The sequence below is a fragment of the Patella vulgata genome, chromosome 7, assembly GCF_932274485.2.
Source record: "Patella vulgata chromosome 7, xgPatVulg1.2, whole genome shotgun sequence".
Lineage (NCBI taxonomy): Eukaryota > Metazoa > Mollusca > Gastropoda > Patellidae > Patella > Patella vulgata.
Window position 1 is genome coordinate 10283829 of NC_065885.2, and position 117591 is coordinate 10401419.

At 35.8% G+C, this 117591-nt stretch overlaps 1 protein-coding gene across 1 annotated transcript; it reads left to right on the top strand.

Moving 5' to 3' along the window:
* The first annotated feature begins 33040 nt into the window (after positions 1 to 33040).
* Positions 33041 to 114926, top strand: LOC126828086 (FYVE, RhoGEF and PH domain-containing protein 2). The gene is made up of 19 exons (XM_050557664.1): positions 33041 to 33056; positions 62740 to 62766; positions 91132 to 92213; positions 92695 to 92802; positions 95422 to 95570; positions 97133 to 97289; positions 99699 to 99786; positions 100278 to 100328; positions 100949 to 101007; positions 101167 to 101316; positions 101859 to 101942; positions 102778 to 102857; positions 103416 to 103449; positions 103969 to 104055; positions 105075 to 105200; positions 105898 to 106053; positions 106995 to 107123; positions 108574 to 108722; positions 109447 to 114926. Exons 1-19 carry the CDS (start codon positions 33041 to 33043, stop codon positions 109673 to 109675), a joined length of 2961 nt encoding a protein of 986 aa, XP_050413621.1. The 3' UTR covers positions 109676 to 114926.
* Positions 114927 to 117591: the final 2665 nt, after the last annotated feature.

The window sequence follows — 117591 nt, forward strand, 5'->3', positions numbered from 1 at the left end:
CGACTTAACCTGGGATGTATTAGAATTCATTCATTATTGTAATTGTAAAAGACGTGGTAAGTTTCTATATTTATATACATTTAGAGGATTGGGCAGAGCTTATGTGTGCGCTTTATATCATAAGGGAGAGAGAGAGAAATGGGGTTTAACGTCCACTCGACACAAACTAGCTCATTTCGGGACCAACACATATGGTTCAATTCTATTTCAACAATTCGCAGTGGGAGGAAACCGGAGGACCCGGAGAAAACCCACGAGGTTGGACAGGCGACCCTACTCCTTGTCACGTACAACCGGGGAATCGAAACCCCGCCAGTTGACTCAATGACAGACCGTATAATACAGCGCGCGCGTGCTAACCATTCGGCCATCCAACCCCCCTATATCATAAGGTCTCGATCTCGTACCTGTACGTTACAAATAGTAGGATCATCTGGGGTTATCTCCCGGAGCTCTGATTTCCCACTGTTAAAAGCTGGCACTTGCTAACGAATTAATGAAATAGTTTGTACCATGTGTTGGTACCGAAATGACCCGTGTTGAATAGACGTGACGACTATTCAGCTAGATTGTATATAATAATGTAATGCTCCCTCAGTAGGTTAATATTGTTACGTGCAATACTCGAAATGCTCCGGGAAGGTCAAGGTTGGATTTTCGATAATTAGTTGAGTGATGATGTCATTTTGAATAAGAATATCCCGCTAATAGAATATATACGGTAGTCGCGCAAAGATTACCGTGCATTATCTCATTCTTATGGCAGTTGTGGGAAACTTGATACGCCTATTCACGCTGTGAGTTTTTAATGTGGCTTTGTAATACAAAAAAAAAAACATATATAGGCCTATTATGCATCACGTTTCTTTCGCATAATATTAGCCCACATAAAGAGAAGCCCAATTCTTCCCGTTTAAAGTTACAATTTCATATTTTTAAGTTATATTTTTAAAATGTTTTAAAATAAAGCCCAAAACTGGATGGTATCCATAAACAGTCCTACCTCGTTAAATAATAATCCTATTAATCCTATGATTCACTGTTACCAGTTGAGAAATTGGCAAAAATATAATTTTCAACTTCAAATTCAAACGTTTGAAAATAGCTATTCCATGGTGGGGAATAGGAAAACAAGGGACGTAATTGTGTTATTATTTCCGATGTGAAGATTTTTAAGTGTGAGAAAGATAACCTATGATCGTATAATAGTGAGTTGACAACCTATTGAGCAAAAGACAGAGAAATAATTATGTTTTCACTTTCTTAGAAAATATGAAATTGTAACTTTAAAATATGTAGGTCTATCCATTAAATCATAAATATAGGCCTATACCCATTTGTGTAAAGGGAAGCAGACATATCACATAACAACAATAGATAACAAACACGAATTTATTATGACAGCTTATGAGTAATATTTCCTGTTGATCTTGCTTAAAGTGTTGCAACTTTAGAGAGCAGATGATCAAAGTAAAAGATTAGATTCGAAGGTTATGTTGTTGGGGTTTTTTTTAATTCTGAATCATACATGCCCCAACACTGAGTTTGTGAATTTTAAAGTGTGGTTTAGTTCAATACCAAATAATTTAGGAGTTTAAAAGCCTTTCATCACAATCTCTTTTGTCGATCAAAATATCTATTTAAAAAAGAGTTACTTCCCTTTCATTGATGGTACTATTCCCTCGCTATTAAAAAACCGTTCAATACTACATGTATTCACATATATACTGTTACAGGAATTTGACAGTGCCAGTGTTAAAGTACTAAATTGGGATTTTCAATTAATGTTACTTTTGTATGTAAGACTAAAGTATGTGACAATATTGGTTCTGATTCTGAAATGAAATGGGGTTTTAATGTCCTACTTTTCTGCTCCGAACTGGGCTAATGAAGATGGGCATACGCCATGCAGTGTGCTATGAGGGACATTTTGCCCGGACAGCGATACTACGGCCTACTCTTAATTCGAATTCCAACTGTCAAAGATTCGTTTACGAGCACACCAATGTGTACACGTTAACTCGGTTTTTCGCCCCTCCGAAAAACTAGACAGTGTTCCTTATCAGGCCCCCCGTCCATCACCCCGTTTGAATGATATATATATCTGTTTTGCAAGTTTGGTAGAAACAATATATATGGCTAGATCTATTTCACATGCACTCCTGCACATGTAAACAGGGTTAGGGCACGTGATTGTGGGTTGAGGATTGTGGGTTACCGTTTGCGCTGTCTATGTTCGTGAGTAAGGCGCTGGCTCGATCCCGATGTTGGTCGAGAACATTCCTCGTAATTTACAGATTTGTTACCCCTTAAATTGTCAGTGGTAGAGGACAGACGGCCTGGCAAGGAATAGTGTCTGGCCATTCCGATGAGACAAAACAAGAAGTACACGTAAAAGAACTCCTGAAAGTTGAAATTCGATTAAATATAGTAGGTGGAAACACCCATGCCCCGGGCACAATTCATGACATAGACCCGTTTTCAGCAGTAGCCCGGTTGGTGCAGAAAAGTATAGGACGTTAAACTCCCATTTCATTTCATTTCATTTTATCTTTGTCTATGTTGGTACATGTACATTAGGTGTAGGCAAGTAATTGCGACAAACAGCTATTTAGACATATGTACTGCATCTGATCGTAATTTTGACTTGAATGAAAATATGATTTATATTTTTAAAATATTTTTCTAGTCTATGATGCGTGGTAGATAGTTTGAAGGAAGTAGATCTTCTTTGATAATCCTGCTACTAATATAAAGAGTTCTTTCGCCAACTTTACCTTAACTTGCTTCTTTCATAATCCTGCTTAATAGTCTTAATACTTTACAAAGTCTTTTTGTCCAACCCATCTCATATTGCACTTCATAGTTAACGATATATTCCCACGGAAGTATTTATCGGGTAAATACGGACAGTAGAGACACCCAATCTTACTAGAAAATACTAGATTCATAGAAAAACACCCATGGAACGCGCACAACGGGGAGTCGAAACCACGCCACCTGACTCAATGACAGAGTTTGAGAATATCTAACGCGCACGCTTTAAACCATTCGCCCCCCCCCCCTCACAACTATTGTAAGCCGACGGCTAACCTCGAAGAGACCGGGGGGTCACGGTGGCTAAGTGGGTAAGACGCTGGCTCGCTAGCCGGGGGGTCGGGTGTTCGAGTCTTGCATTGGTTGAGAAAGTTCGTCATCTTCCGGAGTGGTTCCCCCTTGTAAGTGATGCAGGACGGAGGACCTTAAAGGCACAGCTGTCTAGTCGTTCGGATGGTACAAAAAAACGAGTCCCGTGTACACATTGGCGTGCACGTAACAGATCCTTTGATGGTTGGAATTCGATATAAGAGTATTACGTAGTGCCGCTGTCCAGGCAAAATGTCCCTCATAGCACACTGTATGGCGTTTGCCCGTCTTCATTAGCCGAGTTCGGAGCAGAACAGTAGGACGTTAAACCCCATTTCATTTCATTTCCAAGAGACCGACAAAATTGCTACTCCCTTTAATTGTACTGGTAGATTAATATAGCAGATGTAGCTCACGCCACCACATCCTTCATAACTCACAGCTGTCTACTCTCTAGGTAACCTGAAACTTAAAACATGGGGATCGTAGGAGCTTCAGGGGTAATTGAAACACCATTATTGGAATGGTAGAGATGGTAATTAACACGAGTCGAGTGGTAAGTGTCTGCTTCTGATCCGAAAAAAATGTAAGAACGATAACAGAAATAAAAATTGAAAATGATTTTAACTGACAGTTATAATTTATAATCTGTTTACAAGCTCACAAAAACAGACTTCCCAAGCTCAAAATGTAATTTCTTTATAGCCACATTTTAATATTTACTGTCGTCACTCGTCGTTTACGTCTGTCTGTCCGTCCAACTCTTCTAGTTAATGCTCTACACACTACGGTCCGTGTCGGATCTTTTTTAACATTTGCTGGGATTGTTCATTTGGTCGTAAGGAAGGAACGACACATCAAAAATCAATTTTGTTGATCGCAAATTTAACAGTTATCTCTTTTTTATTTTCGAACATATGAAATCTTTCGATACCATTAGATGTCACATTGTAGTACAAGAATTTTCAATATTTCCAGAAGTTCGAACTATACCGAATTATCATAACGTTCATTTAAAAGCTTGTGAACCCCATACACGAAAGTTTTCACTTTTTGAATTTCACAATTTCAGTATTATAAATTTCATAAGCGCCTCGCAGAGTTATTTTTCCGTTTAGTTCACATTGGTTGCTTTCAAAGCATGGTGTGATCTTGCTCTTTCCTTTTGTAATTTTAAGATGTTAAGCCTTAAACAGGCATTCTGCAAGAGCTAAATCTGCCTATTGCAGGTCTTTCTTTAGGCCTTAAATGTTATATCAAACATACAATACGCAAGAGCTAAATCTGCCTATTGCAGGCCTTTCTTTAGGCCTTAAATGTTATCTAAATTATTGATTAGATATTAATTAACTTATCCAAACCATAACCAACTCTCGATGTCATCTTATGTATCGGATTTTCACTGGATTGAACCTGATCTGCTCCTACACGCTCATTGATGATTAAATACAAAATTGGATAATCGAGACTATGTTTTGTTTGTCGTACCGACTTTAGTAATGATGATCGAGACTAGGGTTAAAATTCAACATCTAATATCTCGGTTCATAGTGGAGCAATTTGACTGAAATTTTCAACAGTCAACTCTTTATCTAATCTCCCATAATGTATCTTTAAAGTTATAAAACAATTATCATAAGATATATAAAAGTCACTATTATATAAGAAAAAGTTGACCAGTCAGTTGGACCAGTCAGCTCGACCAGTCACGACTACCGATATTTATTACTGTAAAAGATGACCAATCAGTTGGACCAGTCAGACTACCAGTATTCATCACTGTAAAAGAATGGTAATAATTTGAATCAAGGATATACATGTAATATCTAATCGTGACATCTAAGCCTTGTCATCTGCTAAATAGTTATAAATGAAATGAAATGGGGTTTAACGTCCTACTGTTCTTTTCCTGGTTGCAGTGATGAGTCGAGCTGAAGCATTCTGAATATATTGAAGCTTCTGTAGCTGCCACTGTGGTAAACCATACAATAAAGCATTATGGTAGTCCAGTCTTGAAGAGATCAAAGCATGAACGAGAGGTTTTAGACTTTTCCTGGTTCCAGTGATGAGTCGAGCTGATCGAAGCATTCTGAACATATTGAAGCTTCTGTAGCTGCCACTGTGGTAAACCATACAATAAAGCATTATGGTAGTCCAGCCTTGAAGAGATCAAAGCATGAACGAGGAGTTTTAGATTTTCACACGTTAGGTACTTCTTTATCTTTGCTAATTTGTAAATTTGGTAAAAAGCTGAAGAATCCAGATGAACTTTCTCGGCCAACACCTGGACCGAACCCGTGACACCCAGACTAGCGAGCCAGTGTCTTACTCACTTAGCCACTGTGACTCCCCGATGTTTGAGAAAACACATTTCGCTTACATCGGTATTCATATTCTTTAGATCAAAAATTTTTCTAATCTTCATTAAAACTCCCAATAAATTGACATAATATGTATCTTGACAATATCGAATCTAAGGTTTTTGTTTACCATTCTTTTAAAGATACTAGTCGTTCGGATGGGACGAAAAACCGAGGTCCCGTGTATACATTGGCGTGCACGTAAAAGATCCATTGGCATTTGGAATTCGATATAAGTGTAGGCCATAGTGCCGGGCAAAATTTTCCTCATGGCACACTGTATGGCGTATGCCCGTATTCATTACCCCATTATAGTAGCAGAACTACTATAATAGGACGTTAAACCCCATTTCATTTCCAACCTCGTGGGTTTTCTCCAGGTCCTCCGGCCTCTTCCCACTGCTAAAGACCCCTACGCACAAGCGAATTATTGAAATAAAATTGAACCATGTGTTAGTCCTGAAATGACCTAGTTTGTGTCGAGTGGACGTTACCCCCCCCCCTCTCTCTCTCTCTCTCTTTCTCCCTCTCTCTCTCTCTCAATCCTCAATCTTACATTATGTATCTTTAAGAGAAAAAGTAAAACGTTTTATTTACTTACAGATGTTTGATAAAATTTAATCATTGTTTAGATCCGAGAAAGTGATTATACTATCTGAATATTTTAAAATAAATATTCCCCGTTGTTTGTTCCATTTATATGATGCCTTTTGTTTGAAAGATAACAGTACGGATTCTTGCCTTTTAGATAATCCTTGATGAAAATCAAGATATCAAAATTCAAACGGACAACTTTTCAAACGATCTTCGGTCATGATGACAGATTAATGTTTCCTTGATTGCGTATATTAACTTAGTCTCTATCATCCCGAAATATATTCTACGTTGAAGACTAGGGTGTTCTGGGCGACCGAGACTAATATTAACTGGTTTTCTAGATTTTAAATGAAATAAAATGGGGTTTAACGTCCTACTATTTTGCTCCTAAACTGGGCTAATGAAGACGGGCATACGCCATACAGTGTGCTGTGAGGGAAATTGTGCCCGGTTATTCGAATTCCAACTGTCAAGGGTTCTTTTACGTGCACGGTTTTTTGTCCCAGGATATCGTCCTTGCCAGATCCTCTACTTGCACCACTGAGAATGGGAAACCATGTCGAAAAACCCGAGGAACTTTCTCGACCAACACCGGAAGCTAACCCGAGACCCCATGCTTAGCGAGCTAGCGTCTTACTCACCGAGACACCTCGGCTCCCGAGTTTAAATGAACTTTCCCATTCCTGCCACTTTTGAAATAATGGCTATGTTATTCTAGTACCTGTTAATTACTATTGTGACGACAACGATGCACCTTTGAAACTAATTGTGAACCACAGGAATTGATGGCAATTTAGATAACAGTAATGTTCAAATCTTCTACCGGGTCAAAGATTCCTGGAATAGTACAGAAGCAGTTCTAAGACACTGGAATGTTTCTAAGAGCAGATTTTACATTGCACCATGCCAACAAGACGAATGGCAGTGTGAAAAGAAGAATCTGGAATTGACTTGGATTAGGTTTATGTTTTTAACCAAAAAAAAAAAAAAAAAACGTGCTCGGATGTTAATTAACAAACACCAACGCCCCATCTCCTTTGTTTCCACGGAAGCCCAAAGAATGATAAATTCGAAAAATGTCTAATAAGCAAAAAGTATAACAGGCTAACGTGTAGCAGTAGTTGTTTATTAACGCCTCACCAGTTATAAATACACCACATTCAAAAATAAAATATACTAAGTATTAAAAATACTGCAATTCTTTAAGAATTATGAGAAATGAAATGAAATGGGGGTTAACGTCCTACTCTTCTGCTCCAACTGGGCTAATGCTCCGACTTGGATAATGAAGACGGGCATACGCCACACAGTGTGCTATGAGCATGAGCGAAATTTTGCCCGGGTAGCGGCACTATGACCGACTCTTATATCGAATTCCAACTGCCAAGGAATCTTTTTCGTCCCATCCGAAAGACTAGACAGATGTCCTTGTCGGGCCCTCCATTCTGCACCACTGACAAGGGGAAACCACGCCGGAAAATCCAGATGAACTTTCTCGGCCAATGCAGGGATCGAACACCCAACCTAGCCACCGTGGCTCCCACACATTCACGAACATGGGTAGAAAGTTTGCCTCCTTTTTGTTTAAAATATCGCAGGACAGAATAAAAGATATTTTATCAGAATTATTAAAAGACTCAAAGTTTGGACACACGACTTGTATAAAAGTAAATAAAACATTTCTAAAATCGCTATATAGTTCACATTTTAAAGGACAATGTTCTTCATTTCGAAAAACCGAGGTCCCGCTACACATTGGCGTGCACGTAAAAGATCCCTTGACAGTTGGAATTCAATATAAGAGTAGGCCGTAGTGCCGCTGTCCGGGCAAAATTTCCCACATATCACACTGTATGGCGTATGCCCGTCTTCATCAGCCTAGTTCGGAGCAGAACAGTAGGACGGTATACCCCATTTCATTTCATTTCATTTCATTTCTTCTAAATAGTTCACATTCTAAAAGACAATGTTCGTCATTTTCGACTTTATGGGTACTGTAAAAACAAAGATGGTTCTCGACGGGGATTCCTTCATATCGCCCAGTTTCTTGACGACGCGAGGCTACCTCACATTTAAATTGTGCCATAAAGACATCTTGAATAGTTTAGGAAATATTCTCCGCAAAATGTTACTCCCTCAACATCTTTCGACGCGGGATAAGAAAAATATATAGCCATCTAATAATTTGATCATACTTTACTTTACTTCTTTAACATGTTTTTCAATATATATTAATGTTGGTTTTTTTATGGAGAGGAGGTATATAGGCTTCTGCCTGTTCTCCAATCCAGTTTCTGTGAATAAATATTGTTTTAAAACAAAAAATATTATATAATTTATAACATATCTTTCTGGTGATAACATGAGCAAAAAAGGACGTTAAACCCATGTATGTATCAATACCAATTAGAAGACTCAAATCAACAGTCCAATTTGTTTCCATGGAAACACAAAATTTATTAAATGTCTAATTAGCAAAAGGCACAACTAATCTAATTGGTTTTATAAACATATATTGAAAAACAGAACGGAAAGAGTCCATTTCAATATAAATTCCCTAATTTCGTTCGAGAGGCAAGATACGCTCGTAATTATTCAATTTTAAACAAAATATTAGCTATAGAAAGAAACATTTTTACATGTAGCATTTAAAATAGACGACCCTTTCTTTCAAACAGGATACAATGGCACTATAAAATTCTGAGTAAACAATTTTTTTTTTAAATGTTAGACGAAGGAAGTTGGTTGTAATACAAACTGTGAATGGGTAGTGTGGTACTCGATGTTGTATTATGAAACTTGAGCTGTGAGACCTGTCGACGGTAATTTGCTGCCAGATTTTGTTGATATTTGAAAAGCAACTGTTGCGGAGAAACGTTTATAACTAGGTCGCGATATTGCTCTGTTTTGTGGCATTGTGAAATTTTCTACTATGGTACGGCTCATATTATATGTTCAACAAAAAAGATGGACTATATTCACCACGACAGTTGATGACCGTTAACAATAAACACTAGATAGTCCTTATCGGGCTGGATTTGGCCAAAACCTGGTTTGTGTGTAGGACTATAGTGAATTTGAAATAACATATTTTTTTACAAGTTGACAGGAACAATTTTCTGAAAAAGGACTATTGACTTGTAATAACATATTTTTATTATTGGTTTATAGAAATCGGTTGTTAAAAATGGAATATGTTGACTTTTAATAACATAAGTTACAGGAATAATTTTCTAAAAATGGAATATGTTGAATTAACAATAGAAGTTATAGGAAGAATCTTCTAAAAATGGACTATATTGAATTGTAATAACTGAAGTTATAGGAAATTTTTTCTAAAAATAGACTATTGACTTTTAATAAGAGAAGTTGTAGAAATAATTTTCTAAAAGTGGACTTTTAATAACAGAAGTTATAGATATAGAAATAATCTTGACTCAAAGACAAATGGCTTTTTGTGGCGCTTTTTTTAAAAGGTATTTTAGTGTCAAATCATCATATTGGATGATGTTCAGATAGCTTACACACTCATTAAGAACCAACACCTAGGTGTAGAACCTGTTCTGAACAGCTCATCATCTGCTACTGATCAAATCATTATAATCAAAACAAAGCTGGGCGTACGCGTGTTTCCTTCCAATAAACGGAAGCCGTCTGCTTTATACCTACAAGGAATACGCGCTACCTTAATTGTTTCAGTGAAACTTGTGTGCTGGGAACCAAAGTTAAATTTTGAAGGAATGTAGCTAGGGAAAGATTTATAGGGGAGAGCTTTGTATAAGTGTGTTTTGTGTTCAAGGAGTTATATTAATGTGCGTTGGAAAGGCTTCAGTGCAATTTTGAGTAGGATTGTTTATGGAACTTATAAATAACCAATTTTGTACTGGAAACTGAACTTGGAAATTTTGAAGGAATGTAGCGAGGGAAAAATTTGTGTTAGTGTGTTTTTTGTTAAAGGGGTTTGATTAATGTGTGTAGGAAAATCTTCAGTGCAGTTTTGAGTTTCAAGGAGTTAAGATTGTTACTGGACTTTATAAATAACAGATTTTGTGCTGGAAACTGAACTTAAAATTTGGACGATAATAGGTAGCACAGGAAACACTTGAACGTGAGCTTTATTAATGTATATTTGGGTTTTTTTTAAGGAATCGCATTAACGTGTATAGGATTTTCAGGTAGTAAGATCGTCAATGGACCTTATAAACAACCAATTAAATGGTTTTATGGTTCGTTTAATTAAAGAATCTTAACAGATTCTGGAGTGCGGTTATGATATTATGATTTAAAACGTTTCGTATTGTACGACTACGAAGCAAAGTTGCATCACAGATTTAAGACGTTTCGTACTGTACGAAGCAACGTTGCATTACAGATTTAAGACGTTTCGTATTGTACGAAGCAACGTTGCATTATCGATTTAAGTAGTTTTAAAATTGACATCTGTGCTATTGAGCGATACGCGCATTTGCAGAATTTCCATTTTGTCGGAGCCGTGTTAAAAAATTTTAGTTCCGCAGAACTGGTACATGAAGCTAAAGCAACAGTGTAGTGTATTTGGGAGAAATTTCCAAACGGGTGAAACTAACAGATTGAGTTTACCAGCGGTTAGAAACGTGTTTATAGTTGTAGAGAAGCAGAGTGTTAGATGGAACTGTGTAATTGGTGTTAATTAGAGATCGGGGATAACATTTGTTTATGGTTGTCAAGTGGTCCAATGGATTCCGTTAATTACCATGGTAGCCATGTTTGTGTTCTTAATGGTTTTAGATTAGTATCTAGAAATATAATATCATTAAGGTACTGACTGGGTTTCACCTCAGTATGACACAGTTTTCTGTTTTTGGCTGTTTTTTTCTTCCATAATGATTTCATAAGCGTTACATTCAATACGGAAATAAATAATAATATATTATAAAGAGAAACTAAATCCCATAAAAGGGATTCATTTTATTTGACAAAAAAAAAAAATGGAAATTTAAATCTATTTACGAAACATTTTGATTTCCCGTACCGCGTGTGTTGAAGATATCCAATGAACGCCAATCTGGATTGTATCTTCAAAGATGGATTTTGAAATATTCGACTATTTATGGCAACAGAAAACGAAGAGATTGTTTTGTCATCAGTGAAACGGTAGTAGTTTTGTTGCCACCTGAGATATAAACTTAATTGTTATGGGCACACCTTGGATAGTTGAGTATCCATCTAGCAAAATGACGTTTAAGCATACTATAGAGGAAATAGGGATTATCTGAATGTGACGTAAGGATTATCTGAGAGTGACGTAAGGATTATATGAGTGTGACGTAAGGATTATCTGAATGTGACGATGGGGCAGGATCTTTCCTTGGAAGATTTTCCTCTCTCTCCTAATTTTGACCTAAGAGGTCATATAAAATGTAAGTGTCTTTATTTTTCTGCATGATCGTGAATGAATGAATTAATTAGGACTTAGATTGCGGCCATTCTAAATCTGAGAGAGAGAGAGAGAGAGAGAGAGAGAGAGAGAGATGGGATTTAACGTCCATTCGACACAAACTAGGTCATTTCGGGACTAACACATGGTTCAATTTTATTTCAATAATTCGCTTGCGCATAGGTGTCTTTAGCAGTTGGAGGAAACCGGAGGACCAGGAGAAAACCCACGAGGTAGGACAGGCCACCCTACTCATTGTCAGGTACAATCGGGGAATCGAAACCACGCCAGTTGACTCAACGCGCACGCCCTAACCATTTGGCCATCCAACCCCCCATCGCAATGACAACAACCATTTTAATATTGGCAATTGGAACTTGTGCGAATGCTATAAATCGTATACAAAACACGGGTGAAATAAAGAGGTCGAGAATTCAGAATACAGATCATTAATAATGATTGGAGTTGACTGGTGGCAGTTGTCGTAAACGTTACCTTCTTCCAAGAAGTTTCGGTAAACACACGCAACGCACCCCTCGCTTATTTTCTAAGATGTTCATGGAGGTATCTCTTTTTTGGAGGATCAGCTGCCACACATGATAACTGCCCCACCCCACCCCGTTCTTTACTGTGTGTGTATATATCAGTTGCGAATGATAACTGCCCTCCTTCCGGGTTTTAATGTGTGTGTATGTGTGTAGATCAGTTGCAACACATGATAACTGCCCCCCCCCCCCCCACAACGTTTTGTTTTAATGTGTGTGTGTGTGTAGAACAATTGCAACACATAATAACTGCCCCCCCCCCCCGTTTTTTATATGTTTGTGTACATCAGTTGCATCACAAGATAACAGCCCACCCCACCACCGATTTGTAGTGTATGTGTCGATCAGAGTGGGTTTTTTTTATATACATCTGAAATTTCAATAACATTTATCACGTGTAGCATATTACAGAAATAGCGTGGGTCTATGATGGTCATGGCTTCCCTACACAACTCTCTTTGTTTATTTCTAAATCTGTTCGTTTATAGATGAAATCTGGACCCAGTAAATCACTTCCAGACTTCAGACATCGTTTCCCGCCATCTGTTACACTTGGCGAATGTCGTGTGCTAAACATTAATGGCTAAGACAACTGTTTTAGAAATTGGCGGTATGTTTTAAAGGATGGGGGTTATTATGTCTGGAAGAACAAGTTTATATTTCGAGTAGATATGATCATAAAACGGGGCTGTGCTGTAGAATGCGATGTTGCAATGCAATAGAAATTGTTGCCAAACACATGCGCCCATTACATCAAACTAGTGTTATTATACGGTGTTATTATGCCTCTTGGCCCCTTAATGACCTCTATTCCAAAGAGACTTGATGTCAAAGATGTGGCTTCCGTTCCAGAACGTCTATTAGGTTATTTGTTATTTGTTCTCTTCCCAGGAGGGCACTGGAAGCCAAACCATAGGACACATGACACGATTGAGAGAGAGAGAGAGAGAGAGAGAGAGAGAGAGAGAAATGGGGTTTAACGTCCACTCAACACAAACTAGATCATTTCGGACTAACATATGGTTTAATTTTTTATTTCAATAATTCGCTTGCGCGTAGGATTCTTTAGCAGTGGGAGGAAACCGGAGGACCTGGAGAAAACCCACGAGGTTGGACAGGCGACCCTACTCCTTGTCACGTACAACCGGGGATTCGAAACCACGCCAGTTGACTCAATGACAGGCCTTACGATACAGCGCGCACGTGCTAACCATTCGGCCACCCAAACCCCCCGACACGATTGACAGCTATATAGAAAACAAGTTTATTTCTGGTGACAGATTGTCACCCCGCAAACCAAATCAACAAATGAAATCGTATGGTAAAACCAGGGTTTTATTTTTGACCGAAATCAATGAGGTCTATATAGTCATATTAATATGTTTTAACAGCGTTTTCTACCCCTCGCTGCATTATACGAGGCGGTGATTGGCTAACATTTGTGTGCGTAATTCATATAAAACATTCAATTCTCGGGGAATAACACGAGTTTCAGTTTTTTCAAACCTATTTTCGTTATCAAGTCGATCGTCCATGTTATTAGTCACATTTCCTGTTCAACGATTTTTTTTAAAAATATGTTTTTAAAAAGCGTCCGTAGACCTAGATTTATAGACTCCTCGTCAACTTTAATAGACACAAGAACTATTGTTTATGATCATAAGAAGTATTATTATTGGCTTTAAAAGGGGGCGGAGGGAGGATCACGGTGGCTAAGTGGGTAAGACGCTGGCTCGCTAGCCTGGAGGTCGGATGTTCGATTCCTACATTGGCCGAGAAAGTTCATCCAGATTTTCCGGCGTGGTTCCCCCTTGTCAGTGATGCAGGACGGAGGGCCTGACAATATGACAGCTGTCTAGTCGCTCGGATGGCACGAAAAACCGGGGTCCCGTGTAAACATTGACAGTTGGAATTCGATATAAGAGAAGGCCGTAGTGCCGCTGTCCGCGCAAAATTTCCCTCATAGCAGACTGTATGACGTATGCCTGTCTTCATTATCCCAGTTCGGAGCAGAACAGTAGGACGTTAAACCCCATTTCATTTAAGTTTATTGGCTTAAAGGACAATATTGGTGGCAGCCATTATCACATGTGATAGAACTGGCCAAACATGTTCCAAATATGAATTTAACACAGAGTTCATTGCTACGATAGATGCGTGACAAAGATTTCAAGAAACGGAAATTACGTAAGCAAAAAGAAAACACTGACATGGGGAGGAACCACGCCGGAAAATCCCGATGAACTTTCTCGATCAACACCGAGAGCGATCGCTCTTCGATAAAATCCCAGGGTTTCTCCATTTCCAGGCAGATCGACATAAAAGAAGTTTAAAAGTCTTATCAGGACAATACTCTAGTCATGGGTTCTTTTACGATCACACCAATGTGTACACATGTGGACCTCGCTCTTTTGCCCCATCCGGCCGACTAGGCACCACTTCCGATAAGTAAAGACCGGGCTGGAAAAGCCCTGAAAGGTTATTCTCGATCAACGCCAGTGTCAACCAAGAAAGGGTTGATATGCAGCACGGAAAATAATCAAACCTTTTATCCCCTTAAATCATAAGTTTTATCCAACCTCGTGGGTTTTCACCGGGTCCTCCGGTTTCCTCCCACAGCTAAAGACCCCAACGCGCAAGCGAATTATTGAAATAAAATTGAACCATATATTAGTCCCGAAAAGACCTAGTTTGTGTCGAGTGGACGTTAAACTCTCTTTCTATCTCTCTCTCTCTCTCTCTCTCTCTCTCTCTCTCTCTCTCATATGTTTTAACCTGTTATTACCTGAAACATTTTCAGTTCTTTCAGGAATGATTTGCACATACTGTTTTTTCTGAAGACTTGAAAATTCTATAATTCTTGTTGCTTGGGAACGAAACCACTCACCATGGCTACCCATTGAGTTGAACCTATTTACAAATAAACTTCAATCAGATTTAAGGTCAGGTTTAAATGACCCATGAAGGTCACGGTTTAGTTCGTTGGTCAAATGAGCTATTAAGGTCAGATGATGACGTTAATTGATGGTAAAGTACATCAGTACAGCTCCAGAACTCTTTTAGATACTTTCTTCTGAAAATTTGAAACAATCGCTATGAAAACAAATATTTTAATATTAGCATTGGAACTTGTGAAATGCGATAAATGAAGCGTGGGGAGTGTGCGTTGTTGTTTTTTTTTTTTTTTTGTTGTTGTTGTTTTTTTGAGACGGGGGGAGGCGAATGGTCTAATGCGCGCGGTTTGGATTATATGGTTTGCCATTGGGTCAAGTGGGCGTTAAACTCGATATCTCCCGCTCTCTCTAAATGAAGTGTAATAACAGCGATTTGATTATTACACGATGATGAATTTCTGGATTGGTTATAGTTGAGTTGCGTTATATTATAAAGCATTGTTGAGTTACCATAAAGTATTGATGAGATACCATAACGTATTCTTGAGTTACCATTGATGAGCTACTATAAAATATTGATGAGTTACCATAACGTATTCTTAAGTTACCATAAAATATTGATGAGTTACCATAACGTATTGATGAGTTACTATCAAGTAACCGATTGTTGAGTTACTATAATACATTCTTGAATCGCGGTAAAATATAGTGGAGTTACCATAAAACATCCTTGAATTGCTTGTTGAGTTACCTAACACATTTTTGAGTTACCATAACACATTTTTGAGTTACCATAACATTGATGAGTTATTATAAAGTAACCGATTGTTGAGTTACTATAATACATTCTTGAATCGCAGTAAAATATTGTGGAGTTACCTTAAAACATCCTTGAATTGCTTGTTGAGTTACCATAACACATTTTTGAGTTACTAGAACATATATTTGAGGTACCGTAAAGCATTGTTAAATTACCGTTTTAACGTATTTGACTTTGTTTCTTGAACAACCCAATCCACATTTTGTCTAAAGCCTCTTTCAACCTTTACATATTTGTCAATTTTTAATTTTGCGTCGAGGAACTGGTCTGAGTTGAACAGATTTAAACATACTTCTTTGTTGATATTTATTTTTAATAAGATGCTAACGCTTCTCAGTGAAAGACCTGTGTTTAAAGCACCATGCTGTTGCCTTACCAACTGGCCTTTGATTTAATTACCCCTCTTCACTCTCAAGTCATTATCCAGCTTTCTAAATGTATGTAAATGGAACTAATTAAGACTTGATGATCTCATATAAATGTATGTAAATGGAACTAATTACGTCTTGGTGATCTAATCTCAACAGCTGCTGAACATTCCACGCAATCACACGTCTGTCAATTCCTCTATTTTTAACGATGCTTTACATTTTTCTTTACTTTGTTAAGTTATTTGGTAAGTTGTTGAACGTTCACAACTGACATATATATATATATATAACAAATATTGTACTTAAAATACTGTTACATCTAAAATAAAATAGGCGTTGCCAGGCAAATTGTAACAAGTTAAGTAGGCGATAAACTACATAACATGTATTGACGTACGAAACTGTCGCTGGATGATAGCTAGCTGTGTATTCTCTTTGGGTTTAGTATTTCTGTTGTTCAGATTGATGTACCGGGCGACATTTTTTCCCGAAGAGTCAATCAAACAAAACAGCGATTTCATTTAAAGATGTATTATGCAAGAGAAAAATCTGCTTATTCCAGATCTTTCGTTTGGCTCATATATTATATAAATCATTAAAGATACATTATGGAAGATTAGATAAAGAGCTGGCAGTTCTCACTAAACTAGTTAAAAACTAGATGATGTAAATGGATTATGCTGAAAATTTCAGTTAAATTGCTCCACTCTTAGCCGAGAAAACCTTATTTTAAAATATATGCAGCCTCGAATGTCACTGTTTCCACTGTCGCCATAATTAACAAAGTCTAGATTATCCATTTTTGCGTTTAATCATTAACCGAGCCTACACTGTTCTGCAAACGACGATAACTCCTCTCAGAATGAAGTAGTTTGACTGAAACTTTCCATATATTTCATTTTCATTATCTATTTTTTAACTATTATAGCATAAATAGCCAATTTTTTAATACTAAATCTTACATAAGGCATCTTTAATAGTTACGACATTTTCCATTAACCCAAGTTAATAGCAGTTTAAGGTCTGTAAACTGGAACTTTCTATCTTAAACAATTTCTGTCGAGTTTTGATGAAGAACACCGTATTATAAATTGAACGAATAAGATTTATCATTATAAAATAAAAGCCCTTTGACCGTGACTTTCATATTTCATTATCCAGACTGATGTTAAAACTATTAACTATACAAGTTGATCTGTTAGTTATAAATAATGTTTATAATAAATCTTCATATTCCACTTAAACCATCAAATATCTTCTTCTCTTTTCTTTTATTTATTTTTATTCTAATTTAAACATGTGCTTGGTTTTATTAAAACAATATTTATCTAATTTCTATGTTAATTATCTACCTCTCAGCTTAAAAACCAGATTTTAAATTAGGCTGTTGCCAGGTAATTGATATATGAACACTTTAACATATGTACAGGTAATATTCCTAAAGCAATGGCAAGGGGCATTATCAGCTTTTTAACCATTGCTTCATCAGATATATGCAAACTGTAATCTATTATGTACAGTTAATGTGTCGTTATATTTTTAAGGAAGCGAAACAAAAAGCATGGGGTAAGGTTCTCCGATTACTATCATATTTCTAAAGCAATGGCATTGCCAGTCTTTTAACCATTGCTTTATCAGATAGTAATTATGGGCGATTGTTCTCATTAGTTAACCAAGTTTTCTTGGGGACTAGTTGTTGTTGTTGTTGTTGTTAGGGTTTAACGCCCGCTTCCACATAAGGTAATATCGAAGACAAATTATTTTTTTTTCCTTTGGGAGGAAACCGGAGTACCCGACGTACACCTAGCTACGAGGTTGAGAAGGCGTTCCTATCTCCACGCTACATACGCTCATACCACAGATTGAAACAACCATGACCGCAAGCAAGAAGTGACCGGCCAGCGCGACACTTTAGCCCACTAGGTCATTTCAATCCCAGGGCATTGTCAGTCTTTTAACCATTGCTTGATCAGATAACAATATTGTGGTCGATTGTTCTCATTGGTTAACCAAGTTTGCTCACCGATTAATCACAATAGTTTTCCTACTGCGTAAAACGTCAAAAACTGTGCCACAATATCTCAGACAGCTTATCTCAAAGTTCCAGCTGAAACACACTTCCTCGACGTTTCAAGTGACATGTTCCCTGTGTTTTCCTTGTGATTTTTAAACAAGCTAAAATTAAATCAGTTCAAATTTCAGAAATTAAGAGAGATCGTGTTTTTACAGAGAAATAAATTGTCGTTCGGAAAACATTTTCTTGGTTTAGATTGGATCGAAGAAGGAAATTATACCTTTGGATATCACCAAATGATATTACGAAACCATCGAAGTGTGCTGAACAACTAGAGAATAAAAAAGCTAATTGATGAGAAGAAAAAGTGCTTTTAAGAGATTTTTCAATATGTCTTCCGGTTACACGCCCTTTTTCCAGAGATAATTAATAGAGTACGCCATCAACTGTGTAGATTTTTAGAGCACATGCTGTTTTAAAATGTTGACATGGAACATCTTCAATTTGGTATGAATAATGACGTTAATTAGAAGCGCGGCATGTTTTTAATTCAGACTATACTAAAGGAGAAAGTTAGTCGTTTCAGTTCTTTTGTTCATTATCATTGGTTTTAACCATACACATTTCGAAATACAAATGGTTTCGCTTTTAATTTCATCTACATGTATATTAAAGGGGGTTTTAGCCGCTGCATTTATTTTTTTCAAATATTACATTCATTTACATACGAATGGTTTCGTTTTTAATTCAAATCATATTAAAGGGCGTCTTTAGCAGTTGCATTTTCCCCATATAGTGCATTCATTTTAAATTAGTTTCAATTAAAACCATACTGAAACACAAATGGTTTTTCTTCTAATTTAAACCATATTAAAAGGGGATCTTTAGTCGCTACAGGTTATTTCATATAATATATTCATTATCTTCGAAAGGATTTTAATAATTGGTTACAACGAATACAAATGGTTTCGCTTTCATATTAAAGGGGATTATTAGCCGTTGGATTTTCCCCATATATTGCTTTGATTATTTACGTGCAGTAATTTTGAATTAGGTTCGAGAATGAGGAAGTTGAAATACTAATGGTTTCGCTTTTACTTAAACAATTAGTTTGTCGAATGTGACGTTGTATAACTAACGGACGTTAGCCGTCAATTTTAGGAAAAAAGCAAGGAAAAGAATATGAATATTACTATTAGGTGTTCCAGAAACGAAACAAGCTCTTTCTTTTGCCTGAGCGTCATCACCAACTATTACCTTGTGAATTGCAGATCACAGAAAGGTTGAAATATGACACGAACAATTTCCAGCAAGTGTGAATCTTGTGAACGTCTCTTTGGTACTGTATGGAAAAGTCCTGTTGTGATTTCGTCGTTGTATAAGCCCTGTTGTATGTTAGCCGCCAATGTCAGAAAAAACCCACAAAGAATACAATATACACACAGTTTGAAAGTATGTGCGACAAATTTAGAATGAGAGAGAGAGAGAAATGAGTTTTAACGTCCACTCGACACAGACTAGGTCATTTCTGGACTTACATTTGGTTCAATTTTATTTCAATAATTCGCTTGCGCGTAGGGGTCTTTAGCAGTAGGAGGAAACCAGATGACCCGGAGAAAACCCACGAGGTTGGACAGGCGACCCTACTCCTTGTCACGTACAACCGGGGATTCGAAACCACTCCAGTTGACTCAATGGCAGGCTTTATTATACAGCGCGCACGTGCTAACCATTCGGTCCCCCCCCCCCCAAATTTAGAACGAGAGTGAATCTTGAGCGTCTCTTTGGTATTGTCTGGAAACACCATGTTGTGGTACTGTCTTACAAGACGACGTGTGACTTCATAACATTAAAATCTAAATACATCTAGTGTCAAATTTTTAACATTTTATGGTTCTATAAACAAAGATAATAACCACACCAGCTGGTAACAATTCAAGTTGAACAGAATTTTATAAACATGGATGTCTAAATGAAATTAGATCTTCCAAAAATAGTCACACCTTACACCCCGTTTGTATGCCACGGGCCTTCGGTGTATTTATTTCTTAATTTTTATAAAGCTTTTCCGCGATCTTTGTTTATTTTTCAAGAAGTTCCGTTTTCAAAACATAAAGGAATATTTTTGAAAAGCAAAGCCAGAGACGTGTTTTGGGGTTTTTAACGCTACGGGCCATCAGACGTTGTTTGAAGACCAGACTTGAAGATGGGATAGATATTGTTAAAAGAAATGGGGTTATTTCTAATATATACAGTTTATGTTAGGTTTCAGACCTATCTTGGTATACAATGGATATAGAACCACTTACCTGATAAACAGTTTATAACTTTACCTTTATAGTCAATTACTCACTTAGAAGTCGTTTAGCATTGTATGGAAGACAGATAAGGTCAAAAAATAACAGACTTCGTAGACAAAAGTACTACATGTAGACTTGTCATGTAGACTTCCTAAACGAGAATCGGTATCAGTTCGGGTGTTTTAGTAAGGTACTAACTGAACCTGAATTTCAGATGCGGTAAATAACCATGGATCCACTATAGTTTTAATACGGAAGTGCTAGTCACTGTGACTTAGTGAGTAAGGCGCTGGATATATCCCGGTGCTGGAGACAAAGCTCCTTGGGATTGTCAGCGGTGCAGTGGCAAGAACCAGCACCTTGTCTTTCGGATGTGATGAAATGGTTCACTGTACGTCTTGGCATGTACGTAAACGAACCATTGACAGTTGGCATTGGAAATAAGAGTAGGTCGCAGCACCGCTGTCTAGTGAAAATTTCCCTCATAGCACACTGCATGACGTTTCCTCTTCTTCTATAGCCCGGTTGTTGCAAAAAAGTAGAACGTTAAACCACCACTGCATGTAACTCTATTTTGTAAATACAACAAAGCATTTACTGGGCATTTAAACTTGCACTTTAAAAGTAATGAGATGGGAAAGACAAAACAAATTGTTAAAAGAGTTGTATTTTAGGTGGGAGATCACGGTGGCTAAGTGGGTAGGACGATGGCTCGCTAGGCTGGAGGTCGGGTGTTCGATCCCTGCATTGGCCGAGAAACTTCATCCAGATTTTTCGGCGTGGTTCCCCCTTGTCAGTGATGCAGGACAGAGGGCTTGACAAGGACAACTCTCTAGTCGTTCGGATAGCACAAAAAACTGAGGTCCCGCGTACACATTGGCGTGCACGTAAAATATCCCTTAACAGTCGGAATTCGATATAAGAGTAGGTCGTAGTGCCGCTATCCGGGCAACATTTCCCTCATAGCACACTGTATGGCGTATGCCCGTCTTCATTAACCCAGTTCGGAGCAGAACAGTAGGACGTTAAACCCTCTCATTTCATTTCTGTAGTTTAGGTCAATGGTGTAAAGCACATCGTGGCTGTAAAGCGGTGTATGACTTGGCCAATCACCTCAGTTTGTGCAGACATTGTACTGTATATATTAGACCACTTGAACTAGATATATTTCTGAAACCATCCCAGCCTCAGTACAGGGATTGGTCCTATCTCTAGAAATATTTATTATAATTAAACATTCCAGTTCCTATAGGGTTAATTATAAGCAGTCCTTTAGATTAGCACCATGGGGTAGGTGGGTATCTTTCCGGGCAGCGATGGCCTGTCTGTTGAAACTTTTGTGCTTTCAGCCAATGGTCAGACTACCAGGTCTGCTTCACCAATGATTCCTGCTAACAAATTCCTTAATCGAATTGATTTTTAAAGTCTTGTGAACATAATAATTTGGTCATTTTCAGAGACACGTACGTATGTGTATTATATGGAAGGCGCAAGGTGTCATATTTGTTGGTTAACGCTTTCTCCTTGATGAACATCGATATTTTTTCTAGAATCGAATTTTCTTCTATTTTACAACATTTATTATCTATCAAAATGCCCACCTACGTTATGCATTTATTAATTTAGTTACATGACAACCCAATAATCAACACTCTAGATTATCGGATGGCTTAGATATTGAGTGGATTAGTCAATGTCCACTATATCTTCGTTAAGCGATAATACGCCCGCCACTCACTTAGACTGCCGATTGAAGAATTGAAAATCGAGACTTCCTTTATTATCGTCGCAATGGCATATGCAAATCAAGAATATGAACTATCAATCGGCATTCGTCGGACACAATTTAGGCGATCTCTTGTCAAAACTTCAAACATTCATGTCTTCGCTCAGAACAAATAATTAACTGATTTTTTGAATAAATATATATTTCTCATTATATAGTTTTGAACTATTATAGTAGGGGCGACGAGCTCTTTATCTAAACCTTACACAATGCATCTTTCATCAATGTGGATATTTTACAGATGTTTTAGTGACAGCAGATCAAAGATCAAATGGATAAACTGTTGTGTTTTAAACTAATGTTTATAAATTAGGTAACCATGGTAACAGATTGAATAATTAATTTATCTATCTAACAGTATATATTTATATTTTAGATAAATATTGAGACAAAGTTGTAATTAGGCAGACGGTGGCGGGAAAAGTGAAACAAAACAGCTTTTTGATAATATTCGGATATTCCAATAAAGGTGTTCGGATAGATAGATAGATTAATTATTCAATTTGTTACCATGGTTACCTAATTTATAAACATTACTTTAAAACACAACAGTTTATTCAATTGATCTTTAATCTTCTGTCACTAAAACATCTGTAAAATCTCCACTTTGATGAAAGAGAGAGAGAGAGAGAGAGAGAGAGAGAGAGAGAGAGAGAGAGAGAGAAGGAGTTTAACGTCCACTCGACACAAACCAGGTCATTTCGGGACTAACATCACTTTGATGAAAGATGCATTTTATAAGATTTAGATATAGAGCTGGTCGTCCCTGCTATAATAGTTCAAAACTAGATAATGAAAAATAAATATACTAAATATTTCAGGCAAATTATTGTATTCTGTGCTAAATTATGGATGTTTGAAGTTTTGCCAAGAAGTCGCCTGAATTGTATCCGACGAATGCCGATTGACAGTTCGATAAAATATTGTGTGCGAGATACGTTTAAAAGTTCCATAAAGTTATAATTCATGTTCTCTAATTATTATTAGACTATAAACACGCTGTCTGGGTAAAATGAAATGAAATGGGGTTTAACGTCCTACTGTTCTGCTCTGACTGGGCTAATGAAGACGGGCATACACCTTACAGTGTATATGGGGGAAAGTTTGTCAGGGAAGCGGCACTATGGCCTACTCTTATATAGAATTCCAACTGCCAAGGGATCTTTTACGTACACGGGCAAATTTCCCTCATAGCACACTACATGGCATCCTCGGTTACCCAGTGTACTTATTCGGTTCTACTCCACTATACCCTGGTACCCTGGGTTAATCTATGGGGGAGACACGTTTTCAAATTATCCGCCCTTGATGATTGTGCTATTTTTATCGACCAATCCCCTAATTTGTTATTTGAAAAGGAAGTTTGCAAAGGGAAGTAACTCTCGTCTGACAATGTTCATATAATAATGTAGGGTCATTAGTTTTATTTAGAATCCTTTGTTCGTTCCCGGAATTTTATGTCCACGTGATATCGTAGACAAGTTATTGTGAATCAAATTGCCAAGTATAAGTTCAATAATAATAAACATAACAGAATGACATATTTCAGACAAAATACGAATAGTTTTAATAATAACAAAAGTCAAACATATAGATGTTATACATATTTGAAATCAACAACACATACTACAGATTTTGATAATAAAATTAAATATAAATAAATTATAAATATATACATTATTTACATAAATCATTCAGTAAATGGACATGAATATGGTTATCTACCCTTATAAAACGAAGGCGAAACGATTGGTTTGTAAACTGTTTTCTGATTGGTTCGTAGCCTGTAGCTACATTCTAGGCCAGGGCAGATAATTTGAAATCGTGGAAACCCTATGGATTAACCCAGGGTATAGTGGAGTAGAACGGAATGAGTACACTGGGTAACCGAGGATGACTGCATGGCGCACATCGTTCTCATTATCCCAGTCGATGCAGAACAGTAGAACGTTAAACCCCGTTTCATTTCATCGTAAATGAATGGGAACAGGCAAAATGCCTATGTCAGACCCCCTTCCTATACAATATATATATCATTTCTACTTTCAGTTGATGAGCATCTAGAGCATTTATTGGAGAGAATTCACCAGAAGTTACGTCATAAACGGCAAATCAAAGAGAGACGAACCCATTATGAACGTTATAGAACACGATTCGGTGCACCGTCCGTCAATAGAAGGTCCTTCACAGAGGAAGAACTTATTAAATTTGCAAGTAAGTTTACTTAATACGAGCAAGTATTGGTAGCTCTGGTGCTGATAATAGCTAACTAATGCTGTTAGAAGCTAACTAGCGCTTTTATGAGCTAACTTATACTTTAAGGGGCTAATTAATGCTATTGTGAGCTAACTTATAATTTGACGGGCTAACTAGTGCTATTTGGAGCTAACTTATACTATTGGGAGTTAACTAGTGCTATTTGGAGCTAACTTATGCTATTGGGAGTTAACTAGTGCTATTGTGAGCTAACTGGGTCTATTGGGTGTCAACTAGTCCTATTGTGAGCTAACTGGGTCTATTGGGTGTCAACTAGTCCTATTGTGAGCTAACTAGGTCTATTGGGAGCTAACAAGTTCTATCAGGAGCTCACTGGCCCTAAAAGAGATAACTGGTGCTATCAGGAGCTAACTGGTACTATTAAGAAGATATGAGCTAATTGGTTAGGGTAATACGTTTTTACTCTGTGGTTTTAGCACAATACGAGGTCTAGTCGTCACGGTCTCTTCTATCCTCCTCTTTGCAACCGCTATTAATTGTCTATGATCGCAACTTGACCAAACTCGTTGGGGTTGTTCTAGACCGAGTCTTATTTGTTTTTAAGGTGTAGAAGATAACAGACGGTCCTCTTTACAAAATTCTAGGGTTTTCCTTCTTGAAGATACGGAAGTATCAAGATTTCCTCAGATAGAAATAGTATTCCCATAAAACAAAGCACGTGCAAAGCGGACCGCGTGCGTCTGACAGGAGATGCTGTGATTGATAGCGGGACATGAAGGCAGAATCATCTTTCAACAAAATGTTTCCATGAATAAACAGATGTTAGATTGGTCAGTTACTGTCCGAACAATTAACTTACTACTTTAATGATTGACGCTGACTATTTCTGCAGGTGCTCGTTTTGCCGAACATAACTGAGGGCTTGTTATGGTTTATAACGATGCTCTTGTCGTTTATTATAGAGTTTTTATTGCTCGTGGAGATATAAAAATGGCTGCATGAAATATCAGAAACTTTAATTATACACCAGATGCTGATACTTTATTTTATTATTCAGCGTTGAACGAAGTAAAGGGATAAAATGAAATGAAACGGGGTTTAACGTCCTACTTTTCTGCTTCAACTGGGCTTATGAAGACAGGCATACGCCATACAATGTGCTATGATGAAAATTAGCCCGAACAGCTGCGCTACGACCTACTATTGAAATTAGGTGTAGTTATATTGCAAGGCTATAGCAATCTCATTAAAAAACAGATTCTATTCCGTTTCGTGTTTTATAGTTCAAAATTGTGTTTTACTTGTCTTTACGAAACGAAATAATTCTTGCATTCTCAAGTTCCGTTCGCAGTTTTACTATCTCTATGAATAGACTTAACGATATAAAAACAATGAAAAATACAAATATTATTGAAAGCTAAGTAAAACAATTCGACATGTTCATTATTGATAGGTGTCGACCACTTGACCATTTGATCAAAGAATGTAAACATTCAGTCCATCCATCATTACCGACATTTTTTCTGGTATGAAATCTATAAGGTCATTGAGTTCATGCATATGTTTAGATTAAGTATGTCGTTTTCTACATTCCAATATTTTCCCAGGAAATATCATTTGTGCCATCTTTTTTAAACACCGCTACTCATCGTCATCTTGTTCTTCGAAAAAACCTAAGGCTTCGTTAATTCAAGTCCGATCGACATGAAAATTGGCACGCTTTTTCTGTGGAATATTCTGCATGGATTTCGTAAATTAGATTTTTGAATTTCATCCCACATCCTGGTCCATGTACGATCGTACGTTTTTTTTAAAGGGGCCGCGGTTTTCGGGTGGTAGGACACCCAGTGCCGGACTAACCTTGTGGGGGGCCCGGGACATACCAACTGTGCCGGGGCCCCATTGTTGTTTGTTCAAATTGTTCGTGGGGTGTTTTCCTCCAGGAATTTTTTTTTAAAATTAGGATTAATTTCAGTGCATCTGAGACAATTTAGGCAGCGATTTCCTGGGCCCCCGAAAATCTGTTGGTACCTACCAGTCCCGGGGCCCCCAATATCCATTACTGCCCAGGGCCCCAATCCTCGCCCCCTCAGCCCAGGTACTGGTTGGCTCCGTCCAGGATAAAATATTAGTATGATCCTGGACACCGGCTACCTTCGGGTTTATCAAGCACGCACTTGTCTGGTGCTACGCGCTTGTGGATCTGGCAAGCGTTGTCTTGATGAAACTTTAGTCAATTCTCGAAAATGTGTAGCAACGGCATACAAGCGGAATACTTCAGTAATGTGACCTACAAGGAAAAGATATGTTATAGATATTATTATGGGCATTTTACACCTCATATCAAAAAAAAAAACCAACCAAAAAAAACTACAAAAAAAACCCCACTCTTGCCAGTTATTAGTGGTGCCGGGGTGGACCATATGTCACAGTGAAATATGTCCACCTAAATAATTAATGTAAGATTAATTAACTGACACGCATGGCACCATTATATGGAATACAAGTTACTTAAACATGCATAATGCAAAAGGTAAGTTTCAGGTATCTCTTTAGGCCTTAAATGTTATCTGAATTATTAATTAGACATTAATTTACTTATCCAGACCATAATCAACTCTCGATACCATCGTTAGCCTTCGATATTTTGTGGATTTGAATACGTTTTGTTGTGGATGAAAATAACCGTAAAATTTGATAATCAAGACATTGTTTATTATCGTAACAACGGCTAGCCTAAAATTGAATCGCTAATATCTAGATTCATAGTGAAGCAGTTTGACTGAAATTTTCAGCATATTCCCATTTTATTATCTATATTTTAACTGTCAGCTATTTATCTAACCTTACCTAATGCCCCTTTAAAGTTTATTTCTGTTCCCTCGTCTTTATCAAGCAACAATTAATTAAAGGTGCTGATGATTTTATTGAAAGAGTTAAATCTTTAAATAATTCATATAAGATTAATATACTAACATATGACACAGTTACTTTAAAGTTTATTTCTTTCGACGTGTCCACGAGGGTTCCCTCTTCTTTATCAAGCAAAGACTAATTAAAGTTGATGGAGATTTTAATATATATCCTAAGTTAATTACAGGTATCCTTGCCTACATATGTCTACAGGTATAGTAACATATTAATTACCATACACGACATACCTGTCACTCTTATACTGTAATATTCATCACTCAGGTACAACCTGTCAATCATATTATAGTCACACAGGTGGAACATACCTTCTATATCTATATATCTATACTAATGGAATATGTGTTTAAGGTTAAGACGGTGGAAATCACAAGGTAGGCCTAATTCAAATTATACATTTTAATTTTTGCATCGTAGAAATTTGAAAATCTGACAATATGGGAGATCGTTGCGACGCAAAACCTTGATTTAAGTTAATAATTTTTTTTGTCTGGAGTTGGATACATTTTATGAATTAGCTTTATTTTCTTATAATAGTGCTTATATCAGATAATTCATGAATGGAGATTGAGGAAGTGTCAAAGTGCTTCCTTCCTAAATTGATGTCTGTATTAATTAATACGTTTGGGTAACAATACTTTATGCCAAGTGCACGATACCTACAGTGACTAAACTTCGAGATAGATTGATTTTGTTTCTGTAGCCCATAACAATGCGATTTTGTCTTAATAAGACGGGGTGGGGGTAGGGGTGGTGGAGTATCCCGTGACTAAGGAGTCGGTTTGAATTTGTGTTAATATCCGAATATTTTTAAGGAGATGGGGATGGGAGTTCTTAAAATACTTCTTTATAATTCACACACCAAAAAATCCTACATATATATATTTTATTTCAAATATGTTATTCTTCTAGAATTAATTAAAATATTGAATATTTCTACCTGATATTATAACTTTTATTGATAAATATAGCCCCGAAATGACCTAGTTTGTGTCGAGTGGACCTTAAACTCTCTCTCCTCTCTCTCTCTCTCTCCCTCCCTCTCTCTCTCTCCCCCTTTCCCTCTCTCTTATCATCACAATGTCTTAATAGTGCCCAAAGTAATCACGGCACATATTACAGAGATTTATTCAAACGGATGAGTTATAGGTCTATATATCCTGACAAATGGCTTCTAACAGTACAATATGAATTACCTTACATTAGAATATTATATAATCACCGTTTGTCAGATTTCGTTTTACGTCAGTGTATATGACGGTGTTGGGGTGAGGAATTTGGGTAAAATTAGCACAGCTATAAATGACGTTGTTACCCGAGCTAATTTTAACTGTGTCGCTATTAACGTCCATCGGGACCTGGGTTTTTCGTCTCACACGATCGACTATACGTTGTCCCTTGCCAACCCGATTATCCCGATGAAATTTCGCGGCCAACGCATGGATCGCACATCGGACCTCCAGGTTAGCGAGCCAACATACGCAATGAGCTACCACGGCTCCCAGTAACGATAAGCACTGTCATGAGAGGGACAATAACAGGGAACGACAGTAAGACAGGCAGAGCTGCCAAATTTAAATATATAAATATTAGGGTAATATCAAATAATGCAACTATATTATTTTCTGAGCAATAAAACGATCTGGCGTAAATGAACAGCGTTGGTGTATTTGCATGCTTAAAAAGAGTTGTTCCCCTTTGAATGTTGGCATGGCTGTTCAAAGTTATCCACACAATCGTTCTTGATAGTTGGAATTCGAAATAAAAGATAGTTTTAGCGCTGCTACTGAGGTCAAATTTTCTTCATAGCACACTGTATGGCGTATGTCCGTTTTCATTAGCCCGGATGGATCAGAAAAGTAGGACGTTAAAACCCATTCCTGCTTTTAAAACTCCATATATAATATAACCTTTATGTTGGGGTTTCATTATTTAAGTTTTGTATTATAGACAGTAATTACCACTTTAATAAATTCTAAAATATTTGACAATAAATATTTTAACATAAAGAGTTCAGGATCATAGTTTAACAAAGAGATTATCAACGCCCTCTTTCAACATTGTATTATGAATTAAATTCTAGACAGTAAACTTGGTGTATATTACTTATGTCACTTATATTACTAAAAATACTTATGTCATTTATATTACTAATATTACGTATGTCACTTACATTACTTATGTCACTTATATTACTAATACGGCACTTATATTACTTATGTCACTTATATTACTAATAATACTTATTTCACTTATATTACTTATGTAACTTATGTCACTTATATTACTAATATTACTTATGCCACTTATATTACTAATATTACTTATGTCACTTATATTTATGTCGTTTATATTACTTATGTCACTTATATTACTTATGTAACTTATATAACTTATATTACTAATATTACTTATGACACTTATATTACTAATAATACTTATGTCACTTATGTAACTAATATTACTTATGTCACTTATATCACTAATATTACTTATGCTACTTATATTACTAATAATACTTATGTCACGTATGTTACTTATGTAACTTATATTACTAATATTACTTATGTCACGTATATTACTAATATTACTTATGTCACTTATATTACTTATGTCACTATTGAATTGGGGAAAGGGGTGACAGGCCGAATGATTTAACGTTAGGTCTGCCATTGAGTCAAGTGGCGTGGTTTCGGTGACAAGGAGTAGGGTCGCCTGTCTAACCTTTTGGGTTTTCACCGGTTTTCTTTTACTTGACAATCAAGTAACAGGTTATTTTTTGTTATTGATTTATACCAACAATATATTTTGAAAACATTACTCAATATACCGCCGGGCCCCTGGACAAGTATCTCACATCCTACTGTTCTGCTCCGACTGGACTAATGAAGACGGGCATACGCCATACAGTGAGAGACAGTTTGCCCGGACAGCGGCACTACAGCTTAATCTTATATCGAATTCCGACTGTCAAGGGATCTTTTACGTGCACGAGCATTTATTGGAGAGAATTCACCAGAAGTTACGTCATAAACGGCAAATCAAAGAGAGACGAACCCATTATGAACGTTATAGAACACGATTCGGTGCACCGTCCGTCAATAGAAGGTCCTTCACAGAGGAAGAACTTATTAAATTTGCAAGTAAGTTTACTTAATACGAGCAAGTATTGGTAGCTCTGGTGCTGATAATAGCTAACTAATGCTGTTAGAAGCTAACTAGCGCTTTTATGAGCTAACTTATACTTTAAGGGGCTAATTAATGCTATTGTGAGCTAACTTATAATTTGACGGGCTAACTAGTGCTATTTGGAGCTAACTTATACTATTGGGAGTTAACTAGTGCTATTTGGAGCTAACTTATGCTATTGGGAGTTAACTAGTGCTATTGTGAGCTAACTGGGTCTATTGGGTGTCAACTAGTCCTATTGTGAGCTAACTGGGTCTATTGGGTGTCAACTAGTCCTATTGTGAGCTAACTAGGTCTATTGGGAGCTAACAAGTTCTATCAGGAGCTCACTGGCCCTAAAAGAGATAACTGGTGCTATCAGGAGCTAACTGGTACTATTAAGAAGATATGAGCTAATTGGTTAGGGTAATACGTTTTTACTCTGTGGTTTTAGCACAATACGAGGTCTAGTCGTCACGGTCTCTTCTATCCTCCTCTTTGCAACCGCTATTAATTGTCTATGATCGCAACTTGACCAAACTCGTTGGGGTTGTTCTAGACCGAGTCTTATTTGTTTTTAAGGTGTAGAAGATAACAGACGGTCCTCTTTACAAAATTCTAGGGTTTTCCTTCTTGAAGATACGGAAGTATCAAGATTTCCTCAGATAGAAATAGTATTCCCATAAAACAAAGCACGTGCAAAGCGGACCGCGTGCGTCTGACAGGAGATGCTGTGATTGATAGCGGGACATGAAGGCAGAATCATCTTTCAACAAAATGTTTCCATGAATAAACAGATGTTAGATTGGTCAGTTACTGTCCGAACAATTAACTTACTACTTTAATGATTGACGCTGACTATTTCTGCAGGTGCTCGTTTTGCCGAACATAACTGAGGGCTTGTTATGGTTTATAACGATGCTCTTGTCGTTTATTATAGAGTTTTTATTGCTCGTGGAGATATAAAAATGGCTGCATGAAATATCAGAAACTTTAATTATACACCAGATGCTGATACTTTATTTTATTATTCAGCGTTGAACGAAGTAAAGGGATAAAATGAAATGAAACGGGGTTTAACGTCCTACTTTTCTGCTTCAACTGGGCTTATGAAGACAGGCATACGCCATACAATGTGCTATGATGAAAATTAGCCCGAACAGCTGCGCTACGACCTACTATTGAAATTAGGTGTAGTTATATTGCAAGGCTATAGCAATCTCATTAAAAAACAGATTCTATTCCGTTTCGTGTTTTATAGTTCAAAATTGTGTTTTACTTGTCTTTACGAAACGAAATAATTCTTGCATTCTCAAGTTCCGTTCGCAGTTTTACTATCTCTATGAATAGACTTAACGATATAAAAACAATGAAAAATACAAATATTATTGAAAGCTAAGTAAAACAATTCGACATGTTCATTATTGATAGGTGTCGACCACTTGACCATTTGATCAAAGAATGTAAACATTCAGTCCATCCATCATTACCGACATTTTTTCTGGTATGAAATCTATAAGGTCATTGAGTTCATGCATATGTTTAGATTAAGTATGTCGTTTTCTACATTCCAATATTTTCCCAGGAAATATCATTTGTGCCATCTTTTTTAAACACCGCTACTCATCGTCATCTTGTTCTTCGAAAAAACCTAAGGCTTCGTTAATTCAAGTCCGATCGACATGAAAATTGGCACGCTTTTTCTGTGGAATATTCTGCATGGATTTCGTAAATTAGATTTTTGAATTTCATCCCACATCCTGGTCCATGTACGATCGTACGTTTTTTTTAAAGGGGCCGCGGTTTTCGGGTGGTAGGACACCCAGTGCCGGACTAACCTTGTGGGGGGCCCGGGACATACCAACTGTGCCGGGGCCCCATTGTTGTTTGTTCAAATTGTTCGTGGGGTGTTTTCCTCCAGGAATTTTTTTTTAAAATTAGGATTAATTTCAGTGCATCTGAGACAATTTAGGCAGCGATTTCCTGGGCCCCCGAAAATCTGTTGGTACCTACCAGTCCCGGGGCCCCCAATATCCATTACTGCCCAGGGCCCCAATCCTCGCCCCCTCAGCCCAGGTACTGGTTGGCTCCGTCCAGGATAAAATATTAGTATGATCCTGGACACCGGCTACCTTCGGGTTTATCAAGCACGCACTTGTCTGGTGCTACGCGCTTGTGGATCTGGCAAGCGTTGTCTTGATGAAACTTTAGTCAATTCTCGAAAATGTGTAGCAACGGCATACAAGCGGAATACTTCAGTAATGTGACCTACAAGGAAAAGATATGTTATAGATATTATTATGGGCATTTTACACCTCATATCAAAAAAAAAAACCAACCAAAAAAAACTACAAAAAAAACCCCACTCTTGCCAGTTATTAGTGGTGCCGGGGTGGACCATATGTCACAGTGAAATATGTCCACCTAAATAATTAATGTAAGATTAATTAACTGACACGCATGGCACCATTATATGGAATACAAGTTACTTAAACATGCATAATGCAAAAGGTAAGTTTCAGGTATCTCTTTAGGCCTTAAATGTTATCTGAATTATTAATTAGACATTAATTTACTTATCCAGACCATAATCAACTCTCGATACCATCGTTAGCCTTCGATATTTTGTGGATTTGAATACGTTTTGTTGTGGATGAAAATAACCGTAAAATTTGATAATCAAGACATTGTTTATTATCGTAACAACGGCTAGCCTAAAATTGAATCGCTAATATCTAGATTCATAGTGAAGCAGTTTGACTGAAATTTTCAGCATATTCCCATTTTATTATCTATATTTTAACTGTCAGCTATTTATCTAACCTTACCTAATGCCCCTTTAAAGTTTATTTCTGTTCCCTCGTCTTTATCAAGCAACAATTAATTAAAGGTGCTGATGATTTTATTGAAAGAGTTAAATCTTTAAATAATTCATATAAGATTAATATACTAACATATGACACAGTTACTTTAAAGTTTATTTCTTTCGACGTGTCCACGAGGGTTCCCTCTTCTTTATCAAGCAAAGACTAATTAAAGTTGATGGAGATTTTAATATATATCCTAAGTTAATTACAGGTATCCTTGCCTACATATGTCTACAGGTATAGTAACATATTAATTACCATACACGACATACCTGTCACTCTTATACTGTAATATTCATCACTCAGGTACAACCTGTCAATCATATTATAGTCACACAGGTGGAACATACCTTCTATATCTATATATCTATACTAATGGAATATGTGTTTAAGGTTAAGACGGTGGAAATCACAAGGTAGGCCTAATTCAAATTATACATTTTAATTTTTGCATCGTAGAAATTTGAAAATCTGACAATATGGGAGATCGTTGCGACGCAAAACCTTGATTTAAGTTAATAATTTTTTTTGTCTGGAGTTGGATACATTTTATGAATTAGCTTTATTTTCTTATAATAGTGCTTATATCAGATAATTCATGAATGGAGATTGAGGAAGTGTCAAAGTGCTTCCTTCCTAAATTGATGTCTGTATTAATTAATACGTTTGGGTAACAATACTTTATGCCAAGTGCACGATACCTACAGTGACTAAACTTCGAGATAGATTGATTTTGTTTCTGTAGCCCATAACAATGCGATTTTGTCTTAATAAGACGGGGTGGGGGTAGGGGTGGTGGAGTATCCCGTGACTAAGGAGTCGGTTTGAATTTGTGTTAATATCCGAATATTTTTAAGGAGATGGGGATGGGAGTTCTTAAAATACTTCTTTATAATTCACACACCAAAAAATCCTACATATATATATTTTATTTCAAATATGTTATTCTTCTAGAATTAATTAAAATATTGAATATTTCTACCTGATATTATAACTTTTATTGATAAATATAGCCCCGAAATGACCTAGTTTGTGTCGAGTGGACCTTAAACTCTCTCTCCTCTCTCTCTCTCTCTCCCTCCCTCTCTCTCTCTCCCCCTTTCCCTCTCTCTTATCATCACAATGTCTTAATAGTGCCCAAAGTAATCACGGCACATATTACAGAGATTTATTCAAACGGATGAGTTATAGGTCTATATATCCTGACAAATGGCTTCTAACAGTACAATATGAATTACCTTACATTAGAATATTATATAATCACCGTTTGTCAGATTTCGTTTTACGTCAGTGTATATGACGGTGTTGGGGTGAGGAATTTGGGTAAAATTAGCACAGCTATAAATGACGTTGTTACCCGAGCTAATTTTAACTGTGTCGCTATTAACGTCCATCGGGACCTGGGTTTTTCGTCTCACACGATCGACTATACGTTGTCCCTTGCCAACCCGATTATCCCGATGAAATTTCGCGGCCAACGCATGGATCGCACATCGGACCTCCAGGTTAGCGAGCCAACATACGCAATGAGCTACCACGGCTCCCAGTAACGATAAGCACTGTCATGAGAGGGACAATAACAGGGAACGACAGTAAGACAGGCAGAGCTGCCAAATTTAAATATATAAATATTAGGGTAATATCAAATAATGCAACTATATTATTTTCTGAGCAATAAAACGATCTGGCGTAAATGAACAGCGTTGGTGTATTTGCATGCTTAAAAAGAGTTGTTCCCCTTTGAATGTTGGCATGGCTGTTCAAAGTTATCCACACAATCGTTCTTGATAGTTGGAATTCGAAATAAAAGATAGTTTTAGCGCTGCTACTGAGGTCAAATTTTCTTCATAGCACACTGTATGGCGTATGTCCGTTTTCATTAGCCCGGATGGATCAGAAAAGTAGGACGTTAAAACCCATTCCTGCTTTTAAAACTCCATATATAATATAACCTTTATGTTGGGGTTTCATTATTTAAGTTTTGTATTATAGACAGTAATTACCACTTTAATAAATTCTAAAATATTTGACAATAAATATTTTAACATAAAGAGTTCAGGATCATAGTTTAACAAAGAGATTATCAACGCCCTCTTTCAACATTGTATTATGAATTAAATTCTAGACAGTAAACTTGGTGTATATTACTTATGTCACTTATATTACTAAAAATACTTATGTCATTTATATTACTAATATTACGTATGTCACTTACATTACTTATGTCACTTATATTACTAATACGGCACTTATATTACTTATGTCACTTATATTACTAATAATACTTATTTCACTTATATTACTTATGTAACTTATGTCACTTATATTACTAATATTACTTATGCCACTTATATTACTAATATTACTTATGTCACTTATATTTATGTCGTTTATATTACTTATGTCACTTATATTACTTATGTAACTTATATAACTTATATTACTAATATTACTTATGACACTTATATTACTAATAATACTTATGTCACTTATGTAACTAATATTACTTATGTCACTTATATCACTAATATTACTTATGCTACTTATATTACTAATAATACTTATGTCACGTATGTTACTTATGTAACTTATATTACTAATATTACTTATGTCACGTATATTACTAATATTACTTATGTCACTTATATTACTTATGTCACTATTGAATTGGGGAAAGGGGTGACAGGCCGAATGATTTAACGTTAGGTCTGCCATTGAGTCAAGTGGCGTGGTTTCGGTGACAAGGAGTAGGGTCGCCTGTCTAACCTTTTGGGTTTTCACCGGTTTTCTTTTACTTGACAATCAAGTAACAGGTTATTTTTTGTTATTGATTTATACCAACAATATATTTTGAAAACATTACTCAATATACCGCCGGGCCCCTGGACAAGTATCTCACATCCTACTGTTCTGCTCCGACTGGACTAATGAAGACGGGCATACGCCATACAGTGAGAGACAGTTTGCCCGGACAGCGGCACTACAGCTTAATCTTATATCGAATTCCGACTGTCAAGGGATCTTTTACGTGCACGCCAATGTGTACACGAGACCTCATTTTTTCGTCCCATCCGAACGAAACACCGTTGTACGGGAAAATTTTTAACACATAGCCCACTGTATAGTGTATGCAGTAAAAATAGGACTTTCAAATTCTTTTCAACAAGAATAAGATTGCTATTATAAATAGAGACTTTTGGCAAGCGGAATTTTCCCATCCGTATCACGTATCCGTATCGTATACGTGATACGTTGCGTCAAAGTAGTTTTAGAGTTTTGGCAGATTTTTGCGTCGCGTACGCATGAGTAGCTGAGCCCAACTTAGTTCTATTACAGCATGATGGCGGATATCAACCAAGATCACCATCAGTACTAGTCAAGTGCCTATTATAGTCTACAATTTCACGGAGGGAATGAAGTCCCTCGACAGTCGCTGAGCTATTAAAAAAAATTGATGTCGAATATTATTAAAAACCTTCGACTTCGACTCGACTGTAAGTTTTGATTTCACTAATGTATCATTTCATAAAGTTTATACCCCTTTACCACAGAATAAAATCATTTTCAGATATGCAAGGTTCCGCCTCCCTAAATTTAGCACGTAGATCAACCATCATGGTTAAAATCACATCAAATATACACCTTCGTGTTCTAGAATACACAAAGATTCATAAAAACGCTATGATACAACATTTCAGCGTCTAAAAGTAGCAAAAAGACACGACAATGTTATACGGACCTTTTCCGTATGAAAGCTGTTCGATACGTGCTGCCGTATCCGTGTGTCGTATCACGTATGAGAAATACACACACATTGATGACGTCACAGGCAAAATCCATACGGATACGCGATACGGACCAGACATTTACGCTTGCCAAAAGTCTCTAATATCACGATTGAACGCAATAAATACACAGACCTACAGGCACGTGTCCAGAGGGTTGCATACAGAATTATTTCTCTTCTGCATTCATTTAAATGGCGCCGTTATGGCTCACTAAAATTTAACCCTTTATGCACCTAATTGAGCAGAAATAGTGTTTCAAAGCTTCTTTAATTTGATCAAATTCGCGGGTAGTCCCCCCTGATCTTATGCCAAACTTGACGTTGTCTCTTGGCCACCCCGCTGCTCAAATTCTTGGACACGCCCCTGATATATATGATAAACACGTAATATATTTTGTATGTAAATGTCAGGTATTGTATTATAATATAGATGAAAGGCTGATATAGGCGAGAAGGTCTTCAGGTCAAACTTTGACCTTTATATATATTTTATATGACGTCATGTCAGAATATCCGCGTAAATAACGTAGGCTATGTGGGGGAAAAAAAATGTCGACTTGGCACACATATTTCTCTGTTTATTACAGAAGTTGAATAGATTTTAGATTAAATGTGTTTATATTTGAATCGAATGTTTTCCTTTATTGTTTTTTGTGTGTTGGCCAGTTTATTTTTGTCGGGGTTTTATAACACCTGTATTCACCAGGTGCCAAAACTTCTCACATTATTCTGTATTTTGGCACAACCCAAATAGAAATGAACATATGAATTGAATCGAAATGAGAGAGAGAGAGAGAGAGAGAGAGAGAGAGAGAGAGAGATGGGGTTTAACGTCCACTCGACACAGACTAGGTCATTTCGGGACTAACATATTTTTTTATAAAAAATTTATTTCGATAATTCGCTTGCGCGTAGGGGCCTTTAGCAGTGGGGGGAAACCGGAGGACCCGGAGAAAACCCACGAGGTTGGACAGGCGACCCTACTCCTTGTCACGTACAACCGGGGAATCGAAACCCCGCCACTTGACTCAATGACAGACTGTACGCGCTAACCTAGATAACAAACCTTAATCTCTCATCGCTCCGTCACAAACACATCAGTATATCTCAACGTTTTTAGCTACGTTCTCGTAGCTAGTGCTAACCATTCGGCCATCCAACCCCTCAATGAACATATGAATTGAATGGAAATGAAATGACATGGGATTTAGTATCCTACATTTCTGTGCCAGCCGGAATAAAGAAAACGGGTAAACGCCAATGCAGTGTGTTATGAGGGAATCTTGCCCGGGCGGTGGCGTTTCCGCCTACTCTTCATGGAATCGCAACTGCCAAGGGATATTTTAGCGAGCACGCTTCCGAGCGACTAGACGCTACTCCTGGCCAGGCCTGCCGCCCTGCTTCACTGACGAGGGGGACCAGGCTGAACAACTTGAGAAACTTTCAGGGCCAACATCGGGATGCGAGTCTCGAATTAAGTAATAACTCTAAATCTATATCCATAAAAAAAAATCGCGAAGATATTCATACGTTCGTTATTATTATGATATTCATGCACGTCTTTATAATAGCTAAAAAATAATGCAAACAAAAACTAATGACGCATTTTAATAGTGAATCTGGTACAAAAGGATTTTTTTGTGTCCCGAAACTGGGTATAGTATGTATACAATACATAGTTTATATGAATAGACCTGATATATGGTTGATAACCAAATTGTGAAAACTTGTTGAAACATCACAGTGTCACTCGGCAAACCTCAGCAGATTCCAGTACCCTACATCTAGCCTCGACTGTATATGACGAAGTCCGCCATTGGAACTACTTTCAAGTTCCCTGATTACCATGGCGACGCCTTTGAAGAATATTTTATCATACAAATATTTCAAAGTCTGAAGCTGTTTTTTTTTCAAGTTTATCTGATTTTCTTCAAACAAGGACAACTTTGCTCTAAAATTTCTACACACGCTTTGAATGACGCAATTTTTATAACTTCTTTTTAAAAGCGGCAAGTTTCCCAATAAGTAAACGGGTGCCGCATCGTAATTGTATAGGCGTAGGCACATATCACTTACCGTCATACAGCCGAGGCTAGATGTAGACTGTGCCGAGTGATCACAGTGTAGATGGTAATTGTTATCAATACATGGCGTGTTACTTGATTACATTCCAATTACTAAATGCCATTCAAAGAATAGACCTGATATATGGTTGATAACATCTTGTGAAATCTTGTTGATACATCACAGTGAAATAAACCATAGTAGTTGTTATCTTTAAATAGTGTGTTATTTGATTATGTTCCAATTATTAAATGCCATTTAAAGAATAGACCTGATATATGGTTGATAACATCTTGTGAAATCTTGTTGATACATCACAGTGAAATAAACCATAGTAGTTGTTATCAATAAATAGTGTGTTATTTGATTATGTTCCAATTATTAAGTGCCATTTAAAGAATAGATGGGGCCCTGAGTTCGCAAAGCATTCTCAGATTTAAGTTGATAATTTACCCAAATATATTCGCCTTTTATTAACTAACTTTTGTTGTTTTAATGTACCAAATACATCAATAAGAAACTATGTGCAAAGTTTTGTGTTTCTGGATCAAAGATATTTCTCATAAACAGTGATTGAAAGTTGAGTTAATTCAAGTCTGAGAAGTTTTGTGAAACCAGAGCCTGATGCATAAAGCTGTATTGCAGTGATACTGAATAGACGTCCCAAATTTAGCCCTCTTTTCCGAGCTATAGTCCTAGGACTGAATAGTATAATATAGCTTCCTCGTTGTAAACCAAACAAAGTAAATGTCGTGTGAAAATAGTGCATAAATGATTTTCTTTTTATTCTGAAACCAACTAATTATACGGTTGGTAAAACTCATCACGAATAGACCTAACTCATACATACATTTTACACATGCATTATGTAAGATTAAGATAAAGAGCTGATCGTTATCGCTATAATATTTTCCAAATAGATTATGAAAAATAAATATACTGAAAATGTCATTTAAACATACATTATGCCAGAGCTAAATCTGCCTATTGCAGGTCTTTCTCTGGGTCTGAAATGGTATCTAAATTATTAATTAGACATTAATTAACTTATCCAGACCATAATCAACTCTCGATGGCATCGCTAGCCTGCGATCTTGGGTGGATTATGAGCCGATTTACTGCATAACTTTCCTTAACGATTTAATGATTAAATGGATAATCGAGACTATGCTGTTTATCGTACTGACTTTAGTAATGATGATTGAGGCTAGGCGGAAATTTCAATCGCTTAATTCTGGGTTCATAGTGGATCAATTTGAATTAAATTTTCACCAAATTGCCTTTACATTATCTAGTTTTTAATTATTATAGTAAGAACTGCCAGCTCTTTATCTAATCTCCCATAATGTATCTTTAAATTACTTTATTCTGAGCGCAGTTATGGATGTTTTGACATGAAATAGCCTAAGTCGTGTCCGACGACTGTTGATTGACAGTTCGTATTTTCGATTGTCAAGTACCATTGCCACGATAATAAACGATGTCTCGATTTTCAGTCCTTTAATCGGTCGGCATATTAGCAAATAACCTAGATATGTCGTACATTTTCTAACAAACTCAATATCTAAGCCATGGATGTCATGTAAATAAATGTCTAAATAATAATTTATGTAATATTTGAAGCCAGCAAAAAACCCCTGCAATAAGCAGATTTAATTCTTACATGAGACATTTTTTAATAAAAACATGCCATATATCGTGTGGATGTGTTTTTTCCTTTTGATCCGAAATTAACATACTTTGTCAAAACATCCTGCATATAATGGTATATAACCCAGCTTCCTCGTTCTAATAGAAACATCACAATTATCGTGTAGGATCAAGAATTGTACATCCGTGTTTTGTTTCACATCAAACAAAAAACAGACACAGATTTAAAAATATATAAAAAAAAACCCCAAAAACAAAATAAAAAACAAAAACAACATAAAAAACACTTCCTGAATCATACTATTATAACTTCAACAAAAACAAAAAACAGACCCAGATTTTAAAATATAACATTTATTATAACTTCAAAAATTATAAATCGTGTCGCTAGGTAGGTTTGTTTTTCTTTCTTTTTTAACTTCGTAATTTGATACATTGCGCATTTATTTCTTGTATGAAGATATATCGTTTTTAAAACGTAATTTGATGTATTACGCATTTAATTCGTTTATAAAGATATATGACGAATTGAGTTGCTTAAAAAAGATATTTTGTTTATTTAACCGTATCTGTCATTAAACTCCTGTGTTTTTATTTAAATGTTCCAAATACAAAAATAAACATTATCGCGAGAAGGTTTTCTATAGTGTCAATTGTGATAACACCTCCACCTTCTGCCGCGGTAATGACAGAAAGCCTGTCGAAAATGGTGGCAAAAGCGCATATTTTTCAGCCATTGATTAGGAGGATGGAACCTTAATTTCTATAGAGTACAATCTGATCAAAATACAGATCTATATTTCGTTTCGTTTTTTTTTATACTTTCGATGGCCTACCCCAGTGTAGTAAAGAGAAGTAAACTGAAATTTTGAACTATACAAAACGAAACGAAATAGGATCTGTGTTTTAATGATATTGTATAGAGTACGTCAACATCAAATCATATTCAACGAACAAGGGGGAAAAAAAATGCCACTCTTATCTTGTCTGGCATTTTTTTTTAAATACCGAACATATCCTTTAAGGGGGACGTCCCAGATATATTTTAGTGAAATGAAATAAAATGGGGTTTAACGTGCTATGAGGGAAATTTATCCGGACAGCTGCGCTACTGCCTACTCTTATATCAAATTTTAACTTTAAACCTCATTTCAATTCATTTTTAAATTACACCACGCCGCAATGTCTACAACGGACATCTTTTTTTTTGTTCCATCCGAACGAGTATACATTGTCCCTTGCCAGGCCCTCGGTCCTGCGCCACTAACAAGGAGGAACCACGCCGGAAACCCCGATGAACTTTCCCGGCCAACGGAGGGAACGAACACGTACGGGACCTCCAGGTTAGCGACTAGCGCGCCAAGTCCGTACTCACCGAGAAATTGGGCTTAACGTCCACTCGACAGAAACTGGGTCATTTCTGGACTAACACATGGGTCTTTAGCAGTAAGGGGAACCGGAGGACCCGGAGAAAACCCACGAGGTTGGACAGGCGACCCTACTCTTTATCACGTACAACCGGGGAATCGAAACCATACAAGTTAACACAATGACCCAGACCTTATGGTAGAGCGCTCACGTGCTAACCATTCGGCCATCCAACACGCCTGGGTCAAGAAATTTTAACTAAGATAAAATCCAAATTTTAGTAATTTGATTGGATAATATTAGATTGATTTTAGTGCTTAGCCAATCAAAATTGAAGTATCTACTAAAATTTGGATTTTATCTTTAGTTAAGATTTAGAGAAACAGGGCCCTGGTTTATAAATTAAATCACCGCACTATTAAATAGGAAGCACATCAGAGTTCTTGCTTATTTTTAAAAATTAGGAATATATCGTAATTTATTTTCAGAGTAAGTAATATCTGTTACATCAGAAAAGACCCCCCCCCCCCCCCCCAAAAAAAAAAAAAAAACAAAAAAAAAATCAAAAAAATCAACTATAATCGTCGTGTCAGTCACCAACAGAGCAATTTGTAAATTTTTGGGAGAAATAAAGTAGGCTAAAATAAGCGCCAAAAGTTATAACTAGTAACTAATTGAGATTCTAAATAATAAATACTTTGTTTATTTACATAGAGCAAAATGATGGATTCCCGATGCCGTCCACCGAGGAGGAGATCAGAGCATTTGACGAAGGTGTATTTGTTGGGTACGACGACCACGACAAACCGGAGGTCACGAGTAAACCAAGGTCAAGGTCAATACCTGAGCTATATTATGGATTAAAAAGACACAAGTTTACAGGTGAGTTCTAACTATTCTCATTTAAAGTTTTAAACATGGCGAAAGTTATCGGAAGAGTTATCAGTGTCTGTACTTATATGTTTTCTTACTTGAGGACGTTAGAAAGTCGACTTAAACTTAAAAATACGACTCCACTTGCAACTAAAAGCTACCATCATGTAGTCGCTACGTCATATTTGTTGTACGACTTTATTACACTACACTGTGGGCCCTGTTGATAGGGATGGGATTACTATTATCTTTACCCCTCGCATGTACCAATTTTAAAATGTTTTGGTAAATAGATATTTAGTTTACCCCTAACAACAAACTCACGGAAGTTTTAATATTTGAAAATTCCAAATAAAAAGCTGTCTTACGTGTTGTGTGACACATAAGAAAATTAAGCAGTTTTTTTTGTTGGGGAACACACAAATTAAATGTATATATTTTCCATGTACCAAGCCAAGGACTTTTATATGTTTTTAGCCATAGTTACGTATACCAATAAGGTGTAAATACCCACACATATTTGTTAGGGTTCAGTCAGGGGTATTTTTATATCCTATCTCATAATATATTCACTACAATATGGTTGACTGCTGATAAAGAAGAACAATAAAAACTTTGACATTGTATAGCAGTTTATGTACTTCAAGGTACTCAGTCCTTTAAGCGTAATATTTAAGACCTTATTAATCATAAGCAGACAAGTGTGTATTTGAAGGTTAATAAAACCTCCCTATATGGTTATATAACATAGTATTTATTTGGGTATAAAACATTATATATATAATATATATGAAAACATATAGTATTTGTATGGATATAAAGCATAGTATTTATATGGTTATATAACATAGTATAACAAAGTATTTAAATGAATGTATAACATAGAATTTATATGGATATATAACATAGAAATCGTATGTATATGGATGTGAAACATAGAATTTATATTGATGTTGGTCCCGAAATGACCTGGTTTGTGTCCAGTGGACCTTAACACACCTCTCTCTCTCTCTCTCTCTCTCTCTCTCTCTCTGTTTGCTGATATAGATGCAAAATAAAAATATAATGATACACTGCCATAAAATGCTATGTTTTTATGAAAAGCATATAAATCTCTCGTCTATTATATCTCTTGCTACATTGCCAATTATCTTTCCTCTCTTATGCCCACGATTTCTTTCCTCAGTCTCTCATTACAACATTTTGAAACTAGTTTTAGGTGATTCCCACAAAATAACAGAATACCGGTATAGATCGTACAGTATTTATAACATAGTATTTATATACATGTGAAAAACAGTATACCAGTATAGACAGTACCATAATTAAAACATAGTATTTATATACATGTGAAAAACAGTATACCAGTATAGATAGTACCATAATTAAAAAATAGTATTTATATACATGTGAAAAACAGTATACCAGTATAGACAGTACCATAATTAAAACATAGTATATTTATATACATGTGAAAAACATCGTATTTATATTGATATTTGATGGTACAAATAATAGTGAAGAAGATATACAAAATGCAAAATAAAAGTACATACAGTAATGTACATTCTGGATTATTTTTAAGCTTTGGAATTTAAAACAAGCAGTTGGCATGCAAGATACGCCAAAATTTTGCAAGATATGGACAGAGCACGCGCTAGAAAAGCGATTTATGTACAATATTGGGTCATAATTCAGGATGTTACGATTTGACATGCATCAATATCAAAAGGCACCGAGATCTTTGGGATATAAACATACATTTTAAGTTTGATCAAAATCAGATAGCAATTGTGACCTCTAGAGTGTCCACAAGCTAAAGATGCAAATTTTCAAACAATCAGGAGCCATAATCCATGAGGTTATGGTCCGATACATTCCAATATTGAAAGGAACAGAGATTTTTTGAATATAAAGTTGTATTTCTAATTTCGTTAAAATCGGATAAGAATTGTGACACATGAAAAATGTAGGCGTGTACTAAATCTTCCTGTATGTTTTAAAACATAGTATTTATATAAATATGAAACATAGTATTTATATGGACATCGGATGGTATTATTAATAGTGTATAAAATATAAAAAATATAATGTATAATATTTTTAAACTTTGATATAAAACGTAGTATTTATTTTGACATTCAATGTAATGGTGCATAAAATGTAGGAAACTAAAAATAACATGTATGATATTTTTAAATGAAAGTTAATAAAAAAAACCCCCCACTATATATGGATATGAAACGTAGTATTTATTTTGAATTTCAATGGGATGAGTAATGATGCATAATATGTATAAAAACTAAAAATAACATGTATGTATACAGCTTGTATGATACAGTACCATAATATTTGTAAACTTTAAGAATAATAATATTGCAGTTATTTACAGCAACTATTTATTGTGAAGACAAAATGGATACAAAGTTAGATATACATGTAATTAAATGTTAAATTAAATAGAGTCAATGATGTAAATATATATTTTATTTCCTGGTTTGTAATTGTTTAAACCTTAAAGGTGCATCATGTAAGACAATTTGGCTTCATGTTATAAAAACTATTATTTTGACATTTATTAACATTACAATCATATAATCAATTCTCTATACATGTACCATCAGATGGCAAGGCAGGGAGCCACAGTGACTAAGTGAGTAAGATGTTGGCTTTCTAACCTTGAGGTCTGGTGTTTGATCCCTGCATTGGTCGAGAAAGTTCATCAGGATTTTCTGCTTGTCAGTGGCGCAGAACAGAGGGTCTGGCAAGGGACATTGTATAGTCTTTTGGATGGGACGAAAAATCAAGATCCCGTGTACACATTGGCATGCACGTAAAAGATCCCTTGGCAGTTGGAATTCGATATAAAAGTAGGCCGTAGCACTTCTGTCAGGGCAAAATTTCTCTCAGCACACTGCATAGCGTATGCCCGTCTTCATTAGTCCAGTCAGAACAGATCAGTAGGACGTTAAACCCCATTTTATTTCATTTCATTTATATCGTCAAGTAACGCTGCTGTGATAATAAATAATCTTTGTTACATCTTCTCAAAATTTCAAACACTGAAACTCTGCTCAGAATAAAGTAATTTATTAAAGAACCCTTTTAAGGAGCTAAGACGCTAATATTTTGGATCTAGAAATTGACACAAATGGGTCACAACACATATAATAATGTAAAATGAATGTATATAAACTGATTTACATTCAACCGTTTCTGTTTTTACTATAATTTCTAATCAGTTATGTTCGGCGAAATACGCCAGAAATCTTAATCGAATGGCAATCTCTAGCATCTGGTTATTCCAGTCTACACTGATAGTATTTATTGCACATGCTCTCCAGATAAGAATGAGGTGTCTAGCCTTGTTCTTCGAGTCCCTTGTTACAAATGGCGCTGAAATACATTATGGTACACGATGTAAAATGTTTAATTTTGTCTTAAATATTGGGTATCCGAAGCCCATTGTTTCCTGGTAAGATCACACATCAATGTTGATTTAAATTGACAAATAATTTGTGTTTTCAATGTCGAAGACTTTGGATGATATTGAGTTAGAGACTTGGCTACTTTAAGTTACTTGTTTCCATATAATTGTGTCGTGTTATTCTCATTTACTTACTAAATTCCGCTTAAACAAAGATAAGTATATCTACCAGTAAGTAAAAAAACAAATGAGGACATCATATAACACTGACTATTTAAACATACCTACATACATGTACCTACACTGTTAACTATATATAGGTATATATATAGGTATCTACAGGTACAGGTACATACATGTATAACCACATTTACACCTTATCTCCTGACCTCAGGGTCAACTATTTAGATTACCTGGTATATTAGGTAACAGGTTGTTGATCTATTAACAGTTAAATAGTTTACTAAAGAGATAAAAATGAATTTAGTCGTTAACGGTAAATGTTTTTACATAATAATAAGTACTGAATAGTTTCATTGATTTAAGGACATAAGTAAATTAAAACAGGTGGTATTTGTATTAAGCCAGGGGTATTGAAAGGAACATTCATGGACTTCAACCCTTTGGGATATTTATATGTTGTTAATCTCATGCCCTGGTCAGTTAGGGCCGGATTAAGACCAATAAAGGCCATAAGCACTTAACAGATTGTAGGAAATGAAATGAAATGGGGTTTAACGTCCTACTGTTCTGCTCCAGCTGGGTTAGTGAAAACGGGCATACGACATACAGTGTGCTATGAGGGAAATTTTTCCTGGGCAGCGGTACTATAGCCTACTCTTATATCGAATTCCAAATGCCAAGGGATCTTTTACATGCACACCAATATATACACAGGACCTCATTTTTTTTTGTCCTATCCAAACAGCTAAACAGCTGTCCTTTTCAGGCCTTCCATCCTGCACCACTGACAAGGGGAAACCACGTTGGAAAACCCCCATATAGGCCTATATATAATTCAAATAAAAACCATAATAAACCATAAAATTAATTTGTATTTTTCAAAATGAGGTTTTATACACGTTATAATAATTAAAGGAGACAAAGCAAGTGACAGTAAGAAAGATGAAAAACTAATTAAAAATTCTTAATTCATTTTTAAATTACATGTACATATAATAGACACATGGTATTGTGGTTTACTGTGGAAATCATAATATACTTTCTATCAGTAATACTAATAGACACATGATACCATGGTTTACTGAAGAAAATAAATTGATAAAATCAACAAAACGAAACCACATTCAAAAACAAATTGAAGAAAACAAAACTAATTCTAAACAAGTGTATCGTATTGTGAATAGTCTGCTTCAACAAAGTAATCAAAGTCAGCTACCATCGATTCCTGACAATGTCCAACTTTCAGAAAGATTTTCGTCTTTCTTCACCAACAAAGTAGCCGAAATACAAAGTGAATTAGAATGTGACATTCTGTTGAATCATACGCATATCAATAACTCTGTGGCTAGTGATACCGATCTTAACACATTTACATTGGTAACTGAGGATGAACTTAAACAAACCATCATGGCATCACCTAGTAAATCCTGCAGTCTTGATCCATTTCCAACATGGCTATTAAAATTATCTTTACCAGATCTACTGTGGATTATCAAACAAATTGTAAATACTTCCTTACAAACTGGTTATGTATCTCCCATATTAAAACAAGCTATTGTAAACCCTTTACTAAAAAAACCTACTCTGGACCCTGAAATCTTAAAAAACTATAGGCCTGTCTCCAATTTATCCTTTCTGTCGAAAGTAATTGAAAAAATTGTAGCCGTCCGTTTTCGTAGCCATCTGCAACAATTCAGACTGGAGGAACCTTTTCAATCAGCTTACAAAACGAAGCACAGCACTGAAACAGCTCTTTTAAGGGTTCACAACGATGTAGTGTCTTCATTAGCTGGTAAAAATTGTGTCTTCCTGATTCTACTAGATTTAAGTGCCGCTTTTGACACAATCGACCAGGAGATTCTGCTCACACGTCTCAAATCCAGATTCGGAATTAACGGATGTGCTCATGCGTGGTTTGAATCATATTTAAAATTAAGATGTCAAAAAGTATCAATACACGGCGTTTTGTCTCAACCAAAAGAATTAAAATATGGAGTACCGCAAGGCTCCGTATTGGGCCCATTGCTTTTCACAGCCTACACAGCTCCTCTTGGTGATGTCATTCGAGATCATGGATTAGACTACCAATTGTACGCCGATGACACCCAACTCTATGTTGCTGTAAATGAACATTCTGAAACTGTGAAAATTACTATTCTAGAACAATGTATTTTAGATATTAAAGCCTGGATGAAAACTAATCTATTAAAACTGAATGACGACAAGACCGAAGTTATAAGATTTCAAACCGCTTTAATAAACACAATCTAAAAACCAATGCAGTACGTGTTGGTAATAGTTCAATCGCATGTGTTGATACTGTAAAGAACTTGGGTGTTATATTCAACTCAAAGATGTCAATGAAAGCACAAATAACTGCAATGTGCAAATCCTGCAATTATCACCTGTATAATATTGGCAAAATTAGGTCCTTCATTGATTATGACACAACTAAACTACTTGTAAATGCCTTTATCACCTCAAAATTAGACTACTGTAATTCGTTGCTTTCTGGCCTTCCTTCTTCATATATCCAACCGTTACAGCTAATTCAAAATAAAGCTGCCTGAATAGTGTCCCGGACTAACAGGAGTATACATATAACACCAGTGCTCAAAGTCTTACATTGGCTTCCAATCCCATTCCGTATTGAGTTTAAAATATTATCATTGACATACCTTTGTTTAAACTGTGACAATGCTCCAGGCCATCAAGATCTTTAAGATCAAGTGATCAAAATCTTTTGGAAATTCCAAAAGTCACTACTCTATTTGGACAAAGAGCCTTCTCATTTTCTGCCCCGATGCTGTGGAACAAACTTTCCCAACAAACCAAATCCAGCTCAAACTATGCAGTATTTAAGAAAAACCTTAAAACTGAACTTTTTAATCATGCTTTTAAATAGTGTGTAAATAATGTTTAAATTGCTTTATTCATGTAATGATTTTATTCGTATTTGCTAATTAACTTTTAAAACTTATATATATTTTAAATTTTGAGTAATTTTAAGCCTTGTTTTAAAATAATTATAAATTTAATATATTTAAAATTAAAAATGTATTTTTAAAGTATTTATCTTGATGTAAAACCAGCGCCACTGAGCAGCTATACTAGCTGGAACGTGTGCGCTTTATAAATGTATTAAATTATTATTATATAATTATTAATTATAATATACTTTCTATCAGTAATAGCCACATAATACGATGGTTTACTGTGGTAATTATAATATACTTTTCATCAGTTGTAGACACATTGTATGGTACCATGGGTTACCGTGGTAATCATAATATACTTTTTATCCGTAATAGACACATGATGGAATATTTGTTAAAATAATTATTTGATACACTAACGATATTGACCATTCATATGTAAAAATGTTAATAATAGGATTTTGTTTAAAGTGATTCTGCCCTTTGACTGAATTGGTCAAAGTTAGAGATTACCAATAAGTGCATCCTGCCATCCTGTCACACAAGATAAGTACGGTAATCAAAGTCGTTTGAAATCATATAATATATTAATAATCATATAATCCCAATGGATGGTTTATAATACAAGATTTGAATATATAAAAAAATAAAAAAGCTATTGAATAATAAATTGAACATAAATGTCAAACGTTCCTACAATTGACCTGCTATGTAAAATTTGACATTAATATGAAATCCACCCACTCATACTCTCCAGGGATATCCTATTATTCTAACCCATGTCAGTTTCTTCCTCTTTTATTGTATTAAATTATATTAAACATACATTATGTAAGAGCTAAATCTGCCTATTGCATGCTTTTCTTTTGGCTTCAAATGTTATATAAATTATTGTTTAGACATTTGTTTACATGACAAACCTTTGTTACTAGATTTCATTAAATTAATGTGAATTGGAACAAAAGAATAAAAAGCATGAAAGATTATATAATGCTAAAAATATCTTTTGATGATAGTACATGTATATGACATAAAAGTGTTTATAGTATTTTATACTGTTTTATTGTTTTCGAGACGAACAAAGGAACCATGTGGTTTTATATACCAATTCTTTGGATACACTGCCAGCACATATATTCTCTGTTAGAATAAAAAAATAACTTGGAATACACCCATTTAATTTCTGATAGTGTATTTTACGAATAATATACAATATAACTATATATAATATAAGTATACCCAAAATATTTATTAAACAGTAGAAAACAAAACCAAAAATGATAAAAACATGGATATTGATTGATATGGACGAGACCGAGGTTTTTCGCCCCATACGATCAACTAGACAGCTGTCCTTGTCAGGCCCTCCGTCCTGCACCACTGACAAGGAGAAACCATGCTGTAAAATCCAGATAAACTTTCTCGGCCAACACCAGGATTGAACCCGCGACCTTAGCCACCATGGCTCCCTGGGCTAATGAAGACGAACATACGCCATGGACTTTAATATGAGAGGAAAACTCTTATTTAAAATTCCATCTGTCAGTGGTTATTTAACATGTACTCTACATGTATGTACACAAGACATCTTTGTTTTTGTCCCATCTGAATGACTAGACACTACAGGTCAATAATGCATTAGAGAGAATTTATCAGATATTATCATTAATTAACACATATATATTGCTCATTTGTTTACATACATATAAATACCCCAATCAAACAATAATGGCTTGACCTCCCCGCCAACAACAATTAACTGGTAATATGGTGGACAGTGTGATGAACTATTGGCTATTGTTATATCTTCACAGACGGCATCCATCTATAGTCTCCGCTATACAAAGATGTAACAGAATAAGTTACAACTAAATATTGATCTCTTTTCACGACTTAGTCACCATAGAAACGTACTCACCAGACACACATCTCAAAAATCAATAAATTTTTATAAAACCCCTTTTGACGTAAATTGATCCCTTTTCCTATAAAATCTTCTTCATTTGAGGGTTGAAAATCATAATAAAATAAAATAGTGTGGATATATTCGTTCGTATTTACTTTCAAAACAATGGGGATTGGATGGTTTTTATCCATTCATAATTCATGTATTATCATTTTGTATATGTGTCAACGCGTAGTAGTCGTGCCTTGTTAAGGCTGCTTTAACTGTCTGATTATCAGTAGTGTCACAAAGGAATCGTGTGATGTGTGTGTTTCCAGTATGTCGTGCATGCTATTCTGTACGTGCAATGGAGGCACACGTCGCCGTGGATCCAGCATGTGCATGTCGGGTAAGATTGAATGAGTCACACGTCCGTTTCCACAAATTCCTCCATATTGCTGTTGTTTTAGGATAGAGAGAAAAATAACAGAAAAAGGGATGAATTGGATAAATGAATGAAATGGATGATAGATTATAATGAGTGGTTTGTATTGTTAAGATATAAATTTAGTAGATATAGATTTGGTTGTGGATATTTATATTGCATGGTGATCAATATTCATTATTAGTGAATTCAATTGGTATTTGGGAAAGAAAACAGGTCATTTCATTAATAGATTTTGTTTTCAGAGAAAGGAAAATTAGATCATGCATGAAGGGTTGTTGAGTTATTGTATTCTATAGTTGGGTTTTCTATCATCTTCAATGATTCATTTTGTATTAAGGAAAGAAAATAGGTCATTTGTTTTATAGATTTTTGGGTTTGGAGAAAGGATATTTGCTTTCTGCATGAAGGGTTATTTCACTAGTGGATTATTGTACTACAGTGTTTAGTGCAGAATTATCAGCATTTTATTTATAGATATTAAATTTATATTTGTGAAAAAAAGAGGCCTACTTACATATTTATTTAAGGATATCAGGCCTTTTTGTTGTGTTGCATCTGGATATCTGTAATATACACATGTATATGTTAATTCTCAACATGTCAGATGAGAGAGAGAGAGAGAGAGAGAGAGAGAGAAATGGGGTTTAACATCCACTTGACACAAACTAGGTCATTTTGGGACTAACATATGGTTTAATTTTATTTCAATAATTCGCTTGCGCGTAGGGGTCTTTAGCAGTGGGTGGGAACCAGAGGACCCACAGAAAACCCACAGAAAACGCATGAGGTTGGACAGACGACCCTACTCCTTGTCACGTACAACCGGGGAATTGAAACCATGCCAGTTGACTCAATGACAGACCTTATGATATAGCGCGCACATGCTGCCCATTTGGCTATCCAACCAGATGAAATGAAATAGGGTTTAACGACCTACTGTTCTGCACCGACTGGGCTCATGAACACAGCCATATGCCATACAGTGTGCTATGAGGGTAATATTGCCCAGGCAGCGGCGCTACGGCCGAATCTCATATTGAATTGCGACTGACAAGGGCTCATTTACGTTTACGCCAATGTGTACGCGGGACCTCGATTTTTTTACCTATCCAAACGACTATACATTGTTCCTTGCCAGGCCTTCCGCTTTGTCCCACACAAATGAAAGGTACCACCCCTACCCTCGGTATTTTACAAGAATAGGAGTGTGGAAATTTCCCCAAACTTTAATAGGCCATTCTTATAGAAAAAACACCCCAAAAACACAAAATATCGGTGATAACATATCAAATAGGTTTTAAAGTTATCTCCTGTACAAAAACAAAGATACTGGTCATATTATATACTTAAAGAAATATACACATGTATTGCTTGAAATATATCAGAAGTTATTTTAAATAGTTTTAAAGAATTATGAGAGTATAAGATCAAAGACTTTATTTCTTATAATAGATGAGAAGATAATCTGTAATAGTATTAATGTGTTTTGAGGTTAAATATAAAGATTGTGATGTAAATGTATTTCAGACATCTGGATGTGATAAGATAAACAAAAATATATCTTCAAAACAAAAAAAACATTTAGCACGTAATCAAATTCTACATACGACACTTTTAAAGTAGCTAAGTCTTTAACTTAATATCATCCACAGTCTTCGACATTGAAAACACAAATTATTTGTTAATTTAAATCAACATTGATGTTGTGATCTTACTGGGGAAAAGATGGGCTTCTGATATCCAATATTTAAGACAAAATAAACATTTTACCAGTGGTACAAATGAAATGAAATGTGGTTTAATGTCCTACTGTTCTGCTTCGAATTGGACTAATAAAGACGGGCATAGGCCATACAGTTAAACATACATTATGCAAGAGCTAAATCTGCCTATTGCTGGTCTTTCTTTAGGCCTGAAATGTTATCTAAATTATTAATTAAACATTAATTAACGTATCCAGACCATAATCAACTCTCGATGTCAACGCTAGCCTGCGATAATTGTTGGATTATGATCTGATTTGCTGCATAACTTTCCTTCTCGATTTAACGATTAAATGGATAATCGAGAATATGATTTTTGTCTTACCGACTTTAGTAATGATGACCGAGGCTATGCGGAACTTTCGATCCCCTATTTCTCGGTTCATAGTGGATCAATTTGACTGAAATTTTCAGCAAATTGCCTTTACATTATCTAGTTTTTAACTATTATAGTGAGAACTGCCAACTCGTTATCTAATTTCCCATAATGTATCTTTAAGCCTGCTGTGAGGGAAATTTTGCCCGGACAACGGCACTACGGCCTACTCCTATATCGGATTCCAACTTGCAAGGGAATTCAACAGGATTTTCCGGCATGGTTTCCCCTTGTCAGTGGTACAGATTAAATGGTCTGACAAGGAGAGCTGTCTTGTTGTTTGGATGGGATGATAAACCAAGGACCCTTGTATACATTGGTGTGCCTTAACAGATCCCTTGACAGTCGAATTCATTATAAAAGTAGGCCATAGTGTCGCTGCCCGGGCAAAATTTCCTTCATAGCACACGCTGCATGGCATATGCCCGTCTTATTAACCCAGTAGGAGCAGAACAGTAGGATGTTAAACACCATTTCATTTCATTTATATTTCCTCTCATATCAACCTAAAGCACTTTATATAAATCTTACATAATGTATCTTTAATATTTTGAATACCTTGTACAACGTCAGTAAGTTTCTTATTGTTAATGAGTATGTACATGTATGTATGTTTCTTTGTCAAAGATAAACTAACAAATTCATGCACGAAATATAAACATACCTAGAGCCTGAAGGCAAGGTCATGTGTCATAAACCAGTGACAAGACAATAAAAGAACAATGAAATATTCATAAAACGCTAGCGAATTAATCAAGTCAATTCTCCACCAAGGTGCGAATTTTACTTTTAGTAGCTTTGTGCATATTGGACAGGGTTTATTGTTGAAGTACAGTTTTCGGAGGTATGGGTTTGTTAAGGAGGTGAGGAAACTTTGGCGTGCACGTAAAAAAAAACCCTGGCGATTAGAATTGTGTAAAGAGCTAAACCGCAGATGTCTGGGCAAATTTGCCCTCACAGCGCACTGATTGGTATATTTATATATATATTTATACCTTTCTTTATAATCCCTGTTTGTGCAGAAAGTTGAACATTAAACCTCCATTTCATTTCATTTCATTTCATTTCATTTATAAGTGAAAAAAGAAAAATAGATTGTATAGAGAGTAAGAATGCAGTAATCAATACATGTATGTATGCAAACAGTATATCACAATACAACAGTAATCAATACATGTATGTATGTACACTGTATGTCACAATACAACAGTAATCTACATGTATATATACTGTATATCACAATAATATGCAACAGTAATGTATATGTATGCACACTACATATTGCAATAATATACAACAGTAATAATAATGAGTTTTTGTATAGCACAGCTTGTCCATAAAAATGCTCACTACATGCACACTGTATATCACAATAATATACAACAGTAATCTACTTATATGCACACTGTATATACACACTGTATATCACAATAATATACAACAGTAATTGACTCCATGTATACTCACTGTATATTACAATGATATACAACAGTAATCTACATGTGTCATGTATGCACATTGTATATCACAATGATATACAACAGTAATCTACATGTATACACACTATACATCACAATAATATACAACAGTAATTGACTATATGTATACCCACTGATATACCACAGTAATCTACATGTATATACAGTACGGACTATATATCACAATGATATACAGGGTAACAGATGTGATATATACAGGTGCTTGTATATAAATTAATAGTAATTATAACTAATATATCATCTTTGCTGTGTAATGTGTTAAATGTTATTAGGGCTTCACATTATACATAATTGAAAATATGAATTTAACAATTTACGGCAGTAAAAAAAGACAAAATTAGTTTTTTTAACTACGTAAATTTTTCATATTATTAGATATTTATTCATAACCTTTATAGATAAAAGTATTGATATATTCATAGAACAAATTAGTTTCTAATATAAGCCATTTCCAAGAAATGGCCAATTTAACATGAGTCACTTTTCAAGTTATTTCGCCCCTCAAACAATTTAATTTCCATAAAAATTACCACATTTCATGCAAAATGCAAATATCAGTTAGTAATTACAACTAGATAGTGGTTATATGATTGGCTTTTGGGTGTAACACTGGGTAGGTTGACATACATCGTTTGATTGCTAAAAGGAATCAGTGAAATAGCAGAACAGCTTTGTAGGTCTAGTTTTGTTGTTTTTAGTAAAAACACATTTGTTAAGTATTAAAATACTGATTAAATTAGGTCAAATAAAATAATCCACACTGTATTTCGTCTATCATATTCAGTACTTCGTGACCAATATACATGTATGTATATTATATTCCGTCTTCATTAACCCATTGGGAGCAGAACAGTAGGACCTTTAACCCCTATTTCATTTCATGTATTAAACAGTTATATTGAATGGGCTAAAAAAATACAAACACCTTTCCTTTTCATATAATTTGCAAGAAAAAGTGTCTTGTCAATTGGATGGGACAAAAAACGAGTTACCATGTATACTATTGGCGGAAAGTTAAGATCACTTGACAAAAGCATACCCATCTCCATTGAACGGGTTGGTGCATAACAGTAAGATGTTAAAACCCCATTTCATTTCATTTCGCTATTTTTGTTTCCAATAAGGGGAGATAATCCACAATAATATTCTTGTACCCAATCAAATGGTTCTTAATTAAGTTTGAAAAAAAAGGACAAAGAAGACTATTAAGCTTCATTAAGCCATTTAAATCCGACCCGACACCCACCCATCCTTAAGGGGAGCTAATCTAGAATATATCCTTTTATCCTATCAGAAATCTCAAATGAAATTTGAAAAAAAGGACAGTGCCTTGTTATCCCATTAATTTATCAAAACCCAACGCGACACCCACCCATCCATAGAGGAAGATTTAAGACATCTTAGTAATTGACGACCATTGTTTTAGACGGACAAACTGACTGCAATTAATGATATTAACGAGAGACTTGAAGAACACCTGATTATCCCCAATCAATCAATATTGATTGACACGTCTAATAGATCTACTTGTTTTAAGGAAATTAAGACTCTTGAATAGAACCTCATTAATGAACTCCCACAAATTTGTGTTGTTTCAAAGGTTTCTGTAAATAGATTTTTAGGAATTGGAATTAGATTACTAGTCTATGTAGGTCTTTTGCAGGATGTCATGTAGATTAGTATAAGTTGTCTTTAAGAAATGAAAAGAAATGGGGTTTAACATCCTACTGTTTTTTTCTTTCGACTGGGCTATTGAAGACGAGTATACGCCATAAAGTGGGCTATGAGAAAAGTTTTGCCCTGTATAGCGTACTATACAATAATAAACACTAAAAGAATCCACATAAACTTTAAAGCGCATTAGGAACTTTATCGAAGTATTGTTGTGCTATACAAATTCTGTGTTGATTGATTGATTGGTTGTCAGTGGTGCAGGATGGGGGGCCTGACAAGGACAGCTGTCTAGTCATTTGGATGGGACAAAAACCTGAGGTACATGTACCATGTACATATTGGCGTGCACGTAAAAGATAGCTTGGTAGTTGGAATTCGATAAAAGAGTAGGCTGTAATGCCACTGTCTGGGCAAAATTTCCCTCATAGTACACTGCATAGCGTATGCCTGTCTTCATTAGCCCAGTAGGAACAGAACAGTAGGATGTTAAACCCTATTTGATTTATAAATATTTAGCAGATGACAAGGCTTGTCGAGATGTCACAATTAGATATTACATGTATATCTTTGTTACAATTTATTTACAGTGATAAATACCGGTAGTCTGACTGGTCATTTCTTATATAATAGTGACATACATTTTATAATTGGTTTATAAATTTATGTCTGTGTATCCTATATTCCTTTTATTTACCAAGACATCAACAGAATAATTGATATTTCTATGGCTATTAAATATTTAATCCTGTTGAAGTCAAAGAAATAAAACTGTTTTATATCACGATATTTATATGGATTAAAAAAATGACCAAAACAATTTAAGGGTGTTTAATTAAAAGTGACAGTTTAATTACTGAAGTGAAAAAAAAAAAAATTGATTTAGAGGCTCAAGATTCAATATGCACCAGTAAAATCGCAAGCCTGGAAATAAGGCACCTGTCACAGACAATGTCAGGCACAAATTCAGGGTTTGTCAGGCACAGAACCTCTGGCGCCTGTCATTTTGCCCGGCACCGATTTGTCTTTTTTATTGATATTATTAATACATGTCTGGTACGAAGTTTAAAAATGTCAGGTACTATTTCATTAGTTCCTGACATTTTGTCAGGTACATCTAAAACCGTTATTTCCAGGCCTGTACTCATTGGCGTACATGTAAAAGAACTCTTCGCAGTTGGAATTAGAATAACTGTAGGCTGAAACGCTACCTTCAGGGGAGATTATCGCTAACATCACACTACATGGTGTATGGCATGGTCACCTTCATTAGCCCAGTTAATGCTCAAAAGTAGGACGCTACACCCAGTTTCATTTCATAATTTGTTCAGAATATATCTACTATTTTATTCCGTCTGGTCATCTTTACTTTGATAATTCCATTTTATTCTGTAGTCAAAGAAAAATTCAATCACGAAACTTGAGAGCTAGGAATTGTCTGTCTTAATGCCTGAAAATCAATTGTATAGAAGCGTAATGGTAATTTTATGCCAACTATACTAGTGAGTAATGTATTTAGTAAGTCAATGAAAACAGGGAAATAAGAGGAGCCAGGAACTATTTATTGACCGCATTATTGATTTTCATTTATTTCCTTTTTCTACTGACAACTGTTTTAGTTCTGAATTCTCTGTAAATTATATTAAATATCTTTGTAGTGAAGCAGTGGCGATGCCAGAAGGGAGTGTGTGTAGGCAACACAACACACACGCCCCCTCCCCACCTGTGGACATAAAAAATTCAAAGCAATATTGGTTGGACATTGACTGAATAATTGACATGGTTACAGCCAAAAAAACAAGGTGGATGTATATCATCAGAGGACTATAACTCTAAATATTGAAATGAAATGAAATGAAAACGTCCTACTGTTCAGCTCCTATACTGGGCTAATGAAGACGGGCATATGCCATACAGTGTGCTATGAGGGAAATTTTGCCCTGGCAGCGGCGCTACTGCCTACTCTTATATCAAATTCCAACCGCCAAGGGATCTTTTACATGCACACCAATGTATACACAGGTCATTGAGTCAACTGGCAGGGTTTCGACTCCCCAGTTGTACGTGACAAGGAGTAGGGTCGCCTGTCCAACCTAGTGCGTTTCCTCCGGGTCCTCCGGTTTCCTCCCACCGCTACCCCCCTCCCTCTCTCTCTCTATTTCTCTTTCTTTCTCTCTCTCTCTTATTACTTCCTTGTGGGTCTATGTAGTATAGATATTGTCATTAGTGAGGTAAATGTCTTGCTAGATACCACTCAGATATCCTGAATAAAACATGAAGTCATTGTCAACAATTAGATTAGATATAACACTTACTGATGTGTAGTAGAGGGTTGGTTGGTCTGTCCAATGGTTTAATGTGTGTGTCTTAGATTTATTGGTCTGTCCAATGGTTTGATGTGTGCGCCTTATAGCCCGTTCAGACGCTTATTTTTAAACCAGTTCATAATCGCTGGGGTTTTTAAGACCGCATCGTGTTGCGTTCACACATACTATAAGCCAAACCAGTTTAACTATTCTGACCTTCAGACGGCTAAGGTGAACCAGTTTAAAATTTACACTACGGCTTTGTGTATTAAATGTTAAAAAAAATTAATAAATTTGTGTTTATAATATCCTAATAAACAGCCCTTTAGATCAGATTTTGTAAACTTATGCCAAACCTGTATGCTTTCTATAGAGACTATAGTGAGTGTGTTGAACCAACTATGTCACTTCTGATTTTAATAAGAATTAATTTCTCGCTTACAAAAACATTTCTGCTTGTGTTACAGAGGGGTTTATTTCTGAATATATATTTAAGATTTATGGAAACCTTGTTGAGAATCGTTAGTCTTCCCCTTAAAGCTGAATTATAAAAAATGAAAACAATGCTGATTAGGATTCACTGACTGCAGTTTATTTACTCATTATGATTTTATTCTGCTTGAAAACATACGCTCACACCAGGGATCGAAACCACGACCGCAAGCCAGAGGTGACCGGCCAGCTAGTGGTCGAAGCGCAACACTCTAGACCACTAGGACTTGCCAACCCTCTATTTCACAACTATGTGAGAAGGGACTGACCATATTTCCTGTTTAGTATTCTATACCAGTAGTTTAATACACGAAAAGAGCATAGTAGTCATTGAACTTTTGTGACTCATATTCTATCATTCTCTTTCCTGTATAGTAATACCTTTATAACAGTCTTTATCCATTCAATAAACACTGTTCATAAAGCCATCTTGTTTCTGTATAACAGTCTTTATCAAGTCTCCATTCAATAAACACTGTTCATAAAGCCATCTTATTTCTTTATAAGTTGAGAGAGAGATACAGAAGTGGGATTTAACCTCCATTTGAAACATGGCCTAGTGGTCTAGAGTGTCACGCTTCGACCTCTAGTTGGCCGGTCACCTCTGGCTTGCGGCTGTGGTTTCGATCCCAGGTGTGAGCGTATGTGGCTTGGAGATAGGGGCGCCTTCTCAACCTCGTGGGTTTACTCCGGGTACTCCGGTTTCCTCCCACAGCAAAGACCCCTGCGCGTGCGCTAAGATCATTAAAATGAACTTGTCTGCGATATCACCTTCGGTGGAAGCGGACGTTAAACGCTAAGAACAACAACAAACTAAGTAAATAAAATGAAATGAAATGGGGTTTAATGTCCTACTGTTCTGCTCAGACTGGACTAATGATGATGGGGATATGCCATACAGTGTGCCCCAGCAGCGGTACTATGGCCTACTCTTATATCGAATTCCAACTGCCAAAGGATCTTTTACATGCACACTAATGTATACACGGGACCTCGTTTTTTCATGCCATCAGAATTACTAGACAGCTGTCCTTGTCAGGCCCTCCATACCACTGACAAGAAGAAACCATGTCGGAAAATCCAGGGATCGAACACGAGCCCTCCAGACTAGCGACTTAGCTCCCCACAAACTAGGTCAATATGCTACAATTTAATTCCAGCAAATCACTTACATGTACACCTACATGTTAGGGGTCTTTAGCAGTGGGAATTTTATTATTTGAACCCCAAAATAATACTTAGAGGACAATTATTATTTTTTGTCAGTTTGTGAATTTTAGTTTTGAACTTCTCCCAAGTACAGGGGGTTGGGTGGCCGAATGGTTAGCGTGTGCACGCTGTATCATAAGGTCTGTCATCGAGTCAACTGGCGTTGTTTTGATTCCCCGGTTGTACGTGACAAGGAGTAGAGTCGCCTGTCCAACCTCGTGGATTTTCTCCGGGTCCTCCGGTTTCATCCCACTGCTAAAGACCCCTACGCGTAAACGAATTATGGAAATAAATGGAACCATATGTTAGTCTCGAAATGATCTAGTTTGTGTCAAGTGGACGTTAAACCCCATTTCTCCCTCAACACTTTCCGGTACACTGTTTTCATGAGTTACATAGGTTATTAAATGTACGAATTTGAATATTTTGTTGACACATGAATTTAAATTGTGATCTGAATCCGTCTACTTAAATAACGATAATTGTGCCCCTTTGTCTTCGGTCAAAATGTCTGACAAGAATAAATTTGAAATAGCAACACTGATGTGAACCCTTGCCAAAACTTTTTTACTTCCTCATAGACTCACTAGAATACATTTATTCAGTGTATTTCATTGCGACATGTTGTGTGTCATATTGTAATGGCTAAATGTTTCCATGGATTTTGTGATTGAAACAAGTTCAGTAAAACATTCTGTATTTGGAAATAATTTGATAACGGTAAGCACATCTTTCAAATAATATGATCAAAGCGCAACTTTGAAATAATTTAATAATGGTAATCACATCTTGTGAATAAATTAATAACGGTTAGATAATAATAATAATAGTAGGAACATCTTTTGAATAATTTGATAATAACGAAAATCTTTCAAATAATTTTATAATGGTAAGGAACAACTTAGGTTTTTTTCCGGGTCCTCCAGAACTTTTAAAGACCTATACATGCAAATAATTTGTTGAAATAATGAACTAAACCATATGGTAGTCCCCTTAATGACCATTGTCCAGGTAATGTTAATCTCTCTCTCTCTCTCTCTCTCTCTCTTATTAAAAAAAAACAAAACAGGTGTGTAAATTCGAAAAAAATTAGCTTGTAAACCCAGTCATATTGCCACTAGGATACTGTATAGCGTTTTTTGTAAATCCAGTCCTACTGGTCTGGCCTTACATGTATAATGTACTATTATAAGAGGTTTATGTATGAATTTGGCTTTATAAAAAATTATTATGTCAAGTTGAATTATAATAAACCCTTAAAACTCACTCCATATTGAAATACATGTAGAGATGCATTACTTATAGATATACGTTTTAACATGATATTTAAGTTGGGGTGAAAGGTCGTGGGATCAAAGTTCAGCTATAATTTATTTCCTCTTGATATTAGATGGTGTTATTCTGTCAACTGAAGCAGGTAGTTTTCTCTTTCTTCTTGTTTGATGTGAGGAAGTTGTGTAATTTTTTGTCAATTAGGATTAGAGGTTAGACCAGGGGAAACTGAAAGTGGTAATGGTATAGATTTTTTCCTACTTCTCGGCTACGGTAACCTAACACTGATATTCCTTGATCAAAGCTGTTTAGTCTTGGTTACATATGACTTCCGTTGTGATATTTTACACAAATTACGTTTGACATTTAATTTGGTATTATGTAATATCTACTCAGTTGACAATACTATGGAATATGTCAGTTTCTTACTGAGCAACATTGCTGTATCATAAGACCTGTCATTGAGTCAACTGGTGTGGTTTTGATTTTCTACTTGTATGTGACAAGAATTAGGTTTTCTCCAGGTCCTTTGGTTTTCCCCCACAGAAAGACCTCTACGCACAAGCAAGTTATTGAAATAAAATTGAACCATATGTTAGTCCCGAAATGACCCAGTTGGTGTCGAGTGGACGTTAAACCCCATTTCTCTCTCAGTAATAAGCAGTAATTACATTCCATAGAATTGAGAGAGAGAGAGAGAGAGAGAGAGAGAGAGAGAGAGAGAGGTTAACCTCCACTCGACACAAACTAGGTCATTTCGGGACTAACATATGGTTTAATTTTATTTCAATAATTCGCTTGCGCGCAGGGGTCTTTATTAGTGGGTGGAAACCGGAGGACCTGGAGAAAACCCACCAGGTTGGACAGGCGACCCTACTCCTTGTCACGTACAACCAGGGAATGGAAACAACACCAGTTGACTCAATGACAGGCCTTATGATACAGCGCGCACATGCTAACCATTCGGCCATCCAACCCCCTGACATGAAACCATTTATGTAATATCTGTGCTCTTCAAATTATTTAATTTGAAACAGACATTATAAATTAGATTACCAACATCAATAATGTCATGCTTTTGTAAACCTAATTTGTTAATAATTCAATTGATGTAGCATATTATTTGGCTGTGGTATAATTGGGTACCATAGTCTTTATGTGATATCAGTGGTTTTTTGATCCCCTGGTGGAAACTGTATTATAAATGAAATGACATGGGGTTTAACATCCTACTTTTCTGCACCAACCAGGCTACTGAAGGCAGGCATATGCTGTGGAATTTGCCTTGAGGGAAATTTACACGGACGTTGTCGTTTAATTTTAAGTTTAAGATTATTACATTTAATATAGCGCTCATTACTGCAATATATACATTCAGTGGCACTGTTCAATTAATAAAATATATAATTTATAATGTACATAAATATACTATACTAATGATACATTAATTCGTGAAGGTCCTTTGAAAGTGATACCTTTTTAGTGATTTCATAAAACTATCTTGAGATTTAGAGTTTTTTTATACTGTCGGGTAAATCAATCCATAGCCATGGACAGACAACACTGAAGGAAATGAAATGAAATGAAATGGGGTTTAACGTCCTACTGTTCTGCTCCTATACTGGGCTAATGAAAACGGGCATACGCCATACAGTGTGCTATGGGAGAAAATTTTGCCCGGGCAGCAGCACTATCGCCTACTCTTATATCGAATTCCAATCGTCAGGGGATCTTTTACGTGCATTCCAATATATACACAGGACCTCAGTTTTTCGTCTCATCCAAAGGACTAGACAGCTGTCCTTGTCAGGCCCTCCGTCCTGCATCACTGACAAGGGGGAACCACACCGGAAAATCTGGATGAACTTTCTCGGCCAATGCAGGGATCGAACCAACACTGAAGGACCTGTCCACAAATGTTTTTCATTTAGAAGGTAGAATGAATAATAACTTTGAAAATCATTTGCACCAATTCTTCATCAAATTCCAACTGTCGAGGGCTCTTTTTATGTCCTCACCTACGTTCTTGAAAGTTCATACAATGCCTCATGCATAACATTGATCAATGATTTATTATAATTTAGATAAATTTTATAAGTTAGTCATAACTGTTGTACAAAACACTGATATACAGACCAGGAAATAATCATTTTATTTATAAATTTTGAATTAGGGCTATTTTGAACTATGTGCCCAGACTTGTGTTAATACTATCATTAAAAACACTGAAAAAAGACAAATCTGTGGCAGACAAAATGACAGACATCAGAGATAGTGTCTGACAAAGTCTGAAACAGCACCTGACAATGTCTGGAATGGCACCTGACAATGTCTGAAACAGGGGCCTGATTTCCAGGCTTGAGAGTGACACATATCATTTTAAAACTAGGTTAGTCTAATTTGAATAGGTAAAAGACATATTGACAGACACCAGATAGAGGGATTGTGCCTGACAAAGCCTGAATTTGTTGTGTCTGACAATGTCTGTGGCAGATGCCATATTTCCAGGCTTGAGACTCATATTATTTAAGGGGGGTTGGGTGGTCTAGTGGTTTAACGTGTACACATGAGCCATGAAATCATAGGGCCTGTCATTGAGTCAAGTGGCGTGGTTTCAATTATCCACTTGTACGTGACAAGAAGTAGAGTCAACTGTTCAACCTCGTGGGTTTTCTCCGGATCCTCCGATTATCTCCCACTGCTAAAGACTCCTATGTGCAAGCGAATTATTGAAATAAAATTGAACCATATGTTAGTTCCAAAATGACCTAGTTTGTGTCAATTGGAGTTAAACCCTCTCTCTCTCTCTCTCTCCCTCCCTCTCTCTCTCTCTCTCAATTTACATTGTTTAACATGTCAAGTGCTTTGTGGGTACACTCATTATTTAAAAACTAGGTTAATCTACAACCTAGAAGACATAATGATAGAGGGATGATGTCTGACACAACCTAATTATTTGATAAATGGGTCATATAACCCCAAAAACATTATGATGCATAAACCACCTCATTATTCAACTTATCAAAAAATTAATAATCATTCCATTTTCATAGAATTTCCACATTTCATGCTTAAAGTGAGAAAGAAAGTCAAAACATAATTATTTCTATGTCTTTTGCTCAGTAGGTTGTCAACTCACTATTATACGATCATAGGTATCATTCTCACACTTAAAAATCATTCACCCCGGAAATATTCCCCCAACCCCCATGGAATAGCTATCTTCAATTTCTCAACTGGCAATAGTGAATTATAGGATTAATAGGATTATTCTTTAACAAGGTAGAACTGTTTATAGATACCATCTATTTTAAGGCTTTATTTTAATACATTTTAAAAATATAACTTAAAAATATGAAATTATCGCTTTAATGCAAATATCAATTATCAATTATAACTAGAATAGTGCTTATATGGTTGGATTTTAGGTATTGGTTAGATCTATATCAAATGGCCACCTGCTGATTTCCTCAAGGTCACGAGATATAAACAGGGCTAGCACTAACCCTAAACCAGACGTGTCATCCCCCAGGATATGAAAAAAACAGGAGACCAGCAATGAAAATACAGGAGAATCCAGGAGATTTTTTTTTTCATCCAGTAACTTCATTTTGATTAATCATAGGCTAATACTTTACTCTTTAGTACTTTTTACACTGTGCACTCGTTTTTGCTGCATACAACAATGAACAAATGAAAATTCCTTTTGGGTTTCGGGTCAATAATTTAAATGACAGAAACTTTTTTTTTTAAATATTTTGTGAAAATATACATAAACCTAATCCAAGACCTAACCTTAAGCCTTACCATAAACCTAGCCCACAATCCTCGGCAACAATCACATACCCTAACCCTATTTACATCTTGTGACCTTGGGGAAATCTGCAGATGGCCTTCTGAAATAGATCTGACCATTAGGTAGGGTGACATACCTTGTTTGATTACTGAATGAAATGTGTTTTAAACATCCCGCTGTTCTACTCCGACTGGGTTAATGAAGATGGGCATATGCCATGCAGTGTGCTATGAGGGTGACATACGTTGTTTGATAGCTAGATATGGGGATCACGGTGGCTAAGTGGTTAAAACGCTGGCTCGCTAACCTGGAGGTCGGGAATTCAATCCCTGCATTGGCCAAGAAAGTTCATCCGGATTTTCCGGCGTGGTTTCCCCTTGTCAGTGATGCAGGTCGGAGGGTTGACAAGGACAGCTGTCTATTCATTCGGATAGGACAAAAAACTGAGGTCCTATGTACACATTGGCATGCACGTAAAAGATCCCTTGGCAGTTGGAATTTGATATAAGAGTAGGCCGTAGTGCCACTGTCCAGGCAAAATTTCCCTCATAGCACACAGTATGGCGTATGCCCGTCTTCATTAGCCTAGGTTAGGAGCAGAACAGTAGGACGTTAAACCCCATTTCATTAATGAAGACAGAAATGAAATGAAATGGGATTTAACGACCTACTGTTCTGATCCTATACTAGGCTAATGAAGAAGGGCATACACCATACAGTGTGCTATGAGGGAAATTTTGCCCGGGCAGCAGCATTACGGCCTACTCTTATATTGAATTCCAACTGCCAAGGGTAATGAAGACAGTAAAACGAGGTTAGAATAATATATTAATAGAACGCAGAAGAGATGATGAAGTAATAACATATATAATTTTATAATTTGAATATGTCAGATATAAGTAAAGTACACTCTATTCATCATTTCCTGTTAATACATATCCTCTTTATTTACTACATGATTTTCGAGTACGCTTTCAATGAGTCTATAAGTTCATCGTTTCTGGGGTGTAGTTTGTAATTTGAAGTCAAATTGAACAGCTTTCTAAATTACAAATGTCAATTTGTTTTTGCACTTTTCAATTCTTTATTTATTATTTGTGCATGTGTCAAAAAATCTAAAACAAATTATGGTTTCTGGGGGTGTAGTTTGTAATTTGAAGTCAAATTGAACGGCTTTCTAAAATACAAATGTCAATTTCTTTTTACACGACTCGTTAATTTATGTTTTTAATTGTGTATGTGACTAAAAAATCACAATAAAAAGGGCGATAAGAAATAATTTATCAGAGACCTGCCCTTCAGTCTGTCCTGCTGCCTGCCTATTGTCAACTGCCTATGATCTGTGTGTGTGTGTGTGTGTGTGTGAGTTAGTTGTATTTTACGTCCGCTTCCACCGAGGTGATATCGCAGATGATCTACAATCTTCCTCTAATATACTAGAGTATACAGGTCACAATTCTATGGAATCCAATTACTGCTTATTACTGAGCGACGTTTCGACTAGGCTTCTTTTTTTTATCATGGCTTGATAATGGCTAGAGAAGCCTAGTCGAAACGTCGCTCAGTAATAAGCAGTGATTGTATTCCATAGAATTGTGAACTGTATACTCTAGTTCAATTACTAAATGCCATTGAAACAGTTTAATATACTAGAGGTTACTTGGTAACAATAAACAATAATTATATATATTTAAACTTAATAATATTTTATAGATGTTAAGGGGTAGTATTTAATTGACATCCATTCATTCATTTACTACATGTAAGTTGACTATTTGGGCCTTGATTATGTTATGTTTATAGGTGGATTATCTCATTACTACTAATTGTCTCTAATCTCTGTCATAGCTGACCATTGTTAACTTACTATAGATAATCCATCGTGGGAGACAAGTTGTGGTGTACATCTATTCCCTAATATCAGGTGAATGGCTGGGTTAATTACTACCTGGTCATATTTGCACAAAATCTAAATCAAATTCATGGTTTCTGGGTGTGTAGTTTGTAATTCAAAGTCAAATTGAACAGCTTTCTAAATTACAAATGTTGACATGTTTTTACTCTGCTCGACACTTTTTTTTTTTGTATTTGTCAAAAGAAAAAAAAAACAAGATCCTGCACTTTCCCACGAAAACTAAATCTAATTTGTTTCTATGAAACACAAAAGTTATTCAATTGAGAAATTTGTAAGTACTTGTAACAAAAGGAACAACTACTTAATGTCTGTACAAAAAGTTCTATACAGACATCCGGAGTTGTTCCTGTGATATTCCTTGGAAACAAAACTAAATGATCTGATTTACATCCTTTGCCTAGTTGTAAAATTTTGATGATTTAAGAAAGAAATTCATTGAATGATTGTTGCAACTTTATTTAGATGATGTAAGAATGAAAATCAATGTTCTGACTTTATTTTGCTCGTTTTGGTCGTATATCATTAAATATATTCATACCCACTGATAGTTGTTTTGGGGATCACGGTGGTTTAGTGGGTCAGACGCTAGATTGGAGGTCGGGTGTTCGATCCCTGCATTGGCCGAGAAAGTTCATCCCGATTTTTACGGCCTGGCTCCCCTTGTCAGTGATGCAGGACAAAGGGCCTGACAAGGACAGCTGTCTAGTCATTCGGATTGAACGAAAAACCGAGGTCCCGTGTCCACATTGGCATGCACGTAAAAGATCCCTTGACAGATGGAATTCGATATAAGAGTAGGCCATAGTGTAGCTGTCCGGGCAAAATTTCCCTCGTAGCACACTGTATGGCGTATGCCTGTCTTCATTAGCTCAGTTAGGAGCAGAAAAGTAGGACGTTAAACCCCATTTCATTTCATTTCATTTCTGATAGTCGTTTTGAATCCCTTGCCAATTACAATATTGTAAAAGCTGAATCTCCTATAAGGAATACCATTTCAGCAATGGTTCAATTCTATTAAAGATACATTATGGGAGAATCGATAACGAGTTGGCAGTTCTTACTATAATAGTTAAAAACTAGATAATGTAAAGGCAATTTGCTTAAAAATTTCATTCAAATCGATTCACTATGAACCGAGAACTAAGCGATTGAAATTTCCGCCTAGCCTCGATCATCATTACTAAAGTCAGTAAGATAAACAGCATAGTCTTGATTATCCATTTAATCGTTAAATCGTGAAGGAAAGTTATGCTGTAAATCTGCTCATAATCCACTAAAGATCGCAGGCTGGCGATGCCATCTAGTGACGATTATGGTCTGGATAGGTGAATTGATGTCTAATTAATAATTTAGATAACATTTCAGGCCTAAAGAAAGACCTGCAATAGACAGATTTAGCTCTTGCATAATGTATGTTTAAGTATTTAAATGATGAATTGAAAATTTCACAACATTCGAACACTGTTACAAGCCAACACGATCTATAAATCTATTGATGGACCTCATTTTAATCTGATTTAATCCAAGTCTGGGGATTATCTACCATTGATGTTTGAGTTTTGTTTTCTTAATTAAATAACCAAGTTAAGCTTGGATTAACTCGTGACAAATATAACACCTTTCAACTTTCAGGCTAGCTCATTGACGTGTGTACTCTAAGTATCAGAAATGAATACAGATTCTTGGAATGGATCTTCAACACTTTATTTCAGGAGAAAATAATTAACAGCAACAATTTAACAACTTATAATTTCCTATAAATCGGACCTCCAACTATTATATAGGTTCCTTCAGCTGGACTCCAACTAATGATTTATCTTACATACTTTTGTCTTTTTATATAAATTAGTTTATTTTAAAAGGTGTTGACATAAACATATAATTATTGAAGGATTAAGTCTTATATAAGGCATATAAAACAACAGTTAAAGAAACTTAAGAGATCAACCACTTTAGTTACCAACCTGTCATAATTTAAACTGACTGACAGATTAATTGCTAATGTAGAACTACCGGACTTCTTTATTTGTTGTGTTCCTTGTGATCGTAAATAATACTACAGCAACAATGATTTCACAGCTTTATTAGTAAACTGGAAATAACTTTGCAGGTTCCTCGTTCTCAAATATATAATGACTGGTAAGAATCTCTGGGTGAGCTCTAATCTAGCTCTCCTCTACACCCTAATTTATACCCCCTACTTTCCCAGGTCTTTAATAACCTTGACGTGAATTTCCACGCCATATAAGGAATAAAAATCTATATTTCCCACAAACAAGACAGGCAACATTACCTATTTTTGGTCAACTGACCATAGGTCAATAAACAGCTAGAATTTGTGGACTATTTTGACAATGATTATAATTTAACTAAAACATCACTGTTTTTTACGAACAACTATAACCACGTTCATTTAGTACTTATGATTTGACTTTATAGACCAAATTGAAGAGACAATTTTATAAAGAGCCAAAATTGTCTCAAGGGCCATAGTGCTACACTAATCAATTCTTTAAATAACATCAAGAAGCACGGTTTAAAGTAGCTTAGTATCTAACTTAATATCATCCAAAATCTTTGACATTGAAAACACGAATTATTTGTCAATTTAAATCAAGATTGGTGTTGTGATCTTACCGGGAAAAGATTAGCTTCTGATATCCAATATTTAAGACAAAATAAACATTTTACCATTGGTACACGAATTGTGTACCATAATGCGTTTCAGCGCCATTTGTAACAAGGGACTCGAAGAACGAGGTTAGACATATTGCACAAGTCACGTCAAATGGTAGCGCCATATTCTTATCTGGAGAGCATGCGCAATACTATTGGTGTAGACCGATAGAAATTACCATTCGATTGAGACTTCTGTTGTATTTCGCCAACATAATTTATTTGAAATTAGAGTAAAAACGAAGACTATTGAATGTAAATCAGTTTATATACATTCATATTACATTATTATATCCGTTGCTCATCATTTGTGTTAATTTCTAGTTCCCAAATATTAGCGATTTAGCTCCTTTAACTATTCATAACAAAATATGTGTTATGAAACATTGTTATTAAATAATAGTTCGAACTAGTTATATCCATATATAACTTGTGTTGTGTTTTGTTATGAATAGATTAATTGCTGTCTGCATTTAATAGCTAACCAAGCATTAATGAATATTAAAATATAGATTTGAAATTAAAAATAGAATTAAACAATAATAAAGTAACATATGACCTAGACATTGGTCAGAAATATATGATTGGGATTGATAAATTTAAGAACAATAAACTACTGAATTACGCGTTTGCATAATGAAATGAAAAACATAATGCTCTTTGTACCTCCATATCTAAAAAAAAAATTGAAATTTATCTTTGTTATCTCAATTGCAAGTACCTTTCACTGATTCTAACAAGGAAGTTTTTCTCTATCGCATAAATTATAGATTTGCCAATTTATTTCACTGGTGTTTTTTATTTTGTTAATATCATTTTGTCGTAAGAGGTGAAATCTATAACAATGAGGCAAAAAGCCAAAAATATTTTGTATAAAGAAGTATGTTTAAAGATACATTAGTTAAGAGTTTAATAAAGAATTGGTTATTCTTGCTATAATAATTAAAAAAGATGATAAAAAAAGAAAATACTGAAAATTTCATTCAAATTACTTCATTCTCAGGCAAGTTATCATTGTTTGTAGTTTTGACAAGATGTGTGCACAGTGGTAACCAGGGCACTGGTATAATCAGGTCTTAGCCTCGATTTCCCATTTTTTAAATTAAATTTGTAATGATGAACCTTTTTAATCTAGTTAAAATCTTGAGTATCCGATGCCATCGAGAGTTGATTATGGCCTGGATAAGTTAATTAATGTCTAATTAATAATTTAGATAACATTTCAGGCCTAAAGAAAGACCTGCAATAGGCAGATTTAGCTCTTGCATAATGTATGTTAATATCATTTTGTCGTAAATGGTGAAATCTTTAACGAGGCAAAAAGCCAAAAATATGTTCAAGTGACTAAGTTTTTATCGGTTTTTAATTCTAGAGTAATTGGCCTTTGTTGTAGAGATCTGAGCTTGATCCAAGAATCAGTTATTTTGGGTCTTAATAAGAATATGTTTTGCTAAAAGTAGATATTAAGATTTTAAAAGCTTAGACTCTGTGGACTTTGTGCAGTGCCAAACATGAAACATTAACATGTGAATGTGTACTTTTATAAAGCGCTTTACTGAATCATTAATACAAGTCGTAAAATAGGAACATTCATGCACAAAAGAATTTAATTGAATGCATTCAAAATTATTAGATAGTGTCAAGTCAGGTTTCTTCCTCATAGACTTGATTTATTTTTGATTAAACCTCAAGCAATAAGATTTTTTCTTTCATTAATAAATTAGGGGTTGGATGGCCGAAAGAGTCATTGAGTCTAGTGGCATGGTTTTGATTCCCCGCTTGTACATGACAATGAGTAGGGTCATCTGTCCAACCTTGTGGGTTTATTCCGGGCCCTCAGGTTTCCTCTACTAAAGGCCACTACACTCAAGCGAATTATTGAAATGAAATTGAACCATATGCTAGTCCCGAAAGGACCTAATTTGTGTCGAATGGACGTTAAACCCCATTTCTCTCTCTCGCTCTCATTAGCTGGAAATCATAGAATAGTCCCAGTTCTTAGACAGAAGCACTGCTGTTTAGGCAAAATTCTCCTACCTCATACAGGTAACCATAGGAATAAAAATGTCCATATGTTTGTCTCCAAATGACTGAAGTATTGTGTTGAGGAGAAGTCGTTATATTTTTGAAAAAGTGTTCTAGAAAATACAAACCGAAAAGCGAAAATGAAATGAAATAGGGTTTAGTGTCCTACTGTTCTACACCCACTGGGCTAATGAAGATGGGCAAACACCATACACTGTGCTACATGTATGAGGAAAATTTTGCCTGGACATCAACACCATGGCCTACTCTTATTTCAATTTCTAAATGTCTAGGCTTCTTTTACGTGCACGTCGATGTGTACACGGGACTTCTGTTTTTCGTAACATCCGAAAGAGTATAAGCCCCATACTGCAATGAAATGAAATGGGGTTTAACGTCCTACTGTTCTGCTCCGAACTGGGCTAATGAAGACGGGCATACACCATACAGTGTGCTATGAGGGAAATTTTGCCTGGACAGCAACACTACAGCTTACTTTATTTCAAATTCAAAATGTCTCGGGTTCTTTTGCATGTACATTGATGTGTACACGGGACTTTCATTTTCCGTAACATCCGAAAGAGTATAAGCCCCATACTGCAATGAAATGAAATGAAATGAAATGGGGTTTAATGTCTTACTGTTCTGCACTAAATAGACTAATGAAGACGGGCATACACCATACAGTGTGCTATGCGGGAAATTTTGCTCGGACATCGACACTACTACGGCCTTCTCTTATTTCAAATTCAAAATGTCTGAGGTTTTTTTACGTGCACGTCGATGTGTACATGAGACTTCCGTTTTTCGTAACATCCGAAAGAGTATAAGTCCCCCATACTGCAAACTGAAAAGCATTCCAAAAAAGAGGATTATAAGATTGTAAAAACAAGCATTGGCACACTCTCACTGTATTATCACGCTGTCTGCTACTGTATTTAGTTAAGTGGGTGGTAGACAGGTATTCCATGTGCTACTGATTCCATGACATTTTCATGCCAGTTTCAACAATGTATTTCTAACATGGCATTTAAACAAACAAAACCTCATCTCATCTGGTCTATTGTTTCAAATTGTTGTGAAGTCGGCCAAAATAAGTTTTCTTTTCTTACATTTTACCTGAGGTTATTTTTGCATTGATTTTAATTGGTATCAGTATCAAGGTGTGGACTGTCTGCTACTGCAAGTTTTTACAGAAAGGTTAAACAGTCTTTGTAGATATAAAGATATTTATGGGAAGTAGTTTAAACTTCACTCAAAAGATCTATTGTTTCAGAGGTTGTAAGCAAGATTATTTCAAGCATTGTTGTCATTCCTCGCCCGTGTGTATCAATATTGTGTTTTAATCATATCTTCACTAAGAGGAAAATTGGTTGAGTCCATTGACATATGTGAATATCAGCCTTAAGTTTCACAAGTTATTCTCATTATACGGTTTATAATTACCAATGATTATCCCCTCGGAACGACCATAAATATTTACATGACTAATATTAGCCTCCAGTTATTTTTATGATATATTTGATAATTCCCAGTGATTATCCCCTAGTTGTTGATACTGGGGATTTAATTCTGCTTCCACTCTGAGTGATATCGCAGACAAACCTATCTGCCCCTATTCAAGCGACATACGCTTGAATTACAAGACACTCTAGACCACTACCCCCCCCCCCCCATGCTCCCATGACACGACCAATGCATATGTGGAGCTAAAAATTTGAGGCTGAAAGCTTTTGAGAAGGGCACCCAAGTAATATTTGTTTTAGGATTATTTTAGCAATATTTTAATAGTTGTTCTGAACAACAAATATTTAAATTGTAGTGGCCTAGTATGTTAATGTTGATCTACACAGGAAAAGAATGTCCAGTGATTTATATCCTGAAACTAATTACATGTATATGTACTGGTCCCTTCACAAAAACATTATACCACGACTCAAAACCATTATACCACGACTCAAAAACATACCATGGACTCAAAAACATTATACCATGACTCAAAAACATTTAACCACGACTCAAAAACATTATACCATGGACTCAAAAAAATTAAACCATGGACTCAAAAACATTTAACCACGACTCAAAAACATTATACCATGACTCAAAACCATTATACCACGACTCAAAACCATTATACCACAACCCAAAAACATTTAACCACGACTCAAAAACATTTTCAAAAACATTTAACCACGACTCAAAAGTATACCTGGCAAATTATTTTGGAGAGCTTAAAAGCTACTCAAATCGGATTCAAATGTTTCTCAACTAGGGTTTAAGCAGGGCATGCATGCAGATTACGATTAGTGTCTTTAATAGAACCCCCATCTTCATTAGCCCAGTTGGTGCAGAAGAGTAGGATGTTAAAACCCCATTTCATTTCTTTAATAGAAAACTTAATACAACTTCTCAATTTTGTCTATAGTTACAAATATTGGACTATTTTGGTAATAAAATTGCGTAAGGAATTTCAAATCAATTTCATTTATTTAACCGAGGTAATGTATTGATTTGACGTAATCAGCTCAACTTTGCGAGTCTACGTTCTTTTAATGTGTAAAGGATAAAAATTTAATAGAAAGTTATTTTGGTCCTGTTAATGCCAGAATAACCAAACAAGACTATTAATAGTAGGCAATTTATTTAGAGTGAGATTATATGTCTTATTATAAAAAGTGTTAAAATTGTCTACGTTTATAATAGATGAATCCTGATATTCTTAAATTAGGTTTAGATTGAATCGTGTTAAAATTCTTAAGGAAATATTAGCCACAGGCATTCTTTGATGGATTATTGCCCTTGTGATACACTTCTGAAGAGGTGTGGTTAGCCTCTTTTATGAAGTGCCTGTCCAACCTCGTGGGCTTTCTCTGGGTCCTCCGGTTTCCTCCCACTGCTAAAGACCCCTACGTGAAAGCAAATTATTGAACTAAAATTGAATCATGTTAGTTCAAAAATGACCTAGTTTGTGTCCAGGAGTGGACTTTAATATCTCTCTCTCTCTCTCTCTCTCTCTCTCTATTATGCCCTTTTTTTATATATTGGGTCCAAGAATGATGAAAATATCTTAAATCTTAAGACAAAAGCAGTGAGAGAATTTGCCCTGGGGGATTGACACCTCCTGTGTCCACACCTCTAAATCCAGTAGGGAGGAGACAGCTGTTCAAGTCAAATTATGTATAAGGTTCAATTTAGACTTCTTCCTACTGCTGTGGTACATGTAAGTATCAAGGTAACCATGGTGGCTTAGCGAGCAAGGTGCTGGCTCACTAAGTAGGGGTTCCTGGGTTCGATATCGAAAGAATTACTCAGGATTTTCCATGTTGATTTTCCCTTGACAGTAGTACAAGATGGAGGGCCTGGCAGGGAAAGTAGACTAGTGCTTTATTCCAGACAAAAATTAACTCATAGCACACTGCATGACGTATGCCCGTCTGCGTTAGCCCGGCTAGATATTTGATGCAAGGGATCCTGGTTTAATCCCAGTGTTAGCCAAGAAAGTTAGTCGGGATTTTCCGGGTTGACAGTGGTGCAAAAATTCCATCATAGTACCCGTTGGATATTGGATGCAAGTTTCCTTCTGCTGCTAAAGACCCCTGTGCGCAAGCTAATTATTGAAATAAAATTAAACCATGTGTTAGTCCCGATATTTGATGCAAGGGATCCTGGTTTAATCCAAGTGTTAGCCAAGAAAGTTAGTCGGGATTTTCCGGGTTGACAGTGGTGCAAAAATTCCATCATAGTACCCGTTGGATATTGGATGCAAGTTTCCTTCTGCTGCTAAAGACCCCTGTGCGCAAGCTAATTATTGAAATAAAATTAAACCATGTGTTAGTCCCGATATGAGCTAGTTTGTGTTGAGTGGACGTTAAACCCCATTTCTTTCTTTCTTTCTTTCTTTTCCTGCAGTTAGTATAGCTATAATTTATTACATTGCAATTGATATAGCTATTATAGTACACTGCAATGTTTCAACAAGATTTGAAACGTTTCCCTGTAATAAATTATAATGTTATCCATTAGATTTGGCGTACTATTTTATTCTCCTGATTGTTTTTAAAACAGGTTAAACCTCATTTAATTATTTGGAACCTATTGATTTTCCCTGGGCGTTCTTCAGACCTGTACTTAATATAAAGAACCAAAGCGGATCAGTTCCAGTCAAATCAATATTGATTTGGTCTCGTCTTTTCATTTCACAGGAAAAGTAGTAGGGTCGCCTGTCCAACCTCGTCGGTTTTCTCCGGGTTTCCTCCCACTGCTAAAGACCCCTACGCGCAAGCAAATTATTGAAATAAAATTAAACCATATGTTAGTCCCGAAATGACCTAGTTTGTGTCGAGTGGACGTTAAACACACACATCTTAAAGCTGTTGAGCGTCATTTGAGGGATTTTAAATATCCCTTGCAAACTAGTTGGGTATCTAAAAGGTACATGTATATATCATTTTAAAAATGCTTGATTCGGTATTTACAAAGATATGAATTTTACATTTTGCAATCATCATCATCATCAATCATCAATCATCATCTACATCTACATGGATAAGTATTGGTTAAAATCTTTTGATAGGCTTCTTTTAATCCAATTGAATCAAAGTTGACAGATTATCTTCATGTTAAAGATACATTCTATAAGATTTAAATAAAGAGCTAGCCTTACTTGCTATAATAACTCAAAAATAGATAATGTAAAATGAAAATATTGAAAATTTCATTCAAACTACTTCATTCTGAGCCAAGTTATAACTGGTTGTAGTTTTGACAAGATGTGTGCATAGAGGTAACCAGGGCACTGGTATATTCGAGACTTAGTCTCGCATTCCCATTTTTAAATTAAATTTTTAAATGGCGAACCGTTTTAATCAAGTTAAAATCTGATGCCATCGAGAGTTGATTATGGTCTTGTTTTGTTAATATATGTCTGAATCATAGTTTATGTAACATTTCAGGCCTAAAGAAAGACCTGCTATAGGCTGATTTAGCTCTTGCATAATAATCTATATGAGTACATTATGGAATGCAATCTGATTAAAAGATCCTATTTTGTTTCATTTTATAGTTCAAAATTTCATTTAACTTGCCTTTACTACATTAGGATCTGGAAGAGTTGTTATCATTGACGTGTTCTGAATGGTGTGAGAGATTATCCAATGAAACGGTCTGTTACGGCGAGCTTTAGGCGTGTTTTACACGGAGACGGAACTGTGGGTAATCCATTAATAAAATCATTGCTGATTTGTTAATCAAATGTTTGACATCATAGGGACAAAAGCCGCTCATATGACCTCTGAAGCGACCTATCGCTACAACTGGTCAGATCTTCATGTAAATGTATAAAAAAAACGAAACGAAACATAGATGGAAAGCTATTATTTTATTGTAAAATTAATGAAATAAATTCTAAGTGTATACACAATGATATTACATCATAAACTCACATAAAATTCATCATTCATATACAAATTATCAATGCTTTCAAATCAAATTGAAAGTAAAAATAATTCGCCGATATTATCGATTATTAATCGGAGGATGGTCGGTGATTTATCAATAATTGAATGCAGTATGATTATAGCATACATGTAGATTAAGCCATGACAATGTTGATATTCTTCGAAACAACGCAAATGGTGACCAGGTGCTTTAAAAATTTTGTTGTATACACACAAGAAGTTGAAATTGATATTTACAAAGGATAGCTGTGAATTTTTATTTATAGTTGAGTTTAGGTTTTGTTTGAGAGCATGTGGTTTTGTGTTCAATCACTGACTGATGGTATATATAAACACGTTGTCTGCACATACATGTACATGCACGCGGAGAGCAGGTGGAAAACATGTCTTGGCATTATTTTGACTTTATAGCAGACAGAATAGGTTACTGTACATTCCTCGCACTGAACTCAGACAAACATGCTTTTTTTCTGTGTATCGAGAGAGAGAAATGGGGTTTAACGTCCACTCGACACAAACTAGGTCATTTCGGGCCTAACATATGATTTAATTTTATTTCAATAATTCGCTTGCGCGTAGGGGTCTTTAGCAGTGGGAGGAAACCGAAGGACCCGGAAAAACCCACGAGGTTGGACAGGCGACCCTACTCCTTGTCACGTACAACCCGGGAATCAAAACCACGCCAGTTGACTCAAAGACAGACTTTATGGTACAGCGTGCACGTGCTAACCATTCAGTCATCCAACCCCCCATTCTGTGTATCATTTTTGGTGCAGATACATAAACTCTTCAATGTCCATTAGCATGCTTAATGTTGAAAAGAGTGATTTAACGCGTGCGTGTGAAATCACATGGTCTATCATTGAGTCAAGTAGGAGTAGGATTACCTGTCCAACCTCGTGGTTTTCCCTGAGTCCACCGGTTTCCTCCCACTGCTAAAATGAATTAAAATCAATTGGACCATATGTTAGTCCTGAAATGACCTACATGTAGTTTGTGTTGTGTGGATGTTAACCCAATTTTTCTCTCTATTTAAGAGAGGCATGTGCTGCCATACATGTACAGTGAGCTATGAGGGGAATTTTGCCTGGACTGCTTATTTTGATCTCCAACTGTCATGAAATCTTTAGCATTCTGCCAATGGTATACAGGAGAATTTGATTTACACCCCAATCTGAACAACTAGAATCTTTTCCTCGCCACTCCCTTCATCTTGCATCACGGACAAACGTCTATCTGGCTAGAAAATACCAAGGAACTTACGTGGACAATACTAGGATCGAAACCAGGATTTACTGGTTACTGGTAGTAACCCAGAGTCAAATTCACAGAACCATTGTAGCTCTCCTTCGGGTCAGATCTGTTTGACAAGGCCAAATGCATATTTCCCCAAGGTCACAAGATGTAAACAGGGTTAGAGCATGGGATTGTAGCCGAGGATTGTAGGTTAGGGTTAGGGTAAGGCGTAGGGCTAAGTCTTGGGTTAGGTGTAGGGTTACCACTAGCCCTGTTTACATATCGTAATTACATGTATGCATTTGGCCTTGTCAAAGAACTCTGTTAAGTTAAAATTGTATCTATTTGAACTCGGCCCAACAAAAGTCAGACCTATTTATTTTAAAGCATTAACATCGGTTACGTTTAGGAACTTTATGTCGTCTGCTCTGATGACAATTATTGAAAATGTCTGGATTATTGCTTTAAAACATTTATACCTCAATCAGAAAAAATCAATTATTTCTATTAACTAATAATTGAAAATCAATAATTCCCCTAGAGGTTATTCCTGCAACTCTCATCAATGGCTTAACACCAACATCAAAATCAGAAACTGAAATGTCAAATTCCTTCTTACATATCAGTGGTTTGAACTTTAGTCTATTATTCCATGACCTTTGACCTCAAGTGTCTGAGTTCTATCTTAATTATCGTCTGCTCGCAGGCTACCACTTCTGTTTCCATTTTATCAAAGCCATCAATTCTGGCGGCAGTGCTGTTAGTGATGGCTGAGTCAGTAGCAGTTGTTTCTGTTAGATAATTAGGCCATCGTTTTGTGATTTGTTGTCTCGCTCATATGGTGTTACATTTCTTAAAAAGGAAATATTCTTTGTGTGTATAATGGGGATATTGGAGTTACATTTATTCCTCAGATAAATTGTGTAAGTTAGTGTGATTTTATTGTGTTAAGTTAAAATAAGTCAATGTAAGCTAAGATAATTTTGTCATCATTAATAAGCCTTTTGTCATACTAATTATTGAATATGTATAATAATTTAGAAATTGTAATGGGTAATATATTCACAAATAATGCCCATTGTTAACTCTGTACAAGATTCCCTGGTTGTACATGTATATTTCAATTCCCCGGTTGTACGTCACAAGGGATAGGGTCGCCTGTCCAACCTCATGAGTTTTCTCCGGGTCCTCTGGTTTCCTCCCACTGCTAAAGACCTATACATGTACGTGCAAGCAAAGTATTAAAATAAAATTGAACCATATGTTAGTCCCAAAATGACCTAGTTTGTGTCTAGTGGACGTTAAACCCCATTTCTCTCTCTCTCACTCAACTCCTGATAATGTCACTTACTGAAAAAAAAAAAAAAAAATTTTGATTGCCAACTTGTTTAAGAATTAGAGTTTCCTAAGTTTTATTTGATAATTTTGTAGATTTATAAGATTCAATAGTTTGTAGATGACCATAATTAAGAGTATTTTAACTTTATACAAGACAGGACCTGCTTTGTTTAAATAAATTATTGCTATAATATAGCTACTATAAAGATATCATGTGCTGCTTCTCTGCACCCAGTACTTGCGATTTAGTCATCATAGTTGTAGAATGCTGGTAATACTTGTTTCTGTGCGAGGTCAACTTCCAAGACTATAAATGTAGGCGTGTTCTTGAATTTCATTTGTGCCATATTGTTTATTTTACGATATGGTTTAAAATTCTGCTACCTATTTTTAATATTTGCTTGAGAAAAATATGTAAGTGAAATATTTATAATTTGGTGTATAAACAAAATTTGATTAATTCAGTATTTAACATGTTTCATATGAATTAAAATGAATAAAAGTAAAAACAATTCAGCAGCTTATTTTAAATATTTGCTTTAAGAAACATTTGTTAGTGAGATATTTAAAATTCAGCGTAAACAGATTTTTTTTAGCAGTTGGTTATGTTTCATATAAATTGAAATTACAGCTTTAATAGTTGAAACAATTGTTCAGTGTGCACTGCACGTTTACAAAGAGAGAACAAATTCTTATCACAATTTGACATTTGATATAAAAACTAAGTTGGATAGAAATTATCATTGCTCTTTTTGTTTCCATTATTGACGTGTTTGTTTGGGTTATTTTAGAAATAATTTCATCTAAACAAGTAAATTTTGTGAAAGAATGATCATTATCTTTTATGTTTTAATACTGATGTGTTTGACTATTTTTTAAAAGTATGGGGATCCTCATTGGCTAAGTCGGTAAGACTCTGGCTCGCTAGAGTCGTAGGTAGCGTGTTCAATCCCTCCATTTGTCGTGAAAGTTCATTAGGATTTTCCGGTGTGGATTCCTCGTGTCAGTGGTGCAGGACGGAGGGCCTGACAAGAACAGCTGTCTAGTCTTTCGGATGGGATGAACATTAAAGATCCCTTGGCAGTTGGAATTCGATATAAGAGTAGGCCATAGCTAGTGCCACTGCTCAGGCAAAATTTCCCTTCATAGCACACTGTATGGCTTATTCCCGTCTTCATTAGCCCAGTCAGAGCAGAACAGTAGGACATTAAACCCCATTTCATTTAATTTCATTTTTATTTTTTAAAAGTAATTTTACCCCAAAAAGTAAATTTTTGTGAAAATAATGGTTATCATTGTACTTAGATTGAATTATCAAATGAACCATATAACCCTAGTCAATAAGTGTGATAGGGCTCATCATATTGTTGATGTATACAAAATACGGCCTACCATGAGTAAATATTTTTACATGTAATGTGTGACTGACATTTGAAGCTACATTTTCAAACTTTGACTCAGTGTGTTATATTAGTGGGTTCTAGGTTTGTTTATTTATGTAAATATGGAATTCTGTTGCCATTCTGTTAAATCTCTCAATATTTTAAATAGGTTAAACTCAACTGAGAGATAGGTTACATGTACATATAAGAATCGTGGGACAAGAATACAGTTTTACATGTATATATGCCATTACGACAGTGTGCTATGAGATAGGTTACATGTATAAGATCGTGGGACTAGAATAATGTTTTACATGTATATATGCCATTACTACAGTGTGCTATGAGATCGGTTACATGTATAAGATCGTGGGACTAGAATAATGTTTTACATGTATATATGCCATTACTACAGTGTGCTATGGGGATAAATTAAATTGAATTCCAACTGTCATTTGTTCTTTAAGAGCACGCCAGATTGTACACAGGACCTTGGTTTTACGTCCCATCCTAATGACAAGACACTGTTCTTTGCCAGCGGTGGTTCAGTGAGTAAGTTGTTAGTTCGCTAACCTGGAGTTCCCATGTTTGATCCCTACGTGGGCTGAGAAAGTTCCTCCTTGTCAGTGATGCAGGACTGAAGGTCTGGCAAGGGATGTGTAGTCATTCGGGTGGTATGAAAAACAGAGGTCCCGTCTGCACATTGGCATGCACGTACAAGATCCCTTGGTAGTTGGAAATCGATTTAAAAGTAGGCTGCTGTCTGGACAAAATTTCCCTCAAAGCACACTATATGGCGTATGCCCATCTTCATTAGCCCAGTCGGAGCACAACAATAGGACATTAAACCCCGTTTGATTTCATTTCATTTCCTTCCTTGCCAAGCCCTCTGTCCTCCGCTTGAAAATCCCAGAAAAATTTCTCAGCCAACACCTAATTGTACCTTGGATACCCTGGTTAGTGGGCTAGAGCCTTACTGTTTATTTCTGTTTGATTGTCTGTAGTTTTGTATGTGAAATGGTATATATTTATGATGGGTTATCTATGGGTAGAGATAATTAATGATATATAATCTGATGATTTAAGATAGTATCTTCCTTAATAGACCATAAATAATCACATTATATTTATTTATGGTGTCTATGGGTGAAAAATTCTGATAAGAATACAGCTAAGCGAAATACAGCTCCAACTGGCTGCCATATGTAATGTCTTTGAGAATAAGAAATAATTTTCGATGATGCCCCTCAATTTAAAATTTCCTTTTGCACTGATATGATATTTTATAGCAATAACAGTTCATACCCCCCAAAAAAAACCTGTTTCAGCCAATCAAAGATTATTTTGAGCGCGATTTCATTGGTGCTCCATGACAGAAACATAAAGTAATGGGTAATGGTAATTAATCACTTTCAATGTAATGGTAATTAATAACATTGCTTAAAATGAGAAAGTAATTGTAATGATTACATTTGAAAATGGTAATCTAATTTATTACATTGACAATATAATGGCCTCAGCCCTATGTGCCATGGGTTCAAACTACCAACTTTGCTCCAACTTGGCCATATCATGGACCTTATAATACATTATAAGGTCCATGGCCATATATGCAGGTTTAAACCAATTTTACAAGACCATCTGTTAATTTACACACTGTAAAACTAGCAGGTTTTTCAAAACCCCATCTGTGCCCCATAACTATAAAATTCAAGGGCCTGTACAGTTTATAGTGCAAACATATAGAAGCCATATTTTATTATGAAAATTCTGAACAGTCTTACTAAGGCACTCGCAACACTTTTCATATTTTGGAAAATAGGCCACATATAAAGGAATTTAAAATGAATGTAGGCCATGGAATTTATCAAATCTGATATATTAACTTATGTTTTATCACCAAAGGTAATAGACCAAGATAAGACACTTGAAACATTTTTATACTCCATATTCCTAAAATATAAGCCTTATCAATTTAGATTACTATTTCTGCATTCAAGTTTTAATAATAGCCTGTTGAGGAAAGCAAACTGCTAATAATTTCTTATTGATTGTTGTCACATTCTGACATTTTCCTTATTTAGTTTTTGTTAACAGTGAATTATTTGATATTTTTTTAATTTATACTGTACAGTCCTGTTCAAATGATCACTTTTATGCAGTGGCTTCTTGCTGTTAAAGTCATTGCGGTTATCATGCATCCATGAAAGAATGAAATTGGGGTTTAAAGATACTTTCCCACAAAAGTATTTATTGGGTGGTTATTTCCGATAAAAGTATGGCAATTTTGGTATTTACATGTACATGTATATGGAAAGTAGAAACAACCAATGACAAATAATTGTTTTGAGAAGGATTTGAAGAAAAATTATGATAAATTAATTAGTTTGAATATGTTTTTTGTCTAAATATATCATTAAATCACCCAGTTTGTACGTGGGAATGTATCTTTAACAACCTATTTTCTGCACCAACCTGGCTAATGAAGACTGGCGTACACCATGCAGTGTGTTATGTGGGACATTTTGCCAGAACAGCGGCACTACTGCCTACTCTTCATCAAATTTTAACTGTCAATGGTTCTTTTACATGCACGTGGCTAAGTGGGTGAGACGCTGGCTCGCTAGCCTGGAGGTCGGGTGTTCGATCCCTGCATTGGTCGAGAAAGTTCATCCAGATTTTCCGGCGTGGTTTCCCCTTGTCAGGACAGCTGTATAGTCGTTCGGATGGGACGGAAAACCAAGGTCCCGTGTACACATTGGCGTGCACGTAAAAGATCCCTTTGCAGTTGGAATTCGATATAAGAGTAGGCCGTAGCGTTGCTGCCCGGGCAAAATTTCCCTCATAGCACACTGTATGCCCGTCTTCATTAGCCCAGTTTAGGAGCAGAACAGTAGGACGTTTAACCCCATTTCATTTCATTTCATTTCATTTTTTTACATGCACGGCAATTGTACACAGGATCTCTGTTTTCCGCCCCATCCGAATAACTAGACTGTGTCTTTTCGGGTCCTTAAGCGAGACTACACCAGAAAAACCTGAAGAACTCTCTTGGCCAACACCTGAATTAAAACTGGGACATCCTGGTTAGCAAGCTAGCGCCTTAATCACTGATTCTCCGTGGCTACCATCTGTGAAAGAAAGCTGTGTGATATCTTGAACTTAATGACCACATAATGACCACATAATGACCACTTGGTGCTACTTTGTACAGCTTTTCTCAATACCTATATAATCTGTGTATATATGTATAATTGACCACTAGATCTCTATAATATAAACCTCTATATACATTGTAACCTAATACTAATGACCATGGTATATATACGTTCTGGTCAGCTTGGCCAGCGAAAGGGTCATTTATATATATTTCACTCTATATGATACGATATATACACAAAAGGTTGTATATTTCACAAGCTGTAATAACATCAATAGGTATATAAAGGTCATGATATATACATACATGATGTACAGAAGGTTGTTTATGTTTATCAATATCAGAAAAGCATGAAATGAAATGAAATGGGGTTTAACGTCCTACTGTTCTGCTCCTATACTGGGCTATTGGAAGACGGGCATATGCCATACAGTTTGCTATGAGAGAAATTTGGCCAGGCAGCGGCACTATCGCCTACTCTTATATCGAATTCCTTCTGCCAAGGGATCTTTTACATTCTTGCTGTAATAGTTTGAAAATAGATATGTAAAATGAATAATTTGGAAGTTTCATTCAAATTATTCTGTTGTGAGCGAATATATGTATTAGCCTTTGAAGGTTTGACAAGATGTGTGCAATATTTTCAACCACCGTACTGGTTGTGCGAAGCTAAGTATCGCTCCTCCATTTTTAGCTTAAATCAAAATATGGCTGAATTGTTGTAATCTATTTAATATTGGAAAAATCTGATGCCATCGAGAGTTGATTATGGCCTGGATAAGTTAATTAATGTCTAATTAATAATTAAGATAACATTTCAGGCCTAAAGAAAAGACCTGCAATTGGAAGATTTAGCTCTTGCTTAATGTATGTTTAATTAATGACAAATAAGCAAAACATTAGGAAAAATAATTCATAATGATTGTTTGGTTTAACAAAACAAGCATGAAATGGTCCAACGCCTACAAGGAGATTTGGTATGTTTTACAGGCTGTAATAACAGGAATAGGTATATAGATGTCATCGTATAAGTACACGATAAGGTTTGTTATTACATGTAGTAGTTATTATAGGTAGATCTAGGAAGTTTTTCAGTTCCGTCAAATTCAGGTATTTAAAGATTGATTATTGTAGTTTGGTAGGAGGGTTGGATGGCCGAATGGTTAGTGCATGCACGTTGTATCATTAGGTCAGTCATTGAGTCAACTGGCGTGGTTTCGAATCTCCGGTTGTACGTGACAAGGAGTAGGGTCGCCTGTCTAACCTCATGGGTTTTCTCTGGGTCCTCCAGTTTCCTCCCACTGCTAAAGACCCCTACGTGCAAGCAAATTATTGAAATAATGACTTAATTTGTGTTGAGTGGAGTTAAACCCCATTTCTCTCTCTCTCTGATTTCACACCATGGAAAACAATTTTTTTAGGTTTGACTCAGTATGTGTGTAGGTGTTACAAACTGACAATACAGATTCACAATAAGACAAATAGCACCAATTGTTTATGGCTTAAGAGTTGATGATTAGTATATTGTAGTTCTGTTCTTTCATTTAACTTAGTTATTCATATGTTGGTAGTTACAGAGGAAATATGGTATTATTAGTACATAGTCATTGACTTACATTAGGGTGCAGTATGATGAATGAATGAATGAATGAAAGAATGAGTGATGAATAAATAAAAGACCCAGTGATTCAATGAATGAATGAGAGAGAGAGAGAGAGAAAGAGAGAGAGAGGTGGACAAAGGAGGTGTCAATCCCCCAAGGCAAATTCTGTCACTTCTTTTGTCTTAAGATTTAAGATATTTTCATCATTCTTGGACCCAATATATAAAAAAAAGTTTAAAATAGAGAGAGAGAGAGAGAGTTTAAGTCCACTCACACAAACTAGGTCATTTCGGGACTAACATATACAATTTATATCAATAATTTGCTTGTGCGTAGGAGTCTTTAGCAGTGGGGAGGACCTGGAGAAAACCCACTAGGTTGGACAGGTGACCCTACTCCTTGTCACGTAAAACCGGGGAATCAAAATCACACCAGCTGACTCAATGACAAGACCTTATGATACAAAGCTCGCATGCTAACCATTCCACAATCCAAACCCCCTGAATGAATGAGAGAAAGACAAATGAGTGAATGAATGATTGGATTAATTAATGAGATATGATTCATAATTCTTTTTTTTATTGACCTGGTACAGCATGTGCTATGAACTTTGTGTAACATGGACAAAAGTCGAGTTAATGAATAATGAATTCTATTAATTTAGATGTTGGTGTGTGAATCATCTCACAGTTTGAATATTACCATCTCTAACAGGGTCCATATCATTTATTGTACTTTGTATGAGATTCTCCGATGCAGTCATGTCAACTGTGCTATAATGAGTCATATTCCCCACTCGGCCCAGTTAAGCACAAGATACAAATACTTAATTCTTGTCTTGAAATGAATTTGACAGTGTGTTCTTTTTTGGGCAAAATATTTTTTGTGAATCATGGTAAAACTTGATATTTGGATCAATTTTAATTTGTAACTCAGCTGTGCATGTAAAAGATCATTTGAATTATTATCTGTTGAACGATTCTTTCTTTATGGATTATGCCACTTGTAATAGTTCAAACATACAAAAGAATTGGCAAGTATGGTATTTTATTGTATGTTTTTTATTTGAATGCGCTTCGTTTATTTTTATTCCGTGTCGAATTGAGTTAAGTGAGGAATATTGAAATGAGGTTCGTTCGTCCTTTGTCTGGTTTTGTTTCTGGAGCATATCTCATAAACTGTTAAATTAGCTAAGTCTCTAACTCAATATCATCCAAAGTCTTCGACATTGAAAACACGAATTATTTGTCAATTCAAATCAACATTGATGCTGTAATCTTACTGGGAAAAGGTAGGCGTCTGATATCCAATATTTAAGATAAAATAAACATTTTACGATTGGTACACGAATGTGTACCATAGTCTGTTTCATTTGTAACAATTGACCAGAAAGAACGAGGCTAGACATATTCAACAACTCATGTCAAACAGTGACGCCATATCTTATCTGGAGAGCACGCGCAATAGACTGGAATAACCAGACGCTAGAAATTGGCATTCGTTTGAGACTTATGTCGTATTTCGCTGGACATAACTGATTTCAAATTAGAGTCAAAATGGAAACAATTGAATGTAAATCAGTTTATATACAATCAGATTACATTATTATATTATGAGTTGCGACCAATTGGGTTAATTTCTAGGTCCCAAATATTAGCGATTTTGCTAATTTGAAGAATTGTGCCGTACAAAGCCTGAATTTGTACCTGACAGTTTTCTGTGGCATCTGCCTTATCTCCAGACTCGGAGGTACATGTAGTAAAATCAGTGAGAAAACGTCCAAAGTTGCATTGGTCATATATCTGGTGGTTAATACCTCAAGGACTTTGCAATTAAATACCAGCAGTGAAATATTTTTAATTTTCACCAGTTGTAAAATCAGCCTTTCGTGGTCTCGCATATTCCTGAAGCAATGGTCCGAGAAATCCCTTTCGTGGTCTCGCATATTCCTGAAGCAATGGTCCAAGAAATCCCTCTCTGACCATTGCTGGATTGACTTCTGATACTTGAGCTTTTGAGGGAGTGTGTCTATTCTACCCGTTCAATCAAATCTATCCCAAGTACAGCAACATGACAGCCCTCGTTTAATCTGGGGTCTTCTCTAAAACTTTGGACAGTGATTTAATGTACATGTACATGTACATGTATTAAAAACAGTGAAAGTATTGTTCATCTCAAAATAGTATTGTTTACATTGTAAGCATCGATAGCCTTGTTTGTCACGCAATTAGTTTTTCTGCAATATTCTGCTATGCGCTGGTTGAATGTGAGTAAAAATTTTGTGAGTCATGATGTACATGTAACGTTATGTAAACAATGTGGAACTCTGTTTAAACCCGAATGACATTGTTACACTGTTAGGCATTGGTTGTTAAACAGACTATTGACCAGTTATAATTTGGAACAGAAATTTGCTTTCATTACGACAGTGCTTCACTGGGATTAGGTCTAATTAAACGAAACACTGCAAGGAGTATGTGGTCTCATGGAGACTTAGTGTTGAAAGTTAATTTCCCGTCCTTATAAAAATGATAAATAATCTGTTGCCATACATTGAGTGCTAGATCAACCATGCCTACATTGATATAGACTGTCAGACGTTAATTACGTCTATATTATTAGGTGGTTATTTGACTTCCAAGACGACATTTTAATCAACGGATGTCGCTGACCATAGATTTAATCAATATGAAAGTGAGGTCAGTACTGAATTAAAGACAGACGGTTGACATGAGACGTGTAATGAAGAGAAACTGAGGGGGTTAATGCCTGCAACAACAGGCTGATAAAAACGACCAGATTGAAAACCACAGATGTATGATATACGTTAGCACGTCATTTCAGACTCAACACAGACAACCTTTCAGACTCAGTTTGACGACGGTTCGGACTTATTTGACGACTTTTCGGACTCGGTCTCGTGATGTTTCGGTTTCGGATGAATAATTAAAAGACTGTTGAAAATTTGTGTGATTTATTTGTAATAGTTGTTTTGTTTTATTCAATTGGTCGGCGATGTTTGAGACCGCTAATAAAAAGATAACACTGCTTGTTCTATTTTCATGGGCGAGTACTGAGACCGAAACCATATTTTTTTTAGTCCAAATGACGCCTGGACCGAAATGACATGTTATTTGATATACAATGTGTTTTATCACAACTTTTGACATTTAATCAAACTATTTTTGTCACATTATGCTAAGATATATATTTTATTTGCCTGCACCAATAAAGATGGCCATACATCATGTAATGGAGGGAAACTAAAATGAAATGAAATGGGGTTTTATGTCTTATTCGTCTGAACCAGCCAGGCTAATGAAGACACCCATGCACCAGGCATTGTGATATGGGGTAATTTTGACTCCACAATGGCACTCATCCTTGGTATCCCTAGTGGTCTCATTCCGTTCTACTCCACTATACCATGGGGTATTCACATATTCAAATTATCTGCCCTTGATCGTAGTTTGATTCTACAAAACAATCAAAAATGGTTTACAAATCAGTCTTAGCCTCATTGTTTACGTTTACAACAATATGGCGGCTTGTTCGCTCGATTATGAGAGAGGCCACAAGTTGGATCAAGGTGTAGATATTTTGAATGCTTGTCTCCCCCGCCCCCTCCCCGCCCCCCCATGAAAAAACCCACGGGTTAGTGAAGTGGAACGCAAGGAGACAACTGGGGATACCGAGGATGAATGGCACTATAGCCTGCTGTCAGGAATCTTTAACATGAAGCCAATTGTAAACATGGAACTTTGTTTTTTTGTCCCATCTGAATGACTAGTCACCGAACACTTTGATCCAACCTTTGGGCTTTCAAATTTATGCAGGATTTACTTGGGCTCAAAATTTTGACTGGGCATTTAACAATTTTCTTAGAGAATTTATTTTTAATTGTCAATTTATTGTTTCAGCTCCAAGCAAGCCAAAGTTTTTGGATCGTATCATAACTGGAGTAAGACAGAAAACAAAATCCAAACATCGGACAGATGGAGCTCTTGATGGAACAGGCTCAAATTGTGATGATGTAGATGGAGCCCGAGGGGATAGCTGGTGCTCAGAATCCGAAGTATCCAATTCAGAATTCTTCCTCTCTGCCGAAGGAAGTTCTATCAATTTAGATGATGTGTCACAAATATGTTATGACTCCGATACCGAAACCGACGCCTATCAGACTGCAACTGGGTCTTTGAATTCCCCGTCAAAATCTTCAAAAGTTTGGTCGACGCCAACGTCTCCGGTGATTTCTGGGATTGTTCGTAGAAGGTGCTTGGATTATTCTAAATTAACAGAATCAGATACAAGTCCGGAATTAGTGCGGAGAGGATCCAAATATTCCGTGAAAGGAACTGTTCATTCCACACCCAGCTCACCTTGTGGATCTAAATCTCTGTGTTCAAAAGAAACGGAAACGGTACAACGGACAGAAAACTGGCTGAAAAACTACTTCAGTCAGTCTCGTGATGAAAAATTCTCAACTAGTGTTATGTCGAAGGGCTATGTGCGGGCATTAGTGGAAAAAATAAACGATCTGCATCATGAGATAACGCCTGATTGTAATGAAGAGTTACTGACCTTGTGTAGTGACGAACGTGTTAGCGACTCGAAGGAAACTGTTCAAACGAATCTTTCTGAGTCAAAGTCAGACGTCAATTTAAAATCCCTTGTGGTGCAACTTAACAATGAACAAAGTGATAAAATGTTCAAAAGTTTTCACAAGGAAAAAAGTAGTTCTAGAAAAAATAGCGTAGACTCGGCAAGTGCTGAGGCAAATAAACATCATCATACGAAAAAAAGTAAACCTGCAAATATAGACGTAAAACATACTGCTCCGAAATCTGTTTTGAATAGATCTGAAAGTTTGTCAAGCCAACCAATGAGTCCTGCGGAATTATTTGATAATAGTTGGTCCGATTCGGACATCGGAAGTTTTGATTCATCCGGCGATGAAAGTGAAATAGAGGAGAGTATCCCGGTGCCAGTTGTAGAAGAAAAGGTTTGTACATCTGAGTTTTGCCAAGATCCTCTCCTCTCCCAGAAAAATGGAGATTCAGAATCAGGATATTGTACAAAAACGTCAAAATATTGCACGCAAAATATCGTATTTCTGAAGATTTTAGAAATATTTCTGTAGCAAATGTACATGTAGCCGTTTAAACAACACATGTATAATTTGGGGGGTTGGATGACTGAATGGTTAGCGCGTGCGTGTTATATCATAAGGTCTGTGATTTCGATTCCCCGGTTGTACATGTACATGTACGTGACAAGGAGTAGGGTTGCCTGTCCAACCTCGTGGGTTTTCTCTGGGTCCTCTGATTTACTCCCACATACTACATGACATACATTTATGTCCGTCTTCATTAGCCCAGTCAGAGCTAAACCCCATTTCATTTAATTTATTTTGTAATGTCAATGTTTTCTATTTTTCTATTATATTTCATTTTGTGATGTCGATGTTTTCTATTATATTTCAGCTGGAATCTGTTTGTGAAATAAAACCACGAGATAAATTACAATGTATAGCGGAGGAATTATATAGAACAGAAAAATCATACGTGGATCGACTTCATCTTTTACATCAGGTAAGAAAACAGATTTTATGTTGTTTTATCCGGCCCCAAACAAAGTTAAGGGAAGGGTATTCAAACGGGCTCCATCCGTCCTTTCGTTCTAGTTTTTTTTAAAGTTTTTTTTATTCCATCCAAAAGAAAGTTAAGGGAAGGATATTGGAATGTCATCCATCTTTCAGGTTTTTGTTTTGAAAGCGTATCTCACAAATCGTTCAAAACATATTTGATAATGAAGAAGCTTTGTATTCACATCATCTACTCACATTTCAGTAAATTTTTTATCCTCAATACATCTTGTGATATTGATGCTAATTTTCATGATTGATATCTTTTTTGATCAGTACTGTATTTGTGAGAACTTAACGCAGAATGCACAAAATATAAAATTCAATTACATGTATGTGTATAATCGGAGAAGTCGATACATGTAGAATGTACCTACATGTACGTATAAATGTACATGAACAGTCGGCCTGTCAACAGTCGGCCTGTCAACAGGGCTGTTTTGCATTTACCTATAGGCTTGGCAGGCTGAAGCCTAGAGCCTCAAGATCTAGGTGATGTACATAAACAATGTCTAAGGGAGGTAACTCATCCTAAAACAAGATGATGACGCCCATGAAATTAATTTAAGTGTCCATTTGATTGGATGCCAGTTCAATATCCAACACTCTTAATTTTTTTTATTGTAAAATTTCTCTTTTCATTGGCCATATATATGTTTATTAAATTAATCCTAATTCGTTGTCACGATTTATGTTTGTTTATATTAATGCAAGAAATATGAGATTTATTGCGGGAAGGGTTAGGCTTGGTCCAGGGTTAGGGCTAGAGGTAGCGCTAGTCCTGTTTACATCTCAAAACTTTGACGAAATCTGCAGGTCATAACCCTTGCCCTAACCCACAATCCACCTGTCAAATTTGCAGGATCGTCTCCGATCTAGGGTTCTCCGTAATCTTACACATCATCCTTGGCTTTGTTCTTTAATGTTTAAAACACATTTTCATTTTCATCGGAGATTGGTATTTGAATACCCTAGGGCCTCGCTTTATCTAAATCTGGCACCGTCCATCAAATGTTTAAAGTGGGAGGATTGTTGATTCCTAATAACGTTAATTAGTTAATTAGTAGTCTTGAATTAATTAGCTCCAGCACACCTGGGAATCATTTATAAATACACTTAATGATACAAGAACACATTCTCATTTTAATAATGGAGACTTTTAATTAAACCGATTTTATAAAGAATTGGGGTACTTGAAAGAGGAATCGTTATTTTTATTCCATCTGTTTTCACGTAATCTGATTCTGACACTTCCAAAGTAGAACTATTATATTTAGCCTGTAGCCTTGTATGACAGGCAGTTTATTTAAATTTTTATATTCCATCCACTTCAAGATTTAAAATGTGACAGTGCTACCTTCCTCACAGAATAAACAAAGGGAAGATTTTAATAATATGGATCTGTTATCAATTGGCCTTGAGATCTCATCTGGAAGGGTTTATTATTCCCTTAAGTTGCTCTTAACATTTTCAAGTTATCTTACGATCATCTTAACCTTAGCAACAGACTTAAAGATAGGTTCCCAGAAAAGTATTTATCGGGTGGTTATTTCCAATAAAAGTATGGCAATTTTGGTATATACATGTACAGAGATATCCAATCTTACTAGAAAAATACTGGATTCCCTGAAAAACACTTATGGAGCGTATAGAGGACAACAATGTAAGGGTTCCACTAATCGACAGCCCGACGATAAGGAATATCTGCACGCGTGACTTCGAAGGTTGCACGCGGAGATTGAGCGCTTGATGTACTTGTTAATAAATTTTACGAAGAGTTAGACATACAACACTTTCTGAGATAAAGATCACGGAAAAAGACGTGGGCAGTGGATAATCCGAGAATTTAATTAGGATTTGATATTTGTAATAAATAGTCAGCGATTGTGTATGCAATGAATTCTCCTCCGACTTCGCACCCGTAAGTCACATGACACAAACATGACCTCTTTTGATCGATTTTTTATAGCAAGGGTATTCCTTGACAATTACAATGTTTTGAGAAGGATTTGAAGCAAATTTATGATCAATTAATTACTTTGAATATGTTTTTAAGCCAAATATACTGTATCATCAAATCACCTAGTTTGCTGTATCTTTAAACAATAAAATCTTAGTGACAGACGTGGAGGTAGATCTTGTCCATAGACATTGGGGGAATCTTAGTCACAGACATTGAGAAACTCTTAGCCACAGACATTGAAGGGGACTGGATGGCCGAATGGTTAGCACCTGCGCGCTGTATCATAAGGTCTGTCATTGAGTCAACTGGCGTGGTTTCGAATACCCAGTTGTACGTGATAAGGAGTAGGGTCGCCTGCCCTCTGGTTTCCTCCCACCGCTACAGACCCCTATGCGCAAGCAAATTATTGAAATAAAATTGAACCATATGTTAGTCCCTAAATGACCTCTCTCTCTCTCTCTCTCTCTCTCTCTCTCTCTCTCTTTTCATTAGCCAAGTAAGTGCAGAAAATTGAGACATTAAACCAAACTTCATTTCACTTCGTATCATTCGTGTGTGTATTGTGCAATATATTTAATATTAAACCTCTGTTTCTTATTCCAGAAATTTTATTTTCGAGTAGTTCAGGCCAATCAAAATCAACCATTTATGACTCCAGATGCGGTCAATCAGATGTTTTCTAACGTTAAAACTATCTATCAGTTTCATCATGACTTTCTTCTACCTCAGTTAGAGGAACGCATGGAAAAATGGTAAGTAGCCGTCAATGTTTAGTTGGGAATGGATAACTCATCTCTTTGATTAATAGAGGGTGCTTTGAGTCATGGGTTCGATGTATAATCATACCGGTACCGGTACAATCTGTTTCACAGAGGATTACGAAAGTCTTCTAACATCTCTGTAAAATATGACTACCTTCAACACGCGATGTGTGATGCAGGACGGAGGGGCTGACAAGGAAAGCTGTCTAGTCGTTCGGATGGGACGAAAAACCGAGGTCCCGTGTACACATTGGCGTGCACGTAAAAGATCCCTTGACAGTTGGAATTCGATATAAGAGTAGGCCGTAGTGCCGCTGTCCGGGCAAAATTTCCCTCATAGCACACTGTATGGCGTATGCCCGTCTTCATTAGCCCAGGTTAGGAGCAGAACAGTAGGACGTTAAACTCCATTTCATTTCATTTCATTTTCAACACGCGACGTCTCATCACACGGCGTCAATCATTGGCTCAATGGTGCGTGCATTGTTTACATAAGACCTTACTGATTCCGGCGAAATGGAGCCTTTTACTCATTTACCCTCAATAGGAAATAATTTTTACCTACAAATACGTCAAACGTCTTTATTTATTTTTTTAAAGCTTAAAAAAAATGTTTTAGAATTTAATTTGTCGGAGGAAAAAAGTTAATATTTGTGGCTCATTAAGTCGCATCAATGTCATCCTTATCAGTGATTGTTGCGGCCTAGCGAATATTCACTGCTGATCAGTGTGGTACCAGTTATCATAATCATAATGCACAATAAATGTCAAAAATACACTATGACTGAGATATGCTGTAAATACGTTTTGGAGCGTTTGACATATTTGAGAGGACGCGGTAAATAAGTGAACGGGTCGTCCATTTATAAACGCCTCACAGAGAAATTAAACGGTCAACTAAACGGTCACCATTAAACTAAGCCATAGTAGGTCTCGAACAACTTTAATCAATTATCAAACGATATTTTGAAAGTAAACTACATGTATATGTATACTTTCTCAGGTTGAAACCCCCAATTAAACGATACCAGTTCTGTAGTACTCCCCTGACCCCACTCCCCCTCTGTTTTGTACCCATAAGAGATCTTGTTATTTGTGCTGTCAGCAAGGCCCGATGTATTGTATAGAATAAAATCAGACATCAAGGTAGGCAGACAGGCAATTTTATTGAATTTAACATCCATGAAATCGCAATCTGATTACAATACAGATCTATATATCGTTTCGTTTTTTTATAATTCAATGGCCTACACTACATGAAGATCTGACTGGTTGTAGTAGAAGGTCGCGTCAGAGCTCATACGAGCGGCTTTTGACCCTATGAGGTCAGACATTTGATTAACCAATCAGCGTTGATGTTTCTAGTGGGTTACCCACGGTTCCGTGCACCTCACGCCAAAAGCTTGCCGTAACAGACCGTTTCATTAGCTAAACGAAATTTTGAGCTATAAAAAATGAAATGAAATAAGATCTGTGTTTTAATCAGATTGATGAAATCGCAATCAAAAGTTCTTGTTTTTGTTGAATATATTTTACTTTCCTATTTTTAACAGGGAAAATAATCCACGTATTGGTGACTTGATGAAAGAGAATGCTCCTTTTTTGAAGCTGTATACGGACTACGTGAAGAATTTCGACAATGCCATGAATCTAATCAATTATTGGCAGGAAAAATCAACCAAATTTTCTAGTATTATACGAGAGGTGCAGGTATGGAGTAGAATTTTATATATCATGACATTTCAAAGATTTAATATTCTTATTATCCAAGTAATATTTGATTGTGCTTATGGTGCGACCAATATTGAATTATTAGATCTTCAATAGGTACTTGAGTTTCATGAACAAAGGGGGGTGTGGATGGCCGAATAAATAGCGTGTGCGCATTGTATCATAATGTTTGTCATTAAATCAGCTGGCATGGTTTCGATTTCCCGGTTGTACGTGACAAGTAGTAGGATGTCTGTCCTACCTCGTGGGTTTTCTCCGGTTTCCTCTCACTGCTGAAGACACCTACATGTACGTGCAAGCGAATTATTGAAATAAAATTGAACCATATGTTAGATGTTAGTTCGAAATGAACTACTTTGTGTCGAATGGATGTTAAACCCATCTCTCTCTCTCGCTGTCTCTCTCTCTCTCTCTCTCTCTCGCCAGTCAATAACACTGCCAGTTAGTCAAAATTGAGAAATATGACTCAACTGGAAGCCCTTCTCACACTGTTCTATGCATCATTTGCATAAAATCAACACTCAACAACCACTGAAATTCTAATATGCATGTATAAATTGAATAATTGACAAACAGCAAGTAACATATGGTCTCAATTACTAGATAAAATATTTTAAATATTGCCAGTCTGCATTTATTTTATGATGAATATTAAATTGACTTGGAGGTTTTCAATTTATCTTGCAAATTATATTTTACAAGCCTTGTGTACTCTCAGACATAAGACCTGTTTACATTACAAATTATATTATACAAGCCTTGTGTACTCTCAGACATAAGACCCGTTTACATTACAAATTTTAAGCATGCCAGGAACGGTACCTGGCACGGCACGGTTAATGTTTTTGTAGTGTAAACGGGTCAAACATAAGCGTGTGGATTACTGCGCATGCGCGAAACGAACCTTGACCTTTTCCCCACGCAAACTTTGACAGTTCTGTCATCATTTCTGTCTTAATGGCTGCTCAAACTAAATCAACCTTCATAATTGTTTTCAACCGGGTAATTTGCATAGGGACTCAAATTAACTTTCTGTGAAGAGTTGCATATGGCACGGTTCCGATACCGGTTATTTTAGAGTAATGTAGACGGGTCAATTTCTTGAAATTTATCGTGGCCTGGTACCGTGACCAGAACGGCACGTTTATTGCGGCCCAAGTGTAAACAGGGCTATTGGCTGTTCATCAGACGCTTAAATTTAAACTAGTTTTAAAATGTTGGGGTTTATTAGCCATGTGAGTGTTGTGTTCGCCCTTACTTTTGACCTAACAGCTTGACCTTGTCAGAGGTTAGAGTTAATTACGCATGGGCACATGTCATCCTTTTGCCATGAATATAACTCAATGTACATTCCCAAAGCTAGCTGAAGACATTTTTGAAGTTGTCCAGTTCCGATTTTCAAGATAGCAAGCCTTTTTATTAAAAAAAAATCCTTCTCGGAGAGCTATTTTTTTTTTTAAACTGTTTTTTTTGCCCCATTTTTGTGTTCAGACGACAAAGTTAAACTTTGATAACGATTGCCAGACTTTCTAAACCAGTTTAAGTTCAGCGTCTGAATGGCATACAAGTCATTCTGCACACAGAGATCCATCTACTTCATACTTCGAGAATAGATCTCTGTCCTAAATGGCAGCCATATCCAAAAATTTGTATTACAGTTTTACACCGTTTCACATCTGTCATACACATGAAGACTAAATAAACCTTTTCAATTTTATTAAATGGAAATGAAATGAAATGAAATGAAATGGGGTTTAACGTCCTACTGTTCTGCTCCTAAGCAGTGTGCTATGAGGGAAATTTTGCCCGGACAGCGGCACTACGGCCTACTCTTATATCGAATTCCAACTGCCAAGGGATCTTTTACGTGCACGCCAATGTGTACACGGGACCTCGGTTTTTCGTCCCATCCGAACGACTAGACAGCTTTCCTTGTCAGCCCCTCCGTCCTGCATCACTGACAAGGGAGAACCACGCCGGAAAATCTGGATGAACTTTCTCGGCCAATGCAGGGATCGAACACCCAACCTCCAGGCTAGCGAGCTAGCGTCTTACCCACTTAGCCAAATGATCCCCGTATTAAATGGAAGCAGAATAAATACTGAACAAAATTCTCAAAGTATACCTACTGTTTTAGACTAAAATTATTGATTTAGGACTTAAAATGTCGGTCAACTAGCTTAAGTGTCTGTTCTCATGCAGAGCTAATTGTAGACAGGCAGCCTAAGTTTAGTATGCATACAAGTAGCATGAACTATTTTGAGACGATGAGATTGATTATGGTTACAAAAATTCACATATATATGTCATTCAGTTCAGTATGTAGGAAAGAAATTATTAACTTTTTAATTACAGTTTTATATATTTGTTTATTTTATTTTATTTCAGAAATTACCGGAATGTGGTAATCTGACTCTACAACATCATATGTTAGGTCCTATACAGAGAGTTCCTCGATACGAACTATTGCTCAAAGGTACGGTACTCTATCTTAAACTTTTTATTTTCAGTTAATATTAAAAATGTTGATATCATCATCAGTGGTTAAGTGAATAAGGTGCTAGCTTAATAACCATGTTGATCCCATTTTGTCCATTATTCCTCAGGTTTTTCAAGTCAGGTTTGAGTATGTCAGACTAAGATAGACTAAAACAGGAATTTGTTCTTACTGCCCTTTATCAAACGTCACCAATTGATAAAGTTTATCAGACCTATGTTCATGTGGCGTGATTTCAATTCCCCACCGGTACATGACAAGGAGTAGGGTCATCGGTCCAACCTCATGGGTTTCCTCCCACTGCTAAAGACCCCTACGCGCAAGCAAATTATTGAAATAAAATAGAACCATATGTTAGTCCCGAAATGACCTAGCCCTGCACGCAAGCAAATTATCTAAATAAAATTGGATGATATGTTAGTCAAACCTTACTGTAAGTATTTAAATCGGTCTTTGATTCTTTTTTACAGATTATATCAAACATTTGCCTGAAGGATCACCTGACCTCCTAGATGCTCAAGGTAAGAAATCGGTGCCATGGGATATTCATTCACCCTGAATCCCCTAACTTAAACTTTAATAGATTTGGTTTAAAATAAAACTGTTAATTTGTTAAATTTGATTTGTTTTGCAAGTGGGTGTCTGTCTTCCTATAAAAAAGACCCACAGATTTTGAGATAATTAACTGATTTAAACCAAACATGAAATTAAATGACATGGGGTAAACGTCCTGCTGGACTAATGAAGACGTATATACGTCATACAGTGACAGTGGCACTACAGCCTACTTGCCAAGGGATCTTTTACGGGTTCACCAGTGTGTACACGGGACCTTGGTTTTACGTCCCATCCAAATGACTATGTATTGCCAGGCCCTTGATCCTGCACCACTGACAAGAAGGAATCATGCCAGAAAATCCTGATGAACTTTCTCGGCCAGTGCAGGGATTGAACACGGGACTTCCAGGTTAACGAGCCAATGTCTTACTCACTGAGCCACTGTGACTCCAAACAAAAAACGAAGCTTACATTTATAGTTGTACACAAACAACCTGGTTTCTATTATTTCATGTCCTTTTTTAGGTAACAATCATATGTACTACAAATTTAATATCTAATTTAATTTTTTTTTTTTCTCTAGTTGCCCTTGATCTTGTTACCAAGGCTGCAAGCCACGCCAACGAAGCCATGAAAAAAATAGTAAGTTTACATAATTTTCATTTTCAGATATTTTTTGGGGAAAGAGATAAACTTTGCTGGCTTTTTTTTATAGCTGAAATAGAAGGAAAGTTTATTGAAAACATTAGTATAAATTCTGTATCTGTTTTTAATATAAAACCTAATTTTGTTGTTTTCCAGGAGAAATTCCGAAAGTTGTTAGAAATTCACCAGAGTTTACGTGGTATTAATATAGATTTCATCAGTCCAACAAGAGTATTAATACGCGAAGGCCTTATCACTAAAATAGCAGCTAGAAGTGGTGAAAAACAGACTCGTTATCTTTTTTTGGTAAGAAAAGTTTTTACATATTTTCAACGCAGTGGGATGTGATTGATAGACGTGTTTGTTATTCTAGCGTCTGATCATCAATTGAGAAAGTTAAATCCTGTGTAAACTACGATATTGTGCAGTTGAATCTCTAAAAGAAAATATTCCAAAAATGGTTCAATTCCTTTCAGTATCTCCATAGATACGAAGAATTGAAAATTGTGCAATATTCGGCATCATCTACAGACAATATCAAGAAGGGGTATAACCTTGGAATTGAAACCATACCACATGACTCAATGTCAGACCTTCTGATCCAATGCGCACGCGTTAACCATTCGCTGGCGTCCCCATCCAACCCCACACATACACACACACACACACACACACACACACACTTCACAGTTGAAATTCGATGGCAAGGAAACAGAAGCGCCACTGTCCAGGCTAAATTCCTCTCATTGTACGATTTTAAACCCATTTCATTTAATTCAATTAAGTAAATGAAAGAGGACAAGACAGTTTTAAATATTTGAATGATTATTTGATTTGATATATTTCAGTTTAATGATCTGTTGTTAATCTGTAGTGAACCTATGTTAGGGGCGTATAAAGTCCGAGCTCAGATGGATATAGACAGCATGGAGGTATGTTCATACATCACTTTATTTTGACAAGTACATTAGTATTATATGGCCCAGGACCCGAGCATGACATCAATGCAGCCATCATGGAAATGTGACATCATATTGGAAATCAAAAATCCGTCAATCGATGCGCAATTGTCCAAGGAACAAGCATGCCAAGTTTCATGTCGATCATACTTCAATTGGCGGAGTTTGGGGCTTTTTTCGTAGAGCGTCGCCCACAACAAGAACAAGACGAGTAGCGCTTGGAGTCCAGTTCCTGGTCGAATATCAGGAATGATAATATGCTTCAGTCCACATCACTAAGGGTTACGCTCATAGTACAATATGAATATTTGCCCGGTGTCTAGGTTACAGTTAAAAACAGATTACCTCCCTTTATTCATGCACTTTTAAGTCATAGAAAGAGACCCCCAACTTATTCTGCTTAAGGAGCACAACTGGTTTTTGTGTAATTTCATACATCATCCTACTGTGCCCATTTACATCTAGATAGACTGGAATACAATAATCAGTACTCTGCACAAATTTTGTATCTCAAACCAGCACACCTTTCGGTCACAAATCCTACTCCCTAACCACTGTGCCAAATAATTTCATTATTGGTCTAATGCAAGTCCTGGAATTTTGCTAAAGTTTGACTAAGAACACTCTAGCCTTTTGTGTCAATAGATTACGTACCTTTATTAATGCATGCTGCTTAGTTGATCTATAGGGCAATTAAAGATACAGAAAGGCAAGTTTCACAACAGAAGCCTTGCAACCAAAAGTATGGTATGCATTATAATCAAAAATCTATAAATAATAAAACGATTGTTATTTTTTTTTTTTACAGACAAGAGATGGTGATAATTTAAGTATAGCTAATACGTTTAATTTAATGAGTAAACAGAAGACTATAGAATTATTGGATGAGTAAGTTGATGAGATAATTACTAGTCACTAATTTGTATAATATACAGAGCTTAGTCATTAATATGTATAATATACACAAATTACTCATTACTATGTATAATAAACACAAATTACTACTTTGTATAATATACATAAAATACTCATGGCTATGTATAATATACACAAATTACTCATTACTATGTATACTATACACACATTACTACTTTGTATAATATACACAAATTACTACTATGTGTATTATAGTCAGTGCAGGAGGACCGCACTATATACAAGACAAACCTGCGGGCAGGACACACAATATGTACAGACATTTCGAATGTATGTATCAAAACAAGGTCCAGCTGTAAGCATCTACTTGATCATTGCTATGTATTATCTATAAAACTTATTCATTAATTTGTATAATATGCACAAATTACTCTAGACTATATACATAAATTCTGGGTATATTATCTTCAAACACGGGGTTGGGTAACGTAATGACACGATGTATTTGTATAAAGTACACTTTATATTGTTTCGGTTCAACTAATAAAACAAATAATTGTCTTGTTTCAGACAAACACCAGAAGATGAAGTTAATTGGTATGAGGTAAGTTTATATAAACATTTCTTAAGACTTATTTATATCAACTGAGGATTGTCTTTGCATAGTTAACATTTTAAATCAAGCAAATAAGTTTTAAAACATACATTATTTGTGATTTTTATTTCATACTGTTTATTTTGGATGTTTTTTTTTATTTCAATACCTTTTTTTTTTTTTTAAAATTCTATTTTATCCAGTAAAATCCTATGTTATTCATTTAAATTCTATTTTTACTCTTAAAAATTCTATTTTTACTCTTAAAAATTCTATTTTTTTAAAAATCCTATTTTATTCTGTACAAAACTTAATAATTTTTGTTGATTTTTCTTGTCATTAAGTAATTATGCCAGCTCATGTATATTTTTTTTAAACTTCTATTTTGTTCTTTGAAATTCTATTTTATTCTTTGAAATTCTATTTTATTCTGTACAAAACCTAATATTTTTTGTTTCTTTTTTTCTTGTCATTAAGTAATTATGCCAGCTCATGTAATAATTGTTTTGTTGTTTTATAAATTTCTAGTCGATAAAACAAACGGTAATTGAATATAAAGAGAAGAAACAGAGAATTCGAGATAAACAACAGTCACTGACTAATCTAGAATCAGGGGTAAGTCATATAATCATACATATAGCTGATATTCAATCTGCCGATCGCGATTGTCCATTTTTCAGACTGTAATTGATTTCAAGGCTGAATCTTTTGCTAAAATTTAACGTTTAATTATGAAAACAGAACCGAAATATCAATAGTAGGTTATCTCCTGGCTGGGATTAAATTGGATTAAAAAGAGGCTAATCAAAAGATCATAGATATGTGGCTTAAATAGAACTGGGGGTCACGTGGCTAATTGGGTAAGACGCTGGCTCGCTAGTCTGGAGGTCGGGTGTTCGATCCCTGCATTGGCCGAGAAAGTTCATCCAGATTTTCCGGCATGGTTCCCCCTTGTCAGTGATGCAGGACGGAGGGCCTGACAAGGACAGCTGTCTAGTGCTTTGGATAAGACGAAAAACCGAGGTCCCCTGTATATATTGGAATACATGTAAAAGATCCCCTGGCAGTTGGAATTCGATATAAGAGTAGGCGATAGTGCCGCTGCCCGGGCAAAATTTCCCCTCATAGCACACTGTATGGCTTATGCCCGTCTTCATTAGCCCAGTATAGGAGCAGAACAGTAGGACGTTAAACCCCATTTCATTTCATTTCTTAAATAGAACTAAATTAGTTTATGTTTCTAAGTACTAAGACAAATTGGTAGTTCAGATCAGAAGGCAATGGAACATTTTCTTTTACAAAAGAGCTGGCCTCAAGTTCACAAAACATTCTCAGACTTAAGTTAAGAATTTACTCAAAATTGTTTGCCTTATTTTAACAAAAATATAGCCCTTTATAAAACTTTTGTTTTAATGTATCAAATACATCAATAAGAAACTAGATGCAAAGTTTTTTGTTTCTGGATTAAAGATATTACTCATGAACAGTGAACTTAAATCTGAGAATGCTTTGTGAACTCTGGGCTGATTAAATTCTAGCCTGGCTCATTTAGAGAATAGATTTTCTCCTACTCAAAATGTTAAATGAATTGAAATGCATTTCTGATGACATAGGTGATGTTTATATATTTTTAGATTGAAGGTAACGTAGGAGAAAGAGCCCCCCGATGGATCCCTGATGAATCCGCTACAATTTGTATGAGATGTGATGCAGCGTTCTCTACATTTCGTAGACGTCATCACTGTAGAGCCTGTGGTTGGGTAAGAATATTAAATGTTTCTATTGATATTGGTTTATTTGTTCCCCTACTGCTGAAGGGCACTCCATGAGGTCTAAGCACAGTTTGGCTTCAATTGAAATCTGATTTCTTAGATGTGGATCAGTGGGTAGGATGTTTTCCAGTGTTGTTTCACCTTAACACTGTTGTAGGAAGGAGGTCCTAGCAAGGACCAAAAAACGAGGTTCCTTGTACAGGTTTGCGAGCAAGTAAAGAAATCTTGAAAAGTAAACATTTCCCTCATAGCACAATGTATGGCATAAACCTGTCTTTATTAACCCAGGTTGATGTAGAAAAGTCAGGTTTTAAACCAGGGATACTCGTCGGACATTTTTATTAGGGGTTAACAGAGGCCAGAATTAGGTCACCAGAAATTGTTGTCAGCTTCCGGGAAATCTGATCAAATAAGTTCCATTCCCTTTAATAGATTTCAACTAAAAATATTTCTTATGTTAGGTAATTAATACAAAATAAATTGATGAATCTCTCTATATTAAGCGAAGTGTTATTTGTCGATTGTAGTTTGTTATTTATTGTAATTATTTATTGATAAATTTTTATTATTTATTGATAAAATTTTATTATTCATTTTTTGTAATTATTTTATTGGTTGTAATTATTTATTGATTGTAATTATTTATTGATTGTAATTATTTATTGTAATGTATTATATATTTCAGGTTATATGTAGTAAATGTTGTAAGAAAGCACCGTTAGAATATTTAAACAATAAAATAGAACGAGTCTGTCAGAAGTGTTATAATGTTATTGTTAAAGTCAATAAACTAGATATTGATCAAGACTTATCATCGTTCAAGAAAAAAGGTGTTTTACAGGTAAAATTGATAGTAGTTTTTTGGCTGCCGGGGCAAAATTCCCCCCTGCCCCCCGCCATACCCTACAGCATACTATATACTCATTTTCATTAGCCTGCTGGGTGTTGAATCATATTTGATTTGATTTCCCTTCTCCTATAATGTGGGAAGCCATGGTAACTCAGTGAGCAAGACACTGCTCGTTATCCAGAAGGTCCCATGTTGTAGATATTAGAGGGGGTTGGATGACCGAATGGTTAGTGCTTGCACGTTGTATCCTAAGGTCTGTCATTGGGAGAGAGAGAGAGAAATGGGGTTTAACGTCCACTCGACACAAACTAGGTCATTTCGGGACTAACATATGGTTTAATTTTATTTACATAATTTGCTTGCGCGTAGGGGTCTTTAGCAGTGGGAGGAAACCGGAGGACTCGGAGAAAACCCACGAGGTTGGACAGGCGACCCTACTCCTTGCCACGAACAACCGGGGATTCGAAACCACGCCAGTCGACTCAACTGTCATTGGGTCAACTGGTGTGGTTTCGATTCCCCGGTTGTACGTGACAAGGAGTGGTCGCCTGTCAAACCTTGTGGGTTTTCTCTGGGTCCTCTGGTTTCCTCCAACTGCTAAAGACCCCTAAGCGCAAGCAAACTATTGAACTAAAATTGAACCAAATGTTAGTCCCAAAATGACCTAGTTTGTGTCAAGTGGACATTAAACCCCCTTTCTCACTCTCTCTTTCATTGCAGGTTCAAGCTACAGATTGAAATAAAAGTCTATCATATATATCCTGAAATCCCCCAAAACCCCATTGCTATCTTTCTATCACATCTGCCTTCCAAAAATGGTGCAGACATAAAATTAATTGTGCAGAGTGGTCTCCCTTGATAGCTCATTGTTCATTCAATAGATATGTCACAATTATTCGAATATAAAAAATGTACGGTATGTTTATTTACAGGTTCAAGCTAGAGATCCATGTGTTCTTGCCACATATTTACATATGTCTGCTGATAAAGGAAAAAATTGGATGAAAAGATGGTTTGCTGCTCATGAAGATTTTGTTTTATATTCTTTTAAATCTGATCAGGTACGTGGTCATTCATATTTGTGTTACTGTCATAGAGTCAACTGGCGGGGTTTCGATTCCCCAGTTGTACGTTACCAGGAGTAGGGTCGCCTGTCCAGCCTTGTGGGTTTTCTCCGGGTCCTCTGGTTTCCTCCCACTGCTTAAGACTCCTATGCGCAAGCGAATTATTGAAATAAAATTGAACCATGTGTTAGTCCCGAAATGACCTAGTGTTTGTCAAGTGGATGTTAAACCCCATTTCTCTCTCTCTCTCTCATATTTGTGTTAACGCCTCACACCTATATCTCTGATTGATAGGTAGGAGAAATACCACAACAGCTTTTGATAGAAAATGTCAATTATTTGATAAATGACGTAATAAGCATTACAAAATTTACAATTTCTAATCAGAGAAAACAAATGGATAATTTGATAGACTTTGTATTGTATGGGAGTTAGTCATGTAGATATGAAATGTAAATGAAATGAAATGGGGTTTAATGTCCTACTGTTCTACTCCGAACTGGGCTAATGAAGATGGGCATACGCCATACAGTAAGCAAAGAGGGAAATGTTGCCCGGACAGCGGCGCTATGGCCTACTCTTATATCGACTTCCAACTGCCAAGCGTACACAGGACCTCTATTTTTTGTCCCATCCGAATGACTAGTCGGCTGTCCTTGTCAGGCCCTCTGTCCTGCATCACTGACGAGGGGGAACCACGCCGGAAAATCTAAATGAACTTTCTTGGCCAATGTAGGGATCAAACACCCGACCTCCAGACTAGCAGGCCAGTGTCTTACCCACTTAGCCACTGTAACCCCCACTGTACTCATGACTGTAATATACCGAGAATAAATCCCTTCAAGATTTTCAAATTCATTTCTACTTGACAGAAGTACAGTGTGTCTAGTCTTTCGGAGAATACAAAAACAGACTATGCATTTGAAATGTACATAAATGGTCCCTGCCAGGAAGCTCATTTCAGACATTTTTGCCCACCTTGACTGACGGGCAGTGAAATAGACCCCCTGAAGAATTTACGAAACTCTTAAAATATTTGGTTAATGCTAAGTATTGTTGTATTCTTTGGAAAAATATCTTGCCAATCCAAAATAGTGATAAAAAATGAAGGAAAACTGCACAATAAAACACAAACAAGATTGACATTACAATAATATTCATCTTTGATTTTTGGGGTTATTTTATTGATAATTTAATTGATTAGTTTATTGATTATTTTTTTCTATTTTATTGATTATTTTTTTTTATTATTTTATTGATTATTTTTTTTTATTATTTTATTGATTAGTTTATTGATTACTTTATTGATTAGTTTATTGATTTGATTAGTTTATTGATTAGTTTATTGATTTGATTAGTTTATTGATTAGTTTATTGATTTGATTACTTTATTGATTACTTTATTGATTACTTTATTGATTATTTTTATTGATCGATTTCTTTCCAGGATACATGTGCCTTAACATCTCTTCCTCTGCCAGGGTATAAAGCAGAAGCTGTAAAAAATATTCACAATCGACCAGACGTGTTTAAACTGTATCATAAAGATAAAAAAGTTTACCTTTTCGAAACAGAAAGTCATACAGATTTTAAAAAGTAAGTTTCAGAGCCATTTTACTAAACGATACTTATCGAAGTTATTTCCTCTCTGAATCTTTTATTGTCGTGAGAACTACAGGAGATGTCACCTTAGTTTTTTATTTGCCATTCATTTGACTGTAGGGGGGGAGGGGGTAGATGGCCGAATGGTTAGCACGTGCGCGCTGTATCATAAGGTCTGTCATTGAGTCAAATGGTGTGGTTTCGATTCCCCGGTTGTTTGTACGTGGCATGGAGTAGGGCGCCTGTAAAACCTTGTTTTTTCTACGGGTCCTCCCACTGCTAAAGACCCCTACACGCAAGCTAATCATTGTAATAAAATTAAACCATATGTTAGTCCCGAAGTGACCTAGTTTGTGTCGAGTGGACATTAAACCCCATCTCTCTCTCTCTCTCTCTCTCTCATTTTACTAAAACAAAACACAACCAGGATGGCTGTCGATTATTTATTCGTATTAGCCAGTCAAAGAATAAAAAAAGTCAAAAATATTGTCCCAAGTTCACCCTAGTTTCTTATTCTAAATAAGATATTTTAATTCTAAGTGTAAATTTAACGATTGGTACTCATGCTTTTTCATCTTCATCTCGTTTTGAAGCCTCATTGACACATATATAATATATTGCCTAGCTAAGATTATCTCAAAGTGACAACCCTGTTTATATGCTGTTAAGTCTGTGTGCATCGATTAAAATATAGTTTCTGTATTTTGTTTGTTTTCAGATGGATCAGTGTTTTAAATAAAATGGTTAATCTTGAATTGCCAGACGAAACCCAGAGATTTTCATCTCAGTCGACCAGTAGTGGTAATAGCACAGGTAGTGGTGCGAATAGTGCCGACACAACTAACAATAACGGTGAAACATCGGAACCTGAATTAACTGACGAGAACGCGGTTCAAATTTCACATAAACAATCTGTTAAAAAGGGAAGACGGTCGTCAAATTGCTAATGTCAATTAAATATCAGTGAATACGGTGTTTGAGATTCAGTGGATGGATTATTTAATGTGTATATGTGACCAGCGTAAACTTTATTGAATAGAACACAAGTTATATTTTGTGTGTGTTTTTCAGTGAAATGTGACTCAGAAAGTTTGACATATTTAGTGTTATGTGAAGATAGTGTTTCACATGTCTAATATGTGAAGGAATTACGACTTTATATGACTAACAAAGTTTATACAAATTCCGTGAAACAGTAGTGGCGTTGCATTGTATGCTGCAGATGTCAACTGGGTAGGTCTATGGATCAGAAATTTCAAAGTTATTAACACAGTTGATACTGTCAACTTGAGAAGAATTACATGTGCAAAGAAATTATTTTTTTATATGCTGGTCATATAATTTGACGAATGAAATGTGGTTACTATTCGAAATTAAGTTGAAATAATTATGCCTTAGATTTTAGAAATATTTCTCTATAAATAGGCCCTACCAGTTAGAATAATGTTAAATTATGTTTATTATGAAAACAAATGGATGGAAGTTTGTAGACTTAGCCAGAAATCTGGCCCTCAGTTCACAAAGCATTCTCAGACATCAGTTAAGAATTTACTCAACTTTCAATCACTGTTTTTGAGAAATATCTTTGATCCAGAAACGCAAATATTTGCACATAGTTTCTTACTGATGTATTTGGTACATTAAAACAACAAAAGATTTATAAAGGGCTATATTTTAGTTAAAATAAGGCAACTTAAGTCTGAGAATGCTTTGTGAACTTGGGGCCTTGTTGCTCCGATTCTTAACCTATCCCTGATGTCAACCACTCAAATCATATAATCCTTGAAAATGGAACACCACTCTTTGTCAAATTTTTAAATAAAGATCTTACTTATCGTAGAATGTAAAACATGGCGTTGATGTTAAGATATTATTACAGATGAATATGTGAACTTTGTGTACAGATGGCAATTTTCATGACCTTGGAATACAAAACTTTCAAACATAGGCTGTTGGAGAAAGATGGACAGTCACGTTGCTGTAAAGGTGGCCTGGAAGTGTGACTATCTAGCAGTTTTCACTAACTCCGTAGAACATAGATTGTCAGAGAAAGATGCATAGTCACGTTGCTGTAAAGGAGGCGTGGCTTTCTGGGGATCATCTTCAATAGAAGGCTTGATCTCGCTTTAACTCCGTACATCTTATCAAGATCTTCACATAACACCCTGCATGTTTTGGCACTAATTTCGATTGGGTACTCACCCTACTTGGGAGTCTATCAGATTCCTCGATCATCGCGAATACCAAATCTCGCGCTTTCCAGCTAAATTGTCTACCTGTGATAATCGAGTTGCAAAGTTCAAGGTTGGTTCAATGTCATGGTTTCCATGGAGGTCGCTATGTCACAACCTCTGATTGGACGCTACCGTTTACGTGTCTGCAGATAACGTAGCCATAAGTTTGGCAATTGTAAAGTAATCTAGCAACATCCAGATGTTGTAAAACTTGCAGTCGTTGCTTCAGGAACATGTCTGGGGATAGGTTAACTATTGAGTACATGTATTATAGTTGTAGTTAGATACAAAAATTAATATCTTAACATTACCAGGGAAAAGAGACCAATATTTTAAGATTTTTAATTGAAATTATTGTCTTAATTCTCACTTTACTAATCTGTTTGTTGATTAATTCATCATTTATCTTGGTATCCCACAAACTTCAAAATTAAAACCAACATCATGGAAATGGTCATATATAATAGAGTGTTCATGTATTTGTCCTGTGGCGTGCATTTTGTCATAGGATTATAAACTAATTGATAAGAATTGCTTTTTCGTAAGGTTTCTGTTTCTAATTTGAGAATTCGTTTGCGTTAGTTATGTCCAAATTTATGATAATGTACGTTTATTTTATATAAAAGCTATCGAAGCCTGCTTAGAATTAGAATTAATTGTTTTCCAACCTTTTTTTGAACCATGACCCACTGTTAGGCCTTTGACACATGTTTGTTAGGAAAGCACATCATGTAGGGAATCAAGGATCTCCCCTCCGTTGGGCCTTTGCACCATGTTTGTGTTGGGAATGCACCTCATGTAGGGAATCAGTGATTTCTCCCCTGTTGGGCCTTTGCCCCATGTTTTGAATGAGAAGTCTAGATTTTTTTAAAATAATTGTAAAACGAAATATAACTATGGTCAGGAATCAACATTTTAACTTTAATGATAAATAGGTTTAATGTTGGCCTACTCTTATAACAGTTTAACTATATTGGGTAGGTTATTAGTATCTGAAGATAGCATATTTATAGTACATGACAAATATACCAGTATCAGATACATGGTTTTCCACTGGGCCATGTATATGCCGGTCATGACTGCTCTGAGTTAAAAATTGACTGATTCTGCTACAGGAAACAAGGACATCATAAGAGGGAATATATATATATTTGTAAGATATGTATTGCAAAATGATTTTTTTTTTATTAACCCACATCATCCCACTAAATCTTTTATTTAAGTTCATGATTGAATATAATTAGATAAGGCCATACCAATTTTATTCATAGATTTTCACAAAAACCTGTTAAAAATTTGCTTGGTATTTCATGGGTAGACAAACAATACTTGGCCTCAAAGGGCTTTTTTTTTAAGAGACTCAAGAGGCTATTTTTTCTATGGATAACCAAACAGCTCTTTATTCTTAATTCATAGCCCTTAATTCTTATTTCTTCATTTGTTGTTGTATGAATTAAGAACTATGAATTAAGAATACTGAATAAAGTGCTGTTTGGTCTTCCATATTTTTCTATCAAGACTTAGAAGAACTAAAGATAAGTAACTTTGGTCTAATTAAATTAATATGACTGCTGTGCAGTTTTTGCTATTGTATATTTTCATTTCGCGTTCGTGCCATACCGTAATATAATAATGATAATATAAATTTGATTTAAGTTATCAGTATAAATTCTTATTATTATTTGCATAATGTTTGATAAATGATATTGACCGCTTTTTAGGATTTTGCAAAATAAAGGCTTTACATATGTAATTTATACTTTTATTTAATCATTCATATACATTTGAATTATTAGTTCATAATAAATATTTTTGATAATTTGAAGTTGTAACATGTGTATATAGTTATTTATTTCATATTTTAACCCATATAACCACAGGCACTTGTAAAATGTAAAAGGTCTTATATGTACTGATAGAGATATTGGGTCGAGATGAGTTATTTGCCCCTGAATTAAATAATATCGCTTACAGTCACAATACTTAGTCACAGCTTAAACATACATTATGCAAGAGCTAAATCTGCCTATTGCAGGTCTTTCTTTAGGCCTGAAATGTTATCTAAAGTATTAATTAGACATTAATTAACTTATCCAGACCATAATCAACTCTCGATGGCATCGCTAGCCTGAGATGTTTATTAGATTAGGTTCTAATTTGCTGTTCGACTTCCATTCATAATTTAATCAAGAAATGGATAATCAAGACTATGTTTTTTATCCTACCGACTTCAGTAGTGATGATCGAGGCTAGGCCGAAAATTCAATCGCTAAAATCTTGGTTCATAGTGGATCAATTTGACTGACATTTTCAGCAAATTCTCTTTACAGTATCTAGTTTTTAACTATTATAGTGAGAACTGCCAGCTCTTTATCTAATCTCCCATAATATATCTCTAATGTTATTTTTGAAAGCGATTTTCCATGTTACGGGCGCCTGTGGTTTCACTACAAAATTGGTGGCTAATTTATCATTTTTACGTTCCATTTCAAAGTTCATAGTTCAAATAACAATCAGGTTTTAAGAAAATTAATTCAAATATTTTGTTAATTTTTATTGATAGAATTTTTAGAAACTGTTTTGATTGATGGTACATATTTATATTGTCAGTATTGAATTTTTAAAAATGAATTCTTTTATATTCAATGTTGCGCACAGAAAGTAAATTGTTCTTAGCTCAACTGACCATCGATAGATTAATGATAATATATGATAATATTAAATTAGCTATAATTATACTGTTTTATATATTATTATTTTATATTATTAGTGTGAGAGATTTTTTTAGCTTGGCTTTCATTGATATTAGTTTTAACTATGAGCTCACTCCAATGCTGTAACACTGACTGGATATATTGATATTTACTGCATTCAAGTCCCCCTTCTGCTTTTTTCTTCATGTGTTTTAGAAAATGGAAGTTAATAAATGAAAGTCTACTAAATGAAAAAATAACAAAATGTTTATTAAAAATCTGTCGGAAGAGCAAATGATAGTTTTCCAGGGAAGCTTTATTATAACGGATTTAATCTTAAGTAAAGCCTTTATTACTGTAATTTTATAACATTGACTGCATGAATACATTGATATTTACTGGTAGTATTGACTGTTTGAATGCATTGATATTTACTAATTTGGTCCAATATAGGAATTTTAAGGACACAATACTAAGACACATGAATTCACAATACTGTACCATAAAACATCTAAAATGAATGTAATTTGCAAACTTTTTATGCCGATAGTGAAAACTTTGAAGTGGAGGTTTTGGTATGAATACATTGATATTTATTATAATTTAGTATAAATGAACTTCTTCAGTCAGTAAATTACATGAATTAATATTTGAATTTGAAGGGTTTTATGGTCTTTGTTTTACAGTAAATTACATGAATAAATATTTGAATTTGAAAAGTTCTATGATCTTTTCATTTATAGGGACAATAACACTCTTGCTGGCTTGACAGCTCCAGAAAATAAATAATAGCTTTATTCTAAGTACTAGATGTTTAAGTGTCCTACCTGTTGTGTAAATTATCCATTAAATCCTATTTTACTTGTCCAGAGGGTTCGAAAATATTTTAAAATCCAAGTCACATTTGAAAAGGTTTACGTTAGGCTTTTCAAATCATTTAGTTCAATTTTTACAATTTTTAAAATTAGGTGTGTTAAGATGAAATTTATATCACCAATTAATTGGAATATTGTAAAATAGTACAATTTGTTGATCAGAATAAAGATTGGGACATATTATTCAGTAACAACAAGAGTGGTATTGAGCCTTTAAGATTGGAGTGAGTTTTTTTAGTAATAAGATGAATCATCTGGAGTTAGTATATGTCTTCGTTATTTGTTGCCCAGGGTTTTTTTTCTGTTAAAGAGATTTATTATGTTATAAATGTGATTGTCCACCGTAATATACATCCAACAGATATAAATATATAAATAAATTAATATCAAATATTCCCTAAGACTTTTGTTAATTTTTATATTGCCACATTTTCATGTTGACGTATTATTGTCGTCGCCCCTGCCCCTGGACACTCAACAGGTCACACTTCTTATCCGATTTAGACGAAACGTGAAATATAGGTTTATCTCCCAAAGATCTCGGTTCCTTTCGATATTGGCATGTATCGGATCGAAATTTCATGGATTATGTCCCCTGATTGTACGAAAAATCACCTTTTTATCTTGAGGACTCTCTCTAGAGGTCACAATTTTCATCTTATTTTGATGAAACTTGAAATGCATGTTTATAACCCAATGATCTTTGTTCCTTGCGATATTCGCGCCTATCGGATCTTAACTTCCTGAATTACGGCCCCTGATTGTACGAAAATTCACGTTAGTAGCTTGTGAATCCTTTAGAGGTCACAATTATTATCCGATTTAAAAACCTGTTCAACTATATCACCGTTACATCGTAATGTTGGTGGAGTTCGAATTTCGTGAAAATCGGACCAAAACTGCTGGACAAAATGGCCTGGCCGCCCCTCGTACGCAGATAGTGTAAACATATGGTATATCAAGGCTGTGAACCCTTAAGTGGACGTTTTAACCCCGTAACTTCCTGGATTATGGCCCCTGATTGGTTGGAAAATCGCATTTTTAGCTTGTGGATTCTCTAGAGGTCACATTTTTTTTTCCGATTTTAAAAACCGTTTAGATATATCAACATTCCACCATAATGAAGGTTGGATTGGAATTTCGGGAAAATAGGAATGAAACTGCCCGACAAAATGGCCGCTCTTTGTACGCAAATTGTTTATAAGTATGTAATACAAAGGTATGGACCCTCTAGAGGTCACAATTTTTATCCAATTTTGATGAAACTTAAAACATATCATTATATTCCAAAACTCTAAGTCCCTTTTGATATTTGCGCATTTCCAACCAACAACTTTCTGGATTATGGCACCTGATTGTACAAAAATCGTTTTTGTTTTTAGCTTGTTCTCTATCCATCTGGGCGTATCCTGCCTGGCAGCCGCTGGTTTTACCTGTTTAAATGATCATGTTAAATATTTAGATTTGTATGTGTCAAAATAAAGGTAAATTCCTGGCTGCTTCCCTGCTATGCTACTCGAATGCCGACTCGCCCCCACCCCTTCACCACCACCACCATTTTCAATGAGCTTCCTACACCAATGACAAGATAATGACATTAATCCAGCAATACTACTGGAATAAGGCAAAACATACAACCACCAATAGCCCATCTACCAGAGAGTCTGGGTGGGCGTTTAAGGGGAACTAAGTGACCAATCTGATTAAAACACAGATCCTATTTCGTTTCGTTTTTTATAGTTCAAAATTTCGTTTTACTTGTCTTTAGTGTAGGGCACTCGGCAAATCTCGACAGATTCCGGTACCCTACATCTAATCTCGGCTGTATGACAGTAAGTGATATGTGCCTACGCCCATACATTTGCGATGCGGCTACCGGTTTACTTTAAACAGGAAAACGTGTCGCTTTTACAAAAAAATCCCAAATTGCGTCTTTTGTAGAGTGTATAGGGCCTATACCTAAATGAGCAGAGATATTGTCTCAAGGCTGCTGGTTTGATCAAATTCCCTGGTAATTCCCCAAACCCAATGCCAAACGTGACGTTTGTTGATATAATACACTCTCCACAGAAATCGCCATGGGGGCAGCCATTTTTCATTCGGAACCTTTAAAATAGTTCAAATATGGCGGAAATGGTCACACAGCCGAGATTAGATGCGTAGAATCTGTCGAGGTTTGCCGAATGTAGTGTAGGGCTGTAGGCCATCGAAAGTATAAAAAAACGAAATGAAATATAGATCTGTATTTTAATCAGATTGTTAAGTGACAAAAAAAAACAATCTGTAATGTCTTTGTATTGCGTCTTGTTATTGTTTGTTACTAATTGCAGAACGATTCATCAAAAAAACATCCACATCGCTTATTCTCTCTATTATATATTGTTTCATAATTGTGCAAAAATCTATTTTAGGCTCTTATCAAGTTATCTGTGACCCGGCCTAAACGAATGGGGGTTGGATGGCCGAATGGTTAGCACGTGCGCGCTGTATCATAAAGCCTGTCATTGAGTCAACTGGCGTGGTTTCGAATCCCCGGTTGTACGTGACAAGGAGCAGGGTCGCCTGGCCAACCTCGTGGGTTTTCCCCGGGTCCTCCGGTTTCCTCCCACTGCCAAAGACCCTTACGCGCAAGCGAATTATTGAAATAAAGTTGAACCATATGTTAGTCCTGAAATGACCTAGTTTGTGTCAAGTGGACGTTAAACCTCATCTCTTCTCTCTCTCTCTCTCTCTCTCTCTCTCTCTCTCTCCTAAACGAATAGTTTATGTGATGAATTTTCTTGATATTTTGGTGTTTGACACAGTCGCGGTCGGTTTTTGTTTTTCTATTTTGTTTCTTTAAAGTTTCCTGTCAAAATCGTGCCGAACTATTTTATTGCATATCAGTAAAACGAAAACGTAGCGTGGCAGGTACATGTATTTAGTATGTTTTTATGTAAAATCACAGTTTCTGTTCTTTGTGAAAGTGACCTCTTGTTACCCAAGATATACGCCAAAATGACGATAGAGACCATATATTTCTCAAAATTTTCAAAGGCCAGAGGGAGAGAAACCAACCGCC

What these genes read in the sequence shown, in the direction of transcription:
- LOC126828086 (XM_050557664.1), top strand. An exon ending in TGGATATAGACAGCATGGAG is followed by an intron (nt 101,943 to 102,777) that starts GTATGTTCATAC and finishes TTTTTTTTACAG; the next exon opens with ACAAGAGATGGTGATAATTT. An exon ending in AGTCATACAGATTTTAAAAA is followed by an intron (nt 108,723 to 109,446) that starts GTAAGTTTCAGA and finishes GTTTGTTTTCAG; the next exon opens with ATGGATCAGTGTTTTAAATA.